At 25.7% G+C, this 115,037-nt stretch overlaps 4 protein-coding genes across 5 annotated transcripts; 3 read left to right on the top strand and 1 right to left on the bottom strand.

The window, feature by feature from the left end:
- The first annotated feature begins 12,148 nt into the window (after positions 1 to 12,148).
- LOC145843327 (uncharacterized) lies at positions 12,149 to 30,565 on the top strand. The gene is made up of 14 exons (XM_082950788.1): positions 12,149 to 12,304; positions 13,871 to 13,990; positions 15,483 to 15,565; positions 21,347 to 21,467; positions 21,919 to 22,136; positions 22,560 to 22,673; positions 22,878 to 22,978; positions 23,351 to 23,449; positions 24,066 to 24,219; positions 24,913 to 25,045; positions 25,423 to 25,461; positions 25,666 to 26,058; positions 29,121 to 29,125; positions 30,464 to 30,565. Exons 1-14 carry the CDS (start codon positions 12,157 to 12,159, stop codon positions 30,563 to 30,565), a joined length of 1,830 nt encoding a protein of 609 aa, XP_082806914.1. The 5' UTR covers positions 12,149 to 12,156.
- A 420-nt stretch (positions 30,566 to 30,985) lies between these two features.
- On the top strand, positions 30,986 to 45,689 carry LOC145842224 (uncharacterized). Of its 2 annotated transcripts, none has more exons than XM_082949642.1 (13): positions 30,986 to 31,370; positions 32,602 to 32,664; positions 35,989 to 36,054; positions 36,294 to 36,806; positions 37,162 to 37,215; positions 37,434 to 38,428; positions 38,610 to 38,847; positions 39,226 to 39,267; positions 39,522 to 39,638; positions 41,175 to 41,331; positions 44,499 to 44,582; positions 45,212 to 45,281; positions 45,518 to 45,689. In XM_082949642.1, the coding sequence occupies exons 1-12, from the start codon at positions 30,992 to 30,994 to the stop codon at positions 45,276 to 45,278; spliced, it is 2,775 nt and encodes a 924-aa protein (XP_082805768.1). In that variant the 5' UTR covers positions 30,986 to 30,991; the 3' UTR covers positions 45,279 to 45,281; positions 45,518 to 45,689. The 2 variants fall into 2 exon arrangements, with proteins under 2 accessions (XP_082805768.1, XP_082805767.1); XM_082949641.1 differs by having other exon boundaries at positions 38,601 to 38,847; positions 44,499 to 44,584; positions 45,214 to 45,281.
- A 10,942-nt stretch (positions 45,690 to 56,631) lies between these two features.
- On the bottom strand, positions 56,632 to 76,058 carry LOC145842740 (GTP-binding protein 1-like). Its single transcript, XM_082950219.1, has 13 exons — positions 75,878 to 76,058; positions 74,702 to 74,913; positions 74,276 to 74,369; positions 73,634 to 73,788; positions 70,525 to 70,693; positions 69,306 to 69,448; positions 62,913 to 63,039; positions 62,369 to 62,500; positions 60,886 to 60,985; positions 60,050 to 60,171; positions 59,280 to 59,445; positions 58,596 to 58,788; positions 56,632 to 56,916 (listed from the first exon to the last, which is right to left on the bottom strand). Exons 1-13 carry the CDS (start codon positions 76,041 to 76,043, stop codon positions 56,881 to 56,883), a joined length of 1,815 nt encoding a protein of 604 aa, XP_082806345.1. The 5' UTR covers positions 76,044 to 76,058; the 3' UTR covers positions 56,632 to 56,880.
- Positions 76,059 to 93,603: 17,545 nt separating this feature from the next.
- On the top strand, positions 93,604 to 95,980 carry LOC145843326 (uncharacterized). The gene is made up of 4 exons (XM_082950787.1): positions 93,604 to 94,292; positions 94,569 to 94,703; positions 94,758 to 95,001; positions 95,975 to 95,980. The coding sequence occupies exons 1-4, from the start codon at positions 93,604 to 93,606 to the stop codon at positions 95,978 to 95,980; spliced, it is 1,074 nt and encodes a 357-aa protein (XP_082806913.1).
- Positions 95,981 to 115,037: the final 19,057 nt, after the last annotated feature.

Genomic DNA, 115,037 nt, shown 5'->3' with positions numbered 1-115,037 from the left:
AAGATGAAAGTCAAATTAGCAAACAAACAAAAACAAACTTATAATTTATTGTGAAGTTAATTAATTAAAAATTATTTTTAAATTTTCTATCAAGTATTGCCAGTCTTTAAACTTTAAAGCTTCTGATTTTACTTTGAAAAAATAAATTTTATAAATTTATAAAATAAAATTTACCTTGACACTTTAAAAAAGTAAATATTCAAAAGTAGACAGAGAATTTTCGACAATAAACTCATTTTTTCCTTTCAATAGTAATTTATAAGTTTTAGAAAAAATGATAGTGAAAATTCAAATACTTTCTCTAATTAAAAAAATTCCACAAAATTTTAGTCATGCATCTTATTTGAGACAAAATTTAAATTTTGAATTTGTTTTGTTTATCGAAAATTTTATGTAAAATGTTATAATTAATTTACACAAGTCTAGACTTTGTTGTCAAAAATAACTGAATTAAGTTTACAAAAGTTATAAAGCTTTTTACATCAGTATGATTTTGTCTATCATAAATTAAAAAAATTCATAACTGTTTGATTATTTTAACTTTTTATATTATGCTATCATTAATCTTTAAAGTAAATTAGTTTTTACTTAATAGCTTAAATCTTTCAAAGAATTAAACTTAACTGAAAAGCTAAAATACACTTGTAACTTTTAAGACTAACTTCCAATTAATTAGCTTAATTTTTTAAATAAAACATTATGATAAAACCTAGACTTTTATAACTTGAATTAAATTGTCTGAAACTGTTATCGAATACATTAAAATGTTTTTAAACTTTACTAAACCAATCAAACAACCTTCTAGTTTTTTATGCAAAGTTTTTTTATTTAAAACTGTTCAAAATAACACATGATATTTCATTGTCTATAAGTGTTATGATGATATACGTACTTTTTCTTACAACATTTTCATAAATGTAAGCTTTTATTTGAAAAAAAAAACATTTGTTGGTAACAGTCGTTTTTGTATGTAACAAGTACGAATATAAACTGTATATAAAAAGATTTTTGTTTTCAATACAACAAATTTCATTAACTAAACATTCTAAATTTACCAAAATTAGTTTATAAAATGATTCAAAACAAAATCTAAAACAACCTATTTTAATTACAAAATATAAAGTAATGAATAATCTGATACTAACTAGAAATACATGAAAATATACAAGAAAAAATAAAAAATCCTATAAAAATTTTTTTAGCGTTTTTTTTTTCCAACTCTTCATATGCAACAAACAGATAATCAATTGAAAAAAAAAATCAATTATTATTAATTTGCTAAACACAAGCTTTCGTTTATGATTTAAGTTTTAAAAAGTTTGTGGTAACTTGTCTACTTTCAACAACAGTTCCTGGAAAAACTTGGTATTTTTAACCTAATGCTAAATATACAGCGTTATACAGTAATTAACTTAAAAAACACTTTTGGTTTTAAACTAATAATAAACGTTTTTATTGATGAAAAAAGTTTTAAATTAACCTGCATAGCTTAAATAAAGTTTATATTAAGATTTTTAAACAGTTAGTAATGTTAAATGTTTTTGATATTGTACACGTTTAAAGTATTTTTATACTGACTAATTTTGTGTTATTAATTCTTTGAAACAGCTTTCAAAATTAATTGGTTATTTTATACAACACAATTAGCGTCAACTATTTTCAAACAAACTCTTAAAAAAATTGTTAACTGTAACTTAATACTTATTAAAACATTCATATAATTTTTTTACACGTATTTTTAAACTTTAAGAATTTACCTAAGTATTTGTCTAAAAACTTAGATATTTACTCTAATTAAGTTGACTTAAAATTTTTTAATTTATAAAAACTTTACTGTTATACAATTTATTACAATGTCCTGGACTGTTTCCAAGTGCAACTGATTCCAAGTGCAAGCCGAAAGATTTTTTCGATCCTAAAACCAATTATTTTGAGCGCTTTTTTATTATCGTTTAATAAAAAAGTATATACATATAAGTATATATACAGTTTATTGTAAATATTTTAGTTCAAAATACGATACTTATGTTTCATAAAAGCAATAAAATTGTTTATAATTAACTTAATTATACTGTGTTTAAAATTAAGAAAAAAGTAACACCATAAAACTAATTTATTATATATATTTATTTTAAACAAGCACATATCGTATACAAACAAAGTTATAACACACTTTTTGGTATATTAAGACTAGTTTTGTTTATAAACAAAAACCTATTAGATTTGTTAACATTTTTTCTCAGCAACTACTAATAAAAAGCTCTACAGTAAATGATTTTAATTATCAAAATAATCACTCATGACAGTTATAAAACAAAATCACGAAGTAATAATAAACTGATATTTCACGATGCATTCTGTTTTGTTCGTGATAAATGTAATTGTTACGTCACAACACTCATGTTCCAAGTTTAACGACGAAATTTACAGTTGGACTTTTGCTTGTCTAATAAACAATTTTGAATATAGTAAATAACGTTTGCAAGCCGTAAAGTGATAAAAAAATTAAAAAAGTATAACGTTTTCCAGTTTTGAAATCTAAAAACCAAATCTTTATCTAACATATAAGTATAAGTTTGTTGATTACTAAAAACAAACCAAAACTTATAAATATGGTTGAAAGGACAGTGTGTATAAAAATACCTTTTTGTGATCGGGGTACATTTTAATTATTTACTGATTAATTTTTTTTTTAAACGATCTTAACTTTGACCAAAGACATACAACTAAAGAATTAAATAAAATACGTACTTTTATTATATTGTTGAAATCTCCTAAGAATTAATATTGAAGATTATCTAGTCTCCTAAAAATCGTTACCTAAGACCAAATGATTGTCTTAATACAAATATTTGAATAAGTTTACAAAACTAAACTTAGGTAGTACCATTTTACATATATTATCTAATCAATTTTATTTACAAAAACAAAAATTTTTTTTTTGTGATTAGAATGTAGATTGTAGATGAAATATTTTTCAAGTTAGTTATCAAAATTTATTCAAGCACAGGTATTTCTGTTATGTATTCCTCTAATTAGATAATATAGAAGCTTTCATTTTTTTGTATGTTTTCGTTTAAAAAAAGTTAACTTTTTATCTGCAACTTTTTTTTGTAAAAAAATATACTTGCACCTTTTAGATTTTACACGTGTTTTAGTCGTTTCGTTTGTTTGAAAGCTAGTTTTAGTGCTTATTTATATGTTAGTAGTTGTAGATATTAACAATCCAGTACAATTTTCATTTATCTGTTTGTTAAATTCTAACAAAAAAGTATATATTAATATAATTCTAACTTATTTATATATATATATAAAGTAATTATAAATTGTTAATATTAAACTTAAGAATAAACAAATAAAATATTTTGTAGTAGTCAATATTTCAATATCAATTATTTTTATCGATACTCTGAAAAAACAAACTTGCAATGCAACATATTTTGATGTTTGTTGATTAAGTTTAGCTTCATCATATATTTTAGTGGACCAAGTCTTTTGAAGTTGAAATTTATAAGATAATTTTTTGAAACGCTGCACATAAAACAAACATTTTGAGTAAACAAAATTTTAGTAATAGTACTATCATGTTCTTGATCATTTAAATACTTTTTCATCAGTTGAATCAATTTTGGAGTTATTTATTATTAGCAAATGAAAGAAAAAGTTACACTAAAAGTATATTATGACTTTATTTTAATGAAATTTTGAAAATTTAGTGTTACAACAAGTGAAATGTTGTTTTTATAACATTTTAACCAAGACAACTTAAATTAGGTTAAACAACTGTTTTTACAGTACTATAAAAGTTGTATAAGTCCATCAATTTAATCATGCTTAATAATAATTGAGTAGAACTGTAATTAGGAGCATTATTATTAGTAGCACATTATCACATCACAAAGCAAACATATACCTTTTCAGAATACACCAATAAGATTTTATCACCAGATATAGTGGAAACTAAGGATTAAGGTACTTGAAATATAAACTTAACTTATACTAAATGGTTGTATTCAATGATACTTAGGGCTACTCTATATAAAAACAGGCATGACAATGAATGAACATGTTGTATTAAAAAACAATTGCAAATGAACACTAACAAATACATCATACTTTATAAACTACTTTAATGTATTAAAAACTTTATACACGAAATGTCTAACAGGAATATACTTTAAGAAGGTATAAAACAAAATAAATTTCAAATTTAAATAAAAATGAATATAATTAGTAACAATGTCAAACAAATTCTTTAAACAACAGAAGAAAATAATATAAGTGTCTATTCAACATGAATAACATGTTTACTGCAGCAGGCTGTGGCTAGGATCTCCCACTACTTTCTGTTGCTGGTTTACATAGCAGCGTTCTTAACTTCATGCAACATTACATCAGTGGTTTCTTGTCTGCACTTTATTTTCTCCTATGTTAACTTGCATCAGTATAACACTTGTTCTTCTTTAACGCTTGGATGAACAATAATTTTAGCTCAAAACTTTCCATCAAATCTAAACAGTAGTCATTAATAGTAGTTATAATAGTCATTTATCTATTTTTTTGGTAAATTTAATATTCTTAATAGCTCCCAGTTTGGATTCAGGAAAAGACATTCTACTACTCTAGCTTAACAGAGCTTATGGAGAGTACACTATTTTCTTTTGATAAAGGTAATACTGTTTGTGCAGTTTTGTTAGGTCCATGTAAGGCTGTGTAGACAGAAAAATTTTATTCGACAAGCTAGAAATAATGGACAAAGGGGAAACATGCTTAAGTTTTTGGAGTTGTATCTCATTGAAAGAAAACAATCAGTAGATTTTGCAGGGTATACATCAACTTGTGAAAGTATAGAAGCAGGAGTGCCTCAAGGCTCAGTTTTGGCACCCTTGTTGTTTCTGGTGTACATTCATTTATATTGATCTTAAAGTTGAAATTTATTAAAGTTTTAATTAAAACTTATCAAAGTTATTTACAAAATATATATGGTGTGAAAGTTGATGACCAAAAGGTCTTTCTCCACACCAATGCATTGACTATAGTTGTTAGCGTGTTCACGTTTTTCTTTCTTCTTTCACTTTAAGTTTTAACTATATAAGTAAAACAAGTTAGATTTAATAATTGCATGTGTATAATAGTATTTTACTAAAACATAGATAATTAATACTAAGTTTATTAAATTAGATTTATAAAAATAATAAACTATTTAATTAGGACTGTAACTGATAAAAAAACTTATTTTGCTTCTAAACCTTAGTTCAGGTTGACCACTTAACCTGGAATCCTGGAAAAATATGTAAGTTGACAATTAAGCTAAAAAACCTGAAATTTAAGAAATTTAAAAAAAAAGTTCTGGGAAAACTAGGAATTTTGAACAAATTTTGCATGTTAAGTAAAAAATTTACCATATAGACTAGGGGTGAGCAACGTAAATAACTGAAATAACTGACGGGCCGGATCCAAAAAAATAGTACTCAACGGGATGGAGCATTTCAAGTAAGTGATTTACCGGATTCAGTTGGATCCTTTTTTAGATCTGGATCTTTATTCAAAAATGTTATTTGTATCAGGCTAAATACTAAGTTTAGACACGGTTTTGTATCCAAATAGAACTAATTTCAAAAGACTTGGATCCGGCTGGATGCTAATTGATCTGGTGTTTTAACATTTCGAATCAATTTATTAATAACCAAGGTTCTCAAGTATAAAATTTTAATTTAGTTTTTATTAAGTACTCATAATTATATATTTATTACAACTCTGGGCCAAATTAATACTAGTTAGTTTTATAAAAACAATAATTTACTTACTAAAAGTTACTGAGTCTAAGATTTCAAACTAAAACATTTAAAATTTTTAACTATTTGAAATTATCTAGTTTTGGTAATCCTTGGCTCGAGGCTACATTAATAAAATTATTCAGAAGTTAACTCACAATACAATATTAAACTACTATCTTTTAATTTAAAAAAAACTTATAAAGATTCATTCAAAGTTTTGTTAGATTGTAAACTGTTATTACAAACATGCACAAATAAATTTCCTAAACAAATTATACTTAAAGTTAATGAGATATTGTTTTGAAATATTGTCATCAGTTGGTCATCATTAAACTTAACCATTTAATAAATCAAAAATTCTTCAATTAAAATATCAATAGCAGAAAAGAGTGTAAACTGTAGTCTCAACTTTGAATAATCTACTAAAATGTAAAGTTGAGCAGTTTTACTTAAAGTAGCTGTCAATGTTTTTAAAAACTACATTTCTTAACATTTATAAGAACAACTCACTACACATCTGGAAAAGACATAACTTTTTTACATATATTTTTGTATAAAAATAATTATGATAGGTAAGATCATCAAAGTTAGTTAAGCAAACATTTTTTTTGAATAATTTGAGAAATAATTAATTTAACTGACTTGAAACAGAACAAGGTACTATAACAAAAAAGTGTTTTTATTACTACAAAAATTAAAAGTCATTTTTAAAAACGTTTTCATGTTAAAGTATTACAGTTTATTTTGTGAAAAAAAAAATAAAAAAAGGTTTTGTATGAATTTTGTAATATTTACATTGGCTTGTAGGATTTCATATAAATTTTGAAAATGCCTAGCGGGCCGGATCTCATCCACTTGCAGGCCGGATAAATTTTGCTGCGGGCCGGATTCTATATAAATTTAAAAAAGGTATGGGGGCCGGTCATTTTGACTCTGGGGGCCGGATTTGGCCCGCGGGCTGTACGTTGCCCACCCCTAATATAGACTATAATTTTTATTTCATCATCAGATTTTTTTATTAAAAAACATATTTGTAGTAGCTTTACAATATCTTTTTAATTTTGTTATACTATTTAACATATTTTTTAATTTAAAACTTAATTTCTAACAAAATGTAGACCCAAAAACATGTACTTTATAAGACCTGAAAGAAATTTTGAAAACCTGGATAAAAATTTCCAAAAATCAGTGGCCATTTGGTCCACAAAGTTTGGTGCAACAAACAATACTTTTAAATTGGGTTAATGCTAGATTTATCTCAAATATTTCATCAGTACTGCTATTTTTCAAGCCAGAGCCAAATATTGAATGACAAAAAAAAGGTCAAAATTTTTGGTCTTCAAACTTGGTGGGCAAAGAACCTTTTGGTTATAAAAACCCGGTACAAATAATAACATAATAAATTAAATATCATAAACTTTTCATAATGACAATTTAATCTTCAGAAACTTAAGAATTTTCAAGAACATACTTAAACTCAAGTTACTTAATACTGTTTATAAAACAACACAACAACACCATTTCAGTCAATTTATTTCTTAACACATATTAAACAAATCAAAAAACAATTTTATATCAGGGCAGAAGTTTGTAGTGTATTGTAATTTGAAGTAACTAAACTTGTATATGGACAACAAAATATTGTAACAAAATGTAAAAACCAATATTTTTTTTATGGTAGGCAATATTTTGGCTAAACTAGATTAGGAAAAACTAGGCGGAGCATTTCCTACTGGATCCAGTAAAAATCTGGTCAGATAATCCCTTTTTAGATCCGGATCCTATGTAGAAATTATGACCAGATCCACAGATACTAATTAAAAAACAATTTTCAAGTATGACATTTTAAGTTATTTTTTATTAAGTATTTATATTGCTATATTTATTAAAACTCCAGGCAGAGTTTTTAATAATTGTATACTGTAATAAATTAATTACTAAAAATTACTCGAGACATTTTAAGGTATCCAAATGGTGTGCCACTAGATAACCTAAAGGTTTTTTTGTGCACCAGTTCCTAGAACCAAATATTTTTGTGTTCAATAAACAAACAATATAAAACGCATCTTAAAACTTTTCCTAAACTTTGTTTAATTGTAAAGTTGAGCACTTTGACTGAAAACAATTGTCAATTACTTGTTGAAAAAAAAAACTTTTTGTTAATATTGATATAAGCAACTCATTGTTTATAATGGAAAATGTCATTTTTGACTTGTCCAGTGTTTATCAATGTCAGCGTGTCATAGGTTTAGAATCCATAGGTTTAGAATCGACAAATATATTATTGTTTATTGCACAACAAAACAAAAACGTTCAACATATTTGGTCCTGGAACCTGGTGCACAAAAAATCTTTTGGTTGTTAGTCTTGTCCAGAACCAGTAGATACCGTAAAATCATACTTAAAATAAAACATTTTGCTTTGGGTAATTTGACAAAAGAATATTCCAACTGAGTTTAAACAAAACACTAGGACAAATGGTATTGTTATTACTACACATAAGTTATAAAATAAATTTAATAAGTTATTTCAGTCTAACTCTTTGTTTTGTAAAAATTTGACTTGCACTTTCTGCGGCCTTATATCCCCGCACACCCACTAAAAGCTACTAACTATTAAATTAATCCGTAGTACTAACTATTAAATTAATCCGTAGTTTTAATTTTATAACGCAAGTTATTTTAAATGATATGTTTAGATAAAATTTCTTTAACACAAAAATTTAAAATGATATATAGTAAAATAAATAAAATAAATTAAAAGTAATTTTAATTTCATAAAAGTGCAGTCAAAACAGTTTCACCTCAATATCTGTTTTATTAATAATAAATTATCAGTGTCTTTTACCATAATAAGTTTTAATAGTTTTATATATTTAGTATGCATAATAGTCCTTGATACTTTTTAGACACCAGTCCATATTGTTTTTATGCAACTAAATTCCCACAAACTTTGATCTGAAGATAATAATTTCAAAATTATTTTCCAAATACACTGAAGTATGAAAATAACTTAAACTTAATTAATTTGCTGTTTAAAATACTATGAAAAACGTCTATTTCTAGTACAATTTTTTTTTATTTGATTAAGTAGTTGGTATTTAGCAGTAGTTTGTGGTAAGTAGTAGTAGTTTGGTAGTTATGATGTGACTTTGAAATGTATGTTTTTTATTTTTTACCATGGTTTATGTTTTATTTATGATACAAATATTTTTATTAAACTGTATATTTTGATAAATTGTGATAATAAATTTAGTTGGTTTTGTTGGTTGTTAAATAGTTATTTTTAGTTAAATTATACACACTTGTATACAAAATTTTTATAAAAATGTTTTTGAAAGTTTGAGTTTATTATATCATAAGAGATGTACGCAGAATTATATGCCTACTAAAATAACTTTTATAGGGTCTTTAGAAATTAGTTTTTACTCATAGGTTTAAAAATATTTAAATGTTTTCTTTTGAGTAGAAAGTACTGTTGAGTTGATAATGTACAAAAGTTTTATATATTTTTTATTTAAAATATAATTAATATACCTTTAACCTTAACGCGAAGTGGACCATGGGGGACTTTTGAGAAAAAGATTGGGATACCGAGCCTTAACTTATGTAACTCTAAATTTCTTGTTTATATTATCAGCTAGAGCTTAAGTAGTTGAAAGTTTTATATTTTTTTCTGTAATTCCAAATACTTGTCCATTATAAATTTTAATTATAAAATAAAAAAGCTTTTCTTATACTAAACCAAAAGCTTTTTAGGAAACAGTAAGCTTATGGGCGATTTGAATAAAAAAAACCTTAATTAAATCTTTGAAAATGATTTTAATAAAGATAAAGTATGTTATAAGGTAATCTTTGAGTTAAAACACTCTAGGTCAAGTCTAAGTTTGTGGGTTTTTAGAATGTTCCATAAGAGAGTTGTATAACCTTAATCAAAATAAATTTAGACTAAATGCTTAATTACATACTAAGCCAATTAAATTTAAGTACAGAATATTTTTTGTTTGGAAATCTTGAGTTCAGATTTATTTATATTTAGTAATATTTTTAAATTTCAAAATTATGTTCTTGAATATTCAAGTTCTAACAAAGCCATTGGTCAGGTAAGTAAATCAATTTTTAAGTAAGTCTGCAAAGTAACTCAGAGATAAATGATCAAAGTTGGAAAGTTCTATAGTTCCATTAAGGAAGGCGCAAATTAAAAAGGTTCAAAAGACTATTTAACTTAAAGTCTATTTTCTTAAATTTTTCAATTTTTGTTTTTAAAGTATTCAGTTTTATTTTTATAAGAAATATATCACTACAAATAATACTAATACCTCTTTTTCATCAAACAAAGCAAACATTAAAAGAAAAATATGGTCATAACTATTTTTAGTTCAAAATAAGTTGTTTTGAAAAAGAGCTCTTAATATTCCAAGGTTTATTTTTCTAAAGTTTTAGGTAAATTGCTTTAAAAGGATAGGAGAAAAATATTAAATATGAAATTGTCATTTTATTGTCTTTTTAATTGCTCTCTCTTTATAAAAATCTATTGAATTTTCAAACTTGGGTTTGTTATACAAAAAAAAAATACTGGTAGAAAATTTATTTCTGAATATAAAACTACCTCTATGAAAAAAATTACTTTTCTGTGGCCTTAGTTTTTTTTTATTGTCTTGTACCTAAGCTCTGTATAAAACTAAATTTTAGTTTTTAATTACTATTTATTTTATATACAAGTTTTTATATTTTAATTTTTTACTGTTCCCATAAACTCAGGCTGACCCAAGCTTGGTTATTTGCTTCAAATATATGCAACCCAATTACTAGTGCCCAGTTATGAACTAAAAAAGTTACAATTATTTGTATTATATTTCTTCCGCCAGAGTTGCCAAAAAACTTGGAAACCTGGAAAAACCTGGAATTTTAGAAATTTAAAAAAAAACCTGGAATTTTGAAAAGAGTCACTAAAAAACAGAAAAACCTGGAATTTTAAACAATTTTTACATGTTAAGTAGAAACATTTTGATTTGACACAAAAGATCTACCATATAGATAAAATATTTTTGTCATCATCAAAATTTTTTTATTAAAAACACATTTGAAGTAGCTTTACAGTATCTTTTCAATGTTTTTATACCTTTTAATACAGTTTTTTTTTACCTTAAACTTAATTAAAAACTAAAATATACCCAAAAATGTGTACTTTTGAAAACCTGGAGGAAATTTTGAAAACCTGGAAAATTTTTTTTCAAAAACATTTGGCATCCCTATTGCGCTGCCATTTTTATTTAATCAATTTAATTTTATTTAATCAATGTTACACTTCATTCTATAAGTAATTAAAGTTATCAATGTACAAACCTAAAGTTTTTTTCATTTATTTTATCATTTTGTAGTCATAAATATTACTTGAACAGTGTAAATAAAACTTAAATATTAAAAGTCAATGAAGTAAAAAATAACTTTAAATTAATGCTTATCATTAAAAATATAATAATTTTGTTTATTAAAGATGACAAAAATAAACCACCAGGAGACAATAACAAAGATATATTAAGTAGGTAATAAAAATTGATTGTTACAAATATGAACATATAAAGTAGTGTCAGGCAAGTCTAGCTGGCTTGTGGTTAAAAGTGAATTTAAGTTCAATTAAAAATTAAGTCAGTAAAATTGTTAATGCTAAAATTTAATTAATTTTTTGCTCTTTTTTATCTTTTTATCAAACAAATTAAAAAATTCAAGTACCACAGCAATTTTTAAAATTGTTTATTCATAATTTTATTGTCATAAAACTTGCATAAATATATTTAACAGGGTTGCTAAAAAACCTGAAATCCTGGAAAAACCTGGAATTTGACAATTTAGACTAAAAAAACATGGAAAAACCTGGAATTTTGAAAAAAAATCACTTTAAAACCTGGAATTTCAAACAATTTTAACATGTTAAGTAGTAAAATTTTGATTTGACTTTAAAAATCTATCATTCAGTTTATTTTTTGTCATCAACGTTTTTTTAAATTAAAAAACACTTTTAAAGTAGCTCAAAATAATTTGGCAACCCTGATTAAATAAAAAATAAAATAAATGTTGAATTTATAAATAGATTTTGCTTCAGATTAGAAGCATGTATTAAAGACAAATTTAATTGTTTTATATTTATATATTTGGTTAACACAGTTACAAAATATTGATGGGAAATACATATCAGGAAGAATGAATTAGAATAATAAAATAGAAAATACATGATTATATAAATTAGCTTAAACTTCAATTTGAAACATCTATCAAAAAAAATGTTTTGACTATGCATAGATATTTATTGCTAGATACTCTTTTTTGCACACTATTTTAAATAAAAAATTAATTGTCCACAACAGACTTCTAACTTAATTATGCAAACCAAATGCAATATGAAAGGGAAAAAGAATAGTAAGGTAACAAAAGTAGCTAAACCTCACAACCCAGAACTCTGCGTGTTTTGCAACCAATCCGAAGGTGATCCCTTCAAACTTGGAATTTTCTACCGACACAAGTTCAGTGGTAAGTCTTCAAATATATGCTGAAATAACAACTAAAATTATGACATTCATTGACAAACATCACGTATTAGTTATCAGTGTTGAAAATAATTTTACTGCCACTAGTTCTCAGGTAAGTCTTCATACATATGTTAAAATAATAACTAAAACTATGCAATTATTTTTCAAACACCTTCAGGTTAATTATCAGTTGTAAAAACAATTTAATTTTTAGAAATTATCAGATTAGTCTCATTCAGTTACACTAAAATGATAACTAGAAGACGAATTATATGATTTTTCTGTAGTGGTAATTTAAGTAAACTTGGCTTATTTTATGTGACATGTACAAAATACCTATTCAGAGATGATAAGAAAATTTTGAAACAAATAATGCAGTCATTTGAAACTAGTTTAATTTTGCTATGTAGTTTGATTAAAAATAAGAAAAATATTCAACTGTAAAAAAATTTTGACTGTTTGAACAAAATTTTGTTTCTGATTTTGTTCTGAAATGTATTTTTTACTTATAAAATTTTTACAAAACAGTAAGTTAGTTAAATGTTAAAAAATTCATGCTGTAGTAAACAAAATATCAAAAACTAAAGAAAAAATATTATAAAATTGATGTAAACTTTTAAGTTTAAATTTTTAACTGAAATGTTGTTAGAATATGTTAAACAAGAATACTGAAAAAATATCCATCAAAATGCAATGTATTACTAAAATGAATTTTATTGGGCAGTGGAAATTTATAAAGATTTTATTAAATTATTTTTGTGCTGCAATTGAAACTTTCAATTATTTTTTTTGGTGTTTGATCACAACTGTTGCTTTAAGTTTATCTAACTAAAAAGAAGTAACAAAAATAAGTATCTTGAAAACCTTTGCAAATTATTTTTTTATTTTAATTTATTTTGAAAGTTTCAAAGCAGTAGTATTCAAAGAAAGAAAGCAATTAGTTGGTAAATGTCTTTGAGAAACTTTTTTTTTATGAGAGATATTATATGCATTAATGATTATTGCCCAGAAATGCACGGATAATTTAAGAATATTAAAAACTTTTTCCATCTTTTGAGACATATATATATAAACTAAATATATGCTTTTTATATACAACTCTAAAAACTGGATATTAATGAATTTAGAAACAGTTAAATCTGTGAAAAATCATCAAAATTATCTTTACCAAGCTAGCAAAAGTTTAATGAAAAATTATAGATAAATATTGCATTTAAGCATGAAATAAAACTTTTGCTATTTGGTAAATATAAATTTTTTAACTCAATAAAAAGTTTTTAGAATTATAAAATTTTTGGTTTGCAATTCCACCACAATTACCTGGTATTTAAAAAAATACAAAAAAAAAAAAAAACTGTAAATAATATGTAAGACAATAAAGAAGTTGTCAAATTTAAAATTAGATCTTTTCATACAAAACCAAAACAAGTGTAATGTTTTTTTGAATGCAACTTTATAACTTTGTATTTCAAACTGCAATAAAAATATATTTTCAGGTTTAAAATTCCACCATAATTGTTTAGATTTAGGAAAATAATATAGTAATAATGAATTAAAATATATTCAGGTATGAGCTTCCATCACAACTGTCTGTTCTTCAGTTCTGGTTTGGTCCAGGTACATGATGCTAACATAAAAGAAACTGAAGATAGTATCATGGGGTTCTCCATTGAGAAAATTGAAGAGGGTAAGAAATTATAAAATTAAAAATATTGAAAAATATTTGGAATTAAAAATTTAGTTTAGGTTCTCCATTGAGAAAATTGAAGAGGGTAAGAAATTATATAAAGTAATTAAAATTATTGAAAAATACCTGAAATTAAAAATTTAGTTTAGGTTTTTTTATTGAAAGTATTAAATGTGGTGAGAATTATAAAACATTATCAGTTGGTATCTTAAAATACCTAAAGTTAATAATAATATTCTGGGCTTTTCCATTGACAGTATTAGAAAGGGTAAGAATTATAAGAAAGCTTGTTAAGTTGTTGAAAAAAAACTTAAGTTTGATAATTTTTTTAGGGTTTACAATTAGCTTGAAAAGGGTAAGGGTTATAAAAAAGTTTATTGAAAAAAGCCTAATTTTTTTAGATTTTTATTTTGGTTTTCAATTGGCAGTATTAAAAAGGATTCGTTTTTTAAAAAGTTAAATATTTAGGTTATCAATACTGAAATCAATGAAAATTAAGTTTAATTTCAACTATTTGTTTTTCCATTCGCACTAAAAATAGGGTTAAGTATAAAAAAGTTTTTTTTTATTTATACATAATAAACAGGGTTGCCACTCGGTCAGGAAATCAGGAAAATTTAGGATAAATAAAAAAAAAACAAAAGTCAGGAAAAGTCAGGAAAAAATGGGGAGTTTTGAAAAAAAGTCAGGAAAAGTCAGGAAATTAGATAAAATAAAAAAAAGTCAGATTTAGTCAGTTTAAATTTACAAAATTCCTTGTTTTTCAAAGCCTTCAAATGGTAAAAATTAATTAAAAATCCTTTAAAGTCAGAAAAAATTCCAAAATTTTCCTAGAAATTTACAAAATTATTTAACTTCCAATGCCTTCATCTGGTATAAATTAGTAAAATATCCTTTATAATGCTGCAAAAATTTTCTATTAACATATTGAACAGCTTTATATAGTTTCAAGTGTTAGATTATGTATTTTAGAATAAGTTTTATTTAAGAGTTTGATTTAGAAAAGTCAGGAAAATTTTGGTAAAAAGTCAGAAGAAGTCAGGAAAAGTCAGGAAATTTTTCTCAGCTTGATCAGTGGCAACTATAAATAAATATTATATTGTATTCAGGTACATTGTCCATTGGTTTTAAAAACAAAACAATTTATACTCACAAAACTGTTTCTAAACTGTGCAAATATGCTCACTTTGAACAATACAGTTTTAGATTACCTTTTAAATTTATAGATATCTTTACTACTTAGCCTTACAATTTGCTAGATGAACAAAAGTTAAGGTATTGCTTATTCACAGCAAAATTTTCAAAAACTAAAAGAAATACATGTTAGGGAGGTAACAAATGAAAAACAAAAACAAGTTTATCTGTTTGATTTTTTTATTATTATTTTTTTAAACTCCTTTACCAACAGGAATTGGTAAATATTTTAGTGAGATAACATACACAACTTTATAGAAAATAAACCATCAAGAAAAGTAAATATATTTGTGTACAGAACTTAAAAGAGCGTCGAGACTCAAGTGCTGCTACTGTAAGCGGACTGGTGCCTCCATCGGTTGCTTTGATAGATTGTGCAGGGTAAGTTAAATAAAGAAGAAAATAATTCGTTTTATTATATGGTAAATAATCAATTGGTGTTTTGAAAAAATTAGCTGCTTAAGTAGAGAAATCTTTAGAAAATTTATGTTATTCATAAGTAAAATATTCAGTTGGTTGCTTTGATATAATTTGTAGAGTGAGTAAATTTAAACAAATTGAAAAAATAAAAGTTGTTTTATTTATTTGTATAAATATTAAATTGGTTGCTTTGATGGATATGTGGGTTAAGTTAATTAAATAAATTAACAATATTTCAGCCAACTTATTTTATTTATAAGAAATTGTAACATTAGAAATTGTAAGGTTGGTATAAGAAATAAAGTAAATCTTCAATTAGTTTATAAAACGTATGTAGGATAAGTAATTGAAATAAACTAAAGAAAAACTTTGTTATTACATAAGTAAGAACTTAAAGTTTAGATGTAAGTTTAAAATTATTGAGTTAATAAGCAATTAAAACAAATAAATTATAAACTAAAAAGAAGTATTATTATACTTTGCTTTTTAATAATCAAAAACTCATTATAGGTTAAGCAGCTTTAATCTATATATAATCTATAACTAATGATTAAAACATTAGTTTAAAAAGATTATACGAAATAACATTTAAGTTTTTGTATTGGTCATTAGAATAATATGATAAGTAATTTCAATTCTAACAAAAACAATTTATACAACAAATAAAAGTAAATTTTGAGCATGTTGAGTATTTTTAAATAATAACAAAGTATTGAAAATTTTAAGAATTAATTATTTAAGTTGCAGCAACTAACAAAAGTTTAATTTACAGTTATAATAAAACAAAAATTCTACATCTTTAAATTTGACTTTGTTTTCTTTTTTGTTTATGCCAATTATTTTCATGAAAGCAGTAAATTTTATTATGCGCACTTTTTGTCATGCTCCGTTGATTTCAAATTGCAATACGCGATCTTTTTGTCATGCTCCAATGATTTCAAATTGTAATATGCAATCTTTTTGTCATGCTCAGATGATTTCAAGATGCAATGTGCAAACTTTTTATCTACGCTCCAATAGTTTCTGTCAATATGCATACTTTTCCAAGACGCTCCAATAATTTATGTGGCACGATTGCAGATAAAAAATGTGCAAAAACTAAAATCGCGCATTTATTAGTTGTTAGCCGATAAATTACTAACAATTTTTTCTAATTAATGTTAGTTAAGTTAATTGATGACAAGTAATGTTTTTACAATTGATTGTAAAACAAATATTATCGTTTTAAGTTATTTGATTTGTGTCAAGTAATTACCAAGTCAAGTAATTATTATCCCAGAATTCTATTTTTATCATTAAATTAAGGAAGTCATTAAATTTGTAAACTCAACAAAATTATTATAGCTGACGGGTCTACTTGTTGAAACTTATTTTTTTTTTAAATAATTCTATTTAAACGAGAAAAAGTTATTTAATCCTCTCCAATAAACTAAGGTTGATAATTAAGTTTTAGTCGATAACTTATATGTAGTAACCTACCACATCCAAGATCCGGAACCGGCCATCTTTTGCTTGGAACCGGATCCGGCCGGATCATAATTTAAAAAAAAGATCTGGAACCGGCCGGATCCTAAATTTAAATAAAGATCCGGACCGGAACTGGCTGGATCCTAGCTGAAATTCGGCCGGGTCCGGATCCAGTTAGTTCGGAAAGACTTTGTTTTCCGCGATCAAACTTCTTTTAGTTTTATATACTTAGATTATTGTGTTTTGAATATTATATATATGAAATTAGTCAAGCAAAACAGACTAATCAAACTTAAGTTAACAAATCATTTGTTGAAAATATGCAGGCACAAACTATACAGTAATTTATCAAAAACTATTAAGTTCTTATCTTAATTCTATCCATTATCAAACCTACTTTTTTATGAATATTTGAAAAAGTTTTGTAACAACAAACATTTTTATAGTTCCATTACAATAAATTTAGAATAATATGACTTGGTTCTTCTTTTAAATAAGTAATTATAAACAGGGTTTACACATGGTCAGGTTCATTCAGTGTAGTTTTGTTAGTTTAAAAACTTTAAAATTTCCGAAAACATATATTCTAGGTTTTAGTTCAAGTAAGATTTAGTTAAATACAATTTCTTTAATTCAATTTTTTATAGCCATATTTTCTCTAAAAACTTGAATTTTAATAATTTTGAAAAGTTAGAAAAACATTTTTAAGCATTTGAAAAAACTCAAGATGACTCAGTACAGTTTCATTGTCAAAAATATTTGCAACCCTGAAGAAATATAAGACTAATCATATAATCAATTTCTAACAATTAATATATTTCTCCTTAAATAATAATGTCAATTGCATGGAAGTTTTTCAACTTAAGTGAGGAAGATCCTTGTCATTCAATTACAGTCTTTTCAATAAACTCATTAAAAGAGGTAATGCTAATTCGCACAGCACTTCTTAATAAAGCGTTTGAATTCAAAACATCAAAGAGAAGTTTTAGAGGGTAGGAAATCATCGTCCAATGAAGCAGTCAGCGATATTTCGTCCCCAACTCCAAAAAAAAATTAAGCCAACAGCAATGATAGTTACCGCCTTGTAAAACAATGGAAAATAAACGATGAAAAAGCAACAAAACTTCATTGAAAAATTATGAACATGATTTCTATGGACAACCAACCATTTTCAATTACTAGCGATCAAGGTTCCATAGACCTGTTGACTGCTTTAAAACCAGGTGACTTGATTCCAAATACTATGTGCTTCACTAATACAATGCTTCCTCGGACTTATGAAAGTTTGAAGATAAAAATACAAACTGAGTCATTAGAAGCTTCGTTTTTGTCATTTATAAGTGACATATTGGCAAAATCGAAGACAAAGACACCATATCTTTAACAGCGCATTGGTTAAATGAAAAAACTTTGAGTACAAACACTATTGATATGGTATAATAAGTTAATATAAAACATATATATAAATTTTGATGTGTTATAGTTCGTTTAAAGTCTTAAAGACTTCAATTTGAATATTTTTTCCTCTTTTAGTTATGTTAAATAATGTAAAATACTACAAATACAGCTCATTTAATATTTGGTTACTAAAACTTAAATAGGCAGCAACTGTTAAAAAAAATTACGCACGACAATGCATTTATCGTGAAGGATGGTATGTTGATGTTGGAATCCTCTTGAGCACCCTGTTTGGTATGTTGATGTTGGAATTATCTTCAGCACCCTGTTTGGTATGTTGATGTTGGAATCCTCTTCAGCACCCTGTTTCATTCACACGCTTCACACCTGATAATTGAAGATTCACTGTTTTCAGAAATGGACATGAGTGTATTAATAGCCAAGTCCCGTCAAAATGTTGGCCACTTAAACCATTCTTCTACAGCGTGCAAGAATCTAAGAAAGGTCTTTCTAGGTTCATCAGTGTCAATTCAAAAAGCCTTGTTACTTGTGCAAGATGTTGAAACAAAAGATGGTTGAACTCAACCTGCCTAAAGCTGAAAGATAAGAAAAATTAAAAACAAAGAACTACGTGGCTAACAACAAATTTAGACCCGATAATATTTTTACAGCTGATGAATGGAAAATTGTTAGCCTCCTTAATAAACTGCACAAACCTTTTTATATAGTAACACAGAAGTGTAGTAAAAACAACGCATTGCTGTCAAGTGTAATCCCGCATGCAGCAGTACTAAAAAGTTTTTTAATTGTAAAGCTAATAGTCCACCAGGTCTAGATCAAAGAATTTCTACAACCTTGGCAGAATATAAAGATGAGGCTTTTGAAAGACGGTTTATACTACTAATAACAGCACACGAATAAACCTTCATGATAACGACTTGTTTTTACTCACAACAGCTGTTGATCCACGGTATCGACTTGACTTTTTCCCTGCTAATCTCAAACAGAAGGTTTTAAGGTTATTGAAATCACAAGTAAAAAATCATAGTTGTTATTAGAGTGGTCAAAGTGTTCAAGTTCCTCTAGTACCGCCTAATTGACGATATAAGCTCAAACACCTGAAAACGATGTTCTCAAAAATTTTTTTGTTCCTTATTCTTCATTTGATTCGGAAAGAAGTGCAATCACTCAAGAAAGTGAGCAACAAGATTCAGTTGATCAGGAAATTGAGACAGAAATTAAGGCTTTCTAGCTGAAGAAAATTTATCTGCTGAAGAAGTTAAAGAAACTGAAGTCTTGTTTTGGTGGAACCTAAAGAAGGTATTTTTCGGCACTATTACATTCTGTTTATTCTGAAAGGCCAATTTAGAAGCTGGTTACTTGTACGAAGAAAATCAGAATCGGTTGCTTTCATAGTTCAGAATCGATTTTCCGGCAAAAAATTTTTCTTAACAACAACCAGAAAAAACAAGAATAGGTTTTTTTTAGCTTGATTGCGTTGATAAGAGTAAATGTTATTTACTAAATTACTTACTATTGTATATGTAAACAGTTGCTAATAAACTATCAGAAAAAAAACTTTGTTCTTTTTTAAAGCATTTTAACATTTAGTTTTTACGTAGTTTTCTTTTACGTCATACAAGTACAAAATTCAAAATTAGTCGTATAAGTAGCTTGAAACTTAACATTTAAACTAAGAATTTGTACAGGTAGATTTTTTTTTTGCAACTTTCTTTTTTCCAGTGTTCAAATAAACCATTTAGACAATAACATTGTGTTGTTTTTAACAAAATATTTGTATTAAAATTTTTCACTAATTAATGGTGTTATAATAATAAGTTTTATGATTTTTTTTCTATTGAAACTACATGAAACTTTAAACATTTAGGATCCGGAACTGGATCCGGCCGGATCTTAAACAGTGGACCTGGTAGACTGGTTAAATGTTTTAAAACAATATTTAATGCGAGTTACCGTATAAATAAACTTTTAAAATATTTATCTGTTAAAATCAAACAAACGTTAACTGGGTTTTGTGCTTAAAAAAGAATAAGTTATCAAATTTAACTTGGATAGGTATTTAATTAAACAGAATATTTATTGTAAGATTTATTTTGTACATGCGCTTCTCTTAAAAGATATATGAATTGAGTTTTTGAATTTTTTTAATGAAATAACTACTATCATTTCAAACCTTTACAGCTTAAGCAGAGAGTATTTATCTATTTAAAACAGTGAATTACCTAAAAACCCTAACGCTTAATTTTTTCATAAAAAGATCGAAAAATAAATTTTATTTGTTTACCAAAAATATTTAAAACTAAGGATAATTTTTTATGGTTTACCTAATAATCAACTCCTATTCGATTTGTGTTAAATTTGTTTAAATATTTTCTTAAAATAAGTGGCATAATTTAATTACCTTAATTGTTTCAATTCTTTTGTTTTTGAGTGTCAAATTAAAATTTTTTCTATATTTTAAGCAACATGTGCCTAAAAATAATTTTTTTTCTATATATTCTTATTTGTAGTAATTTGAATTGCGCGTGCATGTTTTAATTGGCGCGCCTCGAAATATATATAATTACATTTTTTTTTTCATGCAGAACTAAAGTCTACACCATTACTCGGCATAATTAAAAATTAAATATAAATAAGTAAATTAAAACAGAGCTTATGTCATTTCCTTTTTGTACAAGCCACAAATTACTGTTTCATTTTCAAACGACATCATTGTTTAAATAACAAATATTATTAAATTGTACACAATAGTTAATTCAAATCTTCTATTATTATCCTTGTGGAAGATATTACAAATTAATTTTTATTTTTGCATTAAATACTAATTAAAACGACAATAAACAACAAAAATAACAGAGTTCCTTCCACTATCCCTGCGGGAGGTCGCACAAATCCTTGTTCAACTTCACAGGGGATTACGCCACGTTTTGCGCGAGGCACAGAACGCGACCCCAGTTCTTCGTCGACCACCCCGAATGTATGTTTCATTGTTTATTTTAAATTAAATTAAAAACTCATGAAAAAGTTTAAAATTTTTGTTGTTAAGATTGATATTTTCTATGTTAGTCTTTTAACTTTTTAAATGTTCTCCGAATGTAAGTTTGATTGTTTTGAAAACTCAAGTGTTTTACAAAAACTTTTTTTTATATAACCTTAACTGTGAAATATGTCTTGATAAATCTCAAATTAAAATTGTAAATAAATAAAACTTTTTGTTTTAAGTTGCACTAAGTTTGAAAAGTTTAAAATATTGAACACAAAAAGTGTTCAGCTAACGATTTCACAACAGCTTTAAAAAATCAAGTTATTCCCAACTTACTAGTAAGACCATCAGTTTTGTATAAATTTTTTCAAGAGTTCATTTTATTTGATTTTTGATGCCAATTTTGTGATAATTTAATATTAAAATAACCCGAATAAAATTTCAGTCGTCGACCAAATAAGGCCCGGCTCGATGGACGCGGTGCCAGCAAGACGACAGAACAGAAGACCTGTGAGCAAAAAACCTGGAAAACCTGCCCGCAAGGTTGCCGAGAAACCTGATAATCCTGACGGGAACCCCTCGGATTGTCAGGATGTTTCAGAGAAACCTTCCAGGGACTCAGGAATATCGGAGGATCTCCAACCTCCTCCACCTCCTCCCAAGGTATTTGATTATTTTGAATTGAGAAATACTTATTAATATTAGAATATATGTTCTACCAACGTTTTCGTTTGTAGGTAAGGTTGAATGAAACACTTACACAATTTAAAATGTACTAAAAAAAAAACCTTTGAAAATTTAATAATAAATTTATAAAAGTAGTAAGTTCTGAGTGTTTTAATTAATTTATTAAAATTAATGAGTATTATTATTATTTTTGAATGGTGCACAAAGCAGTATTAATAAGTCCACTTAAAATGAACATAACCAACAAAAACCTTTTTTTAATTTTAAAATAGTTTCTTATTTCAAAACAATTTTTTTGTCGTGTTAAAGTTTCATCTCAGAAGTTTGTTCGTCAATACAAAGTAATGACAACGGTTTAACGTTAATTTAGTCTCATAAAAGGTAATTTTCCCTGAACAGAGAGAGTGTTACGCTTGCATGGAGGAGATGGTCGGACCGTTCGAGGAATGCTCGGTTGTTTTGACCGAATGCTGCAAAAATGTGTGGGGACATTACCAGTGCTTCCAAAAGCAGGTATTTGTTTTTACAGTATTAGCGAATTGTATTTATTTTAATATTTGTAAATTATATTTGTTATATTTAATGCTGCAAAAATGTTTGGGGACATTACCAGTGCTTCTAAAAGCAGGTATTTGTTTTAATGTTAGCGAATTATCTGTTATATGAAGAAAAATTAAATAATTCAAAAAGATTAAAAATAATAACAAATATTTCCAGGCGATCCAGAGCGGTTCTTATCATTTCAGATGTCCCGGATGCAACAACAAAGAGGAATTCACCAAATTCATGTCCCAACTAGGACTTCATATTCCTGAGCAGTCAGTTTTAATTTAATATTTAGATTAATTGTTTTGCCATTTGTACAAATGTTTCTTTCAGCTTTAAACTTTTATAAACTGTCAGCTGTAAGATTAAAACTTTTTAGTGTTTTTGCACGAAACTTTTTAGACTCAATTAAAAACTTTTCACAATTTAAAAAGTAATCAAAACCTGGATTCTGATAAAAGCTTTGTTTTTACAAAGTAACAAACAAAATTTTTTTACAAGTTTAAAAAATTTTTTGACAAAATCGACATGCAAACTAGTTGAATAAAAATTTCCTAAACCAATATCGACATGCAAACTAGTTAAATAAAAATTCTCTAAACCAATATCGTCATGCAAATTAGTTAAATAATTCCCCTGAACAGAGACGCGAGTTGGGAGAACGAGTTGGACAGATACAGGGATCATTACGAGGGCCACGGAAGATGCGATGTTGAGGATTGCAAGTGCAAGGAAGGAAGAGAGTTAGTTTTTATTAAAAAATAAAATCGTGTTTTGACAATCTCGCTAAAGGCACAATGGCGCGCGTTATAAGTGGAGTACAGTTACTTTGATTTTGGAGATTTTAAATAGTTAAAACAGTTTACAAACAGGGGAGAGGATTAGTTAGTTTTCGTTTTTAACAATTTTATGATAAAAAAGCACAAAAAATCTATCATGTAAATAAAATATGTTTTTTTATCACAAAACATATTTAAAGTAGCTTTAGGTTATCTTTTCAATGTTTTTAAACTATTCAACACGCTTTTTCGTAACTTAAACTTAACTTTAAAGTAAAAATAGACCTAATAATGAGTACTTTTAAAAATCTGGAGGAAATTTATAAAATTTACCCAAAATATTGTTGTAACCCTGAATCTCGCTGAAGACAGAATGGCGCGCTTGATGCATGGAATGTAGTGTCTTAAAGTTTTTGTAGAAACTAGAAAAAAAACTATTTAGTTCTGCTGGCGAAGATCTGAATAATAAATCTTTAGACATAATCCAATGAGATCTTCCAATCTTTGTAGAAATTAATTTTAAACTTTCAACTAAAATATCTTTGTAGAAATTAATTTTCAACCCAATATATCTTTCCAGACACAACGCGTCGCGGGGGAAGTGGAAGATAGTGAAGTGCGATCTTTGCGGATCCAACGGGGTCCACATCGGGTGCAGCGGTGACCCCAACTTCCACTCGGAATCCTTCTACTCTTGTCCCGTCTGCTTGGAGGTCAACGGGGGGTTGGAAAAAGTTTGTACAATTATATTTGTTTGATTGATTCTTACACTCTTTATGTTGAAACTGTTGTTTTTGTACCAATTTTTTTAACAGTATGATTTAATAAGGGTTATTTGTGTATTTTATTTATAGAAAAATAATTTCTGGTAATTTTTTAAACTATACATTCATCATATTGAACCATAATAGTATATGATTGCAAATATCATATATATATATATATAAAATAAGGTTAATGTTTAAACTTAAACACTTTCAACTGAGCCCACTTGAAGGGCTTTTAAATAATTTATTGAAATGGCGATTTTAAAAACTCTGGAACACATGTTTCATAAAGCTTTAATTTTTCATAAAGCTTTGATCATCAGCCAGTTAAATTCAAAATCAAAAAAAAAATATATATATATATAGAATTAAGTTATTTAACTTAATAAATTAAATTTTTCACACAAGTGAAACCTTTATATATATATATATATATATATAAATGTATTTGGAATCGTTTGGATTGTTGTAAACACTTTTGGATCATTGTAAAATACATTTCACTATGTTACTTACTATCTTGTATAAATTTTAATTTATATTTTTCAACAGTGTTTGCGGCTGGCGTTAAAACTTTTTAACAGTGTTTTAAAGCAACAAATCATATTAAATAATATTTATTTATTGTTTCGTTTATTAAATTGTTTATTTTTTCAACAGTGCCTGCAGTTAGGACTCGACATCGAAGTTCTGGATGAAAAAGACGTTGCCAGGCTGAGACAGGGAAAAAAAGTGGAAGTAACAAAAACCAAACCCGCCAAAGAGCGACCCGATAAACCCTCTACCTCAAAAGGTTCTAATTTAAATTAAATACTAAAGTATGTCAGGGCTTTTTGAATAAAATTAAATAAAGAAAAAAAATTAATAGGTACTTTTTCAGGTTTCCTTTTAGAACATATTGGTATTTCGAAAAAAAAAAGATTTTTGATGACTACTAAATATTTTTTTGTTATTTAGTTATAAATAAACAGTTAAAAAAAACTAATAAGTAAATGTACTTGGTTTTTTTATAATGTACATTTGATAATTGAAACGAGAGTAAATTAGGTTATAAGTGGTTCAATTCGATAAGTTTTTATTTTTGTAAATAATTTGGCACAAATAAACTTCATAAACAGTTATTCAAAATATAAATGATAAATTAATATTTTATTTTAATTTATATTTTAGACCAGCCTTCGACTTCAATTGCCGCACCACCATCAACAGGTTTGAATTGAATATTTTGTAAACATTTGTTAACATAATTTAACATTAATTGCTGTTAAAAATAAGGAATCACTGACTAACAATTCTCAATTATTACTTATATTCTATTAATTCTCAATTATTATTTAACCATATAGTGCTACATTTATGAGATTAAAATACGAAAATACTGATAAATAATTCACATTAAACTTTATATTTCAGCTCCCGACACATCATCAGCACCGCTCTCGAGCACGTCCGTAACTCCATCGCCTCTATCGCCACCTAGTGCTGTCTCTCCATCACCACCTAGCGCCGCGCCCGTAACAGCTGACCCCGTATCTCCTCCTCCAACCAGCATTTGTTCCCCCCGCCCCTCCACTATTCCTGCTGCTCCCACCAACATCGCTTCACCCTGCGCTTCTTTCACCGGATTGTCTTCTGTCGCCTCGGTGGCGTCTCCCTCCTCCACCATTCCCTCCCAACTATCTTCGCCTTCCCAAGCACCCTCGCCCTCCCAAGCACCATCTCCTTGCACCGGGCCTTCTCCTTCTCCGGTGTCATCAGATTCGTGTGAGTCTTCCGCGATCGAGCTTGCATCGTTGACTTCGGAAAGTTTGTTTTTCGTTTTTCTTTTTTTTTTTTGAAGCATGCTTTTTGTTGAGTAAATTTTAGATTTTCAGGTAAACTTTGAAAGAAAAATTAAGTTACTTTTTAATTCTAGGGTCCTTCAGGGTTGCTAAAAAACCTGGAATCTGAGAAGTTTTGAAAAAAATACTGGAGTTATGAATAATAGTAACGAAAAGACCTGGAATTTTGAACAAAATCACTGAAAAAACTGGTAATTAAACAACATTTACATGTAAAGTAGTAAAGTTTTGATTTGGCACAAAAATCTATCGTATTGATAGATTTTTTTGCCAATATTAAAAATACTTAATTAAAAAACTCATTTTAAGAAGCTTTAAGATATCTTTCCAATGTCGTTATATTGTTTAACACAGTATTTTACCTTAAACTTAATTTTAAACTAAGGATAGACCCTAAAACGTGTAATTTTAAAAATCAGGAGAAAATTTGCCAAAAACATGGGCAACCCTAATCTCTTGTCAGTTTGGTTTCATTTAAATAACAAACATAATCTTTGTAAGATAAGTATTTGATTGTTTTATGTTAAAAGTTATAAAATTCATTTCAATAGTTAATTTCAAGATTTACTTTATTCATGTTCAAAAATTAATTGTTTTAATTATATTCATTGTATTTTTAATTAGTTACTTATATAATCAACTTTATTATATATTTCTAGGTATGATTAGATGGCTTCAATTAAAAATAGGTATTATTTTTAGTTTTCTTTTGTTTTTCTTCTAACTAAGTTCTCTTTTATATTTCCTTTGTATCTTAAAGTTTTTTTTCTTTTTTTTTTATATATAATTGATAATGTGTTATGAAATTTGTATGCTGTGAAGAGTTTAATCAAATTAACAAGTTATTCAATCATATTATTTCAGTTGCATGTTATTGATTAATATGTTTGATTTTCCTGTAATTATTTATTTAAAAGTTTTATCTTATAACTCGATTTAAAAATTTTTCTATAAACTTTTTACAGTTTTGACGGTATACTAAAATAAGAAAGACCTATTAAAATAAATTAAAAGATTTGATTAAATAAAGATTTATTTAATCACTGACGAGGTCTTTGACCGAAACTTAGTTTGTAAAATAAATTCTTAAAAGAATAAATTCATACTTGAAATAAATATTAATTAACATTTGTGTTAGTTTGTAAATTTAAATAAAATTACCATACGTACACACTTATACAAATCTAAATTATGACAAGAATGGTTTGGACTTCTAGAAGAAAATCAGAAAGCTTTTCAATTTTTGTACATCAAAATGTTAACATTAAAAAAAGTTTGAATTGTTGAAAAAGTTGCTAATTGTATCTGGATGATAAATATTAAGTGGGCAATACAAACTTGCAGAGTTGAAATGCTGCCCAATTAAGATATTATTTTACTGAGAAAATTAATGAACTGTAAAGAAAAATTAAAAGTTCAATTCTGAAAATTCTGAAATATGGAGTTTTTTTTTGTAACCAATTTTCTGTTTCATTAATAATAATATTCGTAATAAAAAATATATTTCTGCTACATTTTTGTACGGTTAGTTAATTAAAGTTGTTAATATATATATTACAAAAAGACTCTATTGGGAATAAGTATTTTATTTTACAAAGAAATATTTCACAGCTCCAAGTTAACTTTTAATTCAAATTTCAGTATAAATTTTATATTTATTTTATTTAAATGTAAGACATTTAAATAATAAGCTGTACCATTTAAACTTTTAATTTGTTTAATTATTTAAATTATTAGCCAGACAGCTAATTTTGTACTTATAAATTTTAAGGCATGAAGCATAAACATTGATAATAAACTTTCATGAAAATTTTATACAAAAGTTAAGAAACAAACCACAAAAAGAAAGATAAATTTTTCTTAAGTCTAGAGGTTATAATAAGACAACAATATTTTTTAAGTACTTCACATGTGGTTAGGTTAAAACACAAATATTTTATAAGATATTTTCCATGAATAAAGGAGAAAATTTTTTTACTTCATTCTTAGAAAATGTAAAATTTTACAATAAATTAAGCATTAAAAAATTTAATGTTTAAATAAAAATTATCATAAAGTAATTTATTCTCATTCTTTTAAGGCTGATCAAAATAACCAAATATTTTATTAAGGTTATAACATGCGTGGTTGACATATAAAACAATATTTATTTCTAATTGTTTGCATAGAAAACAGCATACGTATAAAAATAAACTTGTTTGAACTTTTTCATTTAAACTGAAAAATATAAAGTTACCTTTTTTTATTTATTTACTTTTTAGGTTATAAAATCATGGGTGGGTATATCAAGTTTATAAATCTTCTTAATCGATTATGAATAAGCTCATAATATTTATTTAAACTATTAGGATTGAATTTAATAGAAGCATAACTGTAGTTAAAGCAATTTGTATAAAAACAAATTAGTTGTATGAATTAGCTTTAATTGGATTAACTGACAGTTTAAATTTGTTTGAAAAGGTATAAAAAAATAAAACATATTTATAATTTGTTTGAGTTTACAGAAAGTAATTAAAACAAATAAAAAACATTAGCTAAAGTTATACGCTGTATTTTTCTGGAAACAGCGCCACCTATAATGATGTTTTTTTTTCTCTTTTTTCTAAAAATTGTAAATTTTTCTTACATTGTTGTTGTTGTTCGAGCTTTGCAGAGCGTTCAACTTTCAAGTTTAAAGTTTAAGCTTTTGTTTTCGACAGCATCTGTTTTTACGAAAGTAGCATTTAGATAGCGTTTGATTTGAAAGTTCAGGATGAATTTAGGTAAAATAATAACTGAAGGAAAAGTTCAAGAAATGTTTTTAGCTTGCTTACTAAAACCGCTGTTTAATTACGTGTCTTTTTATGTTTCCTTTACAAGTTTTTCAATTAAGATAAACGTAATATAAGTAAAATTTAGTTTGGTTTGTTTCACAGATGTTTTTGTTTGAAGTTTGTTTCTTTTTTTTTGTTCGAGCATGTTTTTTTATATGTTTGTTATGTTTATATAATTTTAGTTCAAAAAAATTATACAAACATTTATTTACAGGTCAGGTATGAAATTTGTTTATATTTGTTTGTTGATTAGCATGATTAAAAAAAAATAAATCTTTGAAAATATATATTCAAACAAAAGTTTGATGTTTATTGTTAAAGTTTAACATTTTAAAACTAAAAATTGACAGAAAAAACTAAGCCATAAAATAGTAAAGAATAATTTAGAATCTGAACTAAAAACTATTAGAAAAGTTTAAAAAACAAAATACGTAATAAAACAAATATTTACACACAGTTAAATTTTATTGTTTAAACTCAACCACAACAATAAGTTGTTTCGTTTAAAAACTTTTAATTTATTATTTAAACAGATAAAAAATAAATACAGTATCTAATAAAAATCCTTAAAATGATAAAAAAGTTAGTTATTGATTATGATGAAATCAAGTTATTATTAGTCAATTAATTGAAGTTTAAATCACAATAAATTAGAAAAAAACAATTCAAAAAATAATTTGTTTTTAAATTTTGTTAAAATAGTCAAATTTAACCTTTACTTTTATTTCAAAACTTAAATTGTTTAAACTATTCGAATTTGAACAAAAAAACTAGGTTTTCAACAGAACTAATTTTTAGTTTTATAAAAACGTTCAAAGTTAGACTTTGAAATTTATTAAATGTTTTCTTACAAAGAAAATTTGTAAATCAAAGTTTCATACAACTATATACTAACAGTGCATTTAAAATTTTGTGTAAAAGTATTTATTACGTCATATTCTAATTAACACTTCATCAATTGTATAGAAAAAATACAAAATCATTCGTGCATGTCGCGAAAAATACACTTAACCACAAAAATTATGTAATTTGTGTGAAGAAATTACTAACTAAAAATTTGTTGTTTGTTCTATTCGCTTGCTTTTTAATACAATGTAGGCAGAGTTCATTTGGATATTTTAAGTTGTTTTTTTTATTTAAGTATATTTTTTACAAATTACTTATTTCAACTAACAGACTTTAGTGACTTATAATTTTTTTTTTTTGAAAACTTTTTGATATTAGTTCGAAATTTTAAACTTTACTACAACTAGCAAAATGTGTGAAATAAAAAAGTTGTGTTAATTGATTTATTTAATTTCTAAATTCTCTAAACGTCTTAAACACTTAATTACGCAAAAAAAAAAGATAAATAAAAAATGAACATTTTAAAGTTTTTATAGTATGTTTAGGTACAAGGTTTTATTTTCTAGCTTTTTATACTGTTATGTTATGTAAAATTTCTTTCAGAGACAAACTAAATTAAGGTAGAAAAACATTTATTTTGAGGTAAGTAAGTATAATATATTAGAATAAACATTAAGTTGAGTATTGATAACATTTTGTTTAGTTTTTCAGATCAGTTACAAAGATAGACAGCTTAAAGTTGAGAGAGAGAGAAAAGATAATGAGATTTTAGTTTTAAAAGAAGATGAGATAGAAAGATGTAGTAGAATTTAATACTAGTTGAAATAATTAAGTTTTTGTATGGAGAAAAATGTTATTATTAATTTTAAATAAAAGAGAAGTTAGAAGTAGCAGATTTAAGAGTTTATTTTTGATGTTTGAAAGTAAATTTTTTTTGCAGAGTTATGTTAAAGTAGTTGTAAGTTCATATAATATAAGTTATCTGTTTTTAAAATAAAGTCTGTTTGTTTTTAGCTTATAAACACACCTTTTTTGAATATATATTTATACTGTCTATAGATTGTTTTTATACTTTAGTTAGAATAAAAAATGAGATATTTTAATATAGGTAGTAAGAAACTTTAGGCTAAATTTTTATAAAAAATGATGTTTGAACTGATATAAAATATATTTATCAAAATAAAAATCTGTGCCCAAACACCATGATTACAATCTTCAGGTTTGTATAAATATTTGTAAATGACCATTTTGTACCACGTCAACTCTCAAGAGTCCAACGATGAAAAAGTTCCCCAAGCTGAAACTACCAACCTCTCAGAAATTTCCGACAACCTGTCAGACGTCCTTGACAACCTGGAATCCTCCGTAGCAACCAGCTCCGTAGCAACCCCATCCGTAGCAACCAACCCCTCCGACAACGAAGCTGAAAGTTTCCATGACAACGAAGCTAAAAGTTGTCATAGCAACGAGTCATCGGATGACGATGGTTGCTACGCGTACCCCATGGAAACAAGGGAAGAGTTGCAACGGAGGTACAACAATATCCATGGATACGGAATCAACGGGATGATGGTTTTGGCGCGAAAATTTTTCACGTGTCAACAAAGAAGGAAGAAAAGTAAGAAATAGTTTAGTTGGGAAAAAAGTGGGACTTTTTTGGTCTTTTATGGGTCTTTTGTCTTCATAATTAACATGAATTTTTCGGCTTTTTGTCTTTAAACAGACGGTTTATATAATATTTGGGATATTTTGGTTTTATCGGCTATTTGTGGCAATTATGTGGTCTCATTCAGCACAAAATTGTTTGGGTTGCCAACTAAAATCTGTAAGTTATTTTATTTATCACTGTGTCAATGAAGTTGTAGTTGTTCCTTAATTAACATATTATTTCATTTAATATGGAATATCATGTTAATTAAAAGTAAATGCACTTAACCATTTGTCAATATATGCGTATGCTTTAGCTCTAGTCTTATCCTGATATTGTACCCATAAAACAAAAATACGTCCGGAAAAGTCTCACAAACTCAATATTTCAACGTTAACTCTAAAAAAGCTAGAGCTGTATCTTTAAAACATTGGTGTTGAATTTATTAAAAAACATCAATATCAAAGTATTGTAAAAGGTGTTTCAAATAAGTTAGATTGTTTTACGATTCTAACATTACTTTTCTACAATTTATAACTAATAAAGATTTTATTTGTTTAGGACGTTTTAACTGTTTAGAAAAGTGTTTTGTTATATTTAGCAGATATTAGAAGTTATAGTAAACTTTTTATGTGTTGCAGCTATATTCTAAATGTTATTGGAATAATTGTGATATTGTTGTTATCAACAAGATATCTAGAAGATGTATTTCTTCCCTTGAATCATTGATAACCACATGAAAAATAAAAAGTAGTAGAATATATTATTTTAAAATATTGTTATATAAATCATTGTTTTTGTTATTAAAAGTTGTTTGCTTTTACTATTCAGTTGATATTGGCAATCCAATTTGTGCTGAAAAAAATCTTTCAAATTAGTTTTAGAAATATATTTGCAATGTTTTACTGTATTTTGTACTTTTGGTTTTATATTGTGTCAGAAATTATTTGTAGAATAATTTTTTCTTCATTACAAGTGAATGGTATGTTTTCTATGTGCATTGTTATTAATATATTTTTAAAAATTATTTCTTTTTCGCATGTTAAATGTGTATGGTTATTTTAAAAATTCATGCTTGTATAATTTACTGTGTCTGCAACACAAGTTGGTTATTTTTAGTGTATAATGGAACAAATTTTAAATAAGATTATAAGCTTTAAGACATTTTTACAACCTTATAATTTAATAAAACAATTAACAGGCGACGATACAGAAAATAAAAAACCAGAAGAAATTGAAACTGATAAAAATAATACTAACACAGGTTTGTTTTGTTTTATTATTAATTTAGATAGTTAATATTTAAAAAGTAGTATTTATAGTTAAGTTAAACAAAGTAAATACAAATACTAATATTAATTTGTATTTGTTTATAAGACTAATTCAGAATATTTAGTTTAAATTTAATTATTTACAAGTATTATAAGTATCATAAAATTATAAATTTTAAGAGAAAATAACTTAGAGTTATTAAAACATCTTTTTGATACTTGAGAGTTTTGTATTTTAATTTACTTTAAAGATTTGTATTTTAATGCTGGGACACCAAAAAACATTCAAATTTAACAAAGTGTTTGTTATTAACGCGTCATTACCCAAGTTGTAAAAATAAACAAATATAATTTCCTTTTTTTCTCTTAACTGTAGCTAAGTTGTACAGGTAAAAAATAACCAAAATAGTTGTTTAAAAGTTTTAATGGTTAAAGTTCCTATAATAAGTTTATTGAGGTAAAAGTTGAAATTTTTTTCCTAGATTTATTAGAAATTTTAGAAAAGTTTTAATGATCAAAACTAATCAAATAAAAAGTTAATAGTGAAAGTGCACATTTTTTCAGCTTTAAGGAACTTTTTGTTAAATTAATATAGCGAAATCATAAAACAAAAAAGAATCCAAATTTGATAACTAATTTGGGAAAAGCTTTGAAGCGGCTTATTAATAATTTATAAAAATAAAATCACACTAATATAGAAATATGGTGAACAAGAATATAGCTTTAAGTTTTGCAAATTATTTTTACAATTTTATAACAACTTGTCATAATTAAAGTTTAACAAACTTTTAAAAGTAAATCATGTGACAAATTATAAAGCTTTTTGTTACTCAGGGTTGCCACACACTCAGGGAACTCAGGGAATTCAGGGAATCTCAGGGAATTTTCAAACTGTAGAAAATCTCAGGGAAACTCAGGGAATCTCAGGGAAACTCAGGGAATTTTGGCATTTTTCTTTTAACTCAGGGAAACTCAGGGAAGTTTTGATTTTTTCTCTAAATTTCAGGGAAGTTTTTGAAAATCTCAGGGAATTTTTTTTCTAGATCTAGAATGAGGTTTAGTTAATCCAGTTTCAATATTTTGTTCAAAAGTAGTAATAATTTTTATTATTTAAGTGGTTATTTTGAATTTTTTTAGCCTTGCGGCTAGTTCTTCAATATTCTTAGTATTAACATTTTAGTTTTTTTAAATTTTAAATTTATATTTACTTAAGTAAAATCAAACAGTTTAGAGAAATGAAAGTTATGTTAACTATTCAGAAAATTTAAAAATTGCATACTTAAAAAACAGTATTAAGATTTTTTTATTAGGTAATGTGAAATTGTTTTGAAATCAAAATTATGTTTTCAGTTATTTAAAATAGATTGTGTATGAACATCTAAAAGACATAAAATTTTTTTTAATTTTATATTATTTTGTATCAGTTGTTAGGTATTAAGTTGTACTTTGATATGAGATATTTCTTGAGCTATTTCTTTAAACTTTCTTTTTGCAGGTTTTTTTACAATAATGTTAAGCTTTTAAGTTTTATTTACTGCATTCAGAACAGTTGCTAGGAAAGACATACAAGTCATAATGAAATTATTATGTATGCATTTAAGTGAGTTCTTCATGTGAAATTATTATTATAGTATAATAAATTTTGTCAATTAAAATGTCAAACAAATTAAACTTTATTCTTTTATTTAGAAAGTTAACTAACAAGTTTACACAAAGTTGCGCAAAAATTTAGTTTTTAATTTTTAATTGGATTAAACCTTTTAAGATTGAGTTTTTGAAAACAGTTTTTTTCATAAATTTAATGCAGAAGCATACACATACAACCTTCCTTTTATTATTAAAGAAGAAAAATGAGAATGAGGTATTAATAATTTGTGTTAGAAGAGAAAAAATTTTTTTTAAGATTTGAAAAATACTCAGGGAAACTCAGGGAAATTTAAGATTACTCAGGGAAATTTTTGGTCACTCAGGGAAGATTTTTTGGCTCAAAGAGTGGCAACCCTGTTACTGAAAAATAGTGTAGAGTTTACCTAAAATACAAAACTAAACAAAACTTAAAATCAATGAGTTATCTTTGTAGCTCATCTAGAAAAAGCAACATTAAGTTGAACAAATTATATGCATTTGAACAAAGTTTAATACATATAGGAACCAAGAACCAAACCGTTTTTTATGAAAAGAAGTTTTTTTACTAAGATCTACTTAACTACTTAGTTTGTTTATTTTTTAAAAGTTGTCTAGTTGACAAAGAAAACGATTAAGGTTTAAGAAATGACATTAATGTCTTTAAATATTTTTTAAGCTTACTTTTTTTTTCACCGAAATCTGGTAGAAAATAAAATAATTGATTTTCAATAGTATTAAAATTTAAACTTGCTATTACTTATTAATGTTTAACTCACTTAATCATTTGAAAAAAACTATAAGTTACATTTATTTGTTGAACACTTTATAAGACTAATTTTCACAATATAACTACTAACTACTAAATATTCTACACATAATGTTTACAAAATGCAAAAGAAGGAGTAAATATTTAGAATTTGAAAATGCTGTTTTGTAAAACTATCCTTACTTATATCAAAAAATCTAGAAGTAAAAATGCTTGTTTTTTTTTTACTTTCATAAATACTATATGTTATGTGACTAGCTTTAAAACTAGTAAATTATATTGTTTGATAAAAACAGTTTTTTTACTAAGATGAAATTTTTTACTTTTATTCTGAACTATTACTATTTACAGTTTTACAATTTGGAAAATTGAAATTTTTAAGCAGCTAGAATACCCTCTGTTAGAAATAATAAAATCAAATTTTTACAATTATATCAAAGTAAAGTTATAGTATAAAAATTCTTTTAATATGTAGATCCATTAGCTTAAAACCATGTGATATTATTATTATATTATATCAGAATATTTAGAAGTCACATGTCTCAAGTAAAAAATTGAAATAAAATTTAAAATGTTAGTACACAATTTTTTGTCTTTGCAAAGTTTTAACAAAACTGAAATAAAAAGTATGAAACCACATTTAGAGTACAGTTGCTAAATAAAGTTCCAAGCAGTTTATACTACAAAAAAAAACTTAGTAAATTGTTGTCTAAACTTATAAGTTTAATATTACATCATAATTCTTTCTTGATATAAAAAAATAAATGTTTCTAATTAACTGAAACATTTATTTTAACTAGGTAAGTAATCGTAATCATTAGAAATAAGCTTATTTAAGTAAATAAGTATCTTATTTTAACGTACTTAATAAACACCAGTTTAGTTTGTAATTATATGAATTGAATTTTAAATTAATGTTTTTTAGCAGTCCAAGAAGAAGTACAAATAGCTGAAAATGGAGAAAATCCAACGAACAGACAAGCTATTAATGGTTTGTTTTGTATAAATATTAAAATGACGAACATATTGTTTTAATATTAATTTTTAAAACTTCAACTAATAGTTGTCATTTAATTCGCCGATAAAAATTAATTAAATCTTACATAATAACTATGAACTTTTGTTTTAAAGTATCTGTGATATTTTATAAGGTATATTGAAACTGCTTATTTTAGAATAAAAAAGTAGCAATATGTTTGTATAAAATTGAAAAAATAATTAATATTTCAGTCAAACCAGCAAAGAAACCTGCGAAAGAACCCGCCCAGCTCCCACAAGCGGCAGAACCCCAAATAACCCAGCAAGAAGAAGTTTCACATTCGGGAAAACCCCAGCAACCCGCGGAAGTGACCCCACCAACAGGCAGGCCCCAACGCAGGGCGAAACAAAAGTTCCTGGATAACCTGAAGTTGAGCAAACGGCAGAAGAAGAGGAGGAAGAGGGGAAAAACCGCGCCGAACCCGAAAAAACCCGCGAAACCGCTGAACCGTGACGATACTGATCGCGTGGAAGAAGAGTACTCTCCCGCGGTGGAGATGCTCCTCGATGATTACTCCTCCTCTTCCTTCGATGAGGACGAGTTCAGCGGTGGCGGCAGGAGGAGGAAGCCCCGGAAGAGAAGGAAGAGGAACAATCAGGTGGAATCAGGTGAAAATCGGGAGGTATCAGGTGGAAGTCAGGTTTCGGGAGGCGGAGAAAAGGTTGTCAGGAGGGAGTTGAGGAGAAGATACCCGAAAAAAAAACGTTTGTTTTTATTTTTTTATTTGTTTATTAAAAACTATAATGTTGAAGCTCTAACAAAAAAAAAATTTTTGTAAATGAAAATTAGTTTGAAAGATTTAAAGATTGAAAGCAGATTAAGCAAAATTTAAAAATTTAGTTTACAAAAGTCTTAAGTTCTTTTATAAATATATTCCTTTGACAGTGTAGTTTAAATCTAAACAAGAAATTGTCACTAATGTTTATTAAGTTAATGAATAGAATTCCGCAAGTGCAAAGAGATTATCTTCAATACATATTTATAATAAATAATAATAAAATTTCTAATAAATAAATGTTATAACAATCAATTAAAATGAATACAACTAATATTTGACAGAAACAAACGCAAAAAGATTATCTTCAGTTATATCTTCAAGTTCTTCATCACCGCGTTAGTTGTTTTATTTAATAGTATCAATTAATTTATTTGCCAATGTTTGAAATATAAAAAAGTTTTACCCTAATTTAAAGCTTTCGCTCTGTTTTCTAACAAATCTTAAAATGGTTCTGTTAAACTGAGATGTTCTTTAGTGGTTTGTATTATGAGAAAATAAAAGCTTATGTTTTATTTGATTATCATCGCAAGAAATAATATTTAATTTTTGACAGGAGAAATAATAAGTCTGCTGGATACAACCGACGATGAACAAATGCAAGTAGATAATTCAAAAAATACTCGAAAAACCCCACAGAAATTGCAAAACGCCCCTCAAAAAGCCCCCACACTGAACAACCAGTTTCCAATACAAAAAGTTTTCTTCTCTGAATTGCGATCCCAGAAAGCTAACAACGCCCAACAGTTGTTGCAAAACGTACAATTGCAAAACACCAGTTTTCCTCAGCAAAACGTCCAATTGCCTCCACAAAACACCACTTTTCCACAGCAAAACGTTCAATTGCCTCCACGAAACACCAGTTTTCCACAGCAAATCGTTTCAAACGCTGAACAAAATGCTCAGAACACATCGCATAATGTTCTGAATTCTCAACAGAATCCCACCTTTTCTCAACAAAATCCTACTTTTCCTCAGCGAAATCCCACCATTTTCCAACAAAATCCCACTTTTCCCCAACAGTATACCCAGAATAATCCCTCCTTTCCTCAACATAATTTTCCCCAACAAAATCCGAGTTACACCAACAAGCGTAAAAGTTACGAACCGAAACGAAACACCACCAAGTGTCAAGGCAGCGGGTTCGTCAGGCAAGCGATCGGCAGCCAGATACAAGTCTTCCACTCGACTCCCGTCAAACATCCGTCCGCAGCGAACCGTGACCGCAGATCGCTACCGTCAATCAACCGTGAACCAGTCAACCATGACCGCAGATCGCTCCCGCCCATGGAGATCAAGGACCCGATCGTTGCCATGGAGATGCAGAGGAGAAGCGAGGAGAGGAGAAACAGGCTCAACAGGTCGCATGACGACATCAGGAGTTTTGTCAGGAATCAGGAGGTGTCAGGAGTTGGGAATCAGGATGTGTGTGGTATGAACGCGATCAACCGTGACCTCGAAAATACGAGGATATCTGCGCGATCTCCCGTGGTGTCACGTGAGATTCAATCTGCGTTCGTTCCACTGGCACATTCTACGTTGGTTCAACAGGTTAATTGTAGTTTTGTATGTTTTAGATAAGATGCGTTTTCAAGTGATGGATATTCTTCTGAGTATATAAAAAATTGAAAAAGAAAGTTAGATATTTGAAATTAAATAGATTTTTTTTCAATTAAAATAAAGTCGATCATAAGTTTTGTATAGTAATTTTTTAACACTACAGCATCCACAGGAAATTTCGCTACAAACTACGATGGTTCCACAGGAACAAACTGCGATGTTTCCACAGGAACAAACTGTGTCGGTTCGACAGGAACAAACGGGCAAAGTTCAGCTGAACGAACTGACGAAATTGAACGAGGAGTTCCAGAATCTTCCATCAACTCATCCACTCGGCCATGACGAGATCTGCCACTTTAAAGCGAGGGTGGGCAAAGTTATCAAGAAGATGGACGCTCCCACTAACAACTGTTGGTTTATTGTGATTGTTGTGAAAATAATTAAGTTTGTAAACGTATTGTCGATTTTTCCAACGATGTTATTTTATTAATACTGTAATTGAAAGTAGGAATAAACTAAAAATGCTTAAAAAAGTTTTTTTGCTTGTAAAGTAAGTCTGTAAGCCATTTTAATTAAGAACTTACTAGTGACTTCCTTTAGTTACCTTTTTATTTTATTTAACAGGTAAGACTTGAGGTTTAAATTAATTGTTATTGGTTTAAGAGTACTTCAAAAGTATTTTACAGTTTACAAAAAAAAATTTTGACAGTAATTTCTTACTTTTAATCGTTTCAGTGCACTTAAAGTTATTATTATTGTAATTTTTGATTCAAACATTATTTTTACAGTAGCAATGATAGCGCCTGCTTCACTTCAACCTTCTAAGAACTGTTAGTTTATTGATTATAGTTAAAATTTAAAACGTTTAAGTTTTTAAACTATTTTTTATCATTTAATGACTGTTTAAACAGTAATAATGAATATTTTTGTTAACATTTTTTATATTGTTTGTTTCAAACATGGCTAAGCGTTTTGATCATTTATTATTATTTTTTTATTTTGATTGCACAATAACGATTTAGCATTTTCAACTAATCATTATAATTTTTTCTTCGTTTTAATTATTTATTTTATATTTTCACAGTAATGATAGGACCATCTCCGCCAAGTTCAGATGAAGTAATAGATTTAATCAGCAGTTCTGATGAAGAAGAATACTCTACTGATGATGAAAATTCTATACCTCCCTTAAAACCATACGGTATATTATAATTTAATTGTTTTAATTTATGTTTAATATCTAGTTATGATAGTAATTTATCATCAAATAATTATTTGATAGTTTAATTATTTTAATTTGTACATGAATACAAATGATGAAATTATTGTATTTAAAAATTTGGCTTGTAATTGAATAATTTTATTTATATTGGTCATTTTGATTGAAAAATAAAACTTTTACAAATATCTTAATATTCAACAACAACATTGTGTGGTATTGAACAACAGTTGTATTAAAAAATATTGTTCATCTACAGCTACCATGTGAATAAGTATTCAATCATATTATATACTTGATTAAATATACATACTATACATATACATATAAATATACACATATAGCTTTGAGTTTTGCATCTTTAAATAAACCTTTTTAATAATAAAGCCCTCAAGGTGGGCTAAGTGTGAAAAATTTAATTTATTAAGTTAAATAACTTAATTCTAATTTTATATATATATATAAAATATATATAAAGGTTTATTTAAAGATTTAAAACTTAAAGGACTCGAGTTTTGTGCCTATGCACTCATCAGATTCAAAACAAGTTTAATAAAGCCCTTAAGGTGGGCTCAGTGTGAAAGATTTAATTTATCAAGTTAAATAACTTAATTCTATATATATATATATATAAGATGTAACGTTATAAGGCGTTAAATCCTGGAGATCCTGATAAGCTAAGCTTATCGGAATGTATATCACAGATGTTCTTGTGCTAAAACTTTATTTCAACTAACGGCGTTTCACTGCTCTCAAATAAATTTAAGAACAGATCTACGGAGTCTCAATAAGCTCTAAGAATAGCTTTATTCTTAGAGCTTATTGAGACTCCGTAGATCTGTTCTTAAATTTATTTGAGAGCAGTGAAACGCCGTTAGTTGAAATAAAGTTTTAGCACAAGAACATCTGTGATATATATATATATATATATATGAATGTATATATAAATGTATATATATAAATATATATATATGTATATAATTTATTGAAATGGCGATTTTAAAAATTCTGGTACATATGTTTCATAAAGCTTTAATTTTTCATAAAGCTCTAATCATCAGCCAGTTAAATTCAAAACAAAAAGCACTGTACTAAACAAAGATACAAAAGTTATGCAAAAAAACAAAAAACAGTATGACCTAATATTGTACATTACAAATATTCAGTGCAAAAATCGATCTACCATCTAACTAATCAAACAACTAAAATTAACGAAAACAACATAATTATTTAAAAGCCCTTCAAGTGGGCTCAGTAGAAGGTGTTTATGTTTGAACATTAACCTTATTTTATATATATATATATATATATAAATATATATATGTACAAGAAATAATGTGGTTAAATAAACTTTAAACTTCAACATTTATCTACTGAGCCCACCTGAAGGGCTTTTAGATAATTTACTAGTAAAATGCGATTAAAAAATTTCCATCACAAACGTTTAATAAAGCTTTGATCATCAGTTAGTATGTATATATATATACACTTGAAAATATTGTAACTATGACGTCACAGACGAGCAGTTTGTCGACACGGATCCGTCCGAGGACGCGCTGGACCACTGCGACACGGAGATGCACCTCGATGATTCGGAAGATTTATCCGAGGACCAATCAGAAGACGTGGTCCAGATAAGAGATCGAACGTTCAACCGGCCACCTGTTGATTGTAGGTATGTGGGCTCTACAGGTTGTAACCAATACTTTGATGGTTATGTTGATTGTAGGTATGTGGGTTCTACAGGTTGTAACCAATACTTTGATGGTTATGTTGATTGTAGGTATGTGGGTTCTACAGGTTGTAACCAATACGTTGATGGTTATGTTGATTGTAGGTATGTGGGTTCTACAGGTTGTAACCAATACGTTGGTGGTTATGTTGATTGTAGGTATGTGGGTTCTACAGGTTGTAACCAATACGTTGGTGGTTATGTTGATTGTAGGTATGTGGGTTCTACAGGTTGTAACCAATACGTTGATGGTTATGTTGATTGTAGGTATGTGGGTTCTACAGGTTGTAACCAATACGTTGGTGGTTATGTTGATTGTAGGTATGTGGGTTCTACAGGTTGTAACCAATACGTTGGTGGTTATGTTGATTGTAGGTATGTGGGTTCTACAGGTTGTAACCAATACGTTGGTGGTTATGTTGATTGTAGGTATGTGGGTTCTACAGGTTGTAACCAATACGTTGGTGGTTATGTTGATTGTAGGTATGTGGGTTCTACAGGTTGTAACCAATACGTTGGTGATCATGTTGATTGTAGGTATATGGGTTCTACAGGTCGTAACCAATACGGTGGTGGTTATGTTGATTGTAGGTATGTGGGCTCTACAGGTTGTAACCAATACGTTGGTGGTTATGTTGATTGTAGGTATGTGGGTTCTACAGGTTGTAACCAATACGTTGGTGGTTATGTTGATTGTAGGTATGTGGGTTCTACAGGTTGTAGGTATGTGGGTTCTACAGGTTGTAACCAATACGTTGGTGGTTATGTTGATTATAGGTATGTGGGTTCTACAGGTTGTAACCAATACGTTGGTGGTTATGTCGATTGTAGGTATGTGGGTTCTACAGGCTGTAACCAATACGTTGGTGGTTATGTTGATTGTAGGTATGTGGGTTCTACAGGCTGTAACCAATACGTTGGTGGTTATGTTGATTGTAGGTATGTGGGTTCTACAGGTTGTAACCAATACGTTGATGGTTATGTTGATTGTAGGTATGTGGGTTCTACAGGTTGTAACCAATACGTTGATGGTTATGTTGATTGTAGGTATGTGGGTTCTACAGGTTGTAACCAATACGTTGATGGTTATGTTGATTGTAGGTATGTGGGTTCTACAGGTTGTAACCAATACGTTGATGGTTATGTTGATTGTAGGTATGTGGGTTCTACAGGTTGTAACCAATACGTTGGTGGTTATGTTGATTGTAGGTATGTGGGTTCTACAGGTTGTAACCAATATGTTGGTGGTTATGTTGATTGTAGGTATGTGGGTTCTACAGGTTGTAACCAATACGTTGGTGGTTATGTTGATTGTAGGTATGTGGGTTCTACAGGTTGTAACCAATACGTTGATGGTTATGTTGATTGTAGGTATGTGGGTTCTACAGGTTGTAACCAATACGTTGGTGGTTATGTTGATTGTAGGTATGTGGGTTCTACAGGTTGTAACCAATATGTTGGTGGTTATGTTGATTGTAGGTATGTGGGCTCTACAGGTTGTAACCAATACATTGGTGGTTATGTTGATTGTAGGTATGTGGGTTCTACAGGTTGTAACCAATACGTTGGTGGTTATGTTGATTGTAGGTATGTGGGTTCTACAGGTTGTAACCAATACGTTGATGGTTATGTTGATTGTAGGTATGTGGGTTCTACAGGTTGTAACCAATACGTTGGTGGTTATGTTGATTGTAGGTATGTGGGTTCTACAGGTTGTAACCAATATGTTGGTGGTTATGTTGATTGTAGGTATGTGGGCTCTACAGGTTGTAACCAATACATTGGTGGTTATGTTGATTGTAGGTATGTGGGTTCTACAGGTTGTAACCAATACGTTGGTGGTTATGTTGGTTGTAGGTATGTGGGTTCTACAGGCTGTAACCAATACGTTGGTGGTTATGTTGATTGTAGGTATGTGGGTTCTACAGGCTGTAACCAATACGTTGGTGGTTATGTTGATTGTAGGTATGTGGGTTCTACAGGTTGTAACCAATACGTTGATGGTTATGTTGATTGTAGGTATGTGGGTTCTACAGGTTGTAACCAATACGTTGATGGTTATGTTGATTGTAGGTATGTGGGTTCTACAGGTTGTAACCAATACGTTGATGGTTATGTTGATTGTAGGTATGTGGGTTCTACAGGTTGTAACCAATACGTTGATGGTTATGTTGATTGTAGGTATGTGGGTTCTACAGGTTGTAACCAATACGTTGGTGGTTATGTTGATTGTAGGTATGTGGGTTCTACAGGTTGTAACCAATATGTTGGTGGTTATGTTGATTGTTTTCATCAAGATAAAGTGGACAGAGAACTTATTAGGCAGCAAGTACTGAGGTAGTAATAATGTTTAGTTTTTTTTACAGTTTTTTTTAGCATATGTAGATTTGTTTTTAGTAATATTGAAGCTTTATATGAGCTAAATATTTATTGTTAATCAGTTTTTAAGTTAGAAAAGTTTAGTGATTTGAGGTTTTTTCAATAAGTTTTTAAGTTGTTTTGTTATCAAAGTATTTATATGCTAGAAAATTTGAGCAGCCGATTTGTTTATACTCATCTAAAGTTTTAGAGATTAGTTTTGATTTAAAATTGTTTTAAAAGTTTTAGACTTCATTTAGTTTTTATCAGCTTTAATAAATTATTATTTTGGTTGTTAGGGCTATAGAGTTTATTTTTAGAATAGCTATATAAACTTAATTGCATCTTAATAAATATTTCCTGAAATTAGCTTGTTATTTTAAAATTGTAGCCTAATTTTAGATGAACAAGCTTTAATAAAATGTACAAGCTTTACAGTAATACAGTAAAAATCACTAAAAATACCTAAAAGTTGATTTTTAGTTTCATAATTTTCTGATGCTATGAAATGTTCATTATTTGTTCTTTATAAGTTACATATTTTATACATTCTTGCATTAGTTTAATTTTTATTTAAAAATTATAAAGTAAAAAAAAATTAAATTCTTTAGCTTTCAAAATTACTTGTTGAACTATTTTTTTTCCTATAAGCTATTATTGAATATTTTCTATTAATAGGAATATTTCATATTAATTTTGGAAAAGCATAAAACTATTCATTTAAAGAAAATAATGCTGAAATATTTTTATAGTTATGAAGGCAGGCAAACTCAGAACCAACAACAGAAAATTATCAACGAAAGAATTGATAATGACATCGGAATAACGAGAAACCCTAGTATGTTTAAATAAAAAAAAATTTAAATTATTTATATTAATGAAGTCCATTGCAGTGTTAACTAATTTGTGATCTTTCTATTTGTGATATTCTAACAAAATTTTAATCAATATTATTGATTGTAATGGAAACCACTTATGTTAATAAAAGAAACTAACATTTATTTTACAACTTTTATTCATTGTTTATCTATTCGAATACTAAGTTTTTTATTAACAAAAATTTTATTTATATTTTAGTAAACAGGCTTTCAAGTTTTTCACTTCGTTTATTAAACTTATAAATTAATAGAAATATTGTTATTAATATTTAACTTAATGATTACAGTTTTATACACGTTCAAGTATTTTTGTTCAAGTTTAGACAACATTAGAATTTACAAAGTTATAATTAAGATTATTGACTTAGCTTAATTTCAAATATTTAATTTTTATTTATTATGAGTTTTTGTTATAGTTAAAAATTTACCTTTATAATAAAAAAAGTTAAGTTGTTTATTACGTTTATAACCAGTAGCTTAATTTTTTATACATTATATAACAACAAATCTTGGAAGCAATTTAATTGGAAATAAATAAATAATTATTTTTTTTTAATTTAAGGTAATTAATTATTTTCTCATTTTAAAGCTGCGAAACCTTGGAAACAGTTAGGTGACGTCATACAAATATTTGACTCCGATGATGACTTATAGAAAGTTTGTTAAAAAAAACATTTTAAACTATAATATTTTGTTATGAAATATTATTAATTGATTTTATATAATATATTTTAAATAGATAACTTTAAATTTCTAGGCTTTAAAGACTGATTAAAATTTTTATAGCTTTTAATATGAAATATACTAGACATTTTAAAAATCTTGACAAACATAAAACTCATTATAACTTTATGAAGCATATTTTAATATTTAATGTTTAGTTTATTTTTTAGATATTAGCAAATCTACAATGAAGAAAGAAATGGTCTAATAAGAAGTCAAGAAATTTTATTTATTTTTATTTTTAAAGAAGCTCTAACAAACAAAAAATTGAGGGTATGAAAGAAAAAGCTGGTATAAGTATAAATATTAAAATTTAACTTTTTCAAATAATTTATGATAACTCAAGCTTTGTATCAATAGAAAACACAAAACTGTAAATTCTTATAATTTTATGTAATGAATAAAATTAGAATTAAAAATTGCTGGAAAATTTTATTTTTGAATAAAGTTAAAAATTCAGCTAAAAAAGTGAAATTAAAGAGTTTTTTAAACTTTTAAAACCAAGCATTCCAAGACAACTTATTAATTTCAACAAACTTTAGGTTCTTTTGAATTATTTTCCAAGTTTAAATATTTACATTATCTGAAATGTTATATAGCTTGATGTATTTTTAATATCAGACCAACAAAAATTTTGTACCCTTATATTACTGATTCATGTAAATTTCAAACTTGTTAGCAAAATTCTTTTTATTGTCAACTAAATGTGTGAAGCTATTATTTTAAATTATTCCTATTACCGAGTTTACCTAGTTTTTAACGTTATTAGAAACTAATTGATGTTAAGATTGTTAAGTTGTTAAGTTTTAATTTGGTTGTAAATTTTGTTTGAAACTAAGTTGAATTGGAATTTGTTTCAATTGTTTTAAATGTCTGAAAATATTTGTTTGTTTGAATTTTACCTCCAAATTCTTTCTGTAGGCTTTTTAGAGTAGTTTTCGCTGAAACTTCAAGTTTTTATTAAATGGTACAAAATTTCTTATTAGGAGCGGGAAAAATTATCACTTCAAAAAAATTAGCTTTTTTAATGTTTTTCACCGATTAACACCTAAAGTCTGAAAGTTTCAAATTTTCCGATAAATTTAAAGCCTCTTAAAACATCAAAGAATATATTTGAGAATTTACATGTTTTATGACGTCATATTAGTTTCAAAGCTGCAACTGAACGTGAAGTCAAAATAAGTTTGAATTTTGAACACCAAAATTTTTCAATTAGGAAAAATTGTCATTCAATTTAAAAAAAAATAGACATTTTTGTCTCAATTGTTGAAATGTTTGTATTTTTGTGACAAAATTGTATTAAAAAGTAAAGTAAAAATGGCAATCACAACTACTTGAATTTAATTATATTTAGAATTAGTATTATATAAGTTTAATATTGTTTTGTTTAAGCTTAAGTTTTTTAGTTATTATTTTGACCTTAAGTTTAAATTTATATAAAAATTAATACACAAGTAGCTTTGATATACTTGATACACATAATTAGAAATAAATTCCGATCTCGCTTAATATGTTTGTTTTATTGTTGAAGGATTTAAAAGTTGTATAAAATTATTATTAAAAAACTTGTACTAGCTTTATTTCTTTTATAGAAATGCAATTTTATGTTTTTCTACAATCTCGTGCGTGAAATAAACTTTAGAAAATATATTCTTGTACAAATATTTTTACATCCAAAAAAAAAATTGTTAAATGAAAATATTTTATATAATAATGTGAACCGTACGACCATGTGACCTGATTACAACTTGATATTATTATTGTGATTTACAACTTTATATTATTATTTTGTCATGTCCTCATTACGACATTTCAGGTAGACAATGAACTTTTGTGTCAGTTAAAAAAAAAACTTTGCCACCGAAACATTGTTTTAGTGAAATACCAACTACATTTTTTTTTTCTTAGTTTAGTATCAACTTGATTTGTTAAAAAATTATAACTTTAGTTGTTTGAAAATGTTTAATTAAAATGATTATAAAATGCAAGTAGTAAAAAGTTAAGTTAAAAATTTGGTAATAACAATTTAACCGATTTAGACGGGAAAAGTATAAAAAAATTAGTCAATAGTTGAAGAATTAAATAACTGGTTACTCAAAAATGAAATGAACTTGGGGGGCATAAATGATTGTTTTCCTTAATATGAACAAAAATTCTTCTGGTCAACCTTCAGAAAAAAAAGTTTTAATTAGTTAAATGAGTATGAGTTTATTATTCTAAATAACAAATAGCAGTTATTAGAATGTTTAACGAATAACACGTCTTGAATGGCTTATAAGCGAGAAAAAAATGTTTCAATTTTGTATTGTTTTTTGGAAATACAATGCAATTAAGTGATTTATTGAGGTTTATGTCTTTGTTATTAACTCGTTTATTAACTTAGAACTTCCTTTATATTAACGAACTGAAATTCTAGGACGTTTAAACCGTTTTTGTTTTAAATAAGAAATAATGACATCCCTGGTCTAAAAGCTTAACCTCAAAAAGAGACTGTTTTCTTCAACTACAGCAATAACCCTTCTGAATTTTAAATAACACTTCTGTTATTGTTATCTCCTGTACGTTTTACGAGATTATTGATAGTTTATAATTTTTTGATGAATACGATGATTTCGAAACCAGGAATTAAATACAAGTTTCAAAGTTCAGCAGACTGTAAGTTTATGCTAGCAACTTTCAAATTATGTTTTTACATAGTTGTGATAAAATTAAAATTTATTAAATTTTTGCTGCACTTTCTTTGCTTATCAAAAAAGTTGTAGTTTAAAAATACTTGCTGAAAATCTGAACTAGTACAGATAAAATTGGGTATTCAGCAATAAAAAAAATATTGCGGGCCGGTTTAATTTTCAATTCACAATAAGTGTAAATAGATTTATTTTTTATAAGTTCTAATAAAGTTTTATTTTTTACAGATTATTACAAACTATACAATGTTTTCATTCTTATAATAAGTATATGAGATTATCAGCTGCTAAAATAAATCTTATCCAAATAGAACTTCTTAAATATACACTAGTTTAACAACTTATGATCTCTTATATTTCATATAAGAGTGAAGCATTGTTTTGTTTGTTAAATAAAGTCTAATTTGTCTCCTTAAAGCTACTTAAGTTGAAAACCTACTGTTGTTCAATTTAAAGCAAATTACAATATCATTCTTTATACATAATAACAAAAGTTCGAATTAAGTATTCTACTTCTAACCAAGTTTTAGTGGGAAAGTATTCGGACCTTGTCAAATATTGATAGAATAGTCAACTGCACCGAATAGTTTTGTTCTTTTAATGAAATAAATTTTAACTTTGAGGTATATAAAGATCTATGTTTATTAAAATGTATTTTTCTATTAAAAAATATTCAACTATTATAACAGCATGCTACAAAAAGTATACAATGCTAAAATGCTATTTTTTTATTACCCATCTCTATTGCTTTAACTATAAACAATGAGTTCCTAATTTAGTTTATGAGGTTTTATTGTTTTTGTTCTTTTTACTATACCTAATTTCTTATGCAATTTTTCTATTTAATTTGCTTAAAATAGAAGTATGACTTCATTTCATGAATTAGAAAAATGCTTTGTTTTAGTTTAAGGTTTATTTAAACAGAATGAACAAAACAATTTTTTAACATTTATATTTATATGAACTAGTTTTGAATGTAAATGACAAAGTTTTTATTTACTAATGATTATATTATTTTTTTACAATACCACAGTTTTTAAGCAAAAGTTACATATTTAAAATAAATTTAAATACTTTACATATGAAAAGTTAATTAAAACTACTTATATGTTTTGTTCATCATATTTATACTAAATTTTTATTTAAAGTTTTTAAACCAGTTAAAGTTGATACTCTAACTGTTCCTGAGCTAAAAAAATCTTCAGAAAGTAAAAACAAGAAAAACTAATATAGTTATTAGTTTTCTTTGAAAATTCAAGATTTGTAAGTGAAGTTTTACGAGACTTTATATGAAAGAAAAAAACCGATTTGTTTAAACTTAAATATGAAAAGATATTGAATACTTACTCAAAATTTTTTCTATTTTATGTGGTGATTTTAGATGTTTTGAGGGATTTTGAGTTTTAGTTTTAAGAAAAGTTTTTAAAGGATAAGAATTTATAAGTTACAATTATTTGCTTTTCTCGAAGAAATTAGAGACATCTTTGGAAAACAAGTCTGCTAGACATTTTTTAGTTGTATCATTTTAGGTAGTTTAACCTATCTAAATCTAAGTTTAAAACATTCTGATTTTTATAAACACATTTAAGTAGTATTCAATCAAGAGTTATTGTTGCAAGAAATGATAAATCTTAATATTTTTTAATTTATTTTGCTCATAATTAGTTTGAAAACTAAGCTTGTGAATACTATAACTTCAGTTTTGAAATATTGATAGGTTTTCCTTTGTTTATATATGAAACAAAAGTTTTCTTTCTTACTAATCACTAACTAAGCACATTTCTTACAAACTTATTTCTAAAAGTTATTTTTCTAAAAAGTTTAAATAAAGAAGGGTAACAACGCGAAAAGTTAGAATATTTTTTATTTTGGTGAAATTTTTTCATTTTGTTTATAATTCTTTTAAAGCTGATAAGTATTCTTTTATACAGAATAACTCAAAAAACAAGAACTTTAGAAACAACAAAAAAAAACATTAAGTTGTTTTGTTTAACTTTCTCACTTTAAATTTACTTATTTTTTTTTTAATAAAAAGCCTTACTTCAACATTATATTATTATTTTATTATTGTTATTGTTTTAACTATTGTTATTTCTGTTTTTTATTATAAAAAAAACTTTATTTCATAAGCAGTATCTTTTATTCAGGTTGCATTAAATTCAGTGTGCAAAGTTGTTATTTATGCAGAGAACAAAAGTTACCAGAAAAAAACAAAAAATAATTCTAAAATGGTTGATTTTTGTAGTAAATAGAAGATAAAAAATACCAAAAATCTAACTTACACCTACAAATCAAATAACTAATTAATTTTTTGTGCAAGTTATTAGCTTTTTAGAAAGCTCTTTTGGTTCATGTTTGCGAATTTTATGAAAAATTGTCTTTGTTACATTCCAAAAAATATTATTTAAAAACTTGAAAGATTGAAACAAATTTAGTAGAACTTTTAAGTGAACACAGTTTTTTCAATCTCTATTTGACAGCAAAAGTACTTTGTTAAAGTTTACACAAAATTTATTTGTCAACTTTGTAAACATGTAGATAATAGTTTAAGATGCAGTATAAACAGATAAACACTGTTTTTTAAATTTAATGAAACTAGAAATAAAAAAATCAATAGAAAAACAATTCAAAGTTTTACAGCTATTATTAGTGAAAGTCTTGTTAAATATCGATTAATAAAAAACTTAACTAAATCCCTGTGATTAGCTCACTAGAACCATTCAATTAGTCATATAGTTTAGTTTCAAAAAAAAAAAATGAAATACCAATTTATTTTCATTTCAATAGTTTTTTAAGACGCTGTTATTAGTTAAAACTGTAATTAGCACACTGAACAAGTTAACTCATAACAAAAGTAATTCAAAAAATAATTAAATACTAAACTTGTTCAATGTTGATAAAAGTATTATATTTTTCACTTAAGTTAGAAATTTTAAAATTTAAAACTTATTTCTAAAAAATATTTCATTTGAAGATGAATTAAAAAACTAATGAACTAAACTTAAAAAAACTACCGGAATAGAATTAATTTAGCATAAAATAGCCCTAAAGTTTGTAAAAATCAGTTTTAATTTTAAACCTTTTAATTTAAAAATTTAAGAATTTTACGAACAAAAATAACTTTAATGTTTATTGTTTAGAAGACCTATAACACATTTAAAAAAGTATTTTATTATTATCTTTCTTTATTTTATAAAACAAGCCTTATTTAATAGAAATGGTTTTTCTCAGAGACTTAGAGCTAACAATTATTGAATAAATTAAGTTTATAACAATTTACTGTTCTTTTTTTTTAAAATTATGTGACTTTATTGAGTATAACTTAATTATTTTGATTCAAAAGTCTTAAATATCTAAAGCTTACAATATATAATTCTATTCACCAAATTTTATTTTTTACATAAAATTGAGCTTGTTATTTAATTTATCTAAAACTTTATTAATTTGGTAGATTCACCTTTAATCGACGCTAACGGCCACAGAGTTATTTTTTTTTGGCATTAGTGTTGATAAGGGTACAAAGCTAACTTCTTGGTTGCTCTAACCAGATTTTTACAGAGCAAACTTTGATAAAAACAACAAGTTTTTGATAGAAATAAACATGAAAGGTTTATATAACTATTCAAAAAACTTACAAAAATTTTATGACAAGTTAATAAATACAATAAACTTTTCAATCGAACAGCTTTTGTCTTAAACTAAACATCACAGAAAGTCAAAAATATATTCTTTTAAAATGAAAAAGCTGTTGAGAGAAAACATAAAACTTTATAAACAATGTAAACCAGATAAGTAAAGGATAAAGAAATACAAAAGTGTGTAAACTCAGTATCAAAAGTAATAAAATTGTTTAATATGGAACATGAAAAAAGTTTTTGCCAAACATAAATGCAAAAAATTTTTACTACTATGTAAAATTTAAGCTTAAGTTAGCACTTTCTTTTATAGTTATAGTTTATTGAACGACTAAAAAAACACTTAAAATATTTAAACCTAGGACCTCGTGCACGAAGAGTTAGGTAAGAAGAGTTCGGTTATCGAGTCGAACTCAACTTGGATACCTTTTAACGTCTTGTCCACGGCTATTTCTGTATAACATGAAGAAAACAATTTACCAACAGTATCTGATTTTGATAAAGGCTTTTTTTAATAAATCCTTTCTAAAAATATTTAATAAAGATGATGAAGACAAAAATTTAAAACTTATAAACAAAACATTTCTACTAGTGCGAAATTTTTTTATAAGCAATGATGAAATAATTAAATCTTTTAATTGTTTGTCTGATTAAATAGTAAGAACACCAGATAATATTTTATTGTATCTTATAAAACGTACTGTTTATTTATTCACTATCAATAATCTTTAATTGTTCTCTGGATATATATTTTGTGCCAAAACAATGGAAAATTGCATTTGTAATACCAGTACACAAAAAAGGTAGCAAATACAACCTTTTAAATTACAGACCAATTTCTTTGACAAGTAGCTTTTGAAGAAACTTTAAACATTTCTATAAAAATACTTGATTATTATTTTAAAATAACCTTATTTTACTTAAAAAATTTGGTTTTCTCTTTAACTGAACATCCTGTTTCAATTATTAGATTGCTTACACTCTTGGTTGGTGTCTTAAGTAATCTATATATATATCAAAAAAGCTTTTGACTCTGTCTCTCATTTTAAATAAATTAAAACATTATTAAAATATAAAATTCATAGCAGTGTAGTCAGTTGGTTCAAAAAGTTTCTAAACGAAAGAACAAAAAAAGTAGTTATTAATAACACATTTTCAGAATATTTACCTCTTTTTAGTGGATTCCCTTAAGGAGGACTTATTAGCACACTAACATTATTATTTACATAAATGATATAGCTTCAGAACTTGATGTTAGCAGCAACATTAACCTCTTCGCAGATAACACAAAAAATTTTAGCCTTTCTAACACAACTTTACAAAAATGCTTAGATAAAGTTTACAATCGGCTAAAAGAAAGAACATCAAAATTAAACCCTAGTAAATGTCAAGTTTTTAGTATTCAAAAATAAATACTACTATCTCAACTTTTGACTTTAAAATAAACAATATAAACTTATCTTCGACTAAAGTGTTTAAAGATCTTGGAAATTTTATTGCTGAAAATTTAAAATGGAACCACCATATTAAGCACCTTTACCGAATTGCATCAACTACGTCTTTTTAAAGAACTTCAAGTCTACGGATTGAACATTCTTAAAAAGTTGTTTCTCATATACACTCGTCCTAAGTTGGAATATAACACACCAATCTGGTCCTTACACTTTAGAAAGATATATAATCTGTTCAAATAAAATAAACCAGATTAATACTCATCCTCTGCAATACGTCTTACCTTGATAGACTGACAAAATTTAATATTAAATCTCTAGAACACAGAACACTTAGACTTGATATTATTAATTTTTTAAACTAGTTAATGGTGAAACTAAAATAAATATACAATCAATTTTTGAACCTAAAAAAATAGCAAAAAAAACTACATGCAAATATCATTTCAATATAGATGCTTGACATAATTCTTTTTTTTCATCAGTTAGTTAAAATTTTGAACAAACTTCCAAATGTTTATTTCCTTCCAAAAAATTGAAGAATTTCGGTAAAATTAAAGAAAAATTGATTTAAATAAAATGTTTATTAGTGAAATTAATAAAAAAGTTTTATTAAAAGTTGATTTAGTTTAAGGTTTAGCATAATTCAAAGTTCGATTTTATTAGCAGTGCCTTTTCATTTTTAGTGATGAGTACTTTTTCAATGTGTTTGATGAATACTTATCGGGCCAGTCTATTGCTAATGTGCTAGAGGTTTTGCGTTTTTTTGTTTTATGATTAGTCAATGCATTTAAATATTTCATGTTTTTTTTTCACAACTTCTTATACCTTAGTTGTCAAATTGTTCATTTCTATTGTTTAGAAAAATCAGTTTGATAATAAGCGGAACCAAATTCTGAAAATCATGAATGGTATATCGGGTTGATGTTTGTTAAAGAAGAAAACTGAGTCTTGAATTTTTTCTTTGCTGTTTTGTATTTTGAAAAACTAGTGTGTTCTAACTGACTTGGTTGATCATACTTTGATGTAGAAGCGAGTTATTCACTAAACTGCTGAATTTAAAAACAAAATCACTGAAATTATCGACTTGAGCGTCCAAGTATGTTTTTTTCTGAAATTTGCAGATGAGTCTTTCTATTGAGAAGCTAGAAGTTGATGTTAAAATGGAAAGATATTTTTTACTGTTGTTCGATAAACAGACCATTGAAAGTGTTATTGATGAAATTTCTTTAAGGAGAAAAGACAAGAGTTACAAAATCCTTACACGTCAATGCGTAAACAAGTACAAGTTTGTTTCTTAAAAAAATTGCTTTTTGTGTTAATCTGTAAATAAATTATCTTATTATTTTAAACAGAATGATCTTTTAGTTTTATTCTTCATCTTTTCGTTATGTGTCTTTCAGTTCAAGTTTTGATGGCTGGACCCATCGTTTTGACAATTAACCTGCATTAACAGAAATTTTGAAAAAAACAACATACTTTTAAAACTTTTTTTTAAATGCTTGCAAACGTAGAATTTGTGTTTTTTTATGTAAATTTAACTATTTTTAGAGACTACTTAAGAGAGTTTCCTTTAACATTTTTTTATTAAATCATTTTTTTTATAAGCAACTTGTTGATTTTAAAAACTTGTTGTGAATAGTTTGATTAATTTATTTTAGCTACAAAGAAAAGGTTTATTAAAAAACAAATAAAACTAAATAAGTAATCAAAAAAAAAATTGGTAACCTTTTGTAAGCAAAATAAAAAACTTTTCCAGCAAAAACAAAATCTTACTCTGCTTAAGTTCTCGTATTAAGTTTCAATTGTAGTTATATTATTACTGATAGTTCTAAATCTAGTTAATAATAAACAGTATGAATACCAAAATATTATTCAACTTAGTATACACTAGTACAACAATGAAATTAAACATAAATAATGAAAAACTAATGCAGTAAATACTATTAATAAAACCAGAAGTTTATAAACTGTTTTTTTACATAATTTTTTCATTCTGTTTTAATGTTAGTAAAAGTATTTATAAAGTCAAAATGATTAAATATAGTTTAAATGTAAATTAGAATAGCAATTTTGTTTTTGATAATTGAACTTGTAAAATTCAGCTAGAATGATTTTTTAAAATGTTAATTAACATTTTTAGTATGATTTAACAAAAGGGAATATTTGTACAATGTAAATAGTTTAATGTTGTATTCTAACTTTATATAAAAATATTAAATACTTCAAAGAATTCAAACTTAAAACTATATTAGCTGTAAATAGCATTTAAATTATTTGGATATAAAATTTGTACATTCGTAATTTAATCTTAATTTTAAAGAAGTTAAATCTATTTGAATAGTTTATAAATATCACAACAAAGATAGTCAAACTATACTAACAGTTTAATAAAATTTATGTTTCAATGTTTGTGACTTTTTAGGTTTTAAGTAAATTTAATCCTCTAACTACTTTATTTTTATTGCAAAAAAAATTATTATTATAAATATATTCTATTCCGAGAATAATTTATCAAATTTAACTTGAAATTACAAAATATTTTTGCAACTCAAGTATTAAAGTTATCCATATTAATATGGAAAATTTTACATTTTAAATTATTAGAAGTTTAAAAATTTTTTAATGCATATAACGGTACCAATTGTTTTCGTATGTAAATATTTTTTAATTTATAAATAAGTTTAAAATACTACTAATCACTTGTAATGTTGATTTAAATTTACAATTATTACGTAATACTACGTATAATTTACGTATTTTTTACGTAAAAATTGTAAAATTAGACTTTATAAAATGCATTAGTAATACTAAACTTTATACTTAGAAATTAAACAATAAACAAAATTATTTATTTTAAAAGTTAAGAATAAATCTATTAAACTATTGTATCTCGCAGTAGATTATACAAATACACTAAACAAAAAATATTTCTACAATTTTTTTTCAACGAACAATTTTAATATTACAATTTCACACTTACATAAAAACATTGTCTAAAACTCAATTAATATAAGAATATTTTCAAAATAAAAATCAAAAATTTGGCAAATATGAACACAAGAAGCCGTTTTTGATTAAAAATTTCACGAAACACCAATAGAAACCTCAACCCTTGATAAAAATACTAAAAAATATTTGTAAATGACTGCTTAATAATTAAATAATGTTTTTAAATCGTTTGTATAGAACGCTTCAAAGTTAATAAACATTAATAACTAACTTTAATACAAAAATTTAAACTGAATATATCAAAACTTTAAGAGAAAAACATTGTTTTTGTAGCAGTTCCATTGAGAATAATTTCAAAGGTTAAAATACTAATTAATTTTAAGTTTTCAGATTTTTTAAGAAAATTATAGCTTGAGGTATCTTAAAAGGTAGAAATTTATTGAACAATTAGAGATTAATTTACTTTTAATAAACTTATATAAAAATAAAAATTGTATCTTATTACTACAATGAAAAAATTGAGTAAATAGCAAAACTTATAATGAACAATTTACTTAGGCTTAAACTATTTTTTAAATTATAATTTTCAACTATTTATTTGAATTTATTATTAAAGTATTAGTACTATTTAAACATGAATTGAACGTTTTAAATGTTAACAAACCTTATATCACAAAAAAAAAACTTTTAGCATTATAACATTACAACATGTTTATATTCACATCAAAACATTTTTTGACAAAAATAAATTCACATAATAAAAGTGGATGAAACTCACAAAATTAACTAAAAATTTTTCATCAACTTATTACGACGTTGTTGGTTTCTTCTTCCTACCTTTCTCCTGTAATTAATTCAATTGTTTTTACCAAAAACAAAAACTAAATGTAAATTTGTTGTATGTTGTGAGAAATTTAAGCTAAAAATTGGCTTCGTGAAGAAATAAGTAACAAGTGGTAACTTACAAACTTATATTTTCCTTAAATAAATATAAAAATTAAAATTGTATAATATTTTTTCGTAAGGGTTGACTACGTATAGCGAACAACTAATTTTTTATCTTGTTTTTTTTTTTTAGGTTGAAAATTTGTACAAAAAAATATAGATTCGAGCTTTTTAGCAGCAAAATAATTTTAATATTTTCAAAACTTTAGTTTTTGTACACAGAAATGCTTACATTATACAAATTTAATCGTAATTTTAGTTTCAAAGACTTTTCTTAACAAGCCAAGACAGATTTTTTTTATGGTAAATATTTCCCAACGTCTACAAAAGTTTACACAATCGCTTTCGAACAAACCTACTACGACTCCTTTTCTCCTAAACCCATTTATGTAAGTATAAACTACACATGTATAAATTAAACGGGTAGCTGTCAAAATTGCACGAAGACACTTTTGCACGGGTTGAATTTGTTTTTACTATCACTGTTACCCTTAACCCTCAGTCAGTAACTTTTTTTTATCTTTTTTTGTTTCGAATTATATATATATATTTTTGTTTTCTTCTACTCTCGTGCGAAATTGATTCTTGACGCAAATTTTTCTTCGTGCAACTTTTACCCGTTTAATAGGTTCTAATATTTGAGTTTCTCTACTTTTTCTTCCCATGTCAACCCGCACTTTTTCCCTAACCACCCATACTTTCCTTCCCAACACAAACCTGAACTTCCTCAACCTTCTCCTCCCCATGTTACCCGTGCTACCCACAACAAACCTGCTGAACTTCCTCAACCTTCTCCTCCCCATGTTACCCGTGCTACCCCACAACAAACCTGCTGAACTTCCTCAACTTTCTCCTCCCCATGTTACCCGTGCTACCCCGCAACAAACCTGCTGAACTTCTTCAACTTTCTCCTCCCCATGTTACCCGTGCTACCCCGCAACAAACCTGCTGAACTTCCTCAACTTTCTCCTCCCCATGTTACCCGTGCTACCCCACAACAAACCTGCTGAGCTTCTTCAACCTTCTCCTCCCCATGTTACCCGTGCTACCCCACAACTAACCTGCTGAACTTCTTCAACTTTCTCCTCCCCATGTTACCCGTGCTACCCCACAACAAACCTGCTGAACTTCCTCAACTTTCTCCTCCCCATGTTACCCGTGCTACCCCACAACAAACCTGCTGAACTTCTTCAACTTTCTCCTCCCCATGTTACCCGTGCTACCCCGCAACAAACCTGCTGAACTTCTTCAACTTTCTCCTCCCCATGTTACCCGTGCTACCCCGCAACAAACCTGCTGAACTTCTTCAACTTTCTCCTCCCCATGTTACCCGTGCTACCCCGCAACAAACCTGCTGAACTTCTTCAACTTTCTCCTCCCCATGTTACCCGTGCTACCCCACAACAAACCTGCTGAACTTCCTCAACTTTCTCCTCCCCATGTTACCCGTGCTACCCCACAACAAACCTGAACTTCTTCAACTTTCTCCTCCCCATGTTACCCGTGCTACCCCACAACAAACCTGAACTTCTTCAACTTTCTCCTCCCCATGTTACCCGTGCTACCCCCACAACAAACCTGCTGAACTTCCTCAACCTTCTCCTCCCCGTTCCTCTCCGACTTCTTCTCGCTCCTCTTGTTTCTGCGCTGGTTGCTCATGTAGCTGGCCGCCCCTTCCACCAGCGACAACACCGTTCCCACCGCCTTCGTCCGTCCCTCCCGGAACACGAACTTCGTTCCCGGTCGCACGTACTCAGGGTTCTTCATGAACCTGTTCGGATATTCGAGGTTGTGAATGATTACTTAAAATTTTGCTGATATGAGTTCATAACAATAATATAAGCAGAGGGTTGCTATGACGCAACAATGCCAACTTTAAACATTATTTCCTGCGGTGATTTTTTAGATATTTGTAAAGTTACTTTAAACTTTGGATATATAATAAAAGTTTTTGGAACGTTTTTTCCTTGTAAACAATTTGAGAAATTTTTATTTAATCTGTGTTTTTCAACTTATTTTACAACATAAATTATTTATTGCGTTAACAACCTTTGAATCTGCATTTGAGTGAAATTTTAAAAAACCATTTTACTAATAAAACACTATATTATAAAACCATGTGTTTTAATTTTGAAGTTATATTTTTTACTCCACTTAAAGGTGACTCTTATTCATCTTTCTTGTTAACAAAGTCCCCACTTTTATTGAAGGAACAAACACAAAAACGCCATAATGTCTACAACAAACCACGTGTCAATTTACCTGAAATGAACTTCAGCTTTGTCGCCGGTCCTCAAATTTTGTTTGCTCATTTTGAGTATTGTCGCGGTTTGTCTGATGCTTCCGCAGTGAACCATGGCTTGGTAGTTCACTGATATCGTTGTTGGGTGGTGGAGTACTAGTATCTCCCCCTTGTATTCCCAAACGGCTGTAAAAATATTTTAAACTATTTAAGTTTTATTTTTATTAAATAATTGATATTATTGTTGGGTGAACTACTAATATTACTCATATATATTCCAATATAGCTGAAAAACATTATTTATAAAATTAAATTATTATTATTATTTATTTGTTTTATTTTTATTATTTTAACTGATATTGTTGCTGGGTGGTGAAATACTAGTATTTTTCCTTTGTATTCTGCAAAATATGTTTATCCAGACATGTTTACAAAAAAAATTTTGCCCAACATGTCCGGATAAGTGAAGAAGCACTGTAGTAATGTTTTAATGATATTGTAGTTTGGTGATGTAATACTGATACTATTGTATATATAAAATATTTATTTATTTTTGATATTTTTAATAATAACCTTTAGGGTTCTATCTAGAAAATACAGGGTTCCCACTAAAATTTTGAAAAAAAAAAATTATAGGGAAATCTATAAAACATAGCAAATTTATAGGGAAATTATAAAAAAAAACCAAAACAATGAATATTATGGATGTATTTTTGGATTTAACATGACCATTTTAAATTATTTTTATGGATTCGGTTTTGGGTTGTAACACTACCATTTTAATTTTTACCTTTAGGATTCAGTTTAGGGTGTAGCATGACCATTCCCTTCCTTATCGAAGATCTTTTCACTTTTTTCAGCGCAAAAGCTCCAGTCTGCCCCGCGTGGATCGCTTTGACGTCCATTCGTTTTCTATGTAAAATATTATGGATAAATGTTAATTAAACAATATTATTTTACACACATTCGTTTTCTATATAAAATACTATGAATTATTGTTAATTAAATATTATGATTTCACATACATTCGTTTTCTATATAAAATATTATGAGCAAATGTTAATTAAATATTATGATTTCACATACATTCGTTTTCTATATAAAATACTATGAATTATTGTTAATTAAATATTATGATTTCACATACATTCGTTTTCTATATAAAATATTATGAGCAAATGTTAATTAAATATTATGATTTCACATACATTCATTTTCTATGTGAAAAATAAATAAATTAATTATTAATGATTATATATTTTTAAGTGTGCATTGTTTTTAATTTCATCCGCTTTCTAAATAATATCAATTAATTATTAACAACCATACCACATAGTTGCTTTCATTGCTTTTACATGCATTAATTTTTTGTAAACCAGTTAATTGTTAATAACTATATCATATATTTATTAGTAAACATGTAATGAAGAGTTGAATTATTAACAAATTTTATTTATTTAAAAAAGCTTTATCATATGAACATTATTAACAACAACTTCAAATTTTGTAACAGAGTACAATTGACTTTCTAATTACAAAATTAAACTTTATCAAGTATTATACAAACAAATATAATTATATTAATAAACAAATATATTTAAAATTGAAATATATTTAAATTTTTACCTGTGAATACTCTTAACAACGACACTGTCAAATTTTCCGAGTCTGTCAGGTCCCAATAACAAAGTTTCTCCGGCTTTAACCACTCCAGTTAGTAAAGTTCCTACGAAAATATTAAATATAATTTATAACTCACTATTCTACAAGGTTGTCACTTGTTTTTTTTTCAATTTTTTCCAGGTTTTCCAAATTTGTTCCAGGTTTTTAAAAGTACAGATTTTTGGGTCTATTTTTAGTTTAAAGTCAAGTTAAATGTAAGAAACTGTCTTGAATAGTATAAAAACATTGAAAAGATACTCTAAAGCTACTTTGAATGTGTATTTAATAAAACAATTGATGATGACAAAAAAATATTTAAATGATAGATTTCTTGAGCCAAATCAAAATTCTAATACTTAATATGTGAAAATTGTTAAAATTCCAGGGTTTTTTTTAATTTCTCAAATTCCAGGTTTTTCCATGTTTTCAGGTAAAGTGGCAACCCTGATTCTAGTTATTAGAATTCTTGTGAAGTATAAAACTACATGATATTTTAGCACTCGAGTTAGTAACTTTTTTTTGTGAAAATATACTACAGTGCTCCATTAAATTATTATATATATTTTTTAATTATCTTATATTTGAAACTATTTTAAAGTTTTATGTTTATCTAACTACCTTTCTTTTGTTTAAAAAACAGTGTAACTTGCCTACTGCTACAACCCGTTCAAGTAGATTATAATTTTGAAAAATAAACGAATTTAATGTGTTGGAAAAACATATGTTTTATCGATTTTTTCAACAAAAAATAATAAGTTGTAGATAAGATAAATTTAACACTAAAACTTTAAAGAATATGTGTTTGGAAAACAAAACTATAATTAATTAGTTTCAATACAATTTGAGTGCAGGCCACAGTTCGCTGACCCCTGGGTCAAAGAAAAAATTGTACCAAAAAAACATATTTTATTTATAATATTTGCAGGAACTTACAACTCCTTGTGGGAATTTCTATTTTGCATATTTAATACAAAAGGAGTAAAATAAATTATACATATTAAATAAAACAAACCATTAAAAACTCAGAATATAATACTTACAAATATATTTATCTATTGTATATTAAATAAAACAAACCATTAAAAATTCAGAATATAATACTTACAAATATATCTATTGTATATTAAGTAACAAACCATTAAAAATTCAGAATATAACCCTTACAAATATATTTATCTATTGTATATTAAATAAAACAAACCATTAAAAATTCACAATATAATCCTTACAAATATATTTATCTATTGTATATTAAATAAAACAAACCATTAAAAATTCACAATATAACCCTTACAATAATATTTATCTATTGCATGTTAAATAAAACAAACCATTAAAAACTCGGAATATAATCGTTACAAATATATTTATTGCATATTAAATAAAACAAACCTGATACGACAGTACTTACAATTATATTTATCTATTGTATATTAAATAAACAAACCTGATACGACAGTACCAACACCAGGAACTGTAAAAGTGTCGTCGATCAGAAACTCGGCTGGTTTGTCGTTGGAATATTTAGTTCGGCATTTCAGCAAGTTCAGAAACTTCTTCAGTAGCGGAATGTTTTCTCCTGATAAATATAAATACTTTCTCCTAATAAATATTTTCGGTTGTTCGAACAAAAACAAGCAAGTTTCATTAAACATTTGTGATTCGAAATACTTGAATTTAATTTTTTAACCTGTAACATTGGAAATTTTTAAAAAAATTTATTTAATTTTCTAAATGTTAAATTGGAATTTTAAAATATTTTATTTAATTTTTTAAATGTAACATTAGAAATTTTAAAATATTTCATTTAATTTTTTAAATGTAAAATTGGAAATTTTTAAATATTTCATTTAATTTTTTGAATGTAAAATTTGAAGTTTTCAAATATTTCATTTAATTTTTTGAATGTAAAATTAGAAGTTTTCAAATATTTCATATATTTTTTGAAATGTAAAATTGGAAATTTTAAAATACTTTAATCAATTTTCAACCTGTAACATTGGAAATTTGAAATATCGGGCAAACCCTTTCAGATGTGAAATTATTTGCTGTTGTGACGACACAATCCTCGTCATTGACCATAACAGGTATCTTTCTGCATCCGGCACTTTTCAGGATCTGATAAAATAAATAAAAATAATATTTTATATATTCAGGTGTCTTTCTACTTTTCAGGATCTGATAAAATAAATAAAAACAATATTTTATATATTCAGGTGTCTTTCTACTTTTCAGGATCTGATAAAATAAATAAAAACAATATTTTATATATTCAGGTGTCTTTCCACTTTTCAGGATCTGATAAAATAAATAAAAACAATATTTTATATATTCAGGTGTCTTTCTACTTTTCGGGATCTGATAAAATAAATAAAAACAATATTTTATATATTCAGGTGTCTTTCTACTTTTCAGGATCTGATAAAATAAATAAAAACAATATTTTATATATTCAGGTGTCTTTCCACTTTTCAGGATCTGATAAAATAAATAAAAACAATATTTTATATATTCAGGTGTCTTTCTACTTTTCGGGATCTGATAAAATAAATAAAAACAATATTTTATATATTCAGGTGTCTTTCTACTTTTCAGGATCTGATAAAATAAATAAAAATAATATTTTATCTATTCAGGTGTCTTTCTACTTTTCAGGATCTGATAAAATAAATAAAAATAATATTTTATATATTCAGGCGTCTTTCTACTTTTCGGGATCTGATAAAATAAATAAAAACAATATTTTATATATTCAGGTGTCTTTCCACTTTTCTGGATCTGATAAAATAAATAAAAATAATATTTTATCTAATCAGGTGTCTTTCTACTTTTCAGGATCTGATAAAATAAATAAAAATAATATTTCATATAATCAGGTGTCTTTCTACTTTTCGGGATCTGATAAAATAAATAAAAATAATATTTTATATAATCAGGTGTCTTTCTACTTTCCGGGATCTGATAAAATAAATAAAAATAATATTTTATCTAATCAGGTGTCTTTCTACTTTTCAGGATCTGATAAAATAAATAAAAATAATATTTCATATAATCAGGTGTCTTTCTACTTTTCGGGATCTGATAAAATAAATAAAAATAATATTTTATATATTCAGGTGTCTTTCTACTTTTCAGGATCTGAAAAAAAAATAAAAACAATATTTTATATATTCATGTGTCTTTCCACTTTTTCAGGATCTGATAAAATAAATAAAATAATATTTTATCTAATCAGGTGTCTTTCTACTTTTCAGGATCTGATAAAATAAATAAAAATAATATTTTATATATTCAGGTGTCTTTCTACTTTTCAGGATCTGATAAAATAAATAAAAATAATATTTTATATATTCAGGTGTCTTTCTACTTTTCAGAATCTGATAAAATAAATAAAAATAATATTTTATCTAATCAGGTGTCTTTCCACTTTTCGGGATCTGATAAAATAAATAAAAACAATATTTTTTATATTCAGGTGTCTTTCTACTTTTCAGGATCTGATAAAATAAATAAAATAATATTTTATATATTCAGGTGTCTTTCTACTTTTCAGGATCTGGCAAAATAAATAAAAACAATATTTTATATAATCAGGTGTCTTTCTACTTTTCAGGATCTGATAAAATAAATAAAAATAATATTTTATATAATCAGGTGTCTTTCTACTTTTCAGGATCTGATAAAATAAATAAAAACAATATTTTATATATTCAGGTGTCTTTCTACTTTTCGGGATCTGATAAAATATATAAAAATAATATTTTATATAATCAGGTGTCTTTCTACTTTTCAGGATCTGATAAAATAAATAAAAACAATATTTTATATATTCAGGTGTCTTTCTACTTTTCGGGATCTGATAAAATATATAAAAATAATATTTTATATAATCAGGTGTCTTTCTACTTTTCAGGATCTGATAAAATAAATAAAAACAATATTTTATATATTCATGTGTCTTTCCACTTTTTCAGGATGTGATAAAATAAATAAAAATAATATTTTATATAATCACGTGTCTTTCTACTTTTCAGGATCTGATAAAATAAATAAAAACAATATTTTATATAATCAGGTGTCTTTCTACTTTTCAGGATGTGATAAAATAAATAAAAATAATATTTTATATAATCAGGTGTCTTTCTACTTTTGAGGATCTGATAAAATTAATAAAAACAATATTTTATATAATCAGGTGTCTTTCTACTTTTCAGGATCTGATAAAATAAATAAAAACAATATTTTATATAATCAGGTGTCTTTCTACTTTTCAGGATCTAATAAAATAAATAATAATAATATTTTATATATTCAGGTGTCTTTCTACTTTTCAGGATGTGATAAAATAAATAAAAACAATATTTTATATATTCAGGTGTCTTTCTACTTTTCAGGATGTGATAAAATAAACAAAAATAATTTTTTATATATTCAGGTGTCTTTCTACTTTTTAGGATGTGATAAAATAAATAAAAATAATCTTTTATATAATCAGGTGTCTTTCTACTTTTCAGGATGTGATAAAATAAATAAAAACAATATTTTATATAATCAGGTGTCTTTCTACTTTTCAGGATCTGATAAAACAAATAAAAACAATATTTTATATAATCAGGTGTCTTTCTACTTTTCAGGATGTGATAAAATAAATAAAAATAATATTTTATATAATCAGGTGTCTTTCTACTTTTGAGGATCTGATAAAATAAATAAAAATAATATTTTATATAATCAGGTGTCTTTCTACTTTTCAGGATCTGATAAAATAAATAAAAACAACATTTTATATAATCAGGTGTCTTTCTACTTTTCAGGATCTAATAAAATAAATAAAAACAATATTTTATCTAATCAGGTGTCTTTCTACTTTTCGGGATCTGATAAAATAAATAAAAATAATATTTTGTATATTCAGGTGTCTTTCTACTTTTCAGGATCTGATAAAATAAATAAAAATAATATTTTATATAATCAGGTGTCTTTCTACTTTTCAGGATCTGATAAAATAAATAAAAATAATATTTTATATAATCAGGTGTCTTTCTACTTTTCAGGATCTGATAAAATAAATAAAAATAATATTTTATATATTCACGTGTCTTTCTACTTTTCAGGATCTGATAAAAAAAATAAAAATAATATTTTATATAATCAGGTGTCTTTCTACTTTTCAGGATCTGATAAAATAAATAAAAATAATATTTTATATATTCAGGTGTCTTTCTACTTTTCGGGATCTGATAAAATAAATAAAAACAATATTTTATCTAATCAGGTGTCTTTCTACTTTTCAGGATCTGGTAAAATAAATAAAAACAATATTTTATATAATCAGGTGTCTTTCTACTTTTCAGGATCTGATAAAATAAATAAAAACAATATTTTATATATTCAGGTGTCTTTCTACTTTTCAGGATCTGATAAAATAAATAAAAATAATATTTTATCTAATCACGTGTCTTTCTACTTTTCAGGATCTGATAAAATAAATGAAAATAATATTTTATATATTCAGGTGTCTTTCTACTTTTCAGGATCTGATAAAATAAATAAAAATAATATTTTATCTAATCACGTGTCTTTCTACTTTTCAGGATCTGATAAAATAAATGAAAATAATATTTTATATATTCAGGTGTCTTTCTACTTTTCGGGATCTGATAAAATAAATAAAAACAATATTTTATCTAATCAGGTGTCTTTCTACTTTTCAGGATCTGATAAAATAAATAAAAATAATATTTTATCTAATCACGTGTCTTTCTACTTTTCAGGATCTGATAAAATAAATGAAAATAATATTTTATATATTCAGGTGTCTTTCTACTTTTCGGGATCTGATAAAATAAATAAAAACAATATTTTATCTAATCAGGTGTCTTTCTACTTTTCAGGATCTGGTAAAATAAATAAAAACAATATTTTATATAATCAGGTGTCTTTCTACTTTTCAGGATCTGATAAAATAAATAAAAACAATATTTTATATATTCAGGTGTCTTTCTACTTTTCAGGATCTGATAAAATAAATAAAAATAATATTTTATCTAATCACGTGTCTTTCTACTTTTCAGGATCTGATAAAATAAATGAAAATAATATTTTATATATTCAGGTGTCTTTCTACTTTTCGGGATCTGATAAAATAAATAAAAACAATATTTTATCTAATCAGGTGTCTTTCTACTTTTCAGGATCTGGTAAAATAAATAAAAACAATATTTTATATAATCAGGTGTCTTTCTACTTTTCAGGATCTGATAAAATAAATAAAAACAATATTTTATATATTCAGGTGTCTTTCTACTTTTCAGGATCTGATAAAATAAATAAAAATAATATTTTATCTAATCACGTGTCTTTCTACTTTTCAGGATCTGATAAAATAAATGAAAATAATATTTTATATATTCAGGTGTCTTTCTACTTTTCGGGATCTGATAAAATAAATAAAAATAATATTTTATCTAATCAGGTGTCTTTCTACTTTTCGGGATCTGATAAAATAAATAAAAATAATATTTTATATATTCAGGTGTCTTTCTACTTTTCAGGATCTGATAAAATAAATAAAAATAATATTTTATATATTCAGGTGTCTTTCTACTTTTCAGGATCTGATAAAATAAATAAAAATAATATTTTATCTAATCACGTGTCTTTCTACTTTTCAGGATCTGATAAAATAAATAAAAATAATATTTTATCTAATCAGGTGTCTTTCTACTTTTCGGGATCTGATAAAATAAATAAAAATATTATTTTATCTAATCAGGTGTCTTTCTACTTTTCGGGATCTGATAAAATAAATAAAAATATTATTTTATCTAATCAGGTGTCTTTCTACTTTTTAGGATCTGATAAAATAAATAAAAACAATATTTTATCTAATCAGGTGTCTTTCTACTTTTCGGGATCTGATAAAATAAATAAAAACAATACTTTATATATTCAGGTGTCTTTCTACTTTTCAGGATCTGATAAAATAAATAAAAACAATATTTTATATATTCACGTGTCTTTCTACTTTTCAGGATCTGATAAAATAAATAAAAATATTATTTTATCTAATCAGGTGTCTTTCTACTTTTCGGGATCTGATAAAATAAATAAAAATAATATTTTATCTAATCAGGTGTCTTTCTACTTTTCAGGATGTGATAAAATAAATAAAAACAATACTTTATATATTCAGGTGTCTTTCTACTTTTCAGGATCTGATAAAATAAATAAAAACAATATTTTATATATTCACGTGTCTTTCTACTTTTCAGGATCTGATAAAATAAATAAAAATATTATTTTATCTAATCAGGTGTCTTTCTACTTTTCGGGATCTGATAAAATAAATAAAAATAATATTTTATCTAATCAGGTGTCTTTCTACTTTTCAGGATGTGATAAAATAAATAAAAACAATATTTTATATATTCAGGTGTCTTTCTACTTTTCAGGATCTGATAAAATAAATAAAAACAATATTTTATCTAATCAGGTGTCTTTCTACTTTTCAGGATCTGATAAAATAAATAAAAATAATATTTTATATAATCAGGTGTCTTTCTACTTTTCAGGATCTGATAAAATAAATAAAAATAATATTTTATATATTCAGGTGTCTTTCTACTTTTCGGGATCTGATAAAATATGTAACCATTTACATATGTAGTGATAAAACTACTTTCCTACTTGTCAGAATTTTTCTAAAGAACTAATAAATATTACAAAGATATTTACTAAAAATATTGCTTGTGTAAAGTTCTTTTCTAGATCATATGTGGATATCGTAGATATAAATAAATATATATATATATATATATATATTAGTTTTAATAGCAGGACACATATCTATTTTTGTAACAACAAGAAATACTGGTACGTATAATTAAATAAATGAAAACTTTTAACAATAAATATAAACACACTTTTAAAAATAAATAAAAACAAACTTTCAATAACAATGTTAATGTTTGTTCTAGCACATTAGCTGGACACATGTCTATTTTTGTAACGACAACAAATACTGGTACATATAATTAAATATAAACACACTTTTAAAAATAAATAAAAACAAACTTTCAATAATAATAAATAAAAACAAACTTTCAATAACAATGTTAATGTTTGTTCTAGCACATTAGCTGGACACATGTCTATTTTTGTAACGACAACAAATACTGGTACATATAATTAAATATAAACACACTTTTAAAAATAAATAAAAACAAACTTTCAATAACAATGTTAATGTTTGTTCTAGCACATTAGCTGGACACATGTCTATTTTTGTAACGACAACAAATACTGGTACATATAATTAAATATAAACACACTTTTAAAAATAAATAAAAACAAACTTTCAATAATAATAAATAAAAACAAACTTTCAATAACAATGTTAATGTTTGTTCTAGCACATTAGCTGGGCACATGTCGATTTTTGTAACGACAACAAAAACTGGCACGTTCAGTGCTAACGCCAATCCGAGATGCTCTTTCGTCGTTCCTATTATTCCAGCGTTCGAACCTTGAAATAATAATAATGTATAAATACAAATTTGTGAAACTTAAATAAATTAAATTAATAAAAACATCTGTGCATAGTATTAGCTTCATAGGAAAATTATTTACTAAAACTTTTTAGTTTTCAACATACAAACAATCGAAAGGAAAATTATTAAACAATTAAAACATTTGTGAAACCATCTCAGACATACTATTTCTTGGTAAAATCAAACCAAAAAAATTATTATGTACTTCACACTAGATATATGTTAGCTATTAAAATCGTATATACACTCTAATAACTAATCAAAAAAAAACAAGTACACTAATCACCTAACATTTAAATAAATTATATTTATATATAAATAAATATCAAATATAGCATACCTATTATTACATTAAATAAATCTGGTAATGAATAATTTATTTTAAAATCCGACTTTTAAGTTTTCAGCTTGAAACAAAATTTACATGTGGCAATTATCTGTGCAGAATTTAAAACGGTCTAGCAAAAAGTTTCAAAGAGGCATTTTTACTGATATTTTGAAAAAAAAATTCAAGAAAACTTTTAAAAAGTTATAAAATTTACATTAAATCAAGAAAATGCCTTTAATTAAACTTTATTTAAATCATCTTAAATTGTGCACAATGTTTTTTTCGTGATAATCGCTAAAAGTAAAAAAAAACTTCCAGCTAAAAAATCTAGGGTCGCATTTTTTGGTTTCCATGGACTTTTGGGTTGTTTTCAGAAAATCAAAACTTGCATTTGTGTGAAAATTATTTAAGCTGAAAACCCAAAAGTATTTATAACCACCCTAATGATCGAGTCATGCAAAACAACAAGTTATATTTATTCAAAACAAGTAACTATCCAACCGATCATTAACATGCAGAAATCGGGTAAAATGCCTCAATAAAACTTTCATTTAAATCGTCTTAAATTGTATAAATATTACAAATCTTATATATAAATATTACAAATCTAATATATAAATATTACAAATCTTATTTATAAATATTACAAATCTTATATATAAATTTACAAATCTTATATATAAATATTACAAATCTTATGTATAAATATTACAAACAACCAACCGATCATTAACATGCAGAAATCGGGTAGATGTCCAGTCATGCCGAACACAGTGGTCTTCAAATATTTTTCGTGGCCGGCCAAGTCCACGAAAGTGATGACCTTGGAAGATTTTCTGCAAATTGCCGACCAGTCGATGTTATTGCCGTGTTGTGAGGCCTTGTTGACCACCTTGAATAAAAATAATAATTGAATAAAAAAACAATTGAATATTGAAAATAATTATTTATATTTACATTATCTAATCTACATTACTGCTATCTTTCTTTACATCCTTGAATAAAAATATATTATAAATAATTGCATATAAAAAACAATTATTTATATTTACATTATTGATATCCTTGTTGACTACCTTGAATAAAAATACTTTATAAATAATTGCATATTAAAATAATAATTATTTATATTTATTTTATCTAATTTAGTTGTGAGGCCTTGTTGACTACCTTGAATAAAAAAATAATTGAATAAAAAAAAATTGAATGAAAAAATAATTATTTATGTTTTCATTATCTACATTACTGCTATCTTTCTTTTCATCCTTGAATAAAAATATTTTATAAATAATTGCATATAAAAAACAATTATTTATATTTACATTATTGATATCCTTGTTGACTACCTTGAATAAAAATATTTTATAAATAATTGCATATAAAAAATATATATTTTATCTAATTTAGTTGAGAGGCCTTGTTGACTACCTTCAATATTTTTTTTAATAAATATTTGCATATAAAAATAATTATTAATACTTACATCATTTTATCTACATTACTGTCATGTTAAAAAGCTTTATTTACTACCTTAAAATGAAATATATTTTAATTTTATAAATAATTGCATATAAAAAAATATTCATATTTACATTATCTAATTTATATTACTGCCTTCTTTGGTTAATACCTTGAATAAAAATATTTTATAAGTAATTGCAAATAAAAAGTATTATTTATATCTACATTATTATATCTACGTTATTTTCATTTTTTTTTATAACTTTGAATGAAAATAATTAAAAAATAATTGCATATAAAAAATAATTATTTATATTTACATTATTTTATCTACATTATTGACATCCTTCTTTACATCCTTAATTAAAAATATATTATAAATAATTGCATATAAAAAATAATTATTTATTTTTACATTATTATATTTACATTATTTACATCCTTGTTGACAACCTTGAATAAAAATACTTTATAAATAATTGCATATTAAAATAATAATTATTTATATTTATTTTATCTAATTTAGTTGTGAGGCCTTGTTGACTACCTTGAATATTTTTTTTAATAAATATTTGCATATTACAAAAAATATTTATACTTATACATTTTACTACATTAGGGTTGATCACGCCAATTCGATCATCAGACCACAAGTTTCGGTAGACTGAGACCGGTTTCGTTTGTTTTTTGTTGTTTTACTACATTACTGTCATGTTAAAAAGCTTTATTTACTACCTACTAAAATGAAATATATCTTAATTTTATAAATAATTACATATAAAAATATATTCATTTTTATTTTATCTAATTTACATTATTTTCATCTTTGGTTACTACCTTTAAAAACAAAATAATTTCATTTGATGAATAATTGCTTATAATTATTGAAAAATATACTTGAAAAATTATTTATAACCAAATAATATAATTGAGACTCTGTGAATTCCACCAGTGAATTAAATAAAAATAACATTATTATGTACTTTTAACAATTTATAGTATATTATAACATAACATTTTTGTATTATTCAACTTATATTGCTACTGAATTACTTTTTTAGTACTTAATAAAAAAAAATTGTTTATAACTAATAATAACGTATAAAAACATAAATTATTTATATTTTTTCAATCTTTAATGTTATACATACTACTTATTGTATTTATATACTCATTTAAAACCTGAATCATGTTTTATAAAAATTTTATTTTTTGGAACAAACTTAAATCTGTATCGTTTATCGAAACCTTTAAATTTTTTAAATTTTAACCTTTAAGTTACATTACCTTATTTTAAAGTGTTTTTGAATATAAACTCATTATAATAAAAAAACATTTTTTGCAATTTAAAGTTTTTCGAACACATTTTTTTATTTCAATTTAACAGTAGAACATGACAAAACGGCTGTTTTGATAATAACTTTACAATTTAAGAGTTCAATTTTCAATAGACACTGGATTCCTTCTTCATGAATAATTAATTGTTGCGATTTTTCTGGGAAATTGTTTTTAGAAAATGTTACGAAATTGGAGAATTTCGTGCTGATTCAATTATGTCAAGCAAAATCGATCAAAAATTTGTATTTAACAGCAAGAATTGGTGGTAGAACTTGATTTAAATTTCTAAACATAACTTCACAGTTTCATTTGGAACTTAAAAATTTTACCTTATAACAAATAAATCCATGAGAGTAATATTTAAAAGTTTCATTATTGCATTTGTAACTTTTTGAAAAAAAAAAGCATTGAAAACTTAGAATATGCAAATTTTAAATAATAATCAATTAATCGTAGCTTGCACAGAATTTTTTGTTATTTGTTTTTTTTTTATTTTGGATCTTAATATGTAAGCATTATTTTAAGAAAATACAAAAATATAATTACTGTAAAAACTGTACTTGATTAAAATATGAAATAAGCAGTTCTAAATTAAACTAGTTTTGTTAATAAGTGATCAAACACTTTATTAAAAACTATAACACAACACTATTAAAAATTATGTTTATTTCGGCTTATAGTTGTATTATGTAATGTTTAATTATTCACTTGTTTTAATTTATCTACTAACTTTTTCAACTTTTGCATATACTTCAAATTGTAATTACTACAAAAAAAGTTATACAAATTCTAATATATTACTAACTTGACCATCTGAGTAAATCCTAATTTTTAATTTCCAACAATAGATACAAGTAATACAACTAACATAATAATCTAAATACTTATATACTACTAACAAAATAATTGTAAATACACTTTTATATATTTAAAACAATAATTATAAATACTTGTTTATATTACTTACATAACAATTATAAATACTTGTTTATATTACTTACATAACAAATATAAATATATACAAACTACCAACTTGACCATCTGAGCTGAATCCCAATATTTCGTTTCCGACACTAGAGGTCCTCCCACTTTCAATTTCGTGTTTGTGACGAAACAGTTTCTGTCGCGAATGACCTCGGCCATTGTCAAGTTCACAGTGCGTCAGTACTCCTAATAATGTGGATTTTCCTGAAAAACAAAACAACTTGTTTTGATTGTTCAATAAAAAAATATGTTGTGTTGACATTTAACAGTCTTTGAGAACACAGTGAATAAACACAAGCGAATATTGAAACAGTTGTGTTTGTTTTTATCAACTTTAATGAGAGACTATGCTTTAAAAACAATTAATCGCTTCTTACTTGTTATTAGATATATTATTATAACTTTTTAGATAGAAAAATTGTAAAACACTACTGCATTGTTAAACTAAACTTTATAAATAAATTTTTACTGTTTAGAAACTTTTAATGCTAACAATTAGACAGGAGTATTCTGTAAAAATAACTAGTAGTAATTTCAATTTACGTGAAAAAATAAAATTTATATAGCTTCTTTTTAATTTACTTCTAAATATGACTTAACTACATAGATGTGCTATAATTGGTATTAACAAAGTTATTTATCAATATTATTTGAAAACTAATTATTTTATCAAATACTTTATAATTCTAACCTGCATCTACATTTCCGACAACTGCGATTTTAATTTCAAGGAAATCGTTTTCATTGTAAACTCTTCGAATCAAATATTCCTCTGTGAAGCCACACTGTTTGAAGTATTTATAACTTTTTTTCAATGGTCATTTAATAAAATCTTGTTTGAGAGGCGCAGTTGCGACTTTCAGCAATCTATTTATTTCGCGTCGTCTTCTAAGGTCGCTTCTGATTGGCTAATACTTTACTTGTTTATATTTAAATTTTTTTTTTTTCGGTTAATTTTTTATTTATTTGGGTGAGGTGGGTTGGGGATGTAAATGTTCTTAATATTCTGCTGCATGATAAACTTGCATAAATTCGCAAAATGTCAAACAAAAGTTTGAAGTTTCCAAAAAACTCACATATTCAGCCGACCCATTTATTTTTAACAAATCAAACCAACTTGTGCCTTCAGTTTTCTGATGAGGGTGCAATCGCAGTTGTGACTTTCGGCGATTGCCGTCAAGGTGGCCCTGCTGGCTACGAGCTCTTCCTCGGAAAGTCCATTTTGTTCATTTTGTTGCTGGGATTCCCCCAGTATGAAAACGCACTCACCCTGGTGGCTGGTGATCTTGAGGAGAATTTTCTTGGAAATTTCGTCAAACTTGTTGTCGCCTGGGAGAAAAATTGTAAATATTATCAAGTTGCAAAAATTTCAAATATTTAAAATATTCTGTGGCTTACAAGAGCATGACACTATTTTTTAATGATACTTTGTTGAAATATTTTTATGTTTTAGTTGTTATTAAACTTTACTTTTTTTAGTTTTTGTAGATGAACTACTATAACAAGTTACCAAAAACAAACATTCATTATTCTAAACAAAATAATCTTGAATCAATTCTTTCAACTTTCCATGTTTGTCAAAATTTATTAAACTTAAAGTCTACAAATTTAAGGTATTTAAAGTTAGAGGAAAAATTTTATATTCGAAAGTTACATCATATCTTCAGATACAGGGCTATCTTCAAAATTTCTCAATTTCGAGTTTTTTTGGTCTAAATTTTCAAATTTCAGTTTTTCCTAGGACTCAAGTTTTTTGGCCGAAAAAGATGTTATTATTAAAGACTGTTTATCTGTAGGACCATGTCTATGCAAACAACCCCAAAATACCCCTGACCTGAAACAGTAATAGTAGGAACTAAGGTAAAAACTTCCCACCAACTTCGAGTGTACTTACCAAGGAAACCATTTAAGCACAATGTTGGGTTTTAAACAAAGAGATTTGCAGTTTGAATTACTATTAAGTTTAAAAATGTTCATCACACAAACACAAAACATGACTTATGCAACTGATTTTTTTCAGGGGAACATTGATTAGTAAGGCGAAAAAAGTAATTAAGTGATTAAACAGGGGAAGTTAAATTTTAAACTTCTACCTTTGGGATCATTATGAAAATAGGTTTGGGAAACCTTAGTAAAAATGTTTAAGGTGTTGTATAAACTGTTATTTATTTCTGACTGTGTGTAAAAACTGTTTGAGCTTCTTTTTTTTTAAATATAATACAAATTTGCGTAAAAATTACACTAGACAACAAAACTGAATATTCGACAAATTATCAACAATTTAATCAGTTACCTGGAGCAACGAGGTCCTTCTTAGAAGAATCTTCCTTAACATCGGTGTTGCCACTAGTGGGCGTATTAGATTGAAACAATGCGCTCAAATTTGCAGGATTCACCATCTTCATCATGTTTCCACCTCCACTTGATGGCGCTAGTTTGAACTGGTCTTTCTTTGACATTTTTGTTAATCAAAATAAAATAATCTGTAAATTTACTTTTTTCAAACTTGTCTTTTTTGATAAATTTTGTTAATCAAAATAAAATAATCTGTTCAAAATTTTTGTTTCAAACTTTTGTATTAGTTTGTTCTTTTAGACACATTTTGTAAATCAAAATAAAGCCATCTGTCAAATTTGTTCATTTTATTTTAATTTGACCTTTTTGAAAACTGTTAGAATTAAATTTAAGTAGTATGTTCTATTCATTGTCTTCTTTGTTTAGTATTTTTAATTTTAGTTTAAACTCATGGACTGCTATTTTTTGGACATTTTGTTGTGAATTAAAATAAAATGAACTGTAAGGTTTACAAAAAATTTTTTGGTATTTTTTATTTTAAAATAAATATACTTTATTGTAAACAATTTAGATTAAAACAATCTTTTGATCTTATTTAGTTTTAAATTTATCAAAACTTTTATATTGGTTTTAACTGGTCTTTCTTGGACATCTTGTATATTAAACTAAAACAATCTGTAAACTAATTTGTTTTACAACTGTTCAATTTATTGACTAATTTATTTAGTATTATTAATTTGAGTTTTAACTGCTCTTTTTTGGATAGTTTATAAATTAATGTACATTATTATGTAAAGTTAACTAAATACTTTATTTAACATTTGTTGTTTCAATTTAAACTGATCTTTTTTCAACATTTTAAAATATTATAAAAATTTCATTAAAATAAAACTGTTGAGCTTTGATTAAGGGCATACGAGGGTAACGCACTTTTTTTACATATTGATCTTATTTTGAAAATCTTCAACTTAGCTTACAGTTACTTTTTGCTGTTTCTCATAATAGAAATTAGTTTCTAAAATAAGAGGGTCAAAATGCAAAAGATTTCATCAAAAAAAAAAATGCTCCTACAGTTTTAAGCAATCTTTCTCAAAATTTCTCAGTTTAATTTTAAGTAAATTATGTTATGAACAAATTCAATAACGTTGAGCAAATAATAAGTTTCATCTTAAAAAATAAACGTATTGTTTTGTTTTCTGTTTGGGTCAAAACTTTTTTTTCAAATTTTTACAATCGATTTTTAAATTTCATTCAAGAAACATTTCCTGAAAATCTGAAGTCAATAGGAGAAGATAGATTTTTAGTGAATTATTAAAGTTCTAAGTAAGTTGACAATAAAAAAATTGCAATTAACACATTATTTTTTCATTATAATATTATAATCAGTTAAATTAGTTGTATTCTACAAAAACTGACTTATAGTTCATACTCAAATATTTAATGTTTAAAAAATACCTTTCCCACAATGCCCAAGTTGCTGTTATGGTTTCATTTAAATATTTTTAAGCTTAATTTTAACTTGGAATTTTTTAACATAATAAAAAAAAAATTAATTCAAACTAATTTGTTTAAGAATTTGTTAACTATATTAGCGTACGATTTAAATCATGATATTTAACAGGAAGTTAGTTCCAATTTTCGTTTGAAAACTATCCATTTTTAACATAGGTTTTAATAAACTGTTGAATATCAAGTTATTTTTCATGTTAATAAACTGATTACTTTATAAATATAATTTGCCATGAAAATAAAACAAAAACTTTTATCATTTTACAAAAAAGTTACTTGGTAAATAAACATGTAATAAATATTTTACCACAAGAGTCAGATTTTTATACATTTCAAGTATCTGTAAAACAAAATGTAATTTCTGATGAACAGTTTTTATATTACATCAAAAAGTTTCAAATACTACTTCAAAAAAGTAAACATTATAAATTATAAGCCAGAGGTTTTTAGTACAGCATAGCTAACTCTTAAGCAAAATAAAAAGCATATTTGTAAAATTTTATTTTAAAAGAGCTTTAACTTGCTCCTTTTGTACTTTTGTTTTTTTAGCTCAAAAGCAGAAAAGTTGCAACCCATATTTTTTTATTTGCTAACCCAAGTCTGCTGACCAATACTGTAAAAAATAAACATAAAACTTGAAAAAAACTCTAGTGTTATCCAATCAATGCTCATATGTAATTATACAACCATGTTTTAAAAATGTTTAAAGTTACAATTAATTTTCAAATCATGAAATATTTTTTATTTTTACTTTATGCTTCATTACTAAGATATTGCTTATAAACTTTATTTTAAAGAAAGTAATAAAAATTAAGTCAGCACTTTATTGAATACTTCAAGATAGCTTATTTTAGTTTAATTTAAAAGAACTATTATTTAGTGTTAAAAATAAAAAAGGTTTTCAACATTTTAATGGAAAAATATTCTGCTTGTCATAAATAATTTTGCAACAAAGAGTAATCAAAGACAGAATTAATTTGATATAATTAGGTTAAAAAGTTTCAAAATACTCTTAGTTATAGAATTAACTCAAAATTAAAGTAATTAAAAAACAAATCACGATTATTTGTCAACATAAAATTGTTTTAATAGTTTTAAGTTTTAGTTATATAATAATTAGATAGAAAAATTAAATTTAGAAAAAGATCTTTATACAAATAAATCTAAGTTAGGTATACTTAAACATATAACAAAGTAAAGGTTAGGTCTTAATATCTACCTTATTAAATGTTTACAAATTTACTAAAAATATATTATTTTGCTCAAAAAAAATATTTTTTTGAACTAGAAAATTTTATAAGAAGTGATTATTTTACAGTTAAATAACAATAAAACAAGATTATGAAATTTCAAAACCAAAACTTGGAAATATACATAATATAATGTAAAAAAGACCTTTGTTAAAAAATCAAACTAAAATAACAGGAATCTAGTTGGGAAAAATGTAAATTTGAAAATATTTCTTTAAAACAAAAGATAATATACTTTAAGACAGTTTGACCTGTTGGCTGAAAGATAAACATACATATTTAAGTTACAAACTTTTGATCTTAAAAAAAAAGATTAACTTAAATGAAATAAAAAGTTATAAAGTTTGCAAATTTGGAACAGAGATGTTAAAATTGATAGGCTTTGAAAGCTAAAGAATTTTAAAAATTGACTCCGTATGTTCAACAAAACACAATTTTTACAAAAAAACTTTTGGGAGCTTGAAATTTTTAGTGGTTATGAGATTTAAAACTGAAAAAAACAAACTATTAAATGTTGAACACATTATTTAAACTCATAAAACTGCGTTGAACTTTTTGGTTTTTCTATCAATTTATACTTTTCATAAAAAGTTTTTTAAGAGAAAATCTATTTTTTAAATTGCCTGAAGTTTTTTTATCAAAAATAATTATATCACAATTAATTACTCCTTTCAAATATAAAACTCAAACTTGGTTTAAAAATTTCAAACTAAGAACCAATAAAAGTCAAAATTAAAATAATATTTTTTTTTATTATTTAGTGTTTTCGTTATCTAGTGTTTTTTTTTAATTTTTAGTTTTTATTTAGTGTAAATTTATATTACTAGTAAATTTAAAAACACTTAATATTTTCTAAATGAACGATTATACTTTAAAGTATTCAAGCTGTCTGTTTTTTAATGATAAACTGGTCATGACTGATATAAAAAGTTGCCTTAGAAAAATACATATAAACACACTGAATTATGCTTTCAAATTAATTACCAAATTTTTTTTAATGCAAAAAAAATATATATTGATTGTACTACATATATAAGCTTTAAATAAACTCAAGTAAAAATACTAAAATACATAAATTAAATAACAGATCACATGTTAGATTGTATATTTTGTACTACTATTACATAAAGTATTTATATTTATAACAAAAAATGTTTTAAAATTCAAATTATGTTTTAATACAATTTAAAAAATGCAATTAAGTGTTAATATAAAAATTATTTTCTATACCTTTTATGAAGGTTATTTTGTAAACAATAGTGATAAGGTGGTATATTATGAATATGATAAAAAATTTAAATAATCATATGTTTAGTGAAATTACTTAGAGAACTTCTTTTTATAAATTCAAACCAATTACTTAAAATATTTCTTATCTATAAAATATTTTTAATACTCAATACAAACTTTTTTAAAACTCCTAAGATTGTTGGTTAAGAAAAATAAAACTTTCTTAAAAATAATTATACAACATTTTAATTGTAACAATTATATATACAGAACAAATATTAAAACATAGCCTGTATAACCTTTAATAACTTCAAAACAATAAAAATTATAAACTTAATGATAATAATAATTATAAGTTTATAAACTACTTATACTAGTATAACACATAACATTTCTTTAGTGTATGTATAATTTAACACATTCAAACAGATCATAAACTATTTTTTTAATAATACTAATACTATAACATCAAAAGTTTTTAAATATAAATAAGCACCAGTATAAATATTTTCTTGATGTTTATAAAATTTGTTTAAATATCAAACCAAAGGTAAGCAAAACAGTAGAATATCAATAAATAGTTTTGCTTGCAATTTAAAACTTTTAAACCTTAAATACTTCAGTACATATGAACTAATATAAATAATGGCTTTTACTCAAACAAGAAAATATAGTATTTTTTGTGTTTGAGTGATTGGCTGCAAATAAATTCTAGTGAAAGATTCAAACTATAAACAGTTTTATAGTTTACAACAATCAAAGTTAATTAACTACTTGGAACTACTTATGAATTGATTGTTTATTATTTAAAATTAAATTATTATGATTATTTCTCATTTTGGCATCTAATAGAAATGTTGTTGCTTTACATGTACAGTAACCTTTCGCATCTTTACGCACTCGTGACGTTACGCACTCTCGTTTAGTTACGCATTTTAGAATTCTAAAAAATTTAAACAATAAAAATTTTATATCCTTGAAATTCTATTTATCATTGTATCCAACATCTGAAAGGCACTGTCTTTTATGATCTTTCTATTGCACAAAATATTTATTATTTATCCCTCATTTACATCATATCTTCTTGCTAGGCTTCTTTATAACTTTTTGAATTTAATACTATGCAAGACAAATTTATCCTTATGTGGGCAAAGGTTAAATTAAAAATAAATTTTAGTAACATAGACAATTATTTTCTAAACGTTTTTCTTATATTTTATACCTTTTTGTTCAAAAGAAAGGAATTCATTACAGCACCAAATGCATATTTTTGGAAAAGACTTTAGAAACAAATTTTAATGTAGACAGCACACCATTTTTTAATTGTAAACAAATGCTTAATTTTTTAAATGAATTTGCTAAGTAGAATAGGATATAAATGTTAAGTATCAAATAAGCCACATATAAATTAAGATAAAATCTATTTATTTTTAAAATTAGTAAAATTTTTCTACAAGTATTGCTATTTTATAGAAAATTTACAACCTAATTTTTTTAATATATGTATAGTTTTATCTTTTTTTTTATATTTACATATTAAGTAAACAAATTGTTAAAAGTGGGAAGTTCCCAGTCTACTTTTAACTAGAAGCAATATCAAAAAAACAGCCATTAAGTAAGTATACTTGGTACCTCTCGTATCTTTACGATTTCTTACATCTTTACGCATTTTTTCTGTGGACACAATGTGCGTATATAAGCGAGAGGTTACTGTAAAAATAGTTTCAGATTTTTTCAGGTTTTAGGTAATTTTTGTTCAAAATTGGCAACCCTGTTAAATGTGGCATTAATCAATCCTTTTTAAAATTTACTAATAACAGGACTGAGAAATATTCATATTGACTACTTTAAACTTAAATAAAAAGCATCTTTTTTTTCTTTTTAAGATGTTTTTATTAAAAAGGTGAGTGTGTTTTGTTTAATTTTATACATATCAGGGTTGCCACTCGTTTTTCAAAAATTTTCCTGGTTTTTCAAATTTCTTCCAGATTTTAAAAGTACACATATTTGGGTCTATTTATAGTTTAGAGTTAGGTTAAAGGTAAGAAACTGTGTTAAATAGTATAAAATCATTGAAAAGATACTGTAAAGCTATTTTGAATATGTTTTTAATAAAAAAAAATTTGATGATGACAATTTTTTTTTTATTTATATGATAGATTTTTTTAAGTCAAATCAAAATTTTACTACTGAACATGTAAAAATTGTTAAAATTCCAGGATTTTTTTTTCAAAATTTCTCAAATTCGAAATTTTTCCAGGTTTTTCCAGGTACAGTGGCAACCCAGTCATCATACATTTTAAGAGCATACACTTCTAAAAAAGCATCTACAGCAAACACCATTCTTATCAACAAAATTGACTCACGGTTTACCTTTTTTTAATAAAAAACTTCACATTGAATCACTAGAAACGAGTTAGCCTGAGCACAAAATTAATAAAAACTTATCAAGTGTTATTTATGAAGTAATAGCCTTAAGATTTTTTATTTGATTGATATTTAACCTTTATCTAAAAACTAAACTTTAATAGCCAAAGTATTTATTATTTTTAGAGTCAAAACTTCAAAATATCAAAACTGAAACTAAGCTTAATTTTGAAAAATTTAAACTACCAATTTAAAAAGCACTAAAATATAATAAAATCAGCTTAGACCGCTTTAGGCTTTTTATTTTTGTCTATTCTCATCACTAAAAAAATGCAGCAAGTCAGAATAATAAACTTGTTAAATCATTTCCTTATTAATCTCTACAAATGGATTAAATACAAAAACTGTAATAAAGTTTTTTGAAAAATTTATAGTAGCATTAGAGCTTACTCACAGTTATATTTGAATCATGTTTTTAAGCTTTAACAATTATTTGCACTTTATTTTACATTTGATGTATATTTTTACATAATTTCTGCAAATTTGGAACAAGTAAAAATGTAATGTCATCATTTAACTTAGTGATGTTATTTTGTTGAGTTTAATCCTAACTACTAGAACTTTTTGCAATTTTTAAAGAATGTAATTACTTTTGATATACAGGGTTTCTAATATTAAAAGTAACCTAATCGGGCAAGATATAAAAATAAACGAAAAATCTTGTTGAAATGATATAAAAGTTCATACAATTTTAAGATATTTTCTTCCAACATATAACTATAAGTTTCAATTAACTCTTTATCAATTACTAAAAGAAACTACTTCATTTTGAAAAAATACTTTCCACTTAAGGAAAACCTTTATCTATGAGTCTCTCATTTTTTAGAGACTTTTGGCTTTTCAGTAAATGAATTTAAATACTTGTGACAATCTTACATGGATAGTTAATTTTATGCAGATTGCCTTGTTATCAAAAAACTGTCCTGATTCATCCTGATTTTTTCCAAATTTCAAAAAAACAATCTATTAATTTTTTGAAATTGTTAAAATCAATTTTCCAACAAAACTAGTTATAAAACATACAAAGTATTGAAACAAATCAACTTAATCTCATTCGTAATCTGGAAAAAAATGTTCTTAGATTATTAATAACTCTTAATTTAAACTGAGTTTTCATTGAAAAAACAATTCTGAGCCAGCATAAATTAAAAAAAAAATTCAAAATATCCTGATTTGTTCTTAGTCATCCTGAGTGTGTGGCAACCCTGTTTATGTGAGAAATATTTTAGTTCAATATACCATTTACACATGAAGTTTGAGATTTGCAGGGCAAAAATTAATGGTGTTTTGGTAGACTGCAGTTTAATTGACAATTTTGCCAGGAATAAGTTTAAAAAATTATCATCTTTCTTTTATAGCTGTATATAACTATAACTTGTTTTTTATTTCAAACTAATTTACCAGATGAAACAAATAAATCTTTTAAATCATAAGGTTTCTTGACATCATACATATTGACTACAGTTATGAGAGTTCATGTTTTAGTCATTTTAATGGGGTATTATAAAAGTAATAAACTTAATAAAAATATTTGTTTAAGATATTTACCTTTTACTCAAAACACCAGGGCGCAAGTTGATCACCCACAACAAGCTTCAGAACTCTCAACTTAATTTCATGCCTCTTCATAGCCAAATTACAGGCGTCAGCAAAATAGGTACTTCAGTTGTAACATTACAACTGTCAGTGTTAGTTAACACAGACATTATAAACTGATTAGTAGTAAAGTTATGGGAGATAATTGTGTTTTTACAACTAAATTAATCAAATGTAAAATAACTTTCTTCTTTACTTCTTTTTCTCAATTTTTTATATGGTATAAAAAATCAGTCTAAAGCATGTGAAAAAATAACATTTTCTTGAGCAAAAGCAAGTGTATTTTACCTGCCCCATTTATATTTAACTATTAATTAACCAATAATAAAAAGAAACAAAAAACCATTTCTTAAACAAATAAAAAACCCTTGATAACCCGAAAATTAAAGAACCTTCACAAGACTATAACATAAAAACTAAAACCAAAAAGTGTGGGAAAATCATGAAGCTAAAAATCCCTAGAAATTGTTCACTGGGCTGCAACAAAATTGTCATACCAACAATCCAAACATGTGATTAATGTCACCAGAGTTAACTCACAATCAGTGGTTAAAATAACATGTTAAATTAGTATTATAATAGAAACATCAACCTTTAACAAACATCTTAAAGATTGGCACTATTAAACAAATTAAACCAACATAAAATCAGAAACTTTGTGAAAACTTACTGAAATCGAACCATATTAGTCAAATAGTAATTCAATAATTTTTGTTTTTTCATTTCACTTTTAAACAACAAAAATAAATTTAGTATGTTAATTTCATATCCCATAATACTTTTGAAAGTTTTTTGAAAATTTTCTCTTCAAAATTAAAATTATATTACATTGCATCAATTTCTCTGCCTCTAGCTAGCGGATGTAAGATACATTAAAAAGTTTGAAATTACAAGTAAAAGCTGGGCAACGCAAATTTAAAAACAGAAAAATAAATGTTTATTTGTTAATCTAAATTAAAGCTTTATAATGTCTTTAGTGTAAGAGTTATAGGTATAAATAAAAATGAACAGAAAATTAATGGGGGCTTTTATAAACCTAAATCAGCTGAATTGTTTTAGGTTAACCTGATCGAAATGTTTCTTTCGTACACCTGGTCCAGAAAAGTCCTTAAAGTACTTTGTTTTGACAATTTTCCTAGTTTTTTGTAGAATACTGATATACAAGCTTTAGACTCAAAAATCAAATAAAACTCGTTTGAGTACACAAGTACAATTAGTTAATTTATATTTCTGAAATTATGACCTGGTCCTCAGATCAAACTTTTTGGTTTGTGCGTTTTTTTGTCGCTCAATAAACAAGAGTTGACATAAAACTATTAGTATACCTATACTTTTGAGTTTAAATGAAAACTTCTTTTATAGTTAGGTTGCATATTTTTAGTTATATATGGTAAATTACAAACTTTAAATACTTTTGGTAAATATTATATGGTATCTATATGGTAAATATCTTTATTAACAACATAGCCGTTAAGCGCTAAACAAATTATAATATTATAAAGCATATAGCAAAATGTTTATCAAACAAAATTAAACAATATTAAGTTGTACTTTTATAAATAAACTAAAATATTTAAAGACTTTTTACAATTTGAAATACAAATGTCGTTTTGTAATTTGTTTTTCTATTAAATTTAAAATAAAAAAAGAAATGTACTATTTTTTAATTTCTTTACAACTTATTAATATTTAATATTAAGTTAGTTTTTACGCAAAACACAAAGATTTAAAAATTAATGAAAAACTTTTGAAACTATATTTTAGAATTGTAAAACTTGATAAACACAAATTATACCAGTTAAAATTTAAAACTTTAAGTAGCATTAAGCACAAACTTATTACAAACCTTCTATTTGAAAGATAAATTTTGTACTTTACAGACTTTAAGTAAATTCTCGTTTAAAAGAATTTAGATAATACCGTAAATAATGTTTTAACTTTTTTTTCAACTCGAAACATAAAATACCTAGTACCAGGCATGTTAAAAAGCTCTGCTTTGTTTACTCAAGCGTGAAATTACTTACTTAAAACAAACCAAAAATAAAACACTTCATTGCTGAATTACCATAGTAACTTTTAGCATTTTAACATCTCTGCCTAGTACCTATCTACACTGAATTATATTTTTTTATCAGGTATTTTCACTGACTTATACTAAATTTAGTTAAAACAAAAATTTTGTTTGTAAATTTAAAAAAAATTTGAAATGATGTTCCAGCTTAACCGTAATTTAAAAATAAAACACTTTAACTAAAATAAAATAAAATAATTTTTTTAGTTATAACAACATTTGTTTTCACATACAATGTTTTTTTTGCGTTCTGTTCCTGATTGGCTACGCAGCTTACATTTTCATTCCACTCCAATATCGAGCTGCAATGAGGTCTTACCACAACGAATTCTGACTTTTCAGCTCCATATTCAAGAATCACATTTCAATTCTATTTTCAAGTAACCAAATTTCAGTTCTACATTCAAAAACCACATTTTGATAACCTCACTTATGGTTTTGGTTTCATATTCGCTCTTAGGTTTGAACTTGTTATTCACATTTAAATTTGAATTTAATATTTTAATATTGATATAATATAATTTTGTATTTGCACTTAAAAATACATTTTGACGTTCACTTGGATTTCAATTTAATATTTAAATATTTAAGCCAAAACTGCTAACTCTGAACAATTTGCCCTAATATACAACAACTGTTGAGAATGAAAAGTATTTTATTTGGATATTTGTTTTATTGTATAACTTTTACTACTAGTAAGTATTATAGAACTCAGCTTTAAAATAATTGTTTTGAAAATTGTAAATTAGTACTAACTTGAACAAAATTTGATAATTTAAAACCATCGGTTTACCTCAAAACGTTTATAGAAAATTGTCAATTACAGTTTATAAACAAAATATGGTTTTTAATTTTAAAGTCTCTCTTGTCTTTTTGAAATATGTCGAAATTTGAACTAGAGCCAATCTAATTTTAAAAATATGAAACTATCTAAATTGTCTTTTTAAACTACTTTTATCTAGTTTCGAACTTTCCGCAATATTTGTTTGTTTAAATGTTTTATTTTGTTTATATAAAATTTTATAAAAAAAAAAATTAAAAATTGTCTGAACACTAAAACAGCTGTTAAACTAAAGACATATTTTTATTTTTACTAGTTGACTTGACATGCTTAAATAAATAAGTTTGTATTTAAAAAATAAATGCGTTTAAATTTGCACTATTTTCTTAACTTATTAATTTGTACTATAAAACAAACATAAAAGTTTTTCATGCACTAAGACCAATTATTTTGAACGTCTTTTTTTGTCGTTCAATAAACTATATGGAAATGCTTTGCACTTATTTTTTAAAACAAACAGAGCATACTTACTTTTTGTACTATTTGTTGAAGTTTAATTTTTTATGATAGCTTTCAATTTAAACTTGCTTTACTTTACAACGATTGTGCTTTTAACATTTCAAACAAGTTTAAAAAAATGCTTTCCAAGTTTTTCAGTTTCTTGTTATTAATGTTAAGCATTTTTGTTTATTTTTTAAAAGTTGCCCGCAAAAATTGTAGAATAAAGGTATTTATTAGTTTTAAAGCGCATTCAACTAGTTATATGCAACTCAGATATTAATTTATTTTTAATTGGCATAAAAAAGTTATTTAGAGTTCAAAAAAATCTTTTACGGACTGTACAGAAAAACAGTTTAATATTATTAATTTATAATTTAATACACAGTTCATTAACTTAAACTTTTTTTTATTGAAAAAGTTTTAAAGGTACATAAAATCTTTAAATTTAATTTTTGTTTTTAACATTTTTGTGTAACTTTAACTAATTTACATTTTTGTTTTATAATATTTCAACATAAATGTTTAAAGTATATTAGTGAGATAGCTTGAATAATTTTAACTTATGGTTGAAATTATTTATATACCAAGTTATTTAATCAGAAAAAAATAAATTAAATATTTAAAAATTTAAGATTTTAATCAGAAACTTAAAATTGTATTAACTTAAAAAGTATTTAAATATTTTACTCCAAAAGTATATAGAATTCTAAACCTGCAGTATAATTAAAATTTATGTTTTACTGAATACTAACACTATACAATTTACATGTTCCGCTGAACTATTTGTATATTAATTGTTTAGTACTAAGTATAAAAATTGATAAATTATATCAAGTATTTTAAACCAATTAAATAAATTGTGGTAAATTGTAATTCTAGCTATAAACTTACATTGTATGTTCTACCAAATTAATTGTGTAAAAGAATATTAATTACACCCGTATATAATTTAAAGAAAATTGTACAGTTTTGTTATAATTTGTAAATCCTATTGAGAATATAAATGCTTTGTCAGTTAGAAATTTATGTTGGCTTTAAATATTTGCTTTAAATTAACAACACAATAAAAAACGTTATGACAATATTTATTTAATGAATATAACAAAGATATAAGATTTAGTTGAATATAAACTCTATTGATAGAAGACGTAAGAAAAATAATTGTTTTATTAAATATTTAATTTAATAATTAGCTCCTTTAATCTTTAAAATTATTTTTTCAAATAAATGGCCTTTTTTATGTAGACTGAGTATAAAACTCTAACTTCAAATATCTAATGACTTTAATGCTTGTAATGTTAAGATACTTAAAAAAATTAAATTGGAAAAACTAACATCAGTAAAAAAGTTACACTCAAAATCATAAAAAAACTATATTGCTCTTTTTTACAACTAAAGTTTTAGTTTGTATTGCTAGAAATTAGAACAACACTAGGCAATAATTTTTTGAAAATATTGGCTTTGTTAAAGTTTGATAATTACATGATTTTAAATCAAAATTTATCTAAACAAAATTTGGTTTTAAATCTAAAGTATTAAAATGCTTGTTATTGTTTTACAAACTTTTGAAAATAGCAAATTTTTACGCTTCTTTCTTCTTTTGTTGAAATAGTTTTGTACTCACACTTTAAGGCAGGGTTGCTTTAAGAATTCTTAAATGTTTAACAATCTTAACAACTTAACAAACGCTTTTTAAATACCACGCTCGAGTGATTGTGTGGCGTTACGCTCGAGTGATTGTGTGGCGATACGGTTAAAATGAATTTTAGGGTGGGGGTGGGCAACGTACGACCATGCCAATAAAAAACAGGTTTTCTATTCATAATTCAGGTAGACTACATTAAACTAATTCAAAAATGGTCAACAACTTTTTAGCTGTTTTAAATCTGTCCAAGTTGAAATGTTTCGATGATTATTTACTAAATGTTCAGAAATGAACGATCTTTTAACCGCTTTCAATGAAAAGATAGATAATAAATAAATATAGAACAAACAATAAAAAAATGTCTGCACTTCAGAACACAGCCGTCAAGGTATAACAGTGGAAAAATGAATTTGCAAATGGCCATTTAGTTACTAGTAAAATTTTATGTTTCCAGATTGTTTATTCATTTTTCATCTTTGTTTTTCGAGTTCTGGCAACTCTGCATTAGAGTTACTACGATGAATAAGAAAATGTATGCAATTAAATAATTATATCCGCTAGGTTGTGACAACAAGCACATAATTTGCTTTAAAAGCTAAACTAAAGTTTTTGTTAATATTTTTGTTGTAAATGCTTTGGGTTTTATACTTAGACTCGGGCACTTTGTAAAAAAACAAAAATTCTCAAAATTTCCAACATACTTTACACCTTAAATTGTTTTCAGTTACAAATTTTGTACTAATAAAACTAACAAATTTTCTTGATACGTATAAATAGTAAGTATGTATGTTTTAAAAAATCTAAAGTTATAGTTATTTTTAATTTTGATGTACATAGTTTTAATTAACTACCTACTTACTTTAAGATAACAATTTGTTTTGTAATAAGTAGTTTTATTTTTTCTAATTATTTTAACTATTTGCTTGATTAATAATTCACCTTTAATTACTTAAAAGTTAAAATCAGAAAACTCAAGTTTATTTTACAAATAACTTAGTTTGCAAAACTAACTGTCGAAAAATAAGAAAAAAATTGTAATTCTTTTGTCAATAGATACCTCTAGTTGTTTTTCAACAATTAAATCTATAATATAGTTAATAATGTTATAATGAAAATTTTTTTTTTCGATATTTTAAGGAAAGTATACTTAATAAGCAAATTTGTCATCGTTTAAATTTCTTCTTTTTGGTTAAGTGACTATATAAGTAAAATTAAGTTTTTGATAATTTGTATGTTTTAATAAGCTATTAATAGAGTATTGTACTATATATAAGTACTATATTTTTAAATAATAAGTTGATTTTTTAAAAAATCTATAACACTGTTAAAATGTATTGTCATAATACTAACACTTCTTAAAATTCTAAGTTATTTTTACTATATTTTAAGTAATGCTAAGTTTTTTTTTTAAACATCATTATAAGTTTTTCTAAAAAACATTTATAAAATAAACATGTCATGTTCATATAATTTATTTGTTAATAATTATTCACAAGTTTAATTTTTTTTTAAGTATTAGCAATTTTTTTAAACACAAAAGCACTTAAACAGAATAATAACAAATTTAGAAATAAATGTAACTATTAAAACGAAATAATTTAGCAATTAAAAGATATTTTGAAGATAAAAAATCTGTATGGTTTAGAATAACTTAGAACAAACTATGACCAAAAGATATTAATCAAAACAATCAGACTTATAACTATTTTAGATCATTTATAACTTTTTTGTTAATGGAACGTTTTGTTTATGATAAATTTTTTTTATTCGAAATTGCTGATGAAAACATTATTAGACAATATAACTTATTTAATAGAAAGTTTATTAGTAAGAACACTTTGAACATAATAAATAATATATAAAGAATAAACTATTAGGCCTAAATAAGAAGAAATCTTTAACTAAAAAATACTAAGTTTATTAGGGAACGAGTCACTTTTGCACGAGGGTACACTTTTAATCGAGCATTACTTTTGCACGAAGACTTTTTGCCCGAACGTCATCTTAGCACGAGGGGACTCTTTAGCACGAAGGGACACTTTTGCACGAGTGTTAATTTAGCACGAGCGTCGCTTTAGCACGAGTGTCGTTTTTGCACGGCGACACTTTTGCACGGCGAGTCTTTTGCACAGGGACACTTTCGCACGGAGGGACACTTTTGCGCAGCGACTTTTTTGAGGGGAACTTTTAGCAGTAAGTATGTATGTTTTATAGTTCCAATTTTGTAGTTTTTATTCAATATTATGAATTATTTAGTTATTACTAAAATAGTTACCAACCTACTTTAAAATAATAATTTGCTTTGATTTGTTCTCATGAGTTTTAGTTTTTCTAAATACTTTGACCAATTGTTTAATTAAAAATTTACTTTCCACCACTTTTAAACTTTTTTATTCAGAAAGTTCAAGTTTATTTCAAGTAATGAAAAGCTCTTTGAGCGAAACTTATTTTGCCAAACAAATTTTTGAAAAATCAAAATGTATTTTGTTCTCATTTTATAAAACAGAGACATCTAGTTTATTCAATAATCAAATCTATATTGTAAATTATGAATGTTAAGTTTTAATTTCCTTAACAACTTGTTAGTAACAGTTTACAAGTTTTTACAAAAATATTTCAATATTTTTTTATCAAATTCATAATCTAAATTATAGCTGCTCAGTATTTTGATTTAACCTTTTTATGATTGAATTTATCAAAGAATTTATTCAAATAGTCGTATATGTAGAGCGACTGCAATAAACAAAATAAATATTACAAATATTTGAAATATATTTTGTTTACTATCAATGTTTCGTACTAATACTTATCTTGAAAAAGTAAAAATTGTTATAAAAACTATGATACAAGTATAGTTTAGAATAAATTAAAGAAACTTCTTTAAGTTTAATTGATGTTTTTGATTTAAAATAAAAAATTTAAAGCCTTGATAGTTAAAATGTATGTATAAATGTTATTTTACAGTATAAAGCTTATCAAAATAATGGCTTAACGAATAAAAATACTTAGTTAAAATATATCGAAATTTTTTGTACAAATAAATTCAATTTTGTGTGAGTTTACTATGAAAATATAAAAACTTTTGGTAAATCCAACAAAGGTTGCTAGCTAAAATGATATGACAGAGCAAACTATTGTAATCTCATTTCATACTTAAAAGAGATTAATCTTAAAAGTTGCAGGCAAAATTTTCTAGAGAATAATGTTCGCTGATGAATAGTTTGAAAGCCTTCTGCGGGTCGCAGTTGTTATAAAGTGATTGCTGTAATTAATTTTTAACTTTAAGTTTCTTAAGTTAAGCAGTAATTATAAAACGCTTTATTGAAAGTTTTTATCTCAAAAACTTTTTTTTTGTTTAAAAAACGTATGGTTTTAGCTAAAAAAGACCTCATGGGCCGCATAATTTTGTTTTGCGGGCCGCAGTTTGTACACTTGGGCTAAGCCGATAAAATTTAAATTCATAACAGTTATTTTGTTTATCTTATTTTACTAGACATCAAACTAAAGCTAGCTAAAAATTATTTTAATAGTTTTAAAACAAATTAATAACAAATTGTTGCTGCGCAACCGAATTCGTTCTGCGTGAGTGACTTCATCGTTGAACAAACTTAATAAGCAAGTTTGCGATCGTTTACAGAACTTTTATTTGTATTTAGTCGACAATCTAATATAAGACTGGGCAACGTTTTTCAATCAACAGGCCGGATCCGGAAAAAATTAAGTCTTTTGCGGGCCGGAGCACTTAGAATTAGTGATTTACCGGATCCAGTATCTGGATCCAGCCGAAAAACGACTTTTTTAGGTCCGAATCCGACTGGATACTAAATTTAAGTCGAGATCCGGATCCGGTCGGATTCTAATTTAAATAAAAGTTTTGGACCCGGCCAGAATCTAATTTTATGGATACAGTTGATCACTTTTTTGAATCCTTCAAATTCACAAAATTTTCTCAAGTCTGACAACTTAAGATGTAGATTGAGACGTTTTAGATGTTTAAGAAATTTAGACATTGAAATTGGCAAAGGTACGTATGTAAAATATTGTATTTAAAAAACACTTTACTTAGTGTATTTTGGCAAAAAGATATTCCAACTAAGTTAGAACAACACAAAATATTAGGACAAAATGGTGTATTTATTAGTACACATTAATTTATAAAATCATTTTTTAGCATGATTTCAATGTCGAATTTTTACAGTTTTGTTTTGTAATAGTATTATAGGAAGTTTTATAAATATTTTTTAATATTGACCCTTCGGGGGCCTGTCACTTCGCTCGCGGGCCGATTATTTTCATTTGCATGCCGGATCCCATTAAAGTTTAAAAAACGGTCGGGGTCAGGTCATTTTCACTTTGTGGGCCGGATCCAGCCCGCGGGCCGTACGTTGCCCACCCCCCTATCTGATAGATTAGTTAAGTTTTTGTTAAATTGTATGTTTTACTCACCTATTTTAGATTACTTTACTATATTTAACTAAGTTTTTCAAATTATAAGTTAAACTTTTGTTTTTGAAAATAATAAACAATGTTTATCCAAACTAAATGAACTTTCTCAAACGTATTCTACACTTGAAGTTTATCATTCTGATAAACTAGTGCGTAATAAGTATAATGAAGCTTTGAAACAATTAAAAGATAATCCAAACATAGTACTTTGTAAAGCAGACAAAGAAAACATCATTGTAATTTTAAATAAGGCTGATTATACAGAAAAATGATGGTAATTTTAAATGATAGTTCTAAATTTTTAAAACAAATCGAAAAATTTGACCACACAACTAAAATTGAAAACAGCATTCAGAGAAAACTGAGAAATTGGTTTGTAAAGGGTCTAATATCAAAAGAAGTGTATGAATCAACCAGACCTATAGGCTCACGGCGCCCTAAGTTGTATAGACTCCCAAAAACACACAAAAAAGAAATTCCACTTAGACCCATCCTATCTATGACTAAATCACAACAATCAAATTTATCTACCTTTTTAATTTCCATTTTAGAACCAGTTTTAGAAAAATTCACTACTCACACAGTACCTGATTCTTTTAGTTTTGTTGATAAACTTAAAAGCTTAGATCTTTCCCAACCAAACAACTTTATGGTGGTCTCGTTTGACATTAAAAGTTTGTTTACAAACGTTCCACTTAATGAAGTGTTAAACATATGTTTAGATCAGTTGTACAATTCTGACTTACCTCCGCCTCCTTTCCCAACATCTGTTTGCAATGATATGTTATGTATGGCCACAAAAATTGTACAATTTAGTTTTAATAATCTCATGTTTCGTCAAATTGACGAAGTAGCGATGGGAAGCCCTTTAGGCCCTATTCTTGCTAACATTTTTGTCGGTTACTATGAAAATAGTCTTCTTTCATTAGACAACAGTAAGCCACTTGTGTATCATAGGTATGTCGATGATGTTTTTGCTATTTTTACTTCAAAAAACTATGTCAATAACTTTTTTACTTTGCTAAATAAGATGCACAAATGCATAGTTTTCACCATTGAAGAAGAATTTTCCGGTAAAATTCACTTCTTAGACATTAACATTACTAGAAACAGCAACAACACCTTTTCTACTTCTGTGTACAGAAAAGAAAATTTTAGTCCACACTACATTTCCTAGGATTCGATTTGTCCCACCAAACAAAAATTGAAGATCATACAATGCATAACCAACAGAGCTATTAAAATTTGCAAGAAGACAATTAAGGCAACTCAGTCCAAAATGAACCGCTCACCCTCTTTCGGCCTACATCCTTGCCCACTCTACCTTCGCCTTTCTTATATGGGTGAAAACTCAATAAGACTGGCTAAGCAAGCTTGATTAGCTATAAAATCCATCTTTAGTAGCGTTTTGCTACGTTTTAGGTACAACACCAATCGCCCGCTTAATGGAATTGTGAAAGTTGCCACACCTACCCTTGATTTGAGTAATGTAGTATACATATTTAAATGTCATTGCGGAAATGACTACGTAGATCGAACATCTCAACGTTTCCACGTCAGGCGAGAGCAGCATGTCACGAAAAAGCTAAAAAGGTTTATTTTTAATGACGACGTGAAGCCTAAAGGCGAACAGTCATCTATTCATCAGCACCTCCTCAACAACCCTGTTTGTGCCGAGAACTACCTGGAAAATAGGTTTGAAATCCTATCCCGAGCTAGAAACACCTACCATCTTTCAGTTCTAGAATCTTTGTTTATTAGAACTCGCGAGCCAAAAATTTGCAAACAAAGAGATTTTTACAATAAAAACTTTATAAATAGCTTCTTTAGTAGTATTATTGTTATTGTTTTTGTCGTATTTTTTAATGTTATTTTAATTAATTTAGTTTCAGGTAAAAATTTCTACTACTTTAAATGTTTTGTTTTAGCAATTTTGTTTTATAAATTACTTCAAATTATTTCAGTTCAACTCAAATCTATTTTTCAAACTATTTCTAAACAGACTTTTATACTTTATGACGTAACTATTTTTAGCTAGACTTTTCAAATTCACTGTATATAACTAAAATTACTCTATAATATTGTTAGTTTTTAGCAATATTATTCTGAGGAGAACTAAACGTTTTTAATTAATAAATATATTATATATTAATTATATATATATATATATATATATATTAATTATAAATTAATTAATAAACGATTTTCGAAAATGAGTGAGATATGTTTAAACTTTTTAGTTAAAATCAGTACCAAAACCAAACTATTCGAAAATAATAAGACAATTAGAAAGTACTATCATAAGAACAGTTTCTTAAAGTTTCAAGTTTTTTTTTGCTTTGTTTGAAGTAATATCAAGTATTTTTGTTTTTTAAAACATCATTATTAGTTTTATTTTAAAGTTGTTTAAAGTAAACATGTCATGTTTTAAACATTTATTTCATAATATCTATTCATAACTTACAAAATTTTTGTGTTAGCAATTTTATGCTCACAAAAGCACTTAAACAGAAAATTGATAAATTTATAAACAAAAAAAAGTTTTGTTTTTATGGTTTATAGTTTATATGGTTTGAAACAAGTTAAAACAAGTAAAGAACAAAATAAAAACATAAGAAAAGATTAACCAAAATAAACAGAACTAGATTTTTTTCAGGACGTTTATATTTTTTTTGTTAATCGGAATTTTTGGTTTATGATAAAAAAGTACTAATCGAAATGGCAATAAAAATATTTTTATGAAAATAAAACTTGTTAATTACAAAGTTTTTTAGTACGAACACCCTACACGTAAGAAAAAATATCTAATTGATAATATATATTAATATTACGAAAAAGCAACTAATATTCGTTTACTAAAGTTTCAACGTTTAACATGTTTCATCAGAAAAATATTTATTCATACATCAAACATTAAACATTTTTCAAAGACTCACACAAAAAACACATTATGACGTTTCAAAAAAAAAAGAGTAATTTTAGTTAGCTAGTTTTAAAAACAACTTCTGTACAAGTTAACTTATGTTTTGTTTTGCCTTTTATTTATAGTTTTAGTTTGTTGCTATTTTGTTATTGGCTAGTGTTTTTGTTCTTTTAAAATACATATTCTTGTTGTGAAGATAGAGTTGCGGTTTTCCTTTCCTTTTATTTAGTGATAGCTCTTTTTTAATTAGTTAGATTTCATACTTTTCTAGGCTACATAAATGATATGTTTTGTTGTTTTTCGGTTTTGTTTTAGTTTTGCAGAGTGTTTCCCATTTTAAATTATAGTAGATATAAACCATTAAGAAAAAATATTTTATGGGTTTTATTGACTTAATACTAAACTTTATTTAAAAATTAAGGGAATTTTATACTTGTATTTTTAAACTTTTTATCCGATACTATGGACTTATTATTATTTTAAATATTTTATATAAGAATTTTAAATTTCGTTTGAATGCCTTTGGTTAGAATATTTTTTTTTCAATTTGGTTACAACTTTTCGTAATGCTTAAGTCGTTATGTAACTTATCTTTACAATAGTTTGTTTATCAAACAACGTTTTAATATTCTAGTTGTATTTGAAGATTTAACTTTTATGTTGGGACATCTTACTTTAAGTTACACTTTATAAGTTTAAAAATAACAAAGTGAATGAATTTAAACCTTGATAAAAACAAAAAAGTATTACTAGGTATTTTACTGAGCTTTAGAAAAGCATTGAGACGTAAAAGGAGCTTAAAATAAAATTAAAAATCCCTTAAATCGAAACTAAAGTCCACTATCAAAATTGAAGTGTTTTAAAAAAGTATCCGCTAGAGTAAGTCACTAAGAACTAAGAATTCAAAAAAATACAATGTCTTACTTATATTAACAATTGTTTTAAAAAGCTAGGATTATCTTAAAATTGCTTTATATAAATTATATAAAAAATTAAGCTTAAAACCTATTTTTGACTAAATATCTTAGCTTTACCCAATCACCAAAAACTTATTTAAAACAACATTTAAATATATTAATAGTTAAAGTAAGTTTTTAAACTTCTAGAAAAATTAATAGTTGTAACCAGGGGCGTCGCGTGGGGTGTTGCACTGCCGCAACTGCACCACCTTGAAATTTTGTAAGAAAAAAAAAAGTATCTATAACGTTTTCGTTATTTTTTTGAACGAAATCTCTTTTAAAACTTCAGTTTTGAAAACGACCATTTTGCCCACTTCACTGCCGCAAACTCTTAGCTGACTGCCGCAAATGAACTCAAAAAAGCAAAATTTCTTCAAGAATTACCGCAAAATCAATATCTTGCGGTAAGTAAGCTAAGTTGAAAATTCCCTAAAACAGGACTGCTTAAGTATCATCTACAAGCTATTGTAAACATAAAATAAAAACAAAGCTAAGCTATTGCAAAGGATTAAACTTGAGTTTATGTACCCACATGATTTTTTAAATTTAACAGATCACTTCTATTAAAAGATTTGCCATAAATTGCATATTTTGAAAAAAGATAAAAACCCTAAATCACCAAAGTCTTAAAAATTTGATTTTTTATTTTAATCTGCATACATAAACTTAACTATAACTGATTATTGTTATCATAAAGTTAAAAAAATAAATAATGAAATTTAAGTTCTGAAAAAAAGAATTAAGAAGTTTATTATAAACTTCTAGTTCACTCTTACAGAAAAATATTTTATGTTTATATTAAATAAAAAATAGTATTATTTAAACAATCACTTATTTAAATAATAAAGTAAATAGCCTTAACTTAGAAACTTTGATTACTTAGAGTAGTTTAACATTTTAGGAAAATTTAGTCTACCTCTACTTTATATGACTTTTGGTTTAATTTTTTCATAAACAAAGCAAAAAATTTAGATAAAATTGTTGAAACATGGTTGCCTTGCCTCATAATCAGGATAACTTAGAAATGTTAAAAACTCAAGATGACCCAAGATAAATTAAAACAGACCAAATTAGAAAAATATTCAGGCTGACTAAAGCAGTTTTAATTTTTACTCTGAAAATAACAAGCTTATTTAGAATTAAAAAATAAGTGTTTTACTCCTATGGCCACATGAAAACTAACTAACCAAATTTTTACTTCTATAATGGTTACATATTTATAGGTTATCTTTAAAATTCATGAAAAGTTCAACAGCCTCACAACTAAACTTAAATTAGTTGAGCTTCTGACAAAAATACTGTCATCAAAATGAAAAACAAATAAAAATTATGTAAAGAAAAGATACCCTTAAAAAACTATTGAATTTTAAAACTCCAACAAAAAACATTAAAATTAGAAAAAAAGTTTATAAAAATTTTAATGTTTGTATAAAAAATGTGCAAATTAGTGAGGGGTTAGGGGGGAGGGTGTATAGGCACTTTTTTACATGTTTTTCTTATTTTAACTTTTTCAGAAAGCTAATAGTTACTCTTTAATAAACTTGAAATTTCCAATTAAACTTTTAGTTACAACCAGTCAAAGCCAGAGAGTACAATGGTTTATTATACAAGGAGCAAACCAAAACAGCAAAAAATACAATTTTACTGAATACCTATATTCTCCATTATTTTTAAAAGAATTTTTAATTAAACTTTTTCATCCTAATTTTTATAAAATTTTATACTTTTGTTGAAAAGAAGTTTTAAATTTTTAAATATCAATATATATTTTTATATATACAAAAAAAAAACTTTTGTTATAACTTTATTTTTTGGTGTTTTATATATCTAATTTAGCAACTTTTTTTGTTTTATAAAAGAAACATCTAAAGATTTTGAGGCCAACTTATAAAAAAAAGATATGATTTTAGTGATTTCATTTATTTGTTGTTTGAGTTTATATTATAAAAATAAGGATTCATTTGTACCTCTGACTGTGAATTACCATATCTCAATAATTTTTATGAATTTTTAATATTGATAAAAGATGACTTGTAGTAAAATTAAAACTGTATAAAGTAATTTCAGTAAAATAATTCTAAAGAAGATGTTAAGGGCATAAAGGGGAGGAGGGGGGGGTTAAAACATTTTTTTAAACACTGTTTTAGTTTGTGCCTCCCATTATGAACCTTTTGTTGCCTTTGACTTTGACCAACTATATCTTAAAACATGTACTGAATTTTTAAAATCTGTAAAAAGAATCTTGTAGCTCAGTAAAAACTACATAAAATAAGATCAAATTGTGAAAAAAGTGTTTTATCCCCCCTATGCCCTTAAAAGCAAAGCTTATCTTCAGGTGTAGCAAAAGTTCAGTTGTTTTCAAACTTGACAGTAAAAATATATTTTTATTAAAATAATTGATTTTTTTTTAAATTCTGCACCACCTAAAAAAAATACCACGCGACGCCACTGGTTGTAACTACAAATGATCAAAAGTTTTAATAGAAAAATTTACGAAGAATTATAATAAAAAGTAGTAACAAACACAAAGTTAATTTTTAATTTAATTGTGTAAGAACATGCAGTCCTTATGTACTTCTTACACTTATGCATATCTTTTTATATTTATTATAGTTTAAAAAAGGTTCTATATGTGTTAGTATTTATACTTAAATAAAAAATAATTATACAAAGTTAAGCATACATTAAAAAGTCAACTCTTTTTTTGATTAAAATTTATACACATTAAAGTTAAATAAAACTACTTTAAGCTCATTACAAAACAATATAATTTTCACACTAATGGAAGAGCATAAAAGTCTTAAAAGGCTTCAAAACAGTTTTTAAAAGGTGTATATGCTTGTATAAAAAGATTTAAAAAGTTAATTCAATTGTTTTTGACACTTTATAGTAATAATTGTAACGTTAAGTTTTTAAATTTTTCATTTAGTATAAACTTTTTTTTCTGCTGTAAGTAAATTATAAATTTTTTTACAAAAAAGTTAAAAAATTTGGTGCTTAAAAATAATAATTTCAAAGTAGAAACAATATCTGAAGTTCAAAAACAAAGAACTAAAAGCGAAGTTTAAAAAAAATAGTTAATAAAAATTCATTTTAGTATAAAATTCTGTAGATAACTACATATGATATAATATTTATAAAATACGTAAAAAAGCAAACTAAGTTATAAAGTGTTTCATTGTTTTTGTTTAAACGGATCTATGTAAGTTCTAGTAACACAATAGACCAAAACTAGAAACAGTCTAAATACTGCAAAGTTGATACACATTTTTAAACAATTAAAATTATCATAGTTACCGTTTTAGTTAAAATCAATGAAAAATAATAGTTCTTTTTGTATGTACAAGTTGTATCATGTAGTAGAAATTTATATACTGAAACTATTTTAAAAGGTTTATTGATACCATTAACATTTAACATTATAATTTTATAACTTTTTCGTTCTATTCTAAAGAAATATTAGTTACAACAAAAGTTTGTAATATTTTTTATAAATAAAGCTCAATAACTTAATTCTAAAAGAGTTTTAAAAGAAATTAAAATAAACAGCAAATTATCTTACAACTTGTTCAAAAGTTATTGGAAAGTTTTCATCGAATAGTACATTTGCAACACTTTGCGTTTGTTTGTTGACTTGTTTGTTGACTTGTTTGTAGGTTTGTTTGTTGACTTGTTTGTAGGTTTGTTTTTTGACTTGTTTGTAGGTTTGTTTGTTGATTTGCTTGTTGATTGTATAAAATAATTGAGTCTGTTCCCAAATCGTCATATCTCCTGTTTACATTATATGACAATAAATAATTGATATTTAGATTGAAGAAATAATTTGCTAAATTAGAACAAGTTTTTAGTGAACAAGGTTTCTATTTTGTTATTTAATTTGGACAGAATAATAAACTAAATTAATTGATAACAATTTTTGAAGTTAATTGTTTTTTTTTTTGCAGCGATTACACAAAAACAATAAAAGTAAAGTCCACTGGGTTTTTAAGTAAACATTTAGTTCATAAAAACTAAATTTAATACATTGCTTATCTTGCTAAAATAAAAGTAAAAGTTACATATCTTGAGAAATTAAAGGGGAGGGGCGTGACTAGTAAAAAGGGAATAAAGGGGAACATTAGATATTTTAGACAATAACAAAAGATATTCTGCGGTTTGGGGGTGGTATTTTTCAGTTTCTGAAAAAGGAAATATTCTGCCAAGCAGTTTAGAAAATCCTTTATACACCCATTTTGTTACACATTTTTATACTTACATCTAATGTTGAAGATATGAGAGCTATTTAAAAACTAGTTATTTTTTTTATTTAAAATACAAAAGTTGTGTTTGATTAATGAATAAAAAACAGATTAGTAAATAATCAAAACAATATAACACAACTTATTTATGAATATTAGTTAATAAAATTTATGTAAGTGTTTAACAGAAGTAAAATTAATAAATATTATAAACAAACCGATTAGTAAATATTGGTTGTTGTCCTTTTATTAATTTTGCTTCAAGTATTGTTTTAAAAACTTTTTGTATATAAGCATCTACTTCAATTGTTATCTGTAATTTAGATAAAATTTAAAACAAAAGTACAGTAAGCTTGTGGTAAAAGTTATTTTAGTTCACAAACAAATACTAATAGTTTAGTTATAAAAGAATAAATAAAACAACTAACTTCATTAGAAATTATATTTTGTGTTTCTAAGCTTCCGATTTTCCTATAAATTTTTGCACAATTATTTTTCACATCTTCGTTACTAAGCGACGGATAAAGCTGAATACGAATTTTTCTAATTTCGATTTTTTTTGTGACATTAAACAAATTTGTAAATAATTCTTCATCGTATAATTTATATTTATTTACAGAATCCAATTTCAATTCTTCAACCTGTTTGTTTAAAATAGAGTTTTTTATTGTACTCATTAACATAAACTCACAAAATCAACTTGCAGTCCATTTTAACTTATTTAAACTTTTATTATATTTTTCTTAAAAAAATATCGACTCGTTTTTGCAATTTATAAATTAGAGTCAACAGAAGTTTGTTATAACAACTTTTGACACAATTTTTTTGAACATTTTTATTTTTTATTTTCACTGTCAAACAACATGATACGATTTGGAAAAATAATATTCAAGTAACAAAACTAACTTTAATATTTAAGTTTGATAAGATATTTTTTATTTCCTTCATGTCGTTTGAATTTAAATCACCAGCATCCAACTCATATATTTGACTCACAAACTTCTTGATGAATATTAAATCACTAGTAATTTGGTCATGTTTGGTACGAATATAAAACTTGTGATTTCGAAGACTTTCTTTCAATTGATTTATTATTGTCAAATTTGTGATTTCATTGAAATCACTTCTGATTACAACTGAATGATCATCTGCATATATATAATATTTTATTGATTACGTGATAAACTCGTATTTGTTTATTATCAATTAAAAGTAATTAAAAAATTAAAAAGAGTATAAATAATTAAATATGAAAGTTACTAGAACATAATTAAAATTTATAACCAAGAAAGTAAGTCTGCTACATCGGTAAAAAAATACTAAATCCTTTTAATTTAAACTCGTTAGATAAGCTCTGTATTTAATTTAAAAACAAGTTTAAGTCGAGTGTTGTAACATAAAATTTTGTCGATGTAAAAATACTAAAATTAACAAAATTTGTAATCATTTAAAGATACTTTACCAGTAAACTGCAAATACCATTCTAATAACTATTTACTAAAAGTTTTTGTGTAGAGAATAAAATATTTTTCAAATTAGGTTTGTATTGAAGTTTGAAAAGTATTGTAGAAAAAATTAAAAAACTTATCGAATTAAACATTGAAACTTTTTGAGAAAAATTTACGAAACATATAAACAAAATTGTACAAATTTACTAACTCCAAGCAGATCTATGACAACCGATGATATGCTCTGTTGATTTTTCAATAAATTTCGATTTCTTTATTTCTAATTGTTCTGTATCTGTTAATAATTTGTTTAAGTATTAAAACCTAAAATACTATTACAGTTTTATTTAAATTTTGGTTTTCAAATTGCTTTACTACAACGAAGCTATTCAAAAAACTGTAACGTTTTATGTTTGTTTTAAAACAAATTAACTTGTATTATTAGTTTAAAACTATACTTACTTAATAAAAAATATTTAACAAATAAAGTTATTTTTTAAGTAAAATTAAATGTTTATTAGGCTAAAATAAAATTTGATGTTTTTGTTGTTAAATAAAAAAAAAGTTAATATACTAATGTAGTAAAATATGCTGTTAATGTAAATTAAAATATTTAGTACAGTATTAGATGTACTAAATATGTAGTATTAGTAATGTATAATACAAATTAAAACTAACCAAATTGCAGAATGTTGACATTGGATATTGCCAACATACGAACAACTTGAAATTCATCATTTCTTCCTATTGGATTGCCATATTTATTAATCTTGGGAAATATGACTTCTAAAAACACATCAAATTGATCGATGGGCAAGTGTAACCATGCATATCGGCTTGTTAAATATTCCTATTAAAATACTAAATTTTTATAAAGTTAAACGCTATCTATAAATTAGTTTTTAAAGTTTCTAGCTATTTTTGTTAATTTTTTTTTATTTGTTTAGTATTCATTAAGCATAAAAAAGTAAAAATATGGTTAATTTATCGGTCTTTTTAATCGTTTCTATAACTTTAGCTATAAATACTCAATACAGTATTTCTAATGTAAATACTAAACAATTTTTAAGCAAATTTTGATAACTAAGTTAGTATAATCTAAAAACATTATTTCATAAGTTGTTAGTAAATACTTTAAAGGTAATAAAAATGACTGTCATTTTTTTTAAATTTCACTGTATACTTAAACAATTGAAGTAAAAAAATAGAAAAACTTTTAGATAACTTAGTATTACGTAAGAAAAATTTATTTAACTAACTTGTATACTTTGGTGAGCGAAATAGAAAAGGCTTGGACCAACTAGTGCAGAGTTTTTATTGCCATGCACACCTATCATGAGATCTTGGACCTCATTTGGTGTGATTTGGCATTCCAAAAGATCTTCCTGCGTGATTACAACCGAACGTTCTATAGTCTTATTATAAGCAAGTTTTGAGAGTTTTGTCATAACTACATCTCCGTCTAGCTGGCTGGCCTTATGAGCAGAATGTTGTAGACGATTAAGAAGCTCATCAAACAGACTGGCTGTCGACTCAACGACTTTCCAAATTTCATCACCAACTATTTCGTACAAATGACAAAATAATCTTAAAAACAAAGGACAAAAAGTTAACTGCTGGATTTTTGGAGACTTTTCTAAAAGTTTTTTTATGATTTCGTCAACATCTTCGGTTTGTATATAAAATCGAAACAACCTTTTCATATCGCCTTCAGATAGATCATCAAGATATAAAACATAATCAGGTCGCATTTCTTTTTCTAAGTTTAAGATTGTATGCGGTCTTGATGTTAGAATAAGACGTACACTAGGTAATATTTTTCTTGCTAAAATCAAATACAATAAGTCGGAAGCAAAGTACTTTTTGTGAATATTTATTTCTGTAGGACAGTTTTTTAAAGAAAATCTGGCCTGATCCAAACCATCCAACACTATGGTTATTTTGTGTTGGTTGGCTAATGACCAGGCAAAAGCTACATTCAGTTGGTTTTCAGTAAACTTAATACCACTTGAAAAATACAATAACCCTAAAGTGAAAATAAGATATTTCAAATCAATCTGCTTTTTAGGGTCGATGAAAGCAAGGGGAATAAAAAACGCATAATTATTGTTTTGGAATGTTGACAGAACCACTCTTTTACTCAGAGTAGTTTTTCCTGCACCAGCTGGGCCTATAATCAAGATATATGGGTTTGGACTGTTTCTTATTTGCAAACTAGTTTCGTTGGATGGTTGGTTTTGGATTCCATTAAATCTGTAAATTTATTATTTTTGTTTACAATGCAAGCTTAATTACTTGTTTTGATTAGTATTTATAGTTTAATCAACTGTGGGTTTAATTTTTGATTAAGTAGAAACAGTTACTTTTATTACAATTAAAATAAAAAAAATTAAATACATTTTTCAAATAACTCTTTAATAATTTTACTTTACAAGTAATTTCATAAATTTGTTATTTACTGTTAATTAAATGTTTAATTTGCTTTATACTACATTTTAAACTTTAAAGATTTAAAAGATTAACGAACATAAACACAAGTCAATAAGAAAACACAGTGCATAGAACAAGTGTTAATTTATTTTTAACTGGTTTATAAATTTTAGTTTAATTTTTAACAGTTAAAATCCTTAAAGTGGTAGTTTAAAATAGACAATACGTTGTCATATGAACAAGTATTTGAAATTTACTAACCCTACAACATCATCAAATTGAACTTTTTCAGAATATTTGTAAGCATTTCTATGTTCTTCAAGAACTCGATACGTTCCATCTGTGAAAGCTGTATTCTTTCTGAAGTGATCTATAATATACTTGATGGTCGGATGAACTATCGGCACATCTTGACTCATCTGAACAGTGTCAGGTCTTCCCATCGGATCAGAAAGAATACCACAGTTCTTCTGTAGAACCTTTTTCATTTGTAGTATCAAACATCCAGCTGAAAAATAAAAACTTGTTTAAAAATTTTCCTTATCAAAACTAATTTGTAAGATCACTATCTATTTATTTATTTGTTGATTGATTATTAGTTATATCAATTAAATAATTAAAAAAGTTAAAACTTCTAACAAAAAGCAGTAGTTTTAAAACAGTTAAGTGTCAATATTTTTTTTGTTATTTTGTAATTTTAAAGCTAGTTCAAATTGAAACTTGAAAGAATTGTACCATGACTTAGATACATAATACTTTATATAGTTTGTAATTTTACTTAAATTCGAATAATTTAGACAAAATTTTTTGGGTTTCTTGTAAGAACCACGACAGGTACAAATCTGTTCAAAGAATGCATTACAAGTTTTAAAGCTAAAGAAAGTGTTAAATTTGTGAATACCACTTTTACTATGTGTGACAAACTAAATAAACAAAATATAGGTGTTATTTTAGATCATGGTTTCAAAAACTTTTCTTATATGGCCCTTTCAAAGAAATTAATGAAGCTATGGCTCCCTTTCTCGAAAAACTAATGTTAAACCTAAGACCCATTTTTTGCTCTTCACCGTCAAACTCACAATGTCTAGCGTAAATTTTAAATTATTGCCTCATGGCCGTTGTAATGCTATTTACATTTTCTCCTTTTTTGAGAGAACGAAATTAGTCAAGCGTTTGAATTTTTGCTTTAAAACGCATACTTCGCTTGAGTTTGGCTGATTTTTAGATTGTCGTTCTAATATTTTATAGCCTATACTTGTTTTAGCTATTACAGCCATGATTCTATAGTCACTAAACTCATTACTTGCGTAACGATGTTGTTTGTTTTAACTTAAGGTTTTTTTTTTGTGGTGATTTGTTAGTAAAGTTTTGTTGTATTTGTTATCTTAATATGCTAGATTTTATCGTTACTTTCTATTCACATTTGTTCTTTGTAAAATACACCTTTCAAACCACAAACTCAATTTCAGTTTAAATAATAGTATAAGTTAAACAAATTTTATACAAACCTATTTGAATAAATAAGAATATTAGTTTAAGGACCAATTTAGGACAGTGCATTATATAATAAAGCGTTATTGTCATTTAACCAAGATGCCCGTGTTATATAATACTATGTCAGTATTATATAACCAAGCATACAAAAACCTAAACTGTCATATTAACTTCTTGGAACGAGCCTCATTGAGTTGCTTAATGTCAAGTGTCTAGATAACGACCTCTACCAACTTATAATATGTAAAGAGTGTACAGCTAGCTCAATAAATATGGTACAAAGGGTATTTGATCCTTTGTGTACTTAGCAGATTGTACAGAGCATCTATGACGTGGAGTTAGGCGCTTCGAAGTAATTGAGTCATACTACAAATCTCATCAATTTTATAATATTCTTTAACTAAATCATAGAGTTTAACTATAAAGTTGAGTTGTTAAGAGCTGAGATTAGCAAAAGATAAGATAGGCGCGATGTATTCGAGAAAACTTAGTACGAAGAAAGGATGTGGTTTAATTATAAAGGGTATAGTATTAGAAAGTACCAATACATATTAAAAGAAGCTTTTAGAAAGCTAGAAATTACACAACGAGTCTTGAAATTTCTCCCTTCCCTAGATATTATCCAAAAAATCTCGAACACTGAAGCCGTAATTAGCAGGCTCAAAAACTTTTGTAGGTTTAATTATATCAACGAGATTACCTATAGAGAAAAGTTAAATTTGTCTTTTTTCTAGTGTATTAGCTTCAAAAAATACTTAAGTTTTTTGTAGTCCATCTAGTATTGAAAACAGAAACATTGATAACTTAAAGTTATTATTACGAAACACACATACGAGAATTCGTGAGAAATTTATGCGACCAGTGCCACAAGCGCAAATAGAAAACCTCTCAAGGGAGGAGTTTAAAAAATACAAAATAATTTAACTAGATAAATTCGCAAAAAAAGGCAAAGAATCCGCAAATTGGAAGCCAAATTAGCCGCTAAGACTGCCGAACGCAAGCATGCTGACGTCATACTGAGTTGTGACGTCACAATTACTTCGCAAACAAATCAAAGTCTATCTGCTTCGTTCGTGAACGAAGTAGCTAGCTAGATACCGCGTAACAAAGTCATTTTTGTTGAGCAAAAATATTTACTTGTACTGAACTTCATATGATTGACAACAGATCGAGTTTAAAAGGAGTGTCCTTCTTAGAGTGATAACACAGAAGTTTTGAGGGTCTTTGTCTCGCCAAGAAACGAGCATAAACTTGAAGTAGTATCAAATATCGACAAAACTAATATAATTGTCAGGCTCAGTCGCCAAATTTTGGCAGAGAAACAGAGTTCTTACTTCAAACGCAAAACGATTGCAATAATCAAAAACAGTATATGCATAAAGTTTTCTCTGAACAATCTATTCTAGAAACTATTCCGGTTGTGGAAAAATGTTTCAGTTTGTTTACCTTTCATAGGTGGCCATACAAAATCAAAACATTTTTGAAAAGTAATGTATAGCATTTTTTAAAAATTAACCACGATAGTTTTTGGTGCATTTTTCGTAGATGATCATTTAGGATTTAAAAGTTTTATTAATTTTGAAATTAATGTAAGACTTAATCATAAAATGAGCCCCAGTGAAACTTCAGTAATTTTTCTAATTCATTTTTACACCGCTGGAAGCAGTAATTCAATAAATATCTAAATATTGTGGTTAGTTGAGTATTCTGACTAAAAATAAAGAGACAGCCAAGAGATAATGAAACTTGATTATAGCAGACACCTAGTTTAAACAACTAACTAAAGCAAACAAACATTTTTTTAGTTGACCAGGAAATCAATTCTTAAGAAATTATAATTGTGCTTTGCAGTTGTCAAACTTTAATGCCGGTTGTGCCTAAAAGCTATTGTCTAAAAAATTGTTAAGTTTAATTTGATTTCGTTTCAGAAATGGTTTTAATTTGTACTTTAATGACCTTTAAAACTACTTAAATGAATTGTTTGTATGTTATATTTGTATAAAAATAATTATTTTTCAGCGTACATATAAAAAACATTTGTTATTAGGATATTAAATAGCTTATTAAAGTTTTATCGGTATTTAAGTTTTAAAAAAACAACAGAAAAAAAACTGTTTAGAAGTTTTTTCCAATATTAAACAGCTTTAAAAAAAGTTTTTACGTTCAACAACTATAGATTTCATCAGTTTTATAACATTCTGTAACGAAATCATAGAGTTTAAGCTTCAAGTTGAGATGTTAAGAGCTGAGGTTAGCAAAAGATAAGATAGGCTCGATGTATTCGATAAAACGCAGTACAGGAAAAGATTGTGGTTTGATTATCAAAGGTTTAGCAATAGAAACCAAAACGTATTAAAATAAGCCTTTAGAGAGCTATAAATTACACAACGAGTCTTGAAATTTCTCCCTTCTCTAGGTATTATCCAAACAATCTCGAACACTGAAAATTCGAAAACTTTTGTAGCTTTAATTATATCGACGAGCTTACCCAAAGAAAAAGAACTCTTCGTCTTGTTTTCTACTAAATTACCTTCAAAAGATGTGTTAAGTTTTCGTAGTCCATCTAGTGTTGAAAACAGAAACAATGATAACTTAAAATTAATATTACGTAATACACATACGAGAATTCGTGAGAAACTTATGCGACCAGTTCCACAAGCGCAAATAGAAAACCTCTCAAGGGAGAAGTTTAAAAATATACAAAATAATTTAGCAACCGAAATTCGTAAAAAAAAAGGCAAAAAATACGCGATGTGGAAGCAAATTTAGCCGCTAAGACGGCCGAACGCAAGCACGCTGACGTCAAACCGAGTTGTGACGTCACAATTACTTCGCAAACAAATCAAAGTCTATCTGATTCGTTCGTGAACGAAGTAGCTAGCGAGATACCGCATTACAAAGTCATTTTTGTTGAGCAAAAAAATCTACTTGTACTGAAGTTCATATGATTGACAACAGTCCTTCTTCGAGTTTAAGAAGAGAGTCCTTCTTAGAGTGATAACACAGAAGTTTCAAGGTTCATTGTCTGGCCAAGAAACGAGCATAACGAAGAAGTAGTATCGAATATCGACAAAACTAATATAATTGTCAGGTTCAGTCGCCAAATTTTGGCAGTACTTCAAACGCGAAACGATTGCGAAAATCAAAAAAAAACACAACATTTTTTCTGAACAATCTGTTCTAGAAAGTATTCCGGTTGTAGAAAAATACTGGGGTATCTTTCATAGGTGACCATACAAAATCAAAATACTTTTAGAAGGTAATGTAGAGCATTTTTTAAAAATAAACCAAGATGTAGTCTGATACATCTTTCATAGATGGCCATTTAACATTTAAAAGTTTTATTAACTTCGAAACTAGTGTAAGACTTAGTCATAAAATTATCCACAGCAAAACTTCTGGCAATTTTTCGAATTCATTTTACCACCGTTGGAAGCAGAAAAACAAATAGTCTCTAAACATTGTGGTTAGATATTTATTCTAAATGAAAACAAAGGGACAACCAAGATATAATGACCACCAAGAGATAATAAAACGTAATTATAGCAGACACATAGTTTAAAAATTTTACAGGCTAACAAACAAATTTTCTAGTTGATTAGGAAATCGAGTCTTAAGAAATTAGAATAGTGTTTTACAGTTGTCAAATTTTAATGCCGGTTGTGTCTAAAAGATATTGTCTAAAAAAATTTTAAGTTTAATTTGATTTTGTTTCAGAAATGTTTTAATTTGTACTTTTACTGCTAATGACCTTTACAGCTGCTTTAAAAATTAGTTCTGTGTTGACTTTATACAAAATATTTTTTATCAGTGTAAATATAGAAAACATTTGTTACTAGGGTAAAAAAAAGGGTTATTAAAGTTTTATCTTGTATTTAAGTTTTAAAAACATTAAAACAAAAAAAACTTTGTTTAAACATTTCTTTGAATATTAAAAAACTTTTTAAAATAATTTATTAAGATCAACAACTACAAAGTATTACAAAAATAAGTTTGAACTCGCCTAACATATACTAATTACCTTTTTTGTCAAGCTAACTTGTGACAAAGTATGATGTTTTTTATATGCATAACATTATGTATACTATTATTTCGTATCAGCTAACGTTTAAATAATTTAATTTTTTTTAGAAGAATACCAGATTTAAAGTTAATGAAAATAATTTAACTTATAAATAATAAAAATATTAAAATGTTTTTGCTAATTAACAGTATATAACTTTGACAAACTTAACTTTTCAATTATATGATTTACTCTTGTTTGACTTAATTCAAGTAATATTGATTTGCACTCTTACTGAATTGTTTTTTTTTTGCAAATTAATTCAACAATGTGAAACCCATTTAGCTTGTTTATTATTTTTGCTGTTTTAAAACTTAAAAAAACAGTTTAATTTAAAGTGCTCCTAGTATAAACTTCATTTATAATTTTTAAAGTCGATACTTTTAACAGTGTTAGAACTATATTTCACATTTATTTGTTTGTTAATTTAATAAACATATAAAATAATTAAACATTACTTAATTGAACATTTTAAAAGATTTATAATAAGTCTGTGCTAAAATGTCACCCGTGCTAAATAGCCACTCCGTGTTAAATTGTCACTTAATGCAAAAAGGTCGCCGTGCTAAAGTGACACTGTGCTTATTTGACACCTATCCGTTGTATATATAACCAAGCACATACCCATGTTTGTTTCACCCCTTTGGCCCCTTTACAGCTAGTGGCCCCCTAATTTTTTATGAAACTTTTTGAAAAACCGTATTTTAGATGATAGTGATTTTTATGATAAAAACAAATAAAAAATCATATGGCCTTACCAGGTATACCCACTTAAATTTTGTTTTTATAAGTTTTATGCAACACAACTTGAATAAAATAGTTTTTTACGAATTGTGTTAGTTACAATAATGCATTTATATTAAAAAATATTTATTTTTAAAATTTAATATTCAAATTTAGAATAAAAATTACAAAATTATAAGTAGAGTAAATGAAATGTATATTAAAAATAATATAAAATTAAAGGTTTGTTTTCAAATCTAAATACTTTAGTGTTGAGAAACAATAAGCACCTAAAATTCAATAATTTAATTAACTTCAATAACTATAAAAACTTTTAAAATTATAAAAGTTTTTCAAAAATAACAACAAACAAGATATTTACCCCAAAGTCCATCATTTTTATTGAAGTTTGAAACATCATCATCAGCTGTAAAAAAACGTTTTTAAAGTCATTTACTATTTAACCAGTATATATAAAAGGATATAGATTACTGTTTTGTGTGTAAAAAATGATAGTTATGTAATACTATTAGGAATAACTCAAATTTTTAACTTTATGTACTTGTTTTGTACTTGTGTATTATGCTTATTGATTTTATGTAGTCTAAAAATAAAAAAATCTTGAAGTTAAATAAAGATTAAATATATACTAACTAGGCCTAAAAGCACCAGAAATTTCCTTGAAGTTGTTTTCTTCTAGTAAAGTCACAAGTATTTTGCTCCATCCAGGAACTAGTTTACAACAAGCTCCTTTGTATAGAATCAGTTCAGCGATCTCGTAAATCTTTCCTTCATTTTCAAGTCTTCGAATCTCATCCTATGTATAAGTTATTTTTAGTTCTGAAATTTCGTGAAATTGTGATTAATACTAAAATATACAAACTTTAACTTCATCACTGCAAAAGGGTTCCAGAGTTTTGAAAATTTCAACATTTTCAATTCGTTTCAGAGTTTCAAGCAAAGTAGGATTGCTGAACAGTTTGTAAACAAGTACATTGTCAGAGATTTCATCAGAGATGGTTGAACTTCTTTGGCTTAGTTGGTTTTCCATTTTATTTCAATATTAGTTAGAAATAGATAGTGTATAGATTATTATTTCTGAAATTACTATTTTACTATTATGAGGATCAAAATACGAAGAAAAAATGTATTTAGATAATTTATAGCTAAAAAGTTGTTTTTTTCCTTTAAGTTTTCAAACAAAATAAATAATTTTGTAGTTTGTTTTATAATTACTTGTAAACAGTTGTTTCATTTATTTTAATACTCTAAAAGAAAACAATAACATGTAAATCTTATAGTTCAGTTATATCAAGAACTAATTTTTAATTGTATAAATAAAAGTTACGTTATATACTAGAAATCATTAACACTATTAAATAAATGTCAACATTTTTAAATCAATTAGATTTCAATAAAATATATTAAGTTATTTATTTATAAGAAACTAAATTTGTCTTAATAGTTGAGAAGTTTTTAGAAACTAATAAATATTTTTTATTTTAATCAAAACTTATAATATACGTAAAAAATAAAGATGTTTAAATTTTTAGAAGGAAAGTGATTTAAAAACAAATCTTTTAAACATAAAACAATGTAATAATATTTTATTAATAGTCATGATATTTAAGTTAAAGCTACTAAATGTTTTTCTAAAACTTAATTATTAATTAAGAGTTGTTAGTAAACCTTATAAAAATTTCTTTCAAATAAAAATTTATACAAACTAAACTTTTATTTATCATAATAATATTCTACAATTTTTTTTAAAATGTTCGAATTTAAGTTTGAAAACATAAGAATTAAGTTTTATGATATAATGTGTATTTTTTACAAAACAAAAGCTATCCAACACTATAATATAGTTTATAATCGAATAAAACAATTTTAACGTATAAATAAAATACAGCTTCTTAGATTATTTTAATTTTATTTCATTATGGTAGATTTGAATCAGTAAACATTTAATAAATAGGCGTTTAATATCTTTATTGAATAAAGCTAAATAAAAGTAAAACAAATGTTAAAAAAATAAGTTAAAAAAAAATTTCCATCAATATATTTAACGTGTTTAAATTCATCGTTTTCAAAAGTATTTACGTTTATGCTGGCTAAAGAAATGAAATTAAAATTGTTAAGTTTTTACGATGTAACTTCTATAAAACGAAGAATGTTTTATGAGCGACTATAAGCTTTTTACGTCGCTGCTAGTAAAACTAATAAATTTCGTTACATACAAGATCAAAAGTAAAATCTATAAAAAGTTCAGTTAACAAAAGTTTTATATAGTTTAACAATACGAATGTTTACAAAAATATTTGCTGAAACACTATAAACGTACAATACATTTTTTAAAATAATGCTAAGGTTTTTTAACTATAAAACATTTAAAAAAAAAATAATTTTAAGTACAGTGAACTTTTTTAACAACCAATATTAGCTTTTATTTTTTAACGAAATATTTTTATCCTTTCTATCGTTATAAAAATAGACCAGTTTACAATAGAGTTGCTTTTTAAAAGTAATAAATTTAATAATGAAACTTTATAAATTCGTACATACTCAATACTGCTATCATATCATTAATAAATATTTAATTTAAATAAATAGATCAACTAATATTTGTAAACTGTTTAAAATAGATTGTATGTTGCATCTTAGATTGTTATAAAACACGTTTTTAGTGATATAACTTATATTTCAAAACATTTAGTTATCAATCAAATACATTTAAATGTGGTAAATATAGAAATAAAACAATTGTTTTTAAAAATAACAACAATTTTTCTGATGTATTTTTTACTAATGAAGGAAAAACTCTAAACCTAGGTTAATCTTAATGGTTTTAGTGATTTTTATATGTTAGTTTAACTTTTTTTATATATTTAAATTGAACTATAATGACTTAACTTTTTTACTTTTTAAGAATGTGAAAAGTAGAGGATATAATATCTTTAATTTACTAAAGTCTACACGTAGTTGTTTTATTTCTTTTAAGTTATTTGAACTTTTAGGTATATTTGTCTTAAGGCAAATTTCTAAACTATATAAAAACCAATTTTGATAAATTTTTGTAAAAACAGTAAACTTAACTAATTTTTTAATAAAAATGAACATCATAATTAGTTATGGGTGATTAGTACGTTTTAATAACGCTATTGTTTAAAAAATTTTAACAAAATTTTTAAAAAGTTAACGTTTAATTGCTTCGATTTTATGAGTTTCAAAAATTTATAAAAACAAAATAAGATGTAACGTTAAAAGGCGTTAAATCCTGGAGATCCTGATAAGCTAAGCTTATCGTAATAGATACCACAGATGTTCTTGTGCTAAAACTTTATTTCAACTAACGGCGTTTCACTGCTCTCAACTAAATTTAAGAACAGATCTACGGAGTCTCAAAAGAGTCTCAACAGACCTCTTC

The sequence above is a fragment of the Thalia democratica genome, chromosome 8, assembly GCF_965202585.1.
Source record: "Thalia democratica chromosome 8, ktThaDemo2.hap1.1, whole genome shotgun sequence".
Lineage (NCBI taxonomy): Eukaryota > Metazoa > Chordata > Thaliacea > Salpida > Salpidae > Thalia > Thalia democratica.
This window is presented reverse-complemented; position numbering and strand designations above follow the sequence as displayed.

Excerpts from the sequence above, each read along its gene's own strand:
- LOC145843327 (XM_082950788.1), top strand. The coding sequence starts at position 12,157 with ATGCAAACCAAATGCAATATGAAAGGGAAAAAGAATAGTAAGGTAACA. Across the intron at positions 21,468-21,918 it reads CTTCGTCGACCACCCCGAAT|TCGTCGACCAAATAAGGCCC; the intron begins GTATGTTTCATT and ends ATAAAATTTCAG. Across the intron at positions 24,220-24,912 it reads TCAACGGGGGGTTGGAAAAA|TGCCTGCAGTTAGGACTCGA; the intron begins GTTTGTACAATT and ends TTTTTTCAACAG.
- LOC145842224 (XM_082949641.1), top strand. The coding sequence starts at position 30,992 with ATGACCATTTTGTACCACGTCAACTCTCAAGAGTCCAACGATGAAAAA. Across the intron at positions 39,268-39,521 it reads ACTTCAACCTTCTAAGAACT|TAATGATAGGACCATCTCCG; the intron begins GTTAGTTTATTG and ends ATATTTTCACAG. Across the intron at positions 41,332-44,498 it reads CGGCCACCTGTTGATTGTAG|TTATGAAGGCAGGCAAACTC; the intron begins GTATGTGGGCTC and ends ATATTTTTATAG.
- LOC145842740 (XM_082950219.1), bottom strand. The coding sequence starts at position 76,043 with ATGTCAAAGAAAGACCAGTTCAAACTAGCGCCATCAAGTGGAGGTGGA. Across the intron at positions 62,501-62,912 it reads TCAAATTTCCAATGTTACAG|GAGAAAACATTCCGCTACTG; the intron begins GTTGAAAATTGA and ends TATATTTATCAG. Across the intron at positions 60,172-60,885 it reads GTTGTTAAGAGTATTCACAG|AAAACGAATGGACGTCAAAG; the intron begins GTAAAAATTTAA and ends TATTTTACATAG.
- LOC145843326 (XM_082950787.1), top strand. The coding sequence starts at position 93,604 with ATGATGGTAATTTTAAATGATAGTTCTAAATTTTTAAAACAAATCGAA. Across the intron at positions 94,293-94,568 it reads AAGCCACTTGTGTATCATAG|AGCTATTAAAATTTGCAAGA; the intron begins GTATGTCGATGA and ends CATAACCAACAG. Across the intron at positions 94,704-94,757 it reads AACTCAATAAGACTGGCTAA|GTACAACACCAATCGCCCGC; the intron begins GCAAGCTTGATT and ends GCTACGTTTTAG.